The sequence below is a fragment of the Sciurus carolinensis genome, chromosome 2, assembly GCF_902686445.1.
Source record: "Sciurus carolinensis chromosome 2, mSciCar1.2, whole genome shotgun sequence".
Classification (NCBI taxonomy): Eukaryota; Metazoa; Chordata; class Mammalia; order Rodentia; family Sciuridae; genus Sciurus; species Sciurus carolinensis.
The window spans coordinates 191,040,086-191,182,231 of NC_062214.1; the positions used below are offsets into that span (position 1 = coordinate 191,040,086).

Genomic DNA, 142,146 nt, shown 5'->3' on the forward strand with positions numbered 1-142,146 from the left:
TACTAAGGACCCTGGGAAGAGCCTTGCCCACCAACAAGGTCCTGCCCCTCCACAGGTCTGATTGGTTCAGCTCAGCCAGATCTCATTTCTGCTACCAAAGATGGAAGATATGTCTCCTATTATTAATGTCACCAGTGATGGAACACATCATCATGAGCATCATCATATTTGTATTATTTCTACTAAAAATGCATATTCTCAATATTACCACATGGAAATGCAAGAAAGACCCAAATTTAAGAGTAGTCTAAACAAAAATGACTGGACTATAATTGTCAAAGTTTTAAGATAAGGTCTAAACTAGTTTTAGAATGAAAGAAGATTCATAACAACCAAGTGAAATGGGTTAATCGTGGCTTTGGTCTTTTTGCCCTAAATAGTAGTATGGTATAGAGAGAAAAAATGAATGGCATTTGTGGGTGAAGGGCATAGCACTTTCTTGTAACTTCTGTGTTTGGAATTATTTTCAAATAAAATGTGAAAATTAAAAGTCAACCTGTAGGAAAGTCTCATCTACAAAAGAGCTACTAAAATTAATATATGAATTTACCAAGATCACTGAATACAAGATCAGTTTTCAAACATCACATGCATTTCTATATTCTAGCAATAAATAATTAGAAGTCGAAATTTTAAAAACATTTACAGTGGCATCTGTGATATGTGAAATATATATTTGGTTTTCATTTCCATTTCCCAGCATACAACTCCTGAAATCCTTGAAATCATTAAAATGGTATCTTTTATATGCCAGTGAGTTGACTGATGGCCAGCATACCCTAGCTGTAGGACAGGCACTGCTTTCCAGAAAGACCAAGGTAGGTTTAGAGGTCTGGGACTTTCAGCCCTACCTGCCACTCTCCATGGAGGAGAGATCTCAGGACTAAAAATTAAGTTGATCACCAATGGCCAATGATTTTATCAGTCATGCCTATGTAATGAAGCCTCTTTGAAAAGACAAAAGGCCAGACTTTGGAGAGCTTCTGAATAACTGAGCACATGGAGATCCTGGTGGGAGGGCATTGGCAGGGGCATACCTTGAAAGGGCATGGAAGCTCCATATCCTTCCTCCCATAGGTCAACCTGTGAGTTTCTTCATCTGTATCCTTTGTAATCTCCTTTATAATAAAAACAATAAATGTGTTTTCCCTGAGTTCTGTGAACTTCCTTAGCATTTAAACACATGAGGGTTGTGGGAACCATGATTTATAATTGGTTGGTCAGATGCACAGGTAAGACAACCTGGGGCTTATAATTAGCATCTGAAGTCGGGGGGGAATCACTCTTGGAATGTACCCCTCAACCTTTAGGATCAGATGCTTTCACCAAGTTGACAGTGCCTGAACTGAAACAGATTACAGGATACCCAGCTTATATCTACGGCAGAATTGTTGGCTTGCTGGTGAAGAGAAATCCACACTTCTTTTTGAAGCCATAGAAACCTGTATTGTGGTGTGAAAGCAGAGGAAATCAGTTATTTTTTTCCCTACAACATGGAAAAATATAAAACACTTGGGAATAAGTCAAATAAATATATGCGAGAGTTTTAAACTGAAAATCATAAAACATTGATAAGAGAAGGTAAAAAACACCTACGTAAATGGAGAGGTATACCATGTTCATGGAGTAAGGACAATATTGCAGAAATGTAAATGTCAGTTCTCCCCAAATTGATATATAGATTCTAAGCAATTGCAATCAAAATTCCCATGAGCTGTGTGTGTGTGCGTGTGTGCTTGTAGAAATTTTTAAGTTGCAAATTGGAAGCTGCAACTACCTGACTTCAAGACACAACAAGCTATATATTGAAAGTTCCGTTTCTCTGTCATTCTGAAAAAGGCAAAACTATAGGGGAAGAAGAGCAGTAGTCATTAAGGGCTAAAGGAGACAGGGAAGGAGATGATTATAAAAGGGCATAAGTGTTCATTTCTGAGTGATGGAAAGGCCCTACATCCTGATTGTATGAGTGGGGACACACTAAACATTTGTAGGCTCATTGACCTATACACTTGATTGTATTGAATTTAAATTTAACCTTAATAAACTTGACTTCGTGTATGTGTGTGTGTGTGTGTGTGTGTGCATGCGCACACGCATGCATGCATACTGGAGATTGAACCCAGGGCTTGGCACTTGCTAATAAACTTGACTTTAAAACAAAATCTTGACTCCCCAGTGGAATTCACATTTTCATGTCCACCCTAAGCTCTAAGCAACTAACGCACAAACCATCTCCGCCTCAATCCACCCTGGCTCAATATGAAAACTAGTCTTCCCTCCATTTCCCTGACACACAACAACTGTGTGAGAGGGGGCTAGGAAAAAGGGGCAACTTGGGGCAGAGAGGAAGAGCAAGGATTTGAAAACAGCATTCCTTAAACAGAGGCTACTGCTGTCCCCTGACTCTTCTGGACCCTGTCACCGTAGAGGCAATTGCCATTACCTTGCTTTTCTCCCTCTCTCTTGTTCTTGTGGTAGCTTTTGTGTTCATACTTTCATCTCTTATGGTCTGAAAATTAAAGTTCTCAACCTTCGCCCACCTGGAACAACGAACTGTTTTGCTATAACATGTAAACCCCCCATGTGTAGCCCAGAGTGATCGACCAGTATATATGCCTCTGTTAACTGGTGGGAACCCCCAGAGTCTGAGTTAGCCAACCAACAAGTTCAGTAATGGTCCTTCCATAGCTAATGATCTATCAGTTCCTAGGCACTCCATTTTCAAAAGTCCACCAACTCCTGAACTCTACACTTTCCAGATGTCTATTTATAATCGGCAGTTTGCTTTGATCAGAAGGACTGTGTCTTATGAGTGCATTTCTTCCTTTCTCAAATGATATATTCAGATTTTTTTATTCCAATATTGAGTGGTGACCTTTCCCTCAGACAGGTCTCAGGCTGCTGACATCACAACAGCATGTGTGCAGCATTAGTGCTTCTGATAAGCCAATTTCTAAAAAAGAATGGAATTACAAAACCAGGTTTGCAATTTTTTAATGCAACTAGACACAAGAATAGATTCTAAAATTGCTTTGAGGGAGCCCTATCGTTTATTCCTTCACTCTTCACTACCAGCCCGTTGCCTGGACCTCTGAAACTTTTTGCAGCTTTCTGTCTTGGTTCTCACCCTCCTGACATTTTTCCCCACGGTTTTCTGATGTTTCCCCCCATGCAATGTGAACCAAAACAATCAGAGGAAGGCGAATGTCGGGTTGGTACCCCGTGTCCAGCCAGTGCCTTGGAGGACTTTGACACGCTGTTTTAGTCTGCGCAGGCTGCCACAACAAAAATATCAGACTGGATGGCTTCAGTGGTAAAAATGGATTTCCTCACAGTTGTAAAGGCTAGCGGTTCAACACCAAGGGGTTGTCAGGGTTGGTTCCTTCTGAAGCCTCTCCTGGGCTTTCAGAAGGCCACTGCGTCCCTATGTCCTCACATGCCCTTTCCTCTGTGCTTGCACATTCTTGGCAAACTTACAAGGACACCAGTCACATTGGATAGGACCTCTTCTCACAGCCTCAGCTACGACCTCTTTAAAGACCCTGATTGAAGTACGGTTACATTCTGAGGTGCTGAGAGTTGAGATTTCAACATAGGTGTTTTAGGGGGACACGAGGCAGCCCATAACCCTGTCCAGTGCTGCTCTCCTCCGGGTTTTCAGAAACGCACAACTGACCCCTAGAATGGCATCCCAAACTTCCTCGCTGTCCAGTTATAACCTTCCTTCTTCATCGCAATTTAGGGAAAAAAGTCTCTTAGGCCCGAACTCCCTAAGCCCTCATGAGCTCAGGACCCACCCTTTCACATTCAGGATGACCCTTTCCCCTTCAAACATCACGTTGCTTCTAGACCGGCTTTTCCAACTCACGAGTAGGATTAAATCGTTCCGCTGCTCAGAATCTTCAACTGCGCCCTGCTGAGATTTCTAGTGTGAAATCCAATGTCCTCCCTAGCCAGCCTGCCCTGTCTTCATAGTCCCTTGCTCTCTGGCAACGCTGACCTCCTCTGGTCACTACAGAAAGGCTGTCCTTTCCAGAGACAATGTTGCAGGGTCCCTGCAGTTTGACTTGGGTGGTTAGCATGGTTAGTCCACCGGTGCTTGCTGGGAAGCCCTCCCCTCTACAGAGGTCCTGGCCCCTCAAAGCTTGGCTAGAAAGCCCCTCATCCTGCTGTCTTCCCTGGCTCCTCTCCAAGACTGTCAATGCTCCCCATCTGGTTTCCTCACAGAAACTTCCCAGCTCATAGGTCTTTCCCTGTCCTCCCGACCCCACTTCCCTCTAAGTACGGTGCCCCAAGTGTGCATGGGGTGTTTGTGTTCCCCTCGTCTCTGTAGCTCCAAAGTCCAGCTCATAGCAGAAAGAGAGGCAAGGAGAGGGCAGAACCTCAGTCTTCAATGATTCCGTGTAACTTCAACACATTCCACTCACTACATTCAGCTAGGTTACCCGCTTTTGTGTAATTTCAAGGCAAGTCACACAAGGCGGTGACTTCCACAGAAGGCCCTTGGCACATGTTTTAGTGTACTGCACACACATGGTTTCGTCAGCTGGGTGACACACCCTTCTATAAGTAGGAAGTCTCTTCCCTGTGACCCCACCTCCAACAATGCATTCTGTGGGACTCCTGGTCATGGACCCTACCCTAACCTTGGAGTTAGGCGTGTGGAGGCTGAAGTAATCATGAATCACCAACTGCACACATGACACAGCCAATCAGAATTCTCCAGGAATTTGTTTTCTCTTTTTTGCCAAGAATCAATGAAAACGGATCCCTATGCCTCACTGCTTAGATGCTGTAAGTATGTTGTTCTCGAAGTTGCAGGCAGTTATGTACTCTAAGTACAAGAGAGTACATTTCAAAAGCAAATGAAGCCAAGAAACAAAGGCAGAGCTAGCCGCAGGCCCAAAATATCTGAAAAGAGGAACTCACATGTGTAACCAAGGTTGATGGCAGCATTATTCCCAACACCCAGAGGGTGAGAACACCCAGACGTAGGACCGGATCAACGAAATGTGGTCTACTCATACAGCCAACTATTATTCAACCATAAAGAAAGGAATGACATTCTGATACATATTACAGCATGGACAAACCTTGAAAACGCTATGCTGAGGGAAACAGGCAGACATGAAAGGACGAATAGAAAGGGATCCACTTACACAGGATTCCTAGAATGGGCAAATGCACAGACAGAGGAGAACAGTGGGGACGGGAGGCTTGGATGGGGAGAAATGTGGAGTGAGGGTTTGAGGCAACAGAGTTTCAGCCTCGGATGAGGAGGACGTTCTGAGGATGCTTAGTGATGGTGGTTGCCCAACCTGGGGAATCTACTTAATGTCACCGACTCGAACAGGAAAACATGGTGAAAAGGGTAAAAATCACATATATTTTACCATGATCAAAAATAATTAAGGAAGTGAAAGGCACCAGGGCTGGATCCCAACCTGGGCTTGAAGGGAGCTACTTGGGAGGCTGAGCAAGATCACCTAAGGAAGAACTTGTAAATGCAGCTGCGATTCCCAGTGCTTGTGGGAAAAGGACCATTTTTCAGCTGGGAGCTGGGGTGAGCAGAGTGAATGTACATCAGAGGTGTCCTTCCTGAGACTCCAGCCTAGGAGCCTGGGGTGGCAAGAAGTGGGAGAGGACGATGAGATCTGCCTGTGGAGGACATGGACTGGCAATTCGGAACGTCCCCGTGGAGGAGAAGGCTGCGGCTGCCCCACTGCCCACCCAGGAGCTGAGATGCTGCGTGCTTTCCAGTGCCCTGGGCTTTAGCTACTTCATCCCACCACTCAGAATAACCAGCCCCCTGACCACCTGGGCAAAAATAACTATTGCTATCACATTGTACAGAGGAAGTAAAATCCAGAGTAATTTTTTATTTTGCCCAAGTTTAGATGGACAGTATGTGGGATAGTTCAGTTTCAAATATAGATCTGTTTTGATTCCAGAATGTGTTAAGAGTGCAGATTCTCAGGACAATGCTCAGAGTCTAAGGGCCTGGGGTGGGACCTGCAACTCTGCAGGTGTGGGCAGCTCCTGGGTAATTCTGATTCGGGTGGTCTTCTGTGGACCTCAGTGGGGAAAGCCCTCCCTCTCCTGCTTAGAGCACTCCTGGCAAGTCCAAGGACTCAGGATGGACAGTACCACCGTGAGCCTAACCCAGAGTCCACTACTCTTGCTGTACTGCATTTTTCATCCAAGAAGACATTCCCTGAAGCCTTGCTGTTAGCAGGCGCCGTGTCTTCTGGGTGCTGGAATATTTGAACCTTACTTAACATTTTAAGTTGAACTTCAGTTTTGAGACTTCCCATGGCATCTATTCAGCCAAAGTTTCCTTCAACCGTGATCTCCTTGTGTGAGTCTATGGTTGAGAAAGCTGCTCTGAAGGACATGTATATGGTGGCTTAGCCTCAGCTGCCTCTGTGTAGGATTCTTACTCCCAGAATGTCTATCAAAGGTCATTGTGTACGTCCCTTAGCTGGATCATTTGACCATTTTCTAAGTCTAAAACATATATCATTCAAAAGAAAGTTTCTTTTTCCCCAGGCATTTAAATCTTCTGATCATTCCTTTCATCCAGCCACCCATCCTCCATTCCTTGACAAATGTCTCTCTGGAGCAATGGCCACTTTCTAAGACTCCCGCAGAGATTGGAGATATGATGGAGAAAAAAGTTAAAGTGTCTGACTTTGAGAAGCACACAGTGCCCTGGGAGGTTAGGAGACAGGGGTAGACTGCGTGTCGTAATATCCTAATAATTTGCAGTTGCTTCTCAGAGGCAATGTTGAATAGACATACATTATACAGGTTTTCATTCAAGGTTAATGATATTATGGGCAACAAATCAGGTTTTCTAGTGATCTCTAGTAGTTTGTTTAATCCAAAGAAATCTAATTACATAACTTTACTAAAGGTTATCTATAAAGATGAGTACCTAAAAAATCAGCAAAAGATGACCGAGTTTTTTTTTTTTCTTTTTTCCTGCGAGGTGCTGGGTATTTTATCCCAAGCCCTTGTGCATGCTAGTCAAGTACGCTATAAGATGGGCTATATGGTCAGCACCGATGACCGAGTTTTTGAGGTACGTAATAATAGTAATAATATACAGAACATAGATATAGCACTTTCTATGTGTAGTTCACTGTATTGGCGACAGGTAGATCATAATCACCAGATCATTCCTTCTCCTGAATGTCCCAACTTGTTAAAGGTGCCACCCAGGCCCAGCCATCAATCCAGGCTGGCATTCCAATGGTGAATTTGAACTCTGTGTGTGACTGTTTCCTCTTCTGTACACTATCCCTGCCCTGGTTCAGGTCCTCTGCGTCCCCTCCTGACCAGCATATCTAATCCACATCCTGCCATGACCCACCCTCTGCTTTGCTTGGAGGTGATCATTCTCTTGTCTCTGCTCTCAAAGGAGCTGGCCCACACACCTACTCCCCAGCTTCATGGGAGGCTAGAGCAGGAGGATGCCAAGTTTGAGGCCAGCCTGGGCAACATAGCAAGGCCCTGTCTCAAAATAAAATTTTGAAAGGGGGTGGAGAAATAGTTCTGTGGTAGAGCCCAGCTGGTTTAATCCCCAGTACGTGTGGGAAGCGGGGGAGCTCTCATTGACTCTCTGGTGTGTGCAAACTTTTCGAGTTCAAGATTTGCAGAAGCTGGTCCCTGCTCAAGTAACTTCCTGTCCTGCCACCTTACCAACCCTTAGCCACACCCAGATGCACTGTTTCCTACACACATGATGAAATTTCATGCCTCGGTGCAGAAGTCATGCTGTTCTCTTGTCTGAAACACCATCCCTCTCTTTCTGTGGCCTTGGAAATCCATTATTCTTCAGTGTCTCTGTCAACTCGGTGACATTGCCCCATTCTGCCACCTGATGCCCCTCTGCTCTGAAGCCTACTGACTGCAGCAAATTCTTCCTTACTACTTGCAAGCCATACTGCATATCATTTTATTCTAACACTTACAAGAGTCTGCTTTTGACTCAAGTGTCCTGTTCATCTCCTAGAGAAGAGGTGCTCGAAGGTTCTCCCTGCTCAGAACATGCTGTGGCCTGTACTGGACACGGCTGCTGTAAATGAGTGACCTGGTCCGTGTGGAAGCCTTTGCCTGTGACCATGCCCTCGAATGGCCTTGAAATGCTGGTCAGCCCAGGATAAGCAGCAGCACCGACCATCTCCTTCCCCTTCCTCTGCGTTCCCATTTATCCACTCAGTTCTCCGCTCTCTCCTAAGTCTTTGCCGACTCATCACTGATTCCATTGATTCCAATGCTCCCGGCTTTAGGTAGAGCAGAATAACTCCTTCTTTCTCCCAGACGCTTGGCCCTTGTGAGGCAGCACGAGGTCCGAGCATGCAATGTCACCTGGACTAGATGCTGCCTTCCAACTGTTCTGCTAGGAGCTCCTTGAGGGCAGCAGTGGCCTCAAGTTCATCAGGGTTCCATCCCTCCCCGCTCAGCAAAGGCCTGTGAGCAAGACCTACACACAAGACTCCCACAGTCATGGCTGGAAGGAGCCCCTCCGAGGCCAATTCAAGGACTTCACAGTAGATGGAGCTGTGTTTCACTGTGATCTCCTCTATTTCACGGACCACGGAATGGCGAACTGCTTGGCAACTGCTAATCAGTTCATCCTCTCTGCTTAGCCACTTTAAAAGCCATGGGATTCATTGACCATGTTCATCCTCATTAGCTTTAAATGACTGGAAAATATTATCTAGAAGTTTTCCTAAAAATCGCACTGATCAAAAGCAAAAAAAGATATTATTAAAAGCTACAAATACAATGAAATCTTTATGATCTCCCCAAAATGCATAGAGGACATTTACATTCACACAAATAAGAGGTTTTCTTTTATGAACCTATTTCTAAATTATATATTCTATATTAACCAAAACTGTTGGTGATAGCACTCAAATCTGGTGAAGTTCTATTGAAAGTGTTATAGTAGAGATAATTGATACTCTTTTGGAAATCAATGTGGAAGGAAACATAAAAATAATTCATCTTTTGAACTGGTGATTTATATCCTTGGGTGCTTTTGTTAAGAAATAATTCAAAAGGAAAGGTTAAATTTGTGAAGTTGTTTCTTGTAACATTTGTTATCATAAACACTTAACATTCAACATTTAAAAACCTTATCAAGGGCTGGGGTTGCAGCTCAGTGATAGAGCACTTATCTAGCACAGGTGAGGCACTGGGTTCAATCCTCAGCACCACATAAAAATAAATAAATAAAATAAAGGTGTTGTGTCCATCTACAACTAAAATATTTAAAAACTAGAAAAAAACTTATTAATAAATATTAATTGACTAAAAATATGAGATTAGAATGATGGGATATGATGTAGCCATTCAAATATTTATGCAGGCTGGATAGACATACAAGAAAATGCTTATGAGTCAGGTGAGGATTGGACTAAGCACTTCAGAATATAATCTTATGTCTGGTCCCTGTTTAGGCATTGTGAAAAATCATACACAAAAACAGACAAGAGCTGAAGTACACAGAAAAATGAAAATAGTGTATGTGTTATGTAATTACTAGTAGAATATTCTCCTTTAAAATATTTTTGTTGCTATAATGCATTTGCAGTTTAAAAATTAGAATACTTTCTCCATCCTTTTTGGTTTGTGCACTGAACCAAAGCTTTTGCATCCAATCACAAACGGTAGCACTGGACTTGATCTTAGACAACACTGCTATTTTTCCACCCATGCACATGCTTCTGTCCTCAGTTTGGTATACATTAAATGACCAGACTAAAAATGCCTTGCAAAGGGGAAAAACAGTGTTTTACTCATCCATTTTCTCCAAACACAGGAAGGCGCTTGGCATACAATAGGTACTGAACCCCAATTCTCCATAATCTGTCTCAAGTAAGTGGCGAAAGAAATTCCTAAACAAGCTGTCACCCAAAGTCCCCAGTTTGTGTCTGCGGAGTTCGTGTATTTCCTCTGATTGGCAGACTTAACCAAGCCCATGACAGTCCTTGGGCATGGGCTGTTCAGTACATGGCTTTGGAAGGGTGAGCCCTTGCTGTAGTCACAGACACTGGTCCTAATCTAGGACCAGAGGGATGGCGTGTCTTTCAGTCTAATTTTTATGTATTAAGGAATAAACTTCTCGAGAACAGGGCAATGAAGGATCAGGGGTCCTTGGTTCCTTTCCCAGTATTTCTGAGCCCAGCAGTATAGACATGGGAAAGTGGTGAAGACTGGTGGAACACATCCAGGGTCAGGCCAACAGCCAGACTCGTGAGTGTTAGCACATCCCTTTTACTTACGTCTTATTGGTCAGAATTTAGTCACGTGGCTGTACCTTGCTGCTAGGAAGGCTGGGAAATAGAGTCTACCAGACAACTAGGGCAGAATTAAACTATAACATAGGAAGGCCTAACTAGAAGTCTGCCATGCGAGTATATTTTAGAACTTCTTTTTTTTTTTAATTTAATTTTTTATTTTTACAGACTGCATTTTGATTCATTATATGCAAATGGGGTACAACTTTTCATTACTATGGTTGTACACAATGTAGATTTCCACCATTCATGTAATCATATGAATACATAGGGCAATACTGTCTGTTTCATCCTACTATCTTACAGTCCTCCACTCCCTCCCACCCCATTTTCCTCCACGCCATCCAAAGTTCCTTCACTCTTCTCTTCCCACCTCCCCCCAACCCCCCTCATTATATATTGTCATCCACTTATCAGAGAAAACATTTGACCTTTGGTTTTTTGGGCATGATATTTTCCAACTTCATCCATACACCAGCAAATATCATAATTTTACTCTTCTTTATGTCTGAGTAATATTCCATCGTGTATATATACCACAGTTTCTTTATCCATTCATCAATTTAAGGGCATCTCAGTTGGTTCCACAGTCTAGCTATTGTGAATTGAGCTGCTATGAACATTGATGTGGCTGTGTCACTTGGTATGCTGATTTTAAGTCCTTTGGGTATAGGCCGAGGAGTGGGATAGCTGGGTCAAATGCTGGGTCCATTCCAAGTTTTCTGAGGAATCTCCACACTGCTTTCCAGAGTGGCTGCACCAGTTTTCAACTCCACGAGCAACATGTGAGTTTGCCTTTCCCCACATCCATGCCAACACTGATTATTAAGTTGCAAGTATGTTAAATCTGCACCATGAACTTCAGCATACTCAAGATAAATCCTCATCCAGGGCCATGTGCATGACTTGCTTCACGTCTTCCCCACCTCCCCATCTCCTACTTTCTTTTCTGTTTTGTTTTAATTTTTGAAAATTTCAAAAAATTTCAGCATGCCAGTTTACCCATATATATTTCAAATTACATCTCTTGTAATGAATGACTTTCTAGACATAACCATCTGCCATTTTTGCACACAAAATTAACAATAATTTATTAACACTCTAATATCCAGTCCACATGAAAATTATTCATATGTCTAAATAAGTCTCAGTTATTTATCCAACTCAGGGTGCGGACAGGGGCTGTACCGATTTGGTTATCATGTCTTAAAGACTACTTTGGCCTGGAATGTCTCCCCATCCTCACCCATTTTTTAAAATGTCATCTATTTATTAGAGAGATCAACTATTTTTCCTGAACAATATTTCAGAACGGGTTTTAGCATCTGCTGAGTTAGGTCCTCAGGAAACATTCTTTAGATTTCTAGAATTATCTGCACAAAGGACATGGACCTCTCTATGGCTCTGGCTCACCATGTGACAGGCACCAGTGTTTATTACAGGTACTGCCACCAGCTGGGGGTCCTCTCTGCACTGCCCTCCTCGTTCACTGCTGGCTGAACGAGATGCGGGCTTTTCAACGGGGGCTAATTTGATACATGCAAAGTAGTACCCTAATTTACATTTTGTTGATTTAAGATGTGTAAAGTGTTCTTTAACTTCCATTCCCTTAGCTACCCTTGTATTTGCCTTTTCTTCTTCTTGGTGTGTGCTTTTTATTATTTTTACTTTATTTCAATTGACAGAAATATTTGTATGTGCTTATCACATATAACATGTTTGTTTGGTGCCAGGGGTTGAACCCAGGGGCAATTAACCACTGAGATACATCCCCAGCCCTTTTTTATCTTTCACTTTTAGACAGGGTCTCACTAAATTGCTTAGGGCCTTGATAAGTTGCTGAGGCTGGCCTTGAACTTGCAATCCTCCTACCTCAGCCTCCTGAGTATAACATGATGTTTTAAAGCATATATCCATCGCATAACAGCTAAATGCAGTTTATTAACATATGTATTATTTCACAAAGTATCATTTTATGGTGAGAACACTTAAAATCTCTCTTAACATTTTTCAAGAATATATTGTTATTAATTATAGTCCCTGTGCTGTGCAATAGATCTCTTGAATCCACATTTTCTAATTGGAATTTGGTATCTTCTGACCAACAAGCCCCCAACTCCACCCTCCTCCAGCCCCTGGCAACCATGATTCTGCTCTCCGCTTTCATGAGTTTGACTGTTTCAGATGCCACCGGAGTGGGAGTATGTGGTATTTGTCTGTGTGCTGGTTTACTGCACTTAGCAAAATGTCCTCCAGATTCACCCACGTCATCCAATGACAGGATTTCCTTCTATGGCTAGGTAGTGTGTGTGTGTGTATGTGCATATATGTATATATATATGTACACACACACACACACACACACACACACACATAAACAATGTAACTATACTACGTTTTCTTTATCCAGGCATCTGTATGTACTTGCTTTTCTCTGATGTGACTTGGCTATTCATATTTTCTGACTAGGTAAAGGGGCAGCTCTGTAACTTTTAGGTAATTCTGTAGCAACTTCCTGTTATAATCACAATGCTCTCTTAATGAAATATTAAACTCAGTTGGGCACCAGGGCCCATTCCTGTAGTCCCAGCTACTCAGGGAAAGGAAGGAAGGAAGGCAGGAAGGAGAGAGGGAGGGAGGGAAGGGAAAGAAAAGAAAGGAAGAGAAAATAAAAGAGAAAGAAAGAAAGAAAAACAAGAAAGAAAGAAAGAAAGAAAGGAAAGAAAGAAAGAAAGAAAGAAAGAAAGAAAGAAAGAAAGAAAGAAAGAAAGAAAGAAAAGAAAGAAAGAAAAGAGGGAGGGAGGGAGGGAAAGAAGAGAAAAGAAGAGAGTTCATTCCTGGGTGTTGAAGTTAACAAGATACCAAGCCCCAAGTCCAGGGAGTTCTGATGTACTGCCCCGTCGCAGTCTCTTCCCTCGTTAGCACCTTGCATTAGGGTGGTGCCTTTGCTCCAGTTGATGAACTGATATGGACACATTAGCATCAACTAGAGTCCATGCTGTGCATTAGGATCCACTTGTCATGTGGTGTAGTTGTAGGGCTGTGACAAGAGCGTCATGATGTGTCCCCACCATTACAGTATCACACAGAAACTCATCACACTAAAAGCCCGCGGCTCTGCCTCTGTGTCCGCCCCAGCAGACCTTGGCAATCGCGGATCTTCCTCCTTCAGTTTGCCTTTCCCAGATGCCACATAGTTAGAATCCTGCAGTGTGTGGCCTTTGCAGACTGGCTGCTTTCATCAACGTCACTTTCATGACTCGATAGCTTATTTCTTTATATTGTTGAATAACATTTCATTGCATGAATGTTCCAGTTCATCTATTTGCCCAATAAAGGACATGATCTAGGTTGGTTCCAGGTTTGGGAAATTATGTATAAAGCTTCTATAAACATTAATGTATACGTTTTTGTATAGATATATTTTTTCAATTCATTTTGGTAATTTTTGGATCCTATGGAATGAGTATGTATAGTTTTGAAAGAAATTGCCAAACTGACTTCCCAAGTGAAATGTCCTATTTCGTATCACTAACAGTGAATGACAGTCCCCCTTGCTCCATGTCCTTACCACTGTTTGGTGTCAACATTTGGGATTTTTAGCCACTCTGCTGGGGGGGGGGGGGGCCTGGTTGTTGTTTTGATTTTGCAGTTCTCTAACAATATAGATCTTGAGCATCTTTTCATATGCTTTATTTGACAGTTGGATATCTTTGTCTCGTGTCTATTCAGACCTTTATCTTACTTTTCAACTGGGTTCTTGTTTCTCATTGAGTTTGAAGTGTTCTTTGTATATTTTGGATAAAAGTCCTTTATCAGATATTTCTTAAATATTTTCTCTTGTCTGTGACTTTTCATTCTCTTAACAGTGTCTTTAACATTTAAACTTTTTATGTTAATTGTAGATTTCATGTAGTAGTTAGAACTAATTCAGATAACCCAAGTACCACTTACCATTGCCCCAAGTGGTACAGCCTGGCGACATTAGAACGTAATGTCACAGACAGGACTTTGACATTGACGCAGTCCAGGTAAACAACCTTTTCATCAACACAGGGGCCCTCAGGCTGCCTGTCCCTCCTATTTTGAATCCCCTTCCTGTAGTTAGAGATTTCTGCATATTTGAGTCCAGCTTTCCAATATAGGAATGAAAACTCACAGGAAGAAAGTGGACAAGTTTAAGAACACATTCTCTTCACTTTACCCAGGTAAAACTATTTCAAAGTGAAGGCACTGGCATTTCTGGTTGTAAACTCATGTGTGTGCGCTCGTGCGCGCGCGCACACACACACACACACACACACACACACACACACAAACAAGGAAATGAATGCTATCAATGAGACGGTCATTTCAACAAATTTATATTCAAAAATTTTCTTAAGAATACATGAAATTTCACAAGATCATTCATCATAGCACCAAGCCCATGTTCCTTGATAGAAAACTGTCAAATAACAAATACTCCAGTTAATTTCCCACAGGGATAAATTATGCAAATAGCCATTTATATCTCAATTTACAATAATCAATAAATAAGAGTGCACATTCATACAATTTTTGAACAAAGATCCTTTTTTTACAAAGCTACAGCTGTATATATATCTTCTAAATAGACAAAATAACCCTTCTACTATAAAATAATGTTTCACTTTTTTTTCCTCCATAGTTCTCCTAGAGCTCTCAGTAAAAGTTTTCAGACACAGTCAGTGAAGTCCTTCCATGACATTAAGAAACATTAAGTCTGCTAAATATATCGCAGGTCTCCCAAGATGAAATACCTATTCCCCTCCAGCACATGCTCTGAACCAACCCCTCTCCAGGTTTACCTGTCCCAGCAGCGTGGGTGGATGTAGCCAGTCTCCCCACTTGTCTTGGGCTGACAGTATCAGCATTAAGGCAAGTGACACAGGCAGCAGCATCTTCAGGTCCAGTCTCAAGGGCAGACCTGGCCACCAGGCATCACTGCCCCCTAGGCCAGCTCTGGGCATGAAGGATCTCAAATGCAAACGCTCTGCTCTGAGCAGAAACTGTGCCTTTTTATTTGAGTCACCGCTAGAAAAAGAGGCAAGATGACAAAGGTGGAAAGGTCCAGTCATGTACAGCTATTTATTCCTGAAGCTGAAATTTTGAATTTAGAAGAAATCCCCTGGGAAACGGCATTGGCTGCTGTCTTAACTTAAGGAGACCAATTTAGTCCTGGGAGCCCAAGGAAGCAGGTCCCTAGGTTCCACTCCAAACTTTCATCCAAACCTTTTACCAGATGAGCTTCTGCTACTGCAAACTCTTCCCAAAGGCACCTTTCTCTCACTTGTATACAGAAGTGCATTTATTTCCAGCACATAGGCCACTTATTGAGACAAACAAACAAACAAGTACAAAGAACTATCTTGCTAACCTTTGGATTTTTAAACCGAGAATTCCAACCCAGAGAGGTCAGGGAACTCTCTGAGGTGTCTGCAGGTGAGCCCGAGCTAGGATGTGGGTCCCTGAGGCCCTGGACCTCAGTTTGGGCGATGTGAGCTCTCTAAACTGCAGGCACCCTCAGACTTCTTTCAAAAGTGTCACGATCGTTGCATGACATTTGGGAATACAGGCATTCTGGCTATCCTTCCTCACAGCATGATCTTACAGACAATATGCTATGGACTTCTGGTGCAGCTAGAAGCAGCAGTTACAAATAGCATAAACCCATCAAATGACATTTTTTCCCTTTTTTGGCAACAGTGCAAATATCACGACTTTTGGTTTGTCCTATATCATTTTCAAATAAACTCTCAGTCATCAAAGTCTGTTAAAAAAAATAATAATGATCCCTATCTGAGGCCCCAACCAACCGTGACTTTATTTAAGTCACTCAGGATCTCCAGCCTCTGTTTTCATTATGCTCCACCCAGGCCTTCTCTGCTTTGCTTTTCAAAGGAGAAAGACTCCTTTCCACTCTGAAAACAGGAGAGAGGAACAGTTAGGGGCAGAAGGTATGGCTAACTCGAATCACTGATGAACTGCGTTTGATGCTAGACACTGAGATTTCACTGCTAACGGCCATTCAGAGGCAGAAATTTTGGTTGCAAATTTGCAACTGTAGGCTAAAATGTGAATTTCTGAAGGAGAGATTTAGGCAGTAGGGGTCAGGAGTTGGGAGTCCCAGTGTGAAAACTTAGAACTGGGAAAGGCTGCAGAGGAATCTGCAGGGTGGTTACTCCACTTTTCTACCTTCCCAGTAGAGAATTTCCACCCAGCACTTGTCAATCAGGTCAGTGTCACAAAGGATCAGAATTTCATTAGGGGATCACTTTCTTTCCTAAACAGGGATGATTAGGGTAAAATCAGTGTCTGAAAATAAGTCCTACACCCCAGGTTCTGCCACTTACTAGCTCTAGGCTATGACCTTGTTATTCTTCCGGCCGGGGCTTGTTTCCTCCCTGAAGTGACTGGCTCCCACAATTGTTGTGAGGGTCCCGTCAGTGAATACACAATGGCCCAACTTCCTCCCAGAAGGTGTGAGCTGGATCAGAAGCAGGGCAGCCAGCCCCTGGGCGGGGACTTGGATGGAGGAGGCAGAAGCCCTGGTTAAGAGAATGCTGGAGAGGAGAGGGAGCCTGTGCTTGGGGAGGAGGGAAACGCAGGACGGCTAGCCACTGAGACGGCTAGCCACTGAGCAGTCTGCGGCTGCATCACCGACTGGCAAGGAAGGCATCTGTTCTTTGACCAACACATGCTGAGTGTCTACACTGCACACAAGCTCAGAGGTTAATCTGCCCGAGATCACCCAGGCATCGAGTGACACCCAGGACTCAGATCCAGATCTGGCCGACTTCCAAACTTGCCAATTTTCCCTATCCCACATGCTTTCCAGGGAAGGAAGAAAGGATGGGCAGAAAAACCCAACAAGAGGAAAAGGGTTCATTTAAGGAGAGCCTGGTTAGATGGAGTCAGATGTGACACCAGCGTGTCAAGATTTAAATAGGTCAGCAGCAGGATCGGGCTGTAGGTGGTTGAGGCCTGTGTGTATTTAAAAACAACTTGGCCAATGAGCACAAAACGCCGGGTGGCTGTTTCCCTGATTGAGACTGTCTTCTGGTGCAGGGCTGCTACGGCCCCAGCTGCCACAAGGCGGGTCCTGCCCGCAGCCAGTGAGGAAGGGCAGGGTCAAGGCCGCCGAGGGGCGCTGACAGATCAGCAAGGAGGGCTATTGCTCATGGGGGGCCTGCTCGCGAGGGAAGCAGAGGGGCCGTGCAACTCCCGTGATGCCCAGGGTCCTTAGCCACAGGCTCACTTCTTTTTTTTTTTTTTTTTTTTTTTTTTTGCGGTGCTGGGGATTGAACCCGGGGCCTTGTGTTTGTAAGTAAGCACTCTACCAACTGAGCTACATTCCCCAGCCCCTGCAGGCTCACTTCTGCCTGCTGGAGAAAGCCTGGTGAGCGGCCAGCCACAAAGGCCCCTCGAGCTCCACCTGGGCAGCAAAAAGGCTCTGGATCTCCTCTCTACCCTCCCATTGTGGCTGACTGGGCAAGGGAAGCACCCTGTGGCAGAGTTTAGCAAATAAACAAGCCAACTCCAGCACCAACTCTCAGCCTTCCACTGCCCATCCCAGGTCCTGGGCCTGTCCTTAGAGCGTCCCCCGGCTGCTGGCTGGGCCAGGGGCGACTGCAGTCTGCAGCTGTAGCCTGAGATGCTCCACCTTCCCCAGATGGGCGTCCCCAGATGGGCATCCCAGTATGGCTGGGGAAGAAAAAGAACACAACAGGGCCCTGCAGAGACCTGCCCACTCTTGTTCCTGGCAAAACTGTCACTGAGAAGCTTTTGAAGTTCTGGCAAAGCCCATTTCTGGGACTTCAGGATGCGGAGCTCCGTATGAGAATCCAGGTCACTCAGTATAGATCAGGGAGGTCTCTTCAGGAGGAAGGAGAGGGTCAGTCTCAGAACTCCAGCAGGCCTTCTGGAGCCCTCTGCAGAGTGAGGAACCTGAGCTGGTGTGGAAGACTTCACACCACTCTGGTGACACAGTCCCACAAAGAAGGCTCCTCTTCAAAGCCAGGACTGCTCTGACACCCAGGAGGACACCTTCTCTACACATTTACTCTGACTTCTGTTGGAGACTGAAGTGTGGTAGGAAACTTAATTGGAAATGCAAATAGTCATCCCACAGTCACTAGTGAGCAGGGTGATAATTTCTGATCTTTAGTTTCATTTATTTTTTTGGCAATGGGGTCTATATTGCCCAGACTGCTCTTGAACTCATGGGCTCCAGCGATCCTCCCACAGCCTGTCTCTTGAAGGACTCATGCTGAGTCCTCACATGACCCCTATGGCTGTCTGACTCACGCTCACCCTTATGAAGAGCAGGCAAGCTGCATGAGGAAGAGGGCTGGGGAACCATGCTGAACCCCAGGAGCAGGGAAGCTCATGTCCTGGGTGGTGACTCGCGGACCCTGAGGGTATGCGCACTGGTGCTGAGCTCTGGTGGAAACACATCTGACCAGAGAGCTCAGGCGTGACCAGCTGCTCCCCACAGCTCTGTGGTCACCAGCTATGGAAGACACCCCTGTGAGGAAATCCTGCTCACCTTCCGGACTCCAACCCACAGAGAACACCGTTTGTTCATTGGCAAACACCAGTGCGGTCTACTTCTTCCTAAATAGACTGAGATGGCAGAGAAAACCAAGAAAACACACCACCACACGACTGGATCTTGTGGTGCGAAGATCTAGATGGTTTACTGGGGTAGGTGACAGAACTACGGGGAAGGAGGGGGAAGAAAGCCACTTGAGTGGCAGCCCTAGAGCAGAGCCTGCTGGTCGGCTGACCCGCTCCTGCACTCGGCCCAGCACAGCTCAGCAATGTGGGCGTTGCTGCGGCCTCAGAGAGACTCACGGCCCAGAAAGCCACCCAACTAACCATGGAGAAACTCGAAGGGGTTTGTGGATCCAGATGGGGTGCGGGGCGCAGGAGCTCACTTTTCCCATCATGAAACTCCTCGGAAATGAGAGCACCGGAAGGACAGCTGGACAGCCATGAGGACCCAGGATGGGGAGAAGGCAGCCGCAGGCAGTGGACGCCAGTCCACCCACAGCAGGGCAAAGGAGGAGGGCCTGCAGGGGAGGCCACTGAGCCACCACAAGTGGCCTCCAGGAAAGGGCTGGAGAGAGGAACCTTTGTGGACCCCAGCCTCTTGCCCCTGCCACGCAGCCAGCTGTCCCCTCTGCTCCTACGCCGTGGAGAAATAAGAGACACTCCAACCCAGGGACCCCACACACAGCAAAGGCGGGAGCTACTCAGTGGACTAGACATCACTGGTGCGGGGACAGCCTGCTGGCGGCCAGAACCCCAGCGCTGCACTGGGTCTCCAGGCGTGGACACCCCTACAGTTTTGCCACTGAACAAAGACACCTAGCCAAGGGGCAGGTGGGGGTTAAAATCCAGCTCTGGCTCTTCCTCAAGCTTTGCCCTACCTCACCGGTGCATCCTGCCAGAGAAAGGGGCAAAATGTGTGCTCTGCCAGTCAAGCTAAGCGCTCGTGGCGGCTTCTGCCCAAGAGGGACAGCTTGTTTTGAAACTGCACAAGGCACTGCAGAGACCAACAGCAGCCCCGCATGTGTCCCTCTTTCCCAGGAAGAGGAGTAGGGAAAAGCTCTCTAGAGAAATGGATCAGGCCCTAGAGAAAAGGTGTGCAGATACTGACACAGCATTCTTCAAAGACAAGTCCAGCCTCAGGGACTAGAGAAAAATCCCACTGGTTGACACACAGCTTCCAACAAGCTTCCTGAGCTTCCCTTTTAAACATGAACAGATCCACAGCATCACCAGATACTGGAGGAAAATTGGAACCTGGAAGTCAAAGACAGAGACCAACAAGAGAAAGGAAACTTAGAGGAAACCAAAGCAACACGGGGAGCAGAAAAGAACTTCCCTCCCAACACTATCATTCGCTGGGCACGGTGGTGCACACCTGTCATCTCAGCAACTCAGGAGGCTGAGGCAAGAGGGTCACAAGTTCAAGACCAGCCTCAGCAACTTACTGAGATCCTGCTTCAAAATAAAAAATAAAAAGGTTGGGATGTAGCTCAGTGGTAAAGTGCCCCTGGGTTCAATTCCCAGTACGAAACAAAATAACAAAAAGAACCTCTTATCAACATCCATAGGACTATGAGATCTGCACTCCTGAGTCAAGAACAGGGCACTACAAAACAAAAACCAGAACAATGGCAAGTCTTGGAAATTAAAAATTAAATACAATATTCATCCAGGGAAGATAAAATATTTTCCTGAAAGCAGATCAAAAAATAGAGACGAGAAAAAGATAAAACTGTTAGAGGATTAGTTGGAGAGGTCTGATATTGGAATGACAGTCCAGAAAGAAAGAATGTAAATAATTACAAGAAACTTAAGACACTTCCCACAGGGCTCAGCACAAAGTGTGACAGCAGAAATGTGACACCATGTGACAGCTGAGAACACCAAGCACAAAGAGCTCCTCAGTGTTTCCAGGTAGGGGAGGGGCCCAAGTCACAGGGGAGACCCACAGGTGCGGTGGCGGGAGGGGGTCGTGTTCCACCGCAGTTCTCTGCTCGGCCACATTTGGACAAATGCGTTCTCCATTTTAAGTCATGTGAACAAAATCATCTCAGAATATTTGCAACAATATTTGCTTTCCATGTTCCTTTTCTTAGATTACTAAAGAAGGTGTCACTCCAGAGAGAGAGTGGGAGGGAGGACGGGGCAGGGCAGAGACTATGAACCCAGGTAAGGAGGAAAGGTGACAAGTGACCACGAGGCTCAGGAGCGAACATCTCTGGTGTGACTGTGACAAGGCACGTTATTCGGGCATTCGAATAATATGCTCTAACAATACTGAAGAAATAAGGAGGATCCGGCAGGGAGTGACCTCCGTCTGCAGTATTAGCAGGTCAGTGGATGTTGCCAGATGAATTAAAGGGATAAAGCGTAAGCGTGTCATGCAGAAATGCAAAGGTAAATATTAGAGGAGACTGCTAAAGTGTTCAAGGCAGTTACTTCTAGGAGCAAGTCCCCTAGTCTAGAGGAGGCTAGTTCTCATTAAAAAAGTTCCGCGGACTGGGGTGGCTTGTCCAGCAGGCTGCCATACCAGCTTCTTCCACATAAGCCTATATCCAAATGAATTTTTTTCTCCTTTAGAAAATCAGTTTACTGTCAACCTGAGCCAAATGATTTTTGGGCATCGTGCCACTTGATGTTTTAAAGGACATTAGAAGTTGTAGGAGCGAGAGAGGAAGTCTGCAGAGGTTTTCTGAACAAGGCCGAGAGCTGTGAAGCGAGATGATTCACATTTGGGTCAGCTCTTCCCTGGCATTTAATTTGGGCAGACGCCAGTGCCCAGGGTTATAAAATATCACACACATGACCTTTATTATGCGTGCCTCTGAACTTCTGACGACGCCAGGAAGCTCATTAATCACTTTGCTTCTATGGGCTCCTGGGCTTCGAGATGGAGCCACTCCAAGCTCCGAGAGCTTTCACCCTTGAAGGCTGAGATTCTTTGGGGGAATGGAGGCAGAGTGGCGTAGAGGCCAGGTTTTAGCCTCCGGGACTCAATCATGCTGTGTAAATTCTGTACTCTTGAGGCCTGCAGCTTGAAAGAAGCTTGCTAGGAAGGAATGGGATTCCCTGAATCAAAGCAATGTGGCATGTCAAACGACAAGCCTAGACAGCTGTGAAGAATATTCCAGAGGGGTTAGGGACCGAGATTGAAGGTAAACAAAACTTTCTCATGGAACAGAAAAAAAAAAATTTTTTTTTTTTGAAAATGATAACCAAACAGTCTGATAGGTGCCCAAATATTTGGTTTTGCTTGAATGAGAACTTTTTTTTTCCTAGTCATTTTATCAGGACACTCATGTGCACAGTAGAAGTTTCCTGCAAAAAGGAACAGCTCTGGACTGGGCATCAGGTGCTCTGGATGCTTCTGGTGGGCAGTGTGACTTGGCAACCCTGCTGTGCCTCTCTGGGTTCAGCAGGACAAGCTGCTCTGGGAGGCCTTTTCCTGAGCAGAGTTCACTATTTCAGAAGGGCTGCCCGATGCATGCTGCCGGGGAGGGCAGAGGCAAGAGGAAACTCACACGGCCTTCGGTGACCTGAGTCTTAGCAGGGACCCAGCTGCGGAAGACGGGAGGCAGGGAGAGGGGCCTCTTTCCTCACAGACCACCTGCTTTGGTCTACTCCCCGGGGTGCTCCAGAAAGAGTTCTCGAAAAGCCCGTTACGATGGGTGGCAAGGGGAGCCAGTGCCAAGACCAGAATTCAGAGGCCAGCATGCCCCACAGCATTCTGAAGTGGCACGGTAGGCACTTGTTCCTAGCCTGTCCACTCCAAGCTCCTCAGGACCTTTCCCAATGCCCTGCTGGGCCCCGAGGGACTCACAGAAGATCAGCAAAGTGGGAGGGGATCTCCGCCTGCTGGCAGCCAGCTCGAGCTGTTTTGAACACTGTCTAGACTAGCCCCTCTCAGGATTCATTTGACAGAAGGTCCTATTAGTGGAAAAGATTTGAAAATCACAGTTCTATCTCAAACCAATCAACGCAAAAACAAATTAAAAATGTATCTCAACTGGGTGTGGTGACATACAACTGTAATCCCAATGACTCAGGAGGCTGAGGCAGGAGAATCACAAGTTGGAGGTCAGCCTCAGCAACTTCACAAGACCCTGTCTCAAAATAAAAAATAAAAAGGGCTGGGGGTGTGGCTCAGTGGCAGAATGCCCTAGGATTCAATCCTCAGTACCAGGAAAAAAATATGCATTTCACTTCTCCAACCGTTCAAGAAAACCAGGGTGAGAAACACAAACTCCATGGCTCACAACGGAGCCTTGCTCTTCTTCCCTGATTCTGCCATTCCCTGGAGCGCTTGCTGGGAGCCAGCAGCTTAGTGCTGCTTGGTTCCGCCAATGAACGCAACCAGTCACCAGACAGCAACAGGTACACGGACCTGCAGCATCTTCACCCGACACCCACACTTGGAGGAAAATTCTTCCAGGCAAGGTCTCAGGGGACCACGCTCCTCCTCATCAGGCAGACCCTCATCTGAGAGGTGAGTAACTAGAGTTCATCCAGGACCTGAGAAACCCGCATGCACAAGAGCCGAGATCCAGGTTTTGGCTGAATATTGGTGACGATGCTTACCATCTTGACCAAGCAAGGCACAAGACAAGACTCACCAGGGATGCGGCGGCCACCTGAGTTCTGGGCACACAGCCAAAGGGGAAAGGAGCTCTGGGTCCTCACAGAGGAGACAGGACCCAGCAAAGCGGAATGGCAGGGGCGGGGGCCGCCATCCAGGTCTTCCAGGCCTGCAGAAGCGGCCCCACCCCCAACGCAGAACGAAACGAAGTGAGAAGACCCCGCCCTGGTCAGGGGCCTGTCTTTTTTATTCTCCGGACACACACATCAGAGCCTGTTGACATCTAGCTGCGGGAAGAGAAGGAGGCAGTAGACCAGGAGCCAGAGGAAGAGAATAAAATACATCACGTCCGGCTGCTGCACAAACTGCGTCAGGGAGTCGCTCTGTGGGCTCTGGCTGCCCAGGGTCATGGCTTCTCCAGAATTGTTGGCCTTCCTAGAGAAGGAAAGACAGGACAGCAGTTAGTAACAGGCCCCAGGAGGTGGCCCCACCCCTACTCCGTCCCCACTGCCCCGAGAGCCCAGGGCTTGTGATGATTCTGGGAGGCCACGTGTCACGGGCACGGACCCAAGGACAGGGTGGGCATCCCGCGGCCCTTCCAGCCTCCACCCACCCGGCTCATCTCTCCTCACACCAAGACAGGCATACTGAGACTCATGGGGCGGTGGCTTGCCCTCCCGCTCTCCAGGGACACCTCCTTCATGTCACAGTGCCCCCAGAGTGCTCCCCATACGGAGCGAGGTACTGACAGCTTCCAGTTACTGGCTAGTCAGGGAGGGGACTCCTCAGCCATCTAAAGGAGTGCAGGGTGCTCCAGTGACAGGTGATTTCAGAACGGCCGTCGGAAACAGCTAAAGACACCCCTGAGTTTTATTTCTGACTTTAGAATATCGCCTTTAGGAGAATTTTTAGATATGATTTTGGTCAAGTGCATCTTTCTTTTATTCTATAGCAGGCAGTGCTTAAAAGGACCCTTTGCTTTTGTCTGCCAAGTCACAGGGACCTGGCAGAGGGCGGTGGGAGCCAGCTTCAGGCAGACCGTCCACAGAGCGGAGGATGAGGGTCCAAGCTGACTGGGGAGGGGCTGATGTGGGGACCTGAGTGTGAGTGTCGGTCCGAGGGCCTTTCTGAGCCTGAGATGCAGATTATGAGACGCTAAAATCACAGCACCTCGGAAAAGCGAGGGTGGGGGGGCTTAACTGAGTGATTCCCGCAGCATGTGGTACAGGGTCTACAAACCCTGGGACTTGGGAGGTGAAGCAGGAGGACCAGAAGTTCAAGGCCTGCCGCAGCAAATTTGCAACACTGTCTCGAAATAAAAGTCAAAGTCTGGAAACGCAGCTTGGAGGTAGAAGGTTTGCCTAGTGAGGGGCGGCCCTGGGTTCCATACCAGGTAAACAAACGGGTATGCAGATAACGGCATTTCTCTTTCTTAAAACTACAGAAAAAATGGAATTTCGAGGGTGACAAATGCCTGATGAGGAACACGTGGAGAGCAACACCCGGGTCGGTCAGCCTGCGGGTTCTATTTTCTACCCCTCTGCCTCACAGGAACGTGTTTTCCTATGAGCGCGTGCGGCCTAGTCGGGACTTGACTTCGCAGTTCCCTGTCAGGCCAGCAGGGGCAGCTTGCCTTGCTTCCTTTTTAGGAGTCAGAGGGGAGGCGTTCTAAGGCCCACGCTCCTGAGGGCTGAGCAATATTCAGACAGAAGCTTCCAATTCCAGTAATCTAACTTTCCAAGCCAAGCCAAATCCTTGGGGGCATGGGGAGTGGGAGGGAAGGAGAGAGAGAAATTAAAGCACTTCTGTGACTGCGACTTGGACAGGGGCATCCCAGACTGGGAGACGGTTCTGCCTTCTGTGTTCTAAGGGGGCCGTGGCACGGCCAGCCCGGTGACTCTCGATGGGACTATCTAGTTCTCCAACAGTAAGAAATACTTTCATGGACATCCCGGCAAGTTTGCATTCCCTCTTCATGTCTGCTCTGATGCCATAAAACTGTAAAATCAGCTCAGTGAGCTTCTGAGTATTGTACCTGCAGGGGCGACAGAAGGGACACAGCTGTAGGGGCCGTGGCAGCGCCGCCTGCTCCTCCCGCCTAGCCCTGCTCTGGCTCCTCCTGCAGAGCAGCTGTCAGCTGGGCGCTCAGACTCCTCTTCACACTCACACTGCTCGCTCAGTGTTCATCAACATCTGCTTTTCCCTTCCCCGCAAAGTGAATTATTCTCATAGCCTCCGGAATGGGTATTTTCCTACGTTCTTTCAAATTATTATTACTGTGATCCACAAAGCACAGTTTAAAAAAAAAATCACCACCCCATCAGGTAGGCTACTTCTTTAAAAAATATATATATATATTTTTTAACCTCACCAAACTTGAAGCAGAACAAAGTCACCAACCTGGTTAACATTCGGTTTCTTCTGTCATCCAGATCTGCTGCATTCCTCAATTGAACATAGCTAAAATGATCCTACAGTGAAATTTATAAACAAAACCCCGCAACCCAATTAGTAAAGATGAAATCTCTGAAACAGAAAATAAGATGATTTCAAACAAAGTCAAGCATGCCAGGCTTTTCTCGATACTGCAAACAGCTAGTTTCAAAATCAAACTGCTAAACAATAAAACATCCTCCTCCCACCCCTCCCCCGCGCCCTCGGGGGTGACTGGGAGAGGCCCACCCACCACCCATAACCCCTTCTGGGTGTGTTGTGGAGCTGGGCTGCTGCTGGTCCCAGAAATTTGGGGCTGGGTATCTGCAAATGTCAAGAGCGTCCTCTACCTATGTTGTGTTCCTGTCATTGAAGGGGATCTTTCTGGGTGTGTGTGTCGGGTCTAGGGAGGCGTTTCGGGGTTGGGGTGGGGAGTTCTTTCTTTCTTTCTTTCTTTCTTTTTTTTCTTATAACAAAGAGGCCTTTGGGCTTTAAAATCATCACTTTATTTACATCCCTTATTGCCCAAACTGGACATCCACAATTGGACTGTGCTTAACAACAGGTTTCAATGTGTTTGTCTTCTATCCAAAAGTATAGTTGTTGCACATCAGTGATTTCAAAGCTCTAGGCTGGGGGAGGAGGAAGGATGGAAAGGAACTGATTAATTAGCAGGGACCGAAGGGAAGAAGAAATTCACATACTAACCGATTCCAAAGACCTATTAGTATGGCGTCGAATGTAAATGCTGGAGTCACTGTGACTAGTCCTGAAAAACAAAGACATGTTTTGAATTGATGCCACCCAGACTCCCCAGGGCTCAGTCATATGGTTACCCCAGCCCCAGTCGTCCCTGCACGGATTCAGGCAAGTGGTGACTTCAGTCCCGGGGACAGAAATGAGAACTCTTGTCCAACGTGTCCACTTCGTGGGTGTGTGCTTACGCCCAGTAAGACAGACAGACACGTGGACTCTCCTCTGCAGAGCGACAGTCAGGATGCTCACTGGAAAGCAGGCCACCTATTCTTAGCAATCCTGGTTTTCCGGTAGGAAGCCGTCTCTTTGTCCAAGCACCCTGAGGTCCTGGGGCTCGCCTGGGTCCTCTGCAAGTTAGTCGTGGGCTATGACAGGGCTCTGGAGCGCCCCTTCCTATGACAGCTGCTCTTGCCGCCTGGTCCTGGTGTGCCCTTCCCCCCAGACACAAGCAGGCACATTTTCCTACCAAACTTTGAGGCTGGCAGGGAATGGGCCTCTGTCCTTGGAACACAGGTGTCTTGCCCAGAGCTGAGGCAAAAGAGGCCTGGGTTTTCATCTTGGCTCCTAGCAGATTAGTTGGCAAAGACTCTGAGCGGCTTTCCTCCTTCGTAAAGGGATCGTCATTCCCATCCCGCCTACTTCACAGAGCTATGGTGCTGGTAGGATGGTGGGATCTGAGCACCGGGTTGTGTTTTGCCGCCAGGTGTTGGTGGTGTGCTGTGGACTCAGTTTCCTTAATGCAAGCCCTGTGTGACCTCCTGGGGTCTGGGGAAAAGGCATTTGTCTCAAGAGTGTCTTTCCAGGTAATTTGTCACTTGGCAGCTTTGCTCTGCCTGCCCACTGCTGTCCTGAAAACCCTGAGGACATCTGTAGCTGGGAGTTCCAGAGTGCCTAGTATGTGTCAGGGCTGCGGTAGGCCTAGGGAGACCTCAGTCCTTGTCTGCCACCCAGCTACTTTTCCTTGGCTGGTGTCATAGCACAGAAATGAAGTAAAATGAACCTACAAAGACAAAACCCACCCGGCACCCAGACCCCAGGGGAGCCTTGCCACAGAGCTGACCCCACGCTGCCGGCCTGGAGATGCAGGGGGGCCCTTCTCCGCCCGTGTGTCTGTGGTGCTTTCCAGTAAAGGGGCACCTGCCCATCAGGAGGGAACTCTCCCCTGTCCGCCCCCCCAGCTTCTGCATCGAGTTTTCTTTTAGGTGTTTTGGGACTTATTTATAGTGGGTTTGAATCCTGGTCTTCATTCTTTAAGCAAACAGTTATCGAGAGCCTACTATGTGCTAGGAACAGGCTAGGTGCTTGGAAGCCACCATCCCCTGCCAAGAGAAGCCAAGGGAGTGATTCGTCCCTTCATCTTCTGCTCAAAGGACTTTCATTGAATGCCAACAATAAGTTGGGAACTGGTTAACTAACCGCTGGTGCTGGGCTGGTGGGCTCTCTCCACATCTTTGTCTTTAAGGCGCTGGTTGGGGAGGATAAATACATTCTACACAGAGGTGACCACAGCAGTTACAGTTCTGCTATGCAGTGAGGAAAGAGTAGAGGCCACAGGAACATATAGAGGGGATCGAAAAAAGGCTGCGGGACCCAAGAACCCTGCTTGGAGGAAGTGGTAGGTGGAGCTGAGACCCAAGGTTGAGACGGAGTAAGCCAGGGGGACGGGCAGGTGCCCGTGTTCCGGGTAGAGGGAAAGTCATTCACTCTAAAGAAGCCTGGAGGGGGGTCAGTCAAGAACCTCGACGATGGCCAGGGTGGACGGAAACAGAGACAGAGGTCGCCTGGGCCCACCAGGCTCTGAGACAATAGGCCTTTCTTCCTAGTCCAGTGGGAGGCCCCCAGGGAGACAGGATTGAGAGATGGCCATAAAATACCCTGTACCAGGGAGGAGAGGTGCCCAGACAGGCCCCACTCAAGAACGCGGGGCCAGCTGCTGACCTCGCTGCAGGTGAGTGTCCTTAGGTGTCCAAGAGGGTGTGGCGTCTCCTGCCCTGGCGCCAGCAGGCAGAGGGCTCTGGGCGCTCTCCTTCGCTGGCACTTGGGACGCAGCTTCCACCAGGGCTAACACGCTTCGTAACCAGTCTAGCTTTGCCACTACTGTGCCTGGGGAAGGGGGACGGAACTGCCCCACACAACAGCTTCCTGGGCTCCTCTTCCCTGGGCATCACCTGCACCGCCGGTGGGGGCACAAAGCCAAGAAATCTGCTTTGCCACACTCCCCACCGCCCCTCCCACCTGCTTCCATTCAGCAGAGTTTGCTGAGGGTCCTGGTGGTACACTGTTGGCATGGGCTGTTTCTTTCACTGCTGCGTCTGTTTCCCCAAGTCTCCCACACAGAAGCCAAGCAGAGTGGACCTAGAGCCACAGGCACCTGCAGTTCTTCCTCCGGCCCCCGAGGCTCCCCAAGTGCATAGCTCCTTAATTATCCTGTCTGGCCAAGATCACTGGTGCCTCTCCAGGGAACAAGGGGCAGAGAAGAAATGTGGACCATGCAGGGGGACAGTGCTGGTCTCAGAGCCCGGCTAAGCTACGGCCTCAGCAGAGGTCCTGGGAAGCTTGCAAGGCCCTGAGCTTCCCTGTCTGCCATTGTGAAGCACAAGCCCACCACATGCCTGAGGGGCCCGTGAGAACGAGCCAGGACAGCGGTGTGAAGGGGAAACGGGGACTGCTGCGTTGGGAGGTGACACCCAGGGCTTCTGAAAGCAGCGACACGTTTTCCCTGTGACAAATCTGGCTCTCTAGCAGCCCTGCAGTGACTGAGCAGGTGTGTGCTGTGAGCTTCCCACGGATCATCTACGGCTCGTCATCCTCCTGCTTCTCCTGTCCCCAAGAAAAATCAACCATCCTGACCACCTTTGAGCCATTCGTGGGAGAAGCCAGAATACTAACATTCACGTCGGGTTCTACGTGACCTGGACAAAAGTCACACGCTCACAGTCAGTAGGACGCTTACAAACTGGGAAGTCTGGCTCCACCTGGCCCAGTGGCTGTCTGGGACCAGAGTGGCTGCAGGCTCCAAGGCCATCACTCCCTCCAGCACCCACTGGGGTCGGGCCCACCCCCCCCCCGGGCCCATTGCTGTGTCCACCCAAACAGCACGGTCCGGAGCGAGGGCACGCCTGGCGCCCCTGCAGTCCTGCTCCTGACAGGCAGCCCTGGTGACAGGCAGGCGGGCAGGGGAGCCCAGGCACAGAAAGCCAGGACTTTCTGTGACTGTATTTCACCCCTTGTCCAAAGCCACCCCCTGCACCTTCCAGAATCGAAAGCTGAAATGGGATGAGTACGGACAGCAACTCTGGCTCCATCTTTAGGGTGAAAAGGTTTTTAGTGAAATACCTGGAAGGGACTTTGTGGTCGCCAGTGTCTTCCTCTAGGTCCTCTGAGGACCGAACAGTGCTGGGTGCTATGAACAGCGAGCCTTCCTCGTGGTCCATGTGCTTCCTCTTGGCCTTCTTTTTGCTGCTGGTGGGCTCTTCCAGGACCTTTTCTTCTAACGTGTTTGCTACGTTTTCTGAAGGTGGGGGTCCTTGGGCCTAGAAGACAAAAGAGCCAGAAATGAGTTGGATTTCCTGCCGGAGCAGATGACATCACCTGGCAGCGTCCCACCCCGGCCCAGCCGCCGTGGCCAGCAATCTCCCTCCAGCACGGTCCACCTGGGAGAGAACCCACCCCAACTCTTGTGCCTCATGTGGAGTCAAAGGCTGTCAATGGATGGAGTGAAAGCAGAGCCAGGCGTGAGTCAGAGGCTCCCTTCCCATACCCTGGCCGAGGTCGGGTGCCTGACCTTGAGCTGTTGACCTCTTTTAGAGCCTCACTTTGCAGGTCTGTCAAGTGGGTACAATATCCAATTGCCAACCTCTTCCCACAGTCTGCGGGGTTTCCTAGGGAGGATGCTCCTCAGAGTGGGCTGATCCTCCACACCACCATCCTCCTCCCTCTGAAGCACAGGAAGGCACCCGGAAGCCAGGTGTGCACAGATGGTCATCAGCTTGAGTGGTGCACACGGGCCAGCGCAGTTTGTGGGATGACACCTCACTGTGCCAAAGGCCACACAGTGCCACTTCTCTAGCACTCAGTTGGTGAGGAAGAGTCCTGACCACTGTCATGCCAGCCACCTGAAAGCCATCGGCAACACCCCGTGACATACAGCAGCACGGGAGTGTGCAGCAGCTCCTAGGAACCCCTTTGGGCTGGAGAACCTGCTCAGTGGGTATCGGAACATGAGGACAAGCCAGCCAGCTGCCCCCTCTGTGCAGCCATTGAAAAGGCACTCTCGGCAATCCAAGAGGACAGTCCCTCTGCCAGCCCCTGGGACTGCTGCCTTTTCTGAGAGGTGAAATGTGGGAGGACTTTCTTTTTTTTCCTTTTTAAAGGCTAGAAGAAGAAAAATCTGTCATATTCTAGTCCTGTTGGCTGGGAAAATACTCCTTTTATTTTTCAAGGAGGGCCAGGTGTCAGAGAAACCATCCACCCCACGGGTCTGTCACTGACCTTACCTGACACCCTCGGTGCCCACCCTCTGGGCTCACCCCCTGGCACTACTCATACCCAGGGACTAGACACGGAGCCAGGAGCAAGGGGCTCGGAGCAGCGGGCAGGTGCTCTAGGACAGGTGGAGCCAGAGGCAGCAGACAGACGGTGAGTGCCAGTCCCCCAGGTCCAGTAGGCAAGGCTCAGGAGGACGCGGTGTGACCTCCGCTGCTCACATCACCAGGGCCAAGGACTAAGGGGGACTCTGCGTCTCCGGTGGACTCCATGATCCCACCCCTGCTGGGCTCCCTCAACCTGCCCATGGGCTGGGGACAGCAGGTGCTGGAGGGCAGGCAAGCACTGTGCTGGCCAGGGACGGGATCCCGCCGCGACTTAGTCATCCTAAAGAACAGAGGCCAGAGATGCGACTCGGGCTCTCCCTGTCCCCCACTCGGCCCCCACCTTTTGTCCTACACGAGCTTTTTGGCCGACCACAGTCCGAAGAACTACCCCAGCCTGGGGACACGAAGGCCTGACCTCACTGGCCCCGCTGGCCTTTTAGGTGCCCACCGGGCAGGGCTTGCTTCAGGGAAGTCGGCCTCCAGCAGCCGGAGGAGGCCGAGAGGCCGATGGGGGTCAGGGAGGCAGGTGGGGCTCCTTCCCTGGGGGCAGGTGCGTTCCTGGCACCTGGGGACCACCCAGGCCTCTTCTCCACCTGCCCCACACCTGCATCCTCACCGCCCCGCCCCAGCTTCAACCCGCCATGCTCGCCTCTACGCCTCAGAATTCTGCCCCCACTGTCCAGTGGGCACACTGAAGGGAACTAGGCCCTGCTGTGGCACTTTCCAGCCGAGTCCCAGCTAAGGCTCCTGGAGTCCCCCTTCCCTGTCACCCTCCCCAGAGGGCGCAAGGCTGGCTCCCTCCGGGACTTCCCCAGTCAGCACTGTCTTTTATCCACCCCACATCTGCTCTGCCCCAAACTGCCAGGCAGGACACCTTTGCCCCTGCATCGGGAGGCCCTATCGGTCACCATGCTGATGGCTAGGGTCCCAAGATTAATACACAAATGCCCACTTGCTCCTGGGAGAGAAAAACCCCATGAAAACCGGATAAGCACTCAAGGAAGGAGTGTTCAGGAATGTGCGGCCGCAGGTGCAGGGGCTGGGGGCTCCAGGAGGCGTCCTGCACAGGGCTTTGCAGGGTGACGGTCGGGGAAGGCTGGTGGGACCAGCCCGATCCCAGGGGGTGGTGTGTCGGGGAGCCCGCAGGGGGCTGGCCTGGCTGGAGGGAGGCTGGCCCAGGAGGGGGAGGGGTTTGGCCAGCTGGAGAGGGAAGAGTCTCCAAGGCCACGCTAGGAGTCTGGACTGGACCGTGGAGACAGGAGTGGGGAAGTGACGTGATAAGACTGTTTTGGGGGCGCCCCTCTGTGGGCTATTGGGGGGCTACACTGGGAGGAAGAGGGGAAAGCCTAGGGAGAGACGAGGGGCACATTGGCGCTAAAGCAATTGGATGGGCTGGTCACGTTCCCACCTCTTCCAGCACCAGGGGACCCGCCTCCACTCAGAACCTCCCCCACCAGCTCCACCGCACCCCAGCCCTCCTGGGTCTATGCCTGACGCCACGTTCTCTAAGAGGACAGCCTTGGGGGCCTGTGTCTCCCGCATCTCACAGGGCGGGCAGTGTCTTCCTTTATTTCTGGCAGTGCTGGACACTGCAGTCCAGAGGGCTGGACTGGGGGACAGGTGAGCCAGGTGAGGGCCGAGCCCAGGCCTGCACTGCATCTGTGGGGCGCAGCCGGCATGGCTTGCGATCCTCCCTCTGGACTCCCAGGGCTGCAGTGCCGAGCTCCTCTCACAAGGCACCTCGGGGACGCTCCCCTGCTGAGTCTCTGCCCCACACACTCCCCGGAGGCGGCAGGCCAGGGCCCCGCACGCCGGCTCCCTGTCACTCCTGCACCTCTTGAGCTTCTGGGCCTGATGAAGTGGGACACGGGTAGTGGACAAGTATGTGTCCACTGCTCGAGCTCCAGGTGACAGTTTACACGGCCGGTTTCAGACCACGGGAACCGCGGATCAGGGCCAAACATACCAAAGACTTTTCAAATCACCGTTGGAGTCAGGTGAGCTGTCCCTGTTCCCCAGACGGCCGCAGCAGAAGGGCATTGCAGTTCACTAACACACGCTTCCATGTTGGCTACAGTTACTTAAGAAAACAGTGATTACCACCTCTACTCTGCTGGACGTCACAAGTGACCTCACACGGTCTTTTTAGCAGATCCATGGCTAGGGCTAGGATTGGGGTCAGGTGGATAAGGCCAGCGAGGTGACCAGGGTACGAAATTTCAGAAGGGGTTCCTTCTCAGGTGCCAACCCAGCACTCGCCTGAGACTCACAAAAGTGCTTCCCCTTTGACTTAGTGCCCAGGGGTGCCCACGAGAGGACCCTCCTCACCCATTTCATGGAGGGAAAAGTACAGAATTTCCTTGGGCAGGGGCCAGGGCGCCCCGACCCCATGGTGGCGTACCTGATGGCTCTCTACAGGGTCACTCTCTTTGGTCTCCCTTGGCTGGTGGTCCTCAGTGGGGGGCAGGGGCGTGGGTTCCGAGGCTGGCGTGGCCCCATCGACATAGGACGCGTGGGTACTGGCACTGGGAAGGACCTCGGCTAGCGCCAAGAGGCTGCAGCTGCTCTGGGCATCCACGGCCTCCCCGTCCCTGCTGTCCAGCTCGTGGGGATAGCCCTCGGGCTCTTCCAGATCCACATCCTCACTCTTGAGGTCCTCCGTGCCTTCTGCGTATGCTTCCAGAACCGCCGCCAGGGGCACCTCGTAATGCGGGTAGTAGAACAGGTCGTGGGGAATGACGGAAATCTTGGACAGGGGTGGAGAGGGTTTGAAATCCAGGCCTTCTTCGCTGTGGCTCCGGAGGGTCTCCAGGCTGACACTGCCGCTTGGGGGGTTGGAAGGCAGTTCCCCACCAACCCCCGGGTCGCCTTCAGCTTCTCCCTCTTCCTCCCTGTGACACCGAGGGGACTTTCTCTTGGCCTTCTCATAGACCTCTGGCTTCTTCTCTGCAGGTGTCTCATCCAGACCTGGAGAATAGCCTTGCGCGTCCTGCTCGGCGCCCTTGAGAGGCTCCTGCCTGTCACGCTTAACTTGGGGCTCGGGAGACTCCCTCCCGGTGTGGGCGGACTTGCTCCTCTTCTTACCCAGCTTTTCAGCAGGAGTCTCGGCAACCACCTCCTCGGCTGGTGCTTTCTCCTGCGGCAAAGGGACCTCCGGGAAAGCTTGGCTGGTCGAAGCAAAGTCGACGAGGTCACTGTTAAATTTGGAAGCTTTTAACGGGATGCCTTCGAAACTGTCTTCCTTATATACAGCTTCTACGGTCAACAGCTTCACCTTGATCTCGAGGGCATCGGCCAAGACGGTGTTTTCGGCAGGGTGCGGAACAGGATGACTGTCCTCGCTGTGGCCAGTGGGACCCTCGACAGAACCGTTACAGGAAGAGGGATGCTGGGAAGGCGGAGCGTGACCGAGGGTACCATCTGCCCCTGGCAAGTCCCAGGGGACCCTGTCGGAGGCTGCTCCCGAGATGGGCGAGGCTTCCTGTTTTGGCTTCTTTTCCTCGGCGACCTCGACCACCGAGGTGTGTTCGTCCTTCTTCGGCAGCTCCTGGGTGGCAGTGGCACTCAGGCTCTCTTCAAAGCTGAGGTCGGGACCGTAGAAAGGGTCGCTGCTGCAGGAGGCGTCTTTATAGGTGTCAGCCTCAAAGTGGACAGTTTTCTTGATTGGCAAAGAGTTGGACCTCCGGCCTTCCTTTCTGGTGGATAAGATGGAAGATTCTGGAGATGGCTCACTGATGTTGCTCGTCTTCCCTGGGCTCCCCTGGAAGACTTGGTCGATGATCTGGTGCATAAAATCGGTGGAGCTGTTGGACAGTGCACAGCTGGACATGCTGCCCAGGCAGAATCCCTTTGTGCTCTCTGGCTGGTCACAGACAAAGACCTTGGTGGGTGGTGGGTGGCTGGTTTCGTGGTTGACGGTGTAGGCCTGCTCCCCGTTCTCAGTCAGGAGGAGGACTTTGCTCTCCTGCTCGGGAGGGGTTTCTTTGATGCGGACAAAGGTGGATTCGATGGGGACTTCTTTATCTGGATCCACGAAATCTTCCTGCAAAGAATCACAGGACAATATGAAATGAATCCAACCTCAAACTTTAAGTGTGATCTATATGCCCCTCTAAACACACACACACACACACACACACACACACACACAAAGACACTTTAACAAAGCATTCTGATTAAATGGTTACAAGACTTCTGTTCCTATTGAAGTGTGACAATACCAGATAAATAAAAAATAAATATAAAATACTAAAGGCTAGGGATGCAAACAAATCTCAATGTGCTAATCTCCAGGGAAGGCCGAGCACTTCTGAAGTGAGCTACATCATGTCTGTGTACCACTGGCCAGTCTGGGTATGCATGGTGGGAGACTAACCACCTGCGATAAGGCATCATGGGCCATATTGTAACTGATCAGGAGGGCTGCTGTAACGGACTGAATCTGGAAGGGCTAAAAACAAAATCCCTTCTTGTCATATGCTTCTGGTCCCACACAGTGATTTCTAGTGTGTGAGAGCCAGCCAGGGGCTGGGCTGAGGAGGAGAGAATCTTGATGGTATCACAGACTTGGCCTCCAATGCACTGTTACAGAGAGAGACTGTGTACTGACCTCAACCTCCAAAAATGTGAAACCAGAGAACTGAAATGAAAGAAAACTGTAACCAAACTCCCATCAATTCCTGATAAAGTCAAAATGCTCAGCTCCTTGTCTCAGGGGCTTGTTTGGGAAAGGGCTATATTCTCTGCTCTGGGTTGGATGTGGGTTGACCCCCAAAGGGTTCATAGGTGAGAAGAGCGGGAGCCAGCATAGGTAGGTGAGGGTTGCTGGGATCTTTCAGAGTGCAAGGCGTTTGAGTCATTGAGGGTGAAGGAACTCAAGTTCTCATAGATTCCAGTTAGTTCCCAAGGGAGGGAGTGTTCTAAAAGAGCAGGCCTAACCCCTGGACTGCTCTCTGGCTTGACGTCTTAGGATGTGGTCTCTTCCTCTGGCATACATTTCCACCATAATGTCCTCACTAGATCCAAACTGATGCTGGTACTCATGCCCTCTACCTTTGTATACTACCTAACCTCAGGTATTATATTACAGCAATGGAAAGGACTAATACAGAAAAAAAGTTTATCTACTTCAATCTCTACGATTCTTTTATATATTAGATCTGACATAAAAAAAAAATTAAAAAGTCCTGAAGACTTATGAGAATGAAGCCTATAATCAAGAGGAGCAACAGGCACTAGAAGTAGAGCCACCAATGACCCAGTGTTAAAATTAGCAAAAGAAAAATCTCTGGAATAACTATTTAATCTACACTACACTTCAAGACAACTAAAGGAAGCTCTTTGGGCTAAAGGGAAATAGTCAGAGATGGAAGCCTGGATCTGAAGGGAAAAAGTACTTGAAAGAGGAAACCCACGGTCATAGAAAAAACTATACATTTTCTTTGAATGTCCACTGACTGTTCAAAGAAATGATAAAATATTGTGAGCTAAGATGGACATAAGAAAGGTTAAAGGACAAAGAAATGGAGTTACACTGATGAATTTAGAAACATATAAGATGTACACTGAATCTGAAGTGGCATGACAGTAATTTAAGGTAGGTTCACCGATGAGCATCACAATCCCTGGAATAACTACTGAAAAGATTCATCAAGGAGATGTGGCTACCAAGCCCATAGAGGAGAGAACATGGACACCAAAAATGCTTGAGCAATGATAATAATAATGATGATAAAAGAGTAGCTGAGACACACGAAGGAGCATAGGACAGATGGGATCAATGGAAGACAGTGATGGAGATAGTAGATGAAATCCATGTGAAAGGACAGAAAACAGATCGACTAAACCAAAGAGCTTATAGGATGGGATAAGAAATAAGACTCAACTGAGTGCTCTTTACATGAAACATACTTTCAACACAAGTGCACATGACCATGAAAGGAAGAAGATAGAAAAATACCTATCATGTAAACACTGATCACAGGAAAGCCACGCCTACATCTGCACCAGACAAAGTATACTTCAAGACAGAGAGAAATGTCCTAGAAATAGCATGGTCAAGTGATTAGGAAGATAGATGGTCCTAAATATCTGTGCAGCGAACAGCACCCACACACAGGAGGAGATAGGCAAATCTGCAGTCCCAGCTGGTGACGGCCAAACACTTTCCTGTCCTGATAGAAATGCATAAAAAAGGATCAGTCTGTATGTGGAGTATTAAAACGGCATAGTAACACATGAGCAGCCTATTAGAGAATGCCAATTCTCAGGTCCGCACCTTACCCCACCAAACCAAGCGACATGCAGGGCCATGAAGGGAGCCCAGCACCTGGTCTGTGGCCAGCACTAGCCCGATGGCATTGTTAAGGCTCAGCTCAGGAGTGTCTGGTGAGACCGGGCGTCTCATCTGTGTCCCCTGGGGGTGTAAGCAATTGCTCAGTAGTGAAGCTCGTGACCCAAGATGACTTTCCCGGGAACTGTTCTTTGCCTTCTCTATTCCCAGCTGCGTCTCTGACTCCAGCACTGGGGAGACCCAGGTGTCAGCCGTGCTGAATCCTGACTGTGGCACACAAATTCCACTAAGTTCTAGTTGATCTCACATTCTGCCTCAAATTCTGATCAAGAACTCAGGGTTAATGAATGCCCTGAGCCTGGTGTTTGGAATTTAATAAAGGGCCAGGAAAGCTGAGTTGCAAAATAATTATCACCATCGTGTGCTGAGTGTTCACTATTGCCAGTGCAAGGCTGGGAACAGGTCTAGTTATTCTGCGCACAGCCCTGAAAGGTGGGTAACATCTCCACTTTACAGGTGGCTTCTGACACAGACGTCAGGAAAGTTGAGCAAGCAGCCTGTGGTCACACAGCTCCAAGTGGCAGAGCTGGTATTCCTGCATGGGAATCCTGGCTTCCGAAGTACCCTGGGAGGCATTCTGGGGTGCAAGGACAGATGGGATGGAAGCCACAATACCCAGTAAGCTCTTCAATGGAAAATGGGGTTCCAGTCCTAGCGGCAGGTTGTAAGGGACTTAACGGACTCAACTTTGGAACCACAGAGACCTGGGGTCAAGCCCCAGCTCTGTGGCCCTGGGGAGGCCTTTAACCCTCTCTGAGCACCCATAGTCTCACCTATAAAAAGAAGCTAACAATACTGGATTGCACAGGGGCACAGTCACATAATCAGTCTCCAGTGAAAAGAGCAGTCCCCAGTTCCCTACAAGAATTCTTTAACTCTTTACGCACCTATTTTTTTTTTTTCTGTCTGGTATTTACAACTGCTTGAAACAATAATGTGTTTGCTGACTTGTTAATGGTTTTCCCTGTTAGAACAAAGCTTCACCTGTCCAGGTGTATGTGTGTATATGTGGGTGATGGATGTTGGTATCTATCTATCTGGGTGGAATCCAGGGCATTGTGCATGCTGGGAAGCTCTCCACCATGGAGCTGCATCCTCAGCCTGGTCCAGCTTCTTGCTGAGTCTCCCCAGCCAGCACTAGGCACCCAGTAAAGGACAGCTGAAATCACACAAGGCTGTAGCTATTGTCACCGCCATTCTTTTTGTTGTCATTATCATCTCAAGGCCGTGCATGGTAGGGGAAGAGTGTTCAATGAAGCCACCACATCTGCAAGATTGCTCCAGAAAAAAATCTATCCCCAAGTACAGTCTGGGTTCCTGAAGATACATAGCATGCCTTTGAATGGTTGCTATTTTTAAAACGGATAAAAGCTGGTGATGGCTATGGTCCACCTGACAGCTGAAGCATCAAGCGACTGGTCTGAATCATAAATGAATGTCTTTTGTAGTCTAAATAAAGTTTGCAATTGGAAGAGGTTTGGCAAAGATGTGACCCACTTTCTGCCCCCCTTTTATGCTTAACCCGTGTTATATATAATTTAGACATTAAAATGTGGCCAGGCAAGGACCGTCAACGTGTGGTTATCACTGTTAACCACGGAGAATGACAGTCCAAGTCCCCACCGTGTCTGATGGCAGCCAGTGGAAGTCTACAGAGTTTGAAATGAAGGCAAGGAAAACAAACATACAGCTTCCAGCTCCGGGAAACGTTCTAGAAACTGTGCCACGTAAGTCACAATAGACTGCTCGTCCGGCGAGTCGACCATGATGTCTGTGGAGAGAGACATGGGCGTTATTGGGACGCGCGGTTTCCCCACGAATTGCGGGGTGCTTGGTGGGAGCCCGCAGGTCGAGGGCCTTTTCTTTTTGCAAGCAAGGAAATCTGGGCTCCGGGGCGGGTGAATCATCAGACTGAAGCCTCAGGCCGGCTGACGAGTGGAGGAACTGGGATGGGAAGCCGGCTTCTTATTCTGAGGACTCCCTCCACCTTCCCTGCGCCTTAAGCCTCAGGAGTACTGTGAGTGGACGGCTCACTGCTGGCTCCACCGCAAGTCTGGAAACTGGCACACCCCACACCCTGCCACAGCGGGCCCCAAATCAGCCAAACCCCCGAAAAGCCATGTGACAGAAGGGACAGCGGAGCCCCTTCACAAGACATGCTCCCTTCCACGCTGCCACTCTGCTGCTGGGACCTGCCCTCGAGGGAACAAGCTGAGCCGTCTGCTTGTGAGCCGTCTGCCGAGGCGTCTGCAGTGAGCTGCCCACTGCAGTGCTCTGGGCAAAAGCGAGTATTTCCGAAGCCACTCAAGGGCCACCAGCAGGGAGGAGCTGAGTGAATTTTCGTAGGCCCACTGGGTGGACCATCAGGGCACCAATAAAGAGAAACACCCAGGGCATCGCGGCAATGCGTAAAATGCACGTGTCATGCTACGCTACGAGAGTAGGAGACAAAATCCCACACGCGCTGAACAACACCAATTAGGTAACATATCCTACATGGAGGCGCAGAAAAGTATTGGAATATGGGAGACAGAATTTTCTTCATTACATTTTGCCTTTTGTATTTTTAAATTTTCCACCTGTGCTAAGAGTCAGTGGGGAGGAATCACGGGAGGGCGGGCGTCGGGCTACCTTCTGGCTCTAGGAGCCTGGGGATGCGCAGGGCCTCCTGAGCGATGCTGAAGGCCTTCTCCAGGTTCTCCCGCGCGGAGTCCTCCAGGGCCTGCTTCATGTCCACCAGGCTGGGCTCAATGGCCTTGATCACAGCCAGGAAAGCCAGCCCGCTCCTCCAGCTGCCCGTGAAGTCCTGCACCGCCACGCCGTACCTGGAAGAAGATGGCAGTGGCACGACAGCGCCGGTGAGCGAGCCCCGCAGGACAGGAGGCCAGGGGCTGCAGGTGGCCCCGGGCATTGACCCCCATCCTGTAGTCAACCAAGACAGGAAGCCAGGGAAGCCACTGAGAGGGGGCAGCTACTGTCGTTATTACTACAAATAAAACAGCAATTTAAAAAGTGAGGGACAGGGGAGGGCACCCTGCCGGGCACCAGTTCCCCTGGCCACTGGCCTGGGGTACACTGTGGGCTGGAACTTTGCTCCGGGTCACCTATCTTGGTTTGAGAAGGCCGAACCTGACCTTGATCATGTTACTTCCTATACTATTACTTTTAAAAAGTAGAGACTCTGAAAGACACCCTGAGGCTTAGTCATAAGTGTGCACATATTTCCAGAATCCCGGAGATGAGCCCACTCAGGGAGTCTGCGTTGCGAAAGTCCCTGATTTCCAGTCAAATCCTCTCATCAGTTTTGAGGGCAAGCCCTGCCAGGCAGCGTCCCCTGTTCTGATTGACCACAGGAAGCGTCTGCATGTGCATGACTGGCATCTTAAGAGATGGGAGCCCCTCCACCTTCACCCACTCCAGGGAAGGGGACACTCCTCTCTCAGCCTGAAAACCCCTCATTAACTGTATGGTGGGCAGAGGGCCCCCCTTACTTCCTCGTTTTCCTCTGCACCCATGCCAACAGGGTCTTGATGGCCTTCCTCTGGTCTTTCACTGATATCGCCACGTTCCTCTCTGTGGTGGGTGTGGGTGGGTAGGAGGAGTCAGAATCTGTGCCCCCTGAGCCAGGTGACAGACTGGAAGATGGAGAGTTTCTGTTGAGGTTGCCTGTGAGCTCCTTAATCTAGAAAGAAAATGGCATTTCAGACACCAGGGACAGAGAGATGCACCCAGGAAGCAGTCCCTTGTCTGACCTGTGGCTCCGGATCTGGCTAGAGGGACCAGCTGATGCAGAACTGGTTCTCTGATTGGAGAAAACCTGTTTGACTGCCTGCACCTGGGAGTGTCACAGCATGGGATTGGCCTGTCTGTGATCCCAGAGGGTCAAGAGGATAGGATCCTGAAGGTCCAGCAGCAGGCATGCTGGAGAAACTCAATAGATTCATACCAGATAAATAAGTGAGGCTCCTGATGGATTGGAAGCCTTGACTTTTAACTATTTCTGAATGTTCTAACACCTCTTAGGATACCCATAACAGGCTTCCGTAACTGACTCCCATATGTGACACTGGACAGTGGACAAAGAACCCCTGTACATGGCTTTTCTGGCTGCTCACCACATCTTATGACCACTGCTCCCATTTCACAGATGTGGAAATTGAGGCTCCAAGAGAGAGAGACTTTCTTTTCTTCTTTCTTTCCTTTTTTTTTTTTTTTAAGTTCAGGACTCACACAGAACGGGATCCAGGTCTCCAAGTTTTGTTTGTGCTCTCTCTCTGGAAAGTAAGCCTTATGCAAAAACTTCCAGGAAATCTTACTCATGTGGAGCATTTTTACTCTTACAAGGGTCATTAAATAAAGAACCATAATTTTCTACTTCCAGTTCTTTTTCAGTGAACAGAAAAGTCAAAGTCTGCAGCAACCAAGTCTCACTGTCTCCCTTTGAGCTGGAGCCACACTGTTCTGTTGGTGCTAAGGGGACTCAAGATCCTTACACAGTATTATAGAAGGGACATTATTTTACCTGGAAGAAGAGGATTATGTTCCATATCAGTCCAAGAACCAAAGAGGGGTTGCCGTCTGCTATTTCTGCTGCATCGATGCTAACCAGTTTAACCTGGAGAGAAGCAGTTTGTCAGCTTACAGGAGGTTCCAAGGGGGACCATCTACACTATTTTCCATTACCCTCATAAGCCTGTTTCTCTTGCTCACCCTGTGCCATTTGTCGCTGGCCAAGACCACTTCTCAGGGACACTCGGAATGCGGAAGCATATTTAATGAACACATACGTAGTGCTTTCCACGTGACACGCCACCCCAACCCTTGCAAGTATCAACTCAGTCTATCCTCACAGCAACCCCGCAAGGCAGGTGCTTCTACTAACCCGAGAGTTAGGAGAACATTCTGGTTAAACACAATGTGCCCAGGATCGCACAACTTGCAAGGTTTCAGTCATTCTTTTCCAAGGAGAGGTGGCAGATGCCTAGGAGAGATCTGCTTTTAGGCTGCACTAAAGCCACTGACCCTCGGATTGAGTGAGCCCTTGGACAAATACAGAGCACAGACACCAGCAATCACAGACCCTGGGGGGGTGGGGGTGGGAAAGGGAAGTCCATTGCTGACTAGAAACAGTGAGCTGGGATAAGGCTGATACCCAGAGGTCCTGTGCCCTCACAGAACAACCTACCGATGGTTGCCATGTTTCCACTACAGAAACCCCTAAGGAATTACCCACTTTATTTAATCACAGAAGGATGCCCTTGGTAAATCCCTAAGGCCACGTGTGGTCCCTGGATGGGTAGCACCATCACCTGGGAACTTGTTAGAAATGCAAACGATCCCCTACACTGACAATCTGCTCTGCATCCTCTCTGGGAAGGACCAGAGAGTAAGGAGGGCTTCCTGGGCTACATGGGTCTGCCATATTTCCTTCTCCTTGCTGAGCTGCCCTTAAAAATGTATAAAATATCCTTTGGGGGAAGAGGAGAAATAAGATAAGTCAAGATCGAGCCTGCGATCCCCACCACAGACTTCTGCCTGGGACACTTGGGAAAGGAAACGTGAAGAGAACTGTTGACACAGATCCTTCCTTTCCCCACTTCTTTCCCCTCTCCCTTTCCATCACAGCTTTGCAAATCATCTGACGTTGGCCTCTGATCCTGTCGGTTGCGGGGGTTCCTGACACCGTCGGCAAAGCCTGGCTCACCTAATTGAGGGTGACTTCTGAGTTCCCTGGCTGACGTCTGTTTTGCGGGCTGATGCCAAGAACGTAATTCAGACAACACGGGCTCATCGCTGGCCGGCGGGAAGCCAGGAAGGAAGTTGTCAACATTGTGAGCAACACAGCCAATCAAATGCGGCCCCTGTTCTGTCCACATCCATCATGAGCACACGTCAACAGGACCGATCGCCAGCCAGCTGTGCCTGCCCTTTCCCAAACCCCGGCCCCGGCAGCTCCCAGCTTTTCTGGTTTACAGAACACGTTCCTGTCCAGGGGAATCAAAGCCATCAGTCAGCTGGCCATCCTCATCTTCACCCCTGCCCGGGGAAGCCCGGATGACAACGACAGCCCGGCCCTCTGAGCTGGGGTTCCAGAGGGAGACAGAGCTGCCTGGTAGGGATGCCGTGATATGATGGCGTCCTTTCCCGAGAGAGGGGAGAGGAGAGGGCTCAGCAGGGAGCCGCTGGCCCTTGGGAAGGCCATTTGGAGTCTAAAACACTGTCCTAGGGCCAAGAGAAGGTGGTAGTGGCTGGTGATCTCGGGCCCCAAAGAAGCAGATGGCCCAAAGGTTTTGGTTGCCTGGACACTTCATTTTGGTGAATGGACAATTTAACAGCTAGATTTCAGTCAAGAGCGTCAGGTACATTCTCCACCTCTTCCTCCTAGGAAGGAGGGTTTTCCAGCCTGAAAGTGAATGGACCAACTGGTGTCTGGGACTCCTTCTTCCCTCTGGGCTGGCACGTCCAGTGTGCTAAGCTAGGGCCAGCATGGTAATGGCTCCCTGATGGAGCAAGAACTGTGGCTTTCACAGGGTAGTTCTTTTAATGCTCACAGTATACCCATTTCTCAGAAGAGGAAGGTAAGGCTCAGACTGAATGACTTGCTGGAAGTCACGGGGCTGGTTCTGTGGGGCGACCTGTCTCTGCCGAGGGAGTCAGCACTATGCCCTGTGAAGCTTGGCTGTGGGGAGGGTGGGAAGGTCCACGCAGCCACATCTGCACCCTGGAGCAAGCATCCAGCCCCAGTTCTGGGCACCACCTTGGCTAAGAAGTGACATGAATTCAGGGTAGGCCCTGCTACAAAGCTAAGGCTGACCCCAGCACACAGGTGGGTGTCGCAGGGAGTAAAGCCAGTTCAGAGCGGCAAGTGGCAGCAGCTGCCCCAGCGAGCCCTGGTTCTGGGCCCAGCAGGCTTTGCTTCTGTCGCCTGTTTAGGGCAGTATGGAATTTTCTCGCTGCTCCTGGACGTGAGTGAGGAAGCCTGGATTGGAAGTGAGTGGACCATGGGCCTCCTGGCCCCGGGCTGGTCCACGTTCAAGTGCAGGCTGATGGAGTAACCAGCTCTGCAGAGAGGAAGCCTTTCAATGGATACAGGATGTGCCTTCTTCTTAAACAGCTTCGTTGAGATAGAACTGACGTTCTGTTCAATGCACCCACTACAGTGTCCGATTCAGGGGAGTTTAGTGCAGTCACAGGCACGAGTAAGCACCACCACCGCCATTGCAGAACATCTTCAGTGCCTCTGACCGAAGCCCCACACCCTCTCCCTTCGCCCGCCCCTCGGCCTCCCCCAGCCCTCGGCGCTCACTACTGTGCTTTCATCTCTAGATGTTTCCCTGCCCTGGGCATTTCACACCAACAGAACCACATCCTGAGCATTCCTTGTGTCTGCCTTCTTCCACGAGCAGGTACTCATGCTGTAGCACACACCAGCATCTCCCTCTCTTTTATGGCTGAGTAATATTCCATACTACGGACAGATCACATTTTGTTGGCCCATTTGTTGGCTGATGCACTTTTGGTCTATTTCCACTTTTTGGCTATAATGAACAGTGCTGCTATACACTGCTGTGCTTTTTGGCATCTGAATCACCCTCCCCTGGGATCTGGGACTTTCTTCGCTGTGTGGCTGTGGAAGGCAGAGTTCACTTCCTCCTCAGAAGGCAAAATGCACCTGGGCTGTGGGCTAAGACCCAGGCTGGGCTGCCACAGCACCCTGCACAGGACGTGTGATGCCGATGGCCAGCACCATGGTGGGCTCTTTCCCCAGGCTGTGGGGGCCACCTAGAGGCAGAGGGGCAGGGAGGTGGGGTTGGCCCTCACCGATCTTCTAGGTGGGCTCTGCAATGCCCCTGGCACCTGGCTTCCCTGGGCTCCATCCCTGGTTCTCCAGGTTTCCAGTTCATTCTGTGAGCTACTTGGCATCCTTCCAACAAACTCCTTTTCTGCTGAAATCAGCCACCTTCAGATCTGTTACCCTGAGGACCCAGATGAAACGGACTTCAGGATGAAGTCTGACTACACGTGCTGCCCCTTCAGGCTAGCTGAAGACCTTTTTCTAAACCTAGAGTAATTGCTGAAATCTAATGAAGGAGAGCTGTGGAATTTCATCCCTCCTGGGCCACGTTGCCCATCCGCAAGGACATGGAGCAGAGGTCCAAGTGCAGAAAAGATGCGCTAAGTCTAGAAAGTCCCAACAAAGAGGAAGGAATGCTGAGACACCCCCGGCACCCTCAGCCCTCTCTCCTCCTCTGTTTCTCTCCTATTCTAAGTTCCAAGAGGAAGTTTTACACTTCGGTGAGCTCAGTGCACTCTTAGAAATGAAAAGGTCAACTAGATTCCAAAGATCTGAGAGCCAGACAGCAGCTCCGCCCTCCCCAGGAAGGGCTGGGCATCAAGTTCCAAGGCTGGAGGACTCGGGTGGGGTGGGCAGGGGCAGGCTGCGTCCCCAGCGGATGAACTGTCTGCTTGCCGTTCACCTGAGCTCAGTTTCTTTGGCCATGCTAGCTGGATGCCCTCTTCACATTTCGTGACCGGCACAGGACTTCCTGCGGGCCCTTCTGGCCACAGGACTGGCTCCTGTTCACGAGATGTGCTCCAAACACTTACATTGCTATCTTCCAAAAACTTAAGTGCTTTCGCTATGTTGTTCAGCCGAAAAATACGATGCGACGAGGATTTGTATTCATGCAGCTGTAAAACAAACGAGAGGACGTTAGCCCACACAGGCACTTTGGGGCTGGGACCGGCGCTTTTCTTTTTCTTTACCCTTTTCACATGAATTTCTGGAGAAAGTCAGGGGCTTGTGGCTAAAACCCGCCTGGACTGCAACCAAACCCACACACATGCGCCTCCTGGGGAGCGCCAATGCAACATCAGGGACCCTCGACCATCAGCCCTGTGTGGAACCAGAACTTGACTCACTGGAGTTGGTGAATGGGGGGAACCCAAGTAAGCCGCCAAGGGACAAATCTGCCCAGTTTCTCTCCTCGACCCAGCTCCTGGATTGCTGGAATCCCCCTCCTCCAGAGGCCCGCAGTCACGTGCTCTCCTCTCTGCACTGACGCTTTGCTTGGGACAATGAGCCCTCGCTGTCCTGCATCGCCACTCAGCTGCTAAATCATCCAGCCCAGGACCCCCTGGGGGCAGCAGATGTTTCTGGTTTTGGCCAAGGGCTTTGTGGGCAGTTATCTCAGGCAGAGGAAAAGAGGGAAAGAGGCCTGCAGAAGCTAAGATGCTGACAAGGATCTTAGGCCAGCGTAAACCCCTGCAAAGAAGCCCCTGTGCGTCCCCGGGAAGGGTTGTGTCACTCCGAGGTCGAGCTAACGGGGAGGAGGAGGCCCGCTCTGGCTGCACTCCAGAACCACAGCCTCCTGACGGAGACCCCCCGAGGCCATGGAGGTTGTGCCTAGTGCTCTGAGGACCAAGCAGGGAGCTATGTCCTGGGAGCACAGAGTGAGAGGCCAGGGCACAGTCTCTCAGGCAGGCTTCTGGAGACCATGCTGCTGGCTCACCTGAAACCTGCTAAACAGTCAGATCCTATTTTTGCAGCAATGGGCTCATCGTTCACTAGAATTCCCTGCCTGCCGGCTGACGGGCATCTCCCCCTCTGCTGTTGGGAAGGTGAAGGCGGGAGGGATCAGGGTGAGAGCCCAGCCACACTTCATCCAAGAACAGAAATCGGGGCTCTGATGGAATAGTGGAGAGCAGACTGCAGAGGCCCTGGCTGGCTGGGCTCAGGCGTGGTGCCGCCGTGAGCCCTCTCCGCCCCTGCACGCAGGCATGACAGGTGCCAAGGCCAATGCAAACACTCTAATCGAGAGCAGCATTCTCAACCTCGACACCACTGGCGCTTTGGGTTCAGTCTGTGCCCTCAGGGACATCTGGCCAGATCTGGGATGTTTTTGGTCACCGTACCAAAGGGTGCTAGTGGCACTTAGTGGTCAGATACTCAACATCCTGCAGTGCACAGGACGGCACCACACAGCTAAGCCAGCAGAGCCAAGTCCAAAAGCCCGGGCAGGCAGAGGAGCAAAAGGACCAAACTGCAGGAAGCAGACACAGGCTCCATAGAGAGGAACGAATGCCAACATCGGCGGGCGTCCTTCAAGTTCAGTGGTATTTAAAAGGATGTTCTAGAAGCCAGCAGTTCTAGTGCTAGCCTCAGGTTAGATAATAGAATTTGGTTGGTAAACGTCCTTCAGTTTTTCTGATTCTTAGCTGTTACTCTAGCTAACAAATGGATAGCGCAACTTTAATTTTTGAGTTCCAATTTTCGTCTATCACAGGTGTGCTGTAAACACTGGGCATTTATTTATTTACTAAGATTTGCTTTTTAAAAAAGATACTGCTTAGCTACACGTTTATATCACGCTTACTCATGGATAAAGGAATGCCCCTTCCACTCATGGATAAAGGAATGCCCCTTCCACTCATGGATAAAGGAATGCCCCTTCCACTCATGGATAAAGGAATGCCCCTTCCACTCATGGATAAAGGAATGCCCCTTCCATGTGTCTTGCTGCAGGGTCTACGCAGCCCTGGTATGTGGGCGTTCCTCTATGCCTGTCCTTGTGCCCTGGAGCTTTAGTGACCCCAAAGGCTAAAGGCTTGGTTGCAAGCCAGGGGGCTCCTGGACGGTGGTGGAATCTTTAAGACGTGGCACCTCGTGGGTGAGGTGTGGTTCCTGGAGTGTGCCCGTGAAGGGGACGCTGGGCCCTCGGTCCCTTCCGCTCTCACTCTCTCTGCCTCCTGGCTGCCCTGAGGGAGCATCTCCACCGCCATGGGCTCCCACCTCGATATTCCGCCTCACCTCAGGCCCAAAGCGACAGGGCCAAGTGACCTTGACTAGAACCATAAGCCAAATAAGCCTTCCTCCTCTAGGCCGACCATCACAGGTGTTGGTCGGGGTGGCGGGGAGCAACACCTCCCTCGTGGAGAGACGTTCGGCAGGGGTCTCCTCTATTTTGGTTCCTCCTGGTCCTTCTGTAACATACGTACCAGATTTCGCCCAGACAGGACTTCTAACAAAGCCATTAGGATTTTGCCATCTTGTATATCAACGAATAGGTCTGTCACTTCTAGAGGTGGGTCACACTGTGGAGCACGGGAAAGAAAGCAACTGATTAGTGCCCAGTGTGATCCACAAAAATACATCAGAGACGCAGGTTTCAGCTCAAGAGAAAACTTCCAGACATCCGGGTCTGTCTCTAGGCAGAAATCCCATCCAAGGGTGTAGGAGGCCAGTCCCCTGGAGGTGACTCCTGGGCAGCACACGCACGGCCACCTGGCAGGAGATCTACACAAGAGATTCAGAAACAGGAGGCTGGTTCAGTAAGTGACCCTGGGGGCCCTCTGAGCCAGAGATCTCATACCCAAGATTAGATTGCGTCCAGGTTTCTGCTTACAGTTAGAAAGAAATGGCACATCCTGACAGCCTTCGGATGGGGGAACAGGTTCAAAGAGGCTGCGTGACGCTCCGGCGTGTGGCTAAGCAGCCCTTTGGTGAAGTTCTCCTCCCTACATCAGACCACGCAGGGGGGACCCAAGCATCCCCCAGGCTGCAATACGATGGCGCCCGGGGTCAGCTGCACTCCAGCCTCAGGCCGGTGTCGGCAGGGTCCCCCGATCTTCAGACCACTGCTATCTCTGTATGTGCACCCGCCTGAGGTTCTGTCGATTAAACAAACTTGATAATAACCTTCTGACGCGGCACGGTGGGGACTTTGTTCCCACATTTTTTATCGGTGCCTTAGAGTCGTGTAGGACGGGATCTGTGGTTAGGTGTTCATACATGTGCACTAAGTAACAATGTAACTTGACCAACCTCCCTCCCTTCTCTTCCCCTCCCTTGGTGCCTACCACTCCTTGGTCCCTTTTCTCCAATGGTCACCCTTGGATATTTAAGAGATCCAACTCATGGTGGGGACTTACTGTGACAACCTCGCAGAGCAGGGTCGGGAAACCTGCATTCTCTGGGGGCTCCTACTCTGCGTGAATTCCTTTTGGGATTGGGACTTTGGCCAGGTGAGAGCGGTTAGCCTGGGTGCTCTCTCTGCTCTTGGGGACAAAGGAAGGGCTGAGCTTTCCCACAGGAGGCAGGAGTAATGGGATGCAGTGCGGCTGGGCCGTGGCAGCCCTAGCCAGCCCAGACCCGAGTGAGAAAAATCTCGGCAGCACAGTGGAACAGGGACCAGTCACCTTTCTCCTCTGGGAAAGCCTCCTTCCTTTCCGGCACAGCCTTGGAGGGACTGTGTTTTATTTTTTATTAGGGAAAGCAGCATTTCCTTACCTTTTATATGAGTCCCTGCACCCCAGTCAGTCAAAACACGGGGCGATTCCACCCACAGGTGCACAGAAAAAGGTTCTGCTTCAAGAGCAACAGCTACTTTGAACCAAAAGGCAAGTTATTTTCTTTGTAAACTCCCCCAGCTCCTGGGGCACATTCCACACCGAGCAAGACAGCCTTGGTTACCACGGCTCTTATGGAAATGTGACTCCTGCTAACGCGAGGCAGAAAAGGAGACACCCAACCAAACAGCCCCTGATAAATGGACTAACAGAATTCCAGTTACCAGCCCTGCCCGTGGCCGGGCCCGACTCTGGAGTTAAACCTGAAGAATAATTTCCATTGGCAGTTCCTGTAAGGGCCTCTGCCACGACATCAAACGGCCTTGGCCTGGGTCCATGGGAGGGGTGGCAGGGGAGATGTTGAAACCGCTCCAGTGCAAACACTCCCGGCCCGAACATTCCCCGGCCTTCGGAGATTGGTATGGCCAAGTCCTCGGCACCCCCAGGGCTTTCTGCATGATCTAACTCCTTTGGTAAATTAGGGAATTTTTCCAGAAGCCAGAGACTCAGTAAATATTCCTGACAGCCTTCAAATTGCAGTTAAGCCCAATTCACCAAGGAGTTCCTGGCTTTCCTTCCCAGGAAAGGCTGCTCTCGAACGTCTCGGGGTTGGAAACACGGCTGTTAATTTCGCCCTGTTTATTACGCTTCAGGCTCAGGTGCGATCTGATTTATCTGCAGAGCAGCCGCTACCCACCTGCCCCACGAAGGGGCAGCAGGAAGTTGGCAGAGGAGAGCATCCTTGAGATGACAAATGCTGACAGAGGTTCCCCGTGGGGGGCGAGTGAGGGCAGAGGCATCGCCAGCTCTAGGTGACGCTCTGTTCTTTTCTGTATTTATCTATTTACAAATAATTTAAAAAGAAAGAAAGAACGAACGAACTCCTCCCTGGCTCTCCTGGGCCCTGCAGCAGGAGTTCCCAGCCACCTGGACACACGGCCGGCATTACTTCGAGAGTTCAGAAAACTCAGGTTTGGGGACCGTTTTTTCTGTTTTTCAAAAAATGGCACCTCACTTTATGAGTAGTGCCGAAAGTGCACTGAGGAGAAAAGAGACACCCGGGACCCCCTAAAGCGGGGCACCACCAGCTTCCAAAAGAAATGAGGCCCGGCTGGTCTTAAGCAGCCGAGAGAGGAAGTTGGGAGAAGGGACGTGAAATGAGTCCTGATAAACTCAGCTGTCTACAAAGACACAAAGCCCATCCTGCCGCGCCGGCCGACACAGGACACCTCGGCCGGCTGCCCTGGCCTACATCCAGAACTGACTGCCTCCCCGCCCGCCCTGCCCCTGCCTGTCCTCTGGTCCCCAGCTCCTCCTTCAGTCTGGGGTTGGCTTGGTCTGGTGTGTGCAGGTGCGGAGGCCAAGGGAACGTCCCAGGAAGGTGGGAAGGGAGCGCGGGGAAGGGCCTCTGGTCCAACACCCAGCAGAGGCCAGGGAAGCCAGGTCTGGGCCTGTTGCCATCCAAACCAGACGGAGGGAACCTGGGCCACTGTGAGGACTAAAGCAGCCGCTGCAGGCGCCTCGTATGGAGCACGACTGGGTGAAGCACCTCGTGGGGGCAGGAGTGTCACTCATCAACAGGACGCTCATGTCATTGATCTTGCACAAGTGAGTCCACTGCCTGCCCCACAGTGGATGCTGGGATGCTCCCGAGAGTTTGAGGAGCAGGGTGGCGGCCTGTGGGCTGTGGACCTGGGCGGGTCTTCAACCTCACCTGCTCTGCGGACGCACCTCCCGCCCCAGCTAGACCAATAATCCCAGGAGGCCAAGCTGGGTCTTATCCTGTGTTCCCGACACCGAGTGTGGGGCCAGCAGGAAGAAGGCTCTCGGGCATGTTTACGTGAGTGGACGGCAACCCGGGGGCCGCCACCGCTCCGCTCCATCCCCGAACTGTAGGCTCGGTGGTAGACGAATGGATCACTTGACGAGTCCCGGGAACGGCTCACCTTTTCCAGATGTAGATTTATCCACCGAGTAAAAGTCCTCTTCTGCACATTTTCCCTCTCAACTGAAAACAAAGAAATGCCATTAGTGGGAGAGCAGGGGACACACGGCAGGGATGCCTGCAGAATCCTGTCCTCCTTCTTCCCAGGGGACAGTCCATGCAGGCTGCAGACAGAGCCCTGCAGTGTCCCAGGTCAGAACAGAGCCCTTCCAGAAGGAGGGCAGCACCGGCTTACTGGGCACCCTCGGCCCACTTCCCCGGCCCCAGCCCCAAGCACCCGTGTAACCCGCGCACTCAGACACGGGGCGGAATGTCCTATGCGACCCGCCACGAGCATCAGGACGTGGACTCTGCAGGCTCAGAAGCACTGGTGGGAACATGCAGTGAAGCCACAGGCAGGGGTGCTGGTGCGCCGTCTCCTGGCGCAGACATGGGGCTGGGAAGCTGGGTGGAGGGAGGCGGGCTGGGGTCCGGTGGATGATTAGGAATGAGGGTGGGGGCCTGGAATGTGCCAGAGTGTGTTGGGCAGGATGTGACGGCCTTGGGTCAGACTTAGCACTGTTGTCTCCTGGCTTTGTGTGATGGGCCAGTCACCCACCCCATGCCCAATCTGCACACTGGCTAAGGAGCCCACCCGGGCCCTGCAAGGACACCTGGGATCCTGCATACCACGCACACCACAGTCCCTGCTACCATGGCCACTAATTTTTTGGTAGCTATTGTTTTTAGACCCAGGAAAGGGAGAATGTTGCAGCCACCTGCTACGGCACCCCGGTGAGCAGAAGGACATGAACCAGGACTGGGTCCCTGTGTCTTGGGGAGGTTGCTGCCCAGATAGGCTTTTTAGTAGCGTTTTTACCATGAAGGGCCACTACCACCACCCTCCATTGCAGGCGGTTTGCTTCCTGAATCTGAACCTTACAACCCCCTGTGCCAAGTGGACACTGTTCTATAGATGAAGGAAGGTGCTCAGAGGGGTTCCAGAGGTTTGCCCAGGGGAGAAGCAGAGGATCGAGAATCGCCCTCAGGACCGTCCCCCAACCACGGGGTTTGAATTCCATCTCTCCCAATGGCGGCAAAGGTGTCTGTGATAGAAATAAGAGTGACTTCGAAAAGATCCACCATAGCACTTGCCGTGGGGCAGGCGCAGAGCTAGGCTCTGCACAGGCATCAGCTTGCTTAATCTGCACTACAGCCCATGAGGCAGGTGCCAGGATGGCCTTCAGATGGGACACCTGGGGCCCGAGGAAATGCCATGCTTGCCCAAGGTCACACCACCAGTAGGCTCATCCTTTCTATTTCATAGATGAGAAAACTGAGGGGCAAATAGTAGGCAGCCACGCTGGGTGCTGAGCCCAGCTCCCTCCCCAGCTCCATGGCTGTGGCCACCTGCTGGGTTCCCTGGGAGGGGTGAGGCACCAGCTCTGGGTCCTGGCGCAGTGGCCTGTGGCAGCTGCCTCCTCAGCACTAAGCTGCCACGTCTCTCAGGAAACGCCCCTGAGTTGCCCACACCAGGCGAAGCCTCAATTACTAAGCTCTGGATTTCAGCATACTGGAAGAACAAATCACAGATGCCTAACACCACCTCACACTCCTTTGGCAGTAAGAACACAGGAGCCAATTTATCTCCTGGAGGAGAAAACAGGGTTTCTGTAACGACTGTGGCGCCTTTTTCCTCTTGGCCTCATTATGAGGCAGATAGCGACGCCCATAAATCAAATTTTAATATTGTGCCTTTCAATCTTCTTAATTGAAGAGCCAGCAGACAGTAATTATGCACATAACTGTTTTTCTCTCATTTTCCTCCTTTTCTGAAGTGAAGGTCACTGGCTAGTAGGCGTGAGAGTGAAAGATCTAACTCCAGCAAGCTGTGCTTCATGGCTGGAACTAAAGGGAGAAAGGAAAGAAGTTGCTAGAAATGAGAAGATGAGGGGCTTTGCTGAGACTGGCGAGTCAGCCTCAGAGACTGCGGGCAGCTTCGGCGTCTCTGGCCCCAGCCCCATTCGAGGTCTTTGCAGGTCTGCACATAAGATCTGCCCTGTTCTCTGACGGCCGCAGTGCTTTCCAGTCTGGGTGTGCTGCATCTTAGTTACCATCTCTGCATCTGATGGACATGGGGCTACTTCTAATTTTTCACTGTTACAAGCCCAGGAGCGAGGAGCTTCCCTCTATAAGCATCCTGGCACATGCCACTTTGTGTACAAATGTACAAATGTTATTTCTTACTCTTGACAACTGAAAGTGGAACTGCTGGGTCTTAGTGGTAGGCACATTTAAAATTTTAATAGCCACTTCCAAATTGCCCTCCCAAAAGGCTGCCCCAGTTTATACTCTCCCCCCACCTGTCTTTAAACAAGTTTATGGGGACTGTAAAGTATTTACACACACATTCAAACATGCAGACTGGTTTCTCCATCTGGCCTCAGAAAGAGCAAAGTATATGCCCTGGAACAGAGGTGCATTTAGTAGAAGCTGGTGAGAACAGGGTCAGGCTGCTACTTTAACTGCTCTCGAGGGTGTAAATGAGGCGGTGGGTGTCTGCAGGTCTACACATGCCCTCTCCCTCCACGCAGAGGCCCATCCATCCATCCATGCCTCCATCCACTCATCCACCTGCCCATGTATCCATCCACCCATCCACCCTCCCAGCTGATATTTATGCAGTGACTACTCTATGCTGGGAGCTACGCCAGGCTCCAGGGGCAAAATCAACAATGAAGAATTAGGCATTCATGGGATCTGCACTCCAAGAATTCACAGCCAAGCAGGAGAGAAAACATCGATGTCACAAGGCACATTCTGCAAGGAGAAATGAGTTAGAAAGGTGGAGGGTGACTTCATATAGCATGGGGTACTCCCCGGGGCTCTAAGAGGATCCCACAGGAAAACTGGGACATAGAGGTACTGGTAAGACGGTGCGTACAAACCCCACCCTGATTCAGAGCCGACCTCTGGTGGCATCGCTTCCAGGTCAGCCAAGACCAGTGGGTAAACCTGAGTATGGATCGGCTCCCACAGCCATGCTGAGCCACGGGAGGGGCAGGTGACAACTGAAGGACATCAGAGGACGGGGAGCGGAATCATAAATAGCAGATGAGTCTCCAGCTGAAACAGGCCGTGGGGACCACATTCTCAGGGTCTGAAATTAGGACGCCAGGCTCAGTACACAGGAGAGAGGCCGCCAGAACCCGAGGCTGCCCCAGAACCACCACTCAAGGCTCACACTGAGCGACCGTGGGCAAGTTCACGACTTTCAAAATGCCTTTGCCTCCCTCTCCCTCTCCAAAACGAGGACAGCCCTGCCTGCCTCTCCGGAGGCTGTGGAGACTGCATGAGATCACTCCAAAAGCACCGCAGCACCCCCGCCCCGCGCTCTCCCCGTCCCCCGCCCCAGTGTCCCAGCGCCACGGACTTGGGATTTTGTCTGGTGTCTGGACACCCAGGACTGCTGCTGTTCATGGCCTTCTCTGTTTCAAAATACCGGCCTCCATCCTCCAGACACTCTCTGCGGCCTGCCAAGACTCCATAAACTTTATATAGTTTCCATAAATCCAACGGCCCCTTTTTTCCTATCACATTGTAAAGGTGTAGGAAACCATTTCTCTGGAAGGGTCTGGCTTTCTCACCGAGGGTTGTGGGGCCCGGTGTGGGTTGACTGGGCAACAACAGAGTAATAACGGTGCTGTGAAGCCACCATTCCTGCTCTGCCTGGCTGGCTGGGGTGCCAGAGAGCCAGGCAGGTGGGCAGAGAGGGCGCACCCTGCCCAGGCCTGGGGCCCCAGAGACCCAGGCAGAAAGCAGGGCAGGCCCAGCCTTTGGGCCCAACCCCACAGCCCAAATTCCCAGGTGTGGTTCCAGCTCTGGCTTCACCAGGAACAGATCACCTGAAAACAGGAGGGACAGTCCCCTCTTTTCCAGGAGGCCAGTGGCCAGCTCAGGACTGGAGCCACGGAGAGAGGGAGGTAAAGTGGACCCATTTGCTGTGGTGCCCTCTTCTCCTAGATCCACATTTTCCCCCACACCATTTCCTTTACAGTGTCGCCTTTATGAGGTCCCTGCTCCTCCCTGCATGGTGGGGGAGGCTGGATGGTTTCATTTGCTTATTATAATGAATCATAGGCTCGTTATAAAGAATTAAACCCAGGCCCAAGAGCGTAGAGAGAACTGTCTAAACTCTCCTGCAACGTTGTTCTGAGGAGAGGAAACACACACGGCCAACGTGACCTGGTGATCTCCATGTAATGACTCGGTTTCTCAAAATGTGGCCTGAAGACCACTAACATCAGCAGTTGAGATGAACCCTCGGGCTCCATCCAAGGGTCACCCGCACTCGAGGTAGGGCAGCACTGAACCGGCGTGGCGGGTGGCGGTGTGGTCGGGGAGCCACGTGCAGGCAGGAGGAGAACATAAGCTCACTTGCTCGGTCATCTTTGGGCAGAGCAGACAGGCCAGTGGGCATGTTGGCCCGGCACAGGAGAAGGACCAGCTGTCTCGCCAGTCCCGCAGGCTCCACCCAGGCCCACAGAGGGGACGCGGCTCTCCCAGCCTCCAAGCTTAAGACCATTCAGTGAGATATCACACTGGGATGGCTTTGGGGCACCAGGCAAGAAAAGATTCATTTCCTGTCCTTTTTCTGCAGGGTGGGAGTGGCTGTGGTCACTAGGTTCCTTGCTGGGAGGAATCCCCTTCTTCTCAGGCTCAGGCGGCCTGCAGATCAGAACATCAGATGGTGTGACCACATCTTAATAGCTCCAGAGGCGCGTGGGGTGGAAGGCAGGGGGAGACGAGGGGTAGCCGCGGCTTCGTCTCTGCCTCTCTGCAGAGCCCTGCTACACAGCTGTGGGCGCAGGGCTGGGCTGCTGCAGAGCCCACCGCCTCAGCGGCCACCAGGATGAGGCTCCAGGGTGAGGTGCAGAGTCAGCCGGGGGACAAAGCCCACCTTCCCTCTGGTGAAGAAGAGGGAAGATGAGACTCAGCAAGCCCGCCTCATCAGCAGTGCTGGGAAGGTTCGCAGGAAGCGTCTGGGGCACCAGCAGAGGCCACGCTGCTGTGCGAAGGCGCCTACAAGTCCCACAGAGCTGGTCTGTACCGCGCCCTTGTACAGATAAGGAGCCTGAGGTTCCGGAAGCTCAAGTGCTGCGGCTACTCAGTGGAACACCAGGATGCGAACAGGCCCCCCGGGCTCCAGGCTGACACTGCCCGTGATTCCAGGTCGGGGGAGTCCTTCTGAAGTGATCTCATAATCCCCTGGGGCGGCCGCTCCTCAGCCAGCCTGGTGGTCTTAGTGCCCCAAACCCACCTCCCCGAAGTACCCCAGCCTAGCAGCTTCCCTCATCCCTTCCCTGTGCCAGGATCAGCTTGGGGTCCCGCCAGGTCTAGAGTTTGGCACTGGCTCTGGGGATACGTGGCAGCATTTGAAGAGGTTCCTGACCCTCGTGATGCGGGCGCACGACGGGCATTTACAGGTAGAGGCCAGCGATGCTGCTCAACAGCCCACGAGGCCAGGGCCGCCCCGACGACGGAGCTGTCTGGCTCAGAACATCGCAGGCGTGGCAGACCCCGGGGAGGCAGCCTCCACCGCTCCCAGTGCAGGGGTCGCTCCTCAGACTCCCTCCACGGAACACAGAGCAGAGGTGCCGCGACCCAAGGGCTCTGCCAACGGTCCCCTCTGAGGGCCTGGAAGAGGCCAGTCCTGCTGCCAGGGCCTCAGTTTCTCCATCTGTACAATGGGAAACCCAGAGCTACCCTTACCACAGCATGGGATGGGGACTGGCTGCTGGCTGTCATTCTTCAGCGGGTTAGGCAGCTGGGGACGGTGCACTGGCAGGTGACAGAGAAAGGGGCTGGGAAAGTAACAGTGAAGCCTGCAGCAGGTAAGGCAACCAAGGACGTCAGCACAGGACTGGGGTTCTAGTCAGCTTGTCGGCTGCTGCGACCAGAAGACCTGACAGTATTAGAGGAGGAAAAGTCTATTTGGCGCTCACGGTTTAGAGGTCTCAGTCCACGGATGGCCAGCTCCATTGCTCTGGGCCAGAGGTGAGGCCAAACTCATGGCTGAAGGGCGTGTTGGGGGAAGCAGCTCAGGACACGGAACCAGGAAGCAGAGTCAAAATCTAAACCCCAAGGCACACCCCCACGACCCGCCTCTCTAGCCACGACTACCTGTGACAGCCGCCGTCCAGTCAGCTCCTATCAGGGGAATAAGGTGCTGATTAAGTAAAAATCCTCGTCACCCCATTGCTCCACTTCTAAACTGTCTTGCACGGTCTCTAGTGTGAGTTTCTGGGAGACACCTCGGGCCTAAACCTCAACAGCTGGGTGTGTCAAAGCGCTCAACAGACACCGCTGTTGCTGTTACCAGCAACTCTGGATGAACCACCAAGCGTTCCTAAAGCTGGTGGCCTTTCCTCTAAAATAGAGACAAGGCTTCCCTCTGGGGCTGTTGAGGTGACGTAGCCTGTGCGTGCGTGAAAGCTGTCAGGAAACAGACTCGCCCTGGCACAGCTTGGCATGGGCATGACAAGGCGGGTCTGCAGGCACCACAGCGGCCTTCCTGTGGCCATCCTGGGGGAGCCAGCTTCTTTCCCAGGGAGCCAGGGAGGCGGGAAGCCTGCTGGTTCCTCAGTGATGGGCCAGGACTTGGGGTAGCAGGGAAGGTGGAGCCCACCTGGACCCAGGTGTGAGTGTGTTGGGGGGATCACCCACCCATGCTGTCCCAGCATAGGCGCCTGGCAGAGAGACAGTGGCTACCCAACGGAAGGGCCGTTTGAAGGTGAAGGGCCCTTTGCACCCTCCATGTCTGGAAGGGAGGGGATGGCAGGTAGCAGGAGGCTCCCTCTTTCCAGCCTTCACCTGTGTTTTGTGCAGGGGGAACCTGGCACACACCTGCTCCCATCCCAGCAAAGCACAGGACACAGCCAGAGGCCCTGCTGGTGACAGGCTCTGGTGGCTCCTCTGACACTCCCTGGTCCAGAAATCTCTTGCCTAAGCTTACGTCCAGCCTCCCCTCCACAACTGTGTGCTCTGCATCCAAGATTCAATCACAGATCAGAACTATTCAGAAAAAAACCACATCTGCACTAATCAGGTCCAGACTGTTTCTTGTCTGAACAACACCGCCTAACAACTATTTACATGGCGTTTACGTTGCATTAGGTGGTAAAAGTAATCTAGAGATGCCAAAGTATCCAGGAGGATGTGGACACGCTATACCACTTCAGATAAGGGGCCTGAACACCCAGGGGTCCTGGAACCCCCCCCCCCCATGCTGAGGGACGGCTGTACTCGCACACACCTGAGACTCCTAATGCACCTTCCCATTCTTGGTCTGAGCGGGCTTCTTCCTCTGTCTGGAAACTCATCCTCCTCCCTGGCCCAATATCCTCCTCTCTTTCCCCAGTCCGGTGCCCTCGGATGGCAAGGGCCCTCCTGGGCCACCAGATCACACAGCTCCTGGTCTGCTGACAGTAGGGGAGCAGCCACCCTGGCACGGCCTGCCTGCCCTCCGTGCTCTGTGCGGACTCCCAGGGAGCCCGCTCCTGGTGCAGCCGGCCGGGCCCATGGTGGATCGGCCCCTCTCTCCATCTTTCAACACCTCCCAGAAACACAACCTCATTACATGGCCCCATGCTGGTTCACTCGAGAAATAAAACTCAGAAACAAATTAAATGGCAATTTCTTTTTAAACAGGAGAGGGGCCAGGCTTCAGGAGTACCAGGCCAAGCTCCTCTGGTTCCGACTCCTGGGGGCCACTTCCCCCATCGGCTCTGGTGGTATTAAAGTCAAGGTCTCCATGTGGTTTTCTCCAGCAGTGATTTTGCATTTAATTTCCTTTGTTTTTCCTCCCTGAATGTTTGCTCTGACCCAAGTCCCTTTTATGGAGACTTTGGTAATAAAATGCAAACCCCTCCTTGGGACCACAGGCCGAGCAGCATGTGATGGCTACAGATCAGGGTGTGGGGCGGCAGCCGGCCCTGGCAGGGACCCTCACACCCTCTCTCTGGCTCCTCTGCCACCCTCTCTCTGCTGTCCCTGGAGCGGAAGGTAAGGCGGGAGTAACCTGCTTCAGCTGGTGCAAACTGGTGCCCCCCACCCAGTACATGCCCCAGAGACTCAAATAAAACCGCCCGGCTCATTCTAACTGGGGACTTAGATCCAATTCTCTCACAGGTCCCAGAGGCCACCAATTAACATACCATGTCCTGCCCTACCACGGCCCTGCTTCTCGGCTGCTCCAAAACACATAACCCAGGGCTCCAAAGAGCTAGTCCCAATTACACACCAAATTAAGTTTTAAGCTATATATATATAGGGCTGGTGCCTGTAACTAAAATAAAAAAATAAACTTGCTCTAGTTTTTCCTGAGAGTGATTCTGTCTAACCTCAGTGCTAAACCTCAGCTCACCTTGATTTATGACAGATGACGCCAGTCTTCCATAAAAACCTAAGCTGAGGAATAGGGATTTTAACATTTGCCCAGATGGGCAGGCCAGGACCACAGGCCTAATCTAGGCAGACTGCCCCAAAACACCCAGGTAGGATAGAGTCCAGGACTTAAGTGGCGCTACACAGACATCCCCACGTGCACCTAGTCAGCAGAGGTTGATGACTGTACTCAACCATAAATAACAAGACATGACTCTTATCCTCGTGGACAAGTCTCATCTTGTGCACTTCTGACACCATGATCCCTGGAGAGACTCAATTCTCAGTTGAGAACCACAAATTTTGGTGGCTTTTTCCCCCCCATGCCATTGTTTTCTTGCCTCGGGCTTCTGAACACAAATTTGAGTAACTTCTAAGCCTGTTAACTCTCACAACTCTGCAGAGAACTAGTTCTAAAATGCTTCTCAAAAAAGGGAGTGTTGATATGAAAGCTTGGGACACGTGGATCATTCTGTCCCTCTCATGTTTATTTATGATCAGTAGGTTTAAGGCCCAAGTAGGTCCTGTAATGTAAAAGATATGGTTTAGCTTCATTTGAACTACACTCATTTGAAGCAAAGTCCCCTCTCTGTGTAAAACAAATCACAATATCCTTATAGAATCCTGCTTTGGAAATACAGAAAGACATTCCTTAATGGGAGGAGATGTCTCTACTGGATCCCCACAGATGGGCGATCAGGCAGCCACACTTCCTGTGGCAGAGACTACCACATTTGCCAGACTTTATCTCCGTTCCCTCCTGTGTGAAGGAAGAGCTGAACTGCATTCCCAGACTCCCGCGCAGCGGGGCGGGCTTGCGTGATGGAGTTCTGGCCAGCAGGAGGCACGTAACTTACAGATGTGGCCCTCTGTGCAGCTCCCATGCAGTCCTCCAGGCCTGTGACCCCCACCTGGAGGTGGCCCCGAGAACCAGAGGAGGGCAGAACCACAGAGGGAAGGAGTCTAGAATCCCGACTCTCCTCTGGACAAAGGTGACCCAGGAGAGGAATGCCACCGTTGGACTGTTGAGTGAGAAGTAAATTTGCATTGAATTCAGCTGCAGTGACTGTGGGCTGCTGTGGCAGCAGGTGCCCATCCCAGCTGCCCCTGCTCTTGAGAGAGAGCTAAGGCCCAGGGCGAGGAGGAGGAGAGAGGGAGGCGTTTAGGAGGCCTGTTAACCCCCACAGCAGCCTGCACGGGCAGGGAGGGTACTGCCTGTGTGGATGGGGACGCTGAGTCTCAGCGTGGAGAAGGGAGGCCCCAGCGGAGGGTGGTCAGTTGAGGAAGTCCAGGCTGGTCAGGAGGAGCAGGTCATGGCGCCATGCCGGGCTGCACACCCCTGGTCCCCCCACACCCGTCTCGGGCTGGGGGAGCTCAACTGCAGAACAAAGGTTGACCCGCTGGGCTGTCCCACGCCAACCGCAAACAAAACTGTGTGGCAGCTGACACGGAGAATCAGCCCGACCTCCTGTATTCAGCTATTTTTAAAAAGGAGATTAAACACACAGAGCCTCACACACGACCTTGATTTGCATTTTTAAGCACATCTGTCTTTAATAAAACACACACGCCCCTCAGCCACCAGAGCTTTGATGTGCACACCAAGATCCGTCAGCTGCAAGGGAGACCAGCTGTCCCTGTGTGCCCAGGACCAAGGGGACTCCAGCACAATGCTCAGTAGACAAAGCTGGGGAAGTCCTAGGCATGTTGGGATGGGTGTGTCATCAGGGACTGTGTCCAGGACAGCAGGCGCTGGAGGACCACAGGTGGATGGTCAGAGAAAGGATCCACATGGGGAGAAAGACAGAGACTCAAGGTGGTTGGATTTAGCCCAGGTGGAAGAGGAAGCAAGCCCGAGGAGGAATTCCCACTGGCGACTCTTCCACCAACAGAGAGCGACACCTGTGTGGATTTAAATCCTCCCTGAGCAGGAGAGGGGAAGACTGCGACCGTGATGGGGAAAAGTGAGAGGGGTCAGCTGGAAGCGTCCCCAAGACGTCATGCCTACCCGGAGTCGGGGGAGGGAGCGTGCCAGCAACGAAGAGCGGCTCTCACGCACACGGGCTCCTGCCTGAAGCCCAGCCCTCCTCCCTCCCGTGCTGGGCAGCCGCCTGCCGCCACTGTGCCTTTCTCAGGCCCCGTGATGGAGTGAAAACCCCAGGCAGGTCTCCCGAGCCCCAGCCGCAGGAGTCTGGACGAAGGGATGCAGGCACTGGTGTGCGGTCAGTCCTGGACAGTCACCATGGCCACACCAGTGGAAGTCAGAGCTGGAAGGAAGTGTCCCCAGGGTACTGCGTGGCGCTGAGCCTCTCCCTAGGGATTCCTCCCCAGCTGGCACTTTGTGCACCAGGATCAGGTCCCAAGAGCACAGGTCTGGCTGCCTAACAGGAACCTGCTCACAGGGCGGGTGGCAGCTAGCCAGCGCCTGGCCCAGGCCCTGGCATCTTGGCAGTGGGCTTGAATGAATGACTGTCCCTCAGGGAGAAGAGGGGCACCCTGCGTGTGGCACCATTGTGCATGAAGTAATCTCCCAGCTCCAAGGAGTTCTGGGCTGGCTGCTTTGGGTTGCTGAGAGCGCCACGTGTTGGGTCACTCTCTGCCCCTCGTTGAGTACAGGGCCCCCCTCTTCAAAACCTGCCACCCTGGATTATCACATGGTGTGCGCCCCTTGGTATGGGGATGCCCCCCACTGCTGCTGATCCATGCGGGACGTACAATGGGCCCCAGAAGCCAATGATGTGGTCACTGGATCAAGGTTGAGCCCGAGACCCTTCCTGGGGAATTCAGAAAGGGACGCCACCGAGGCCCCTGGATGGAGAGGTGGTGATAAGGCCATTTGCTGCCATGTGGTCTGGACAGCAAAAGACCAAGGAGGAAGCAAGAAAGGCAGACTGGAGGAGGCACACAAGGGAGGCCCAGCTCTGGCCTGTTCCTGAGGCCTGGCACACCCTGCCCTTGGGTTCATCGAGACCCCGGTAAACAGAGCAAATCCAACTCTACAGTTTAATCATGCCCTCATGGATTTCTCTTGGTTAAAATCAAAAGCATCCGGCTAATTTCATCAACCAGCAAATTACAAGTGAAAAGAGAGAAAAAGAGAAGCAGTAAGAGAAGCTTAAGAGACACACAGCCCCTTGCAACATATGGATCTTGCTTGGATCCTGATTCGAATTGTTAAAAAAAATAATAATAATAATCATGTGTAATCAAATCATGGACGTTTGAAAACATAACTGAAATAAATTCTCAGAAATATATAAAATGCCAAAATTAGGGCAAGAATTAGGGAAATTCAATACATTGATGCATGTTAAAAACAGCAGCAAAGCGTCCTTGACCTGAACTTCTCCGATCCCCATTTCATGGCTGCACTGACCAAGACAGAAGAACTAGGTCATCCATCTATTAAGAGACAAGGAGGTTTCAAACCCAGCTGGGCCCTGAAGCTCACGTCTCTAACCATTACACAGAACTGCCCAGGGACCTTGCCCTTGCCGGGCACCCGAAGTCACACACAGCTCCACTCACGGACTTCCCAGGCAACCAGGATGGAGACCATTAGAGAACTATGGCAAGTCCTTCCAAATCAGGCCACAGCCCCCTGCAGTGCCAACTGCCACAGCACAGCGGGTCCCTCGGTAGAGGATCGCTTTTGGGGTTGTGTGTTTAGCAATTTCAAATATTTTAGCCAGGTCTTCCCCTCTAGCCCACAACTTTTGCAAGGGAAGAATCCTGTCTTTAAAATTAAAAAGCTATTCAAGGGCAAGCAGGCCTGAGGGTGGAACAACTGGAAGAGGGACAATTACTTCTTTCTCACAAGCTTGCCTGGGTGTTTCATTTTCCAACCGCGTGCATAGACTTGATAGAAATTTTAAGTTTTACTAAAAAATAATTACTGCGTACTCAATTTTGTGCAATGTTTCTTTTGTCCTTAATACTGTAGGGGAAGAGTTATTTACATATGTAACATCTGACAAAAGAATTTTCTCCTTATAAAACTGTTAGAAAAACTGGAAAATATAACAAAGACATACATGTCACATGGATTAACTTACATCGACACCTCATTCCCTCCCATTCCTCTTTGTTTTATATTTTTGCTGGCTTTTTCTAACAGAATATTGACCGTGCTGTGTGTGGGATGTGGGGTTCTGTGCGGTGGCTCTGCTGGTTGCCTCCCGGGCATCTTTTCTTGCCTTCCCTAGTGCTGGGGTGTGGTTGCTCTTGAACTTGCGTCTTCTTCGTCACTGTGTCTTGGCTGGGCTGCAGCTCGTCTTTGAGTCTGTAAGCCTAGGGGACCACTTCTTGGCCTTCTGACTAAGAACAAGGATACAAGTAAAATGACCCAGACGCATTCCAACCTGGTGGGGCAGCTGGCCAGTTGTGCAGGCTTGATTAAGACTCAAGCCTTGGCTGAAACTGCCGAATGAAACACTCTCTCCCTCAGGAGGAAGGTAATCAGGTCTGTGTGTGGGCACAGGAGGTGTAGGGCTGAGGGGCAGCTAACCAGGTGGACTGTGGCTCACACTGCTGGCTACCTCCCCAACATCTATTACTTCCTTCTTTCTAAGAAAAGCCGTATTTTGAGTCAGTCATCTTCCGAGTTTAAGAATGAGTATTTCCCAGCCTCCTTTGCAGCTAGGGAAGCCATGTGACCATGTTTGGCCAATGAGATGGGAGGGGAAATGAGTGGGTGGGGTTCCCAGGAAAAGTTCTTTACAAGAAAGCAGAGAATGCTGGTGTGTGTCTCTAACTTAACCTTCTGCCTCCCTGGACCGCAACTGGGAACTTGGGAACCACAGTAGCCACTGCTAATAATGATCAAGCAGGAAGAGAGCAGCAACTTCTCCATGGCCACACTGAGCTCCACGGCTGGCCCAGGCTGCCCGTCTCCGGGCTTCTCCTGCGTGCAATAAATAAATCCTCTTCGAAAAAGTCACTGTAAGTCCAGTTTTTGTTACTTACAGCTGAACACAATCCAGACAATACCAGAGACAGCCTCCTGTTATTACAAAGCCATCATTTGTGATGGAGAACAGAACGCCAACCCACCGCACGCCTACGGTTGGATATTTAGACTAGTTCCATTCGTTTCTCGCTGCTATAAATACTTGGGTAATAAGCATTTTTATACATAAACACCAAGGGCCCTGGCATCTCTCTAACGCTGTACAGTCTCCATACCCCGTCACCGCCACACTCTCATGAAGCCAGAGGAAAATAACAGGACAGGACAGCTCCGGAGCTCCATCAGAGGCCCCGCTGCCAGTGATGGCTTCGCACATCTAAGTCCGGCTCAAAGAGCTACGCGACTTCAGTTGCATAAGCTGCTGAGCTGGAAGCCAGAGCAGAAACCATTACGTATCCTGGACCGTGAGGGACACAGTCGTACAGAATCTGAAACTCTGCAGATTAACTCCACTGGAGGTCACTGCGGTAAGCCAGCAAGCCTGTCTCCAGCCCTGGGGCGCAAAGAATGAACGAATGCAGGAGATCAGGCATCAGGAAGGGCTCGTAAAGACCCTATATTGCTTGGGGCCTCTGCAGAACCAGGGAGGGATTGGACCCAAGACTCAGGATGATGAGCCAGATGTCTGTGTGTGGGTGGGGGTGAGCAGGTGGGGGCAGAATGGAAAGGACAGGCCCTAGGAAAGGTGGCAACGACCCGAGATCTTGAAAAGGCATTAGGAGGGGGCTGGTCCTTAACGACAGAGCAGGAAATCTGCTCCAGGGACCACAGGGAGCCCAGCAGCACCTCCTCTGACCTCTAGATTTCCTGCGCGCTGTTGTGATTTCCCAGGTGGCGAGGCACACACATTTGGTGGCTGCGCTGGATCCCATGTGGGGGGGGAGGGGTGAAGGGCCAAAGACAGAGAGGACGGTGATACACGAGCCGCCACCTTGCATTTGAAAAGCACTGCGCCTCTGCCGCTGATGTTGATTCCTGGCTGGAGTCCAGTCATTCTGACTGTGAAGTGAACCCCACATTCTCACCAGCCAACCCCATAAAATCAGAGACGTAGTAAATGGGACTCATCTCCTAGTCAAGCGGTCTTTGCACTCTTTAAAGCACATCTGGTCCCTACCGACTCAATTCGGAACGTGTTCAATTCCATAAATGGAACTCGTGTTACAGAGCCAGGGGCACCTGGCATCCAAACCCACGGGCTGTCTAAGACCCTGGGGGGTGAAACTAGGAACTGACATTTGTGAAGTTTGGGGCACTGTGCTGGGAACCTGCCAGAGGGGTATTATCATCACTCTGACAGATGAGGAAACTGAGGCTGAGAGATGGAAGGGAATTTGGCGCTCAGGATCACACAGGGAAAAGAAGCTGTTCTAAAACAGGCAGGTCTGCCCTTGTCCTGGAGTGGTGTCGCCAGAGGATCGCAGGCCTTTACAGGGGGACGGTCCCTCCGCTCTTCCCTCCCTCCTTTCACAAGGAGCGGCTGGGTCTCGCTGGCCTGAGCATTGGCTGAGACGCTTTCCTTCATTCTGACACTCTCAGAGCTGAAGCCCAGGTTCTCAACTTAGGTTCAAGGGCCAGAAACAGGCCCAGGCTGTCTTCATGCCGAGCAGTTTTCGGCCTGTGGCCCCTGCAGAGGAGGATTAGGAGAGCAAAGCCCAACTTGATTGAAAAATAACTTCCCTCCAGGCCCTGATCTGGCTTTGCGCCTCTTCCTTCCAGCTCTTGCGAATCTGGCCCCAAGACCCACGGACTCGGGTGGTCCTTCCTCCGCCAAGGGGCCGGAAATTACCAAAGGAACATCAGGGGGTGCTGAGCAGGCCATCTGAGGCACTTATGAATGTTTTAAAAGTTTAAAACCCAGAGCAGTCGAATATGAGGAAGAGGTCCAGGGCAGGCAGCTGGGAGCCGGGGGTCTGGCCCGCACCAGGACGGGCTCCATGACGGTGGGCAGTCGCCCCGCCCCGGGGCCTGGTCTGCAGCGTGAGGAGCACAGCAGTCCCTGGCACCACAGGCTGCCATGAGGGTGAGCGAGAGCCGCTGTCTGCAAAGTGCTTCAACCTGGCCCGCGGCAGTAGGAGAGAGGGGACAGTCCCTGTCCTGGGCCTGAGCTGCCAGTGACCTCGGTCATCGTTAACCGGTTGCTGCCGTGGATTCTGAGCAGTAAAGAAGCTGGCCTTGCCCAAAGAGAGGTCTTACCCTTGCCCTCGGCTTCTGGGAGCTGATCTGCGTCACACCTGATAAGAGGTGACCTACTGGATGCTGGTATGGCCCGAGTCACACCTGACAGTCGCAGGGTGGAGGTTGGCCATGCCAGAAAGACCACCCGCAGGACCGAGGGTGGAGCTTTGGATCCCCGGCACCAGCTGACCTGGAGGACACGTTCCGCCGTGGGCTCCCTCCATGGGCTGGTCATCAGGCCTTGGTGGCCAAGCCCCAGCGGCCTCTCCTTGAGCCTCCCCTGGCAGTACTCTGCGCACACAACTGTAGGAGGGTGGCCTCCTGCCCCCTGGGGAGACGAGGGACGCCTGCCACCTGGAGCCCGTTCCTGCCCTGTGTACCTCATGCTCTGGTGACCGGAACCACCCTCTTCCCCTGTAATAACCCTCACCAGGAGGACAATGGCTTTCAGTGGCTCTGAGTTCTTCTAATGGAATCGTTGGACTTGGTCCTTTAGGAACCCCCTGAACTGGCTGTTAGTGCTGGAAATGGGGGTGGTCTGTGTGGAGCCTGTCCCCTCAACTTGGGCAGTGGGGCCAACTCCAGGCTGCTTCCTGGACACCAACCCTCCCGCACCTCATGCCCATGGTGACCCAAACTGGAAAGAGCAAGGGGAGAGAGGAAGGAAATTCATGCTGGCACTGGGTGAAGTGCTTTCCAGATTTGACCTAGGGGTACCTCGGTTTACCACACCTGTAAAATGGGACCACACTGCTCAGCTCTCCAGGTTGTGACCCACTCAGCCCTCACAGCTAGAAAGCAAGAGCACAGAACTCAACTCCGGGGCCTAAACACTGCAGAGTGTTCATTATCCCCCCCCCAGGGGGGCTGGGGTCAGCTCAGGGTCACACAATCCCCCCCCCTTTGGAAAGAGGTCTCATTCACATAAGAAATGTCATTTTATGTATTTTACTCACCACAGTTGAAAATATGGGTCGAGTCTCACTGACACACAGGGAGAGCGGGACTCCCTCACTTAACACTGCCTGGTCACATGGACGTGTGACCTGGCCCAGGACCTGACTGGCGAGATCCAAATAGGTGCCGCCCAAGAAGCCTGGGAATCTGTATCCTGCTACCTGCCACAGGCTGCGTCCCACCCAGGGACAGGCTCTGGAGCTGCCTCAGCATGGACAGCCTGGGCTTTCCTCCTGCCAGCAGCGCAGTCAGGCAAGCCTCAGGCCTGCGCCTTTGTCCCCATCTATGCCATGGGGCGATGGTCACAGCTGTCCTTTCTCAGTGCACTGTGAGGTGGTATGCTCAGACTGACCTAGCACTTGACCCAGGAGCCAAGGCCACCCTGGAGCCTAGCAACACCCAGCCTCACTACGCAGCAGGTGCAGCTTGGTTACAGCGCTGGCTAGAAACGCAAGTGGGTTCCAGTGCAAGTGGTGTGTCGGGAGTAACGTTCGCGTGATGCAAACCCGGCATCTGCTGCTACACAATTTCATCCACCAGAAACATTAGATGCAGACAGAGAGCCGCCCTCAACTGACCAGTGTTGGGGTTTCTAGAGCCCCTGGCCTTAGACATGGTCAAGATGGCGCCTGACGCTGAGCCAGAGGCGGCCAGCTATACAGTAAACAACCAGCGAATTCCAATAATTGGCTAGTTAACGATGTGACTAGAGCATGCCCCCTCGTGTACCCATCCTGTGTCTGCAGCTGTCCGCGTTTATCTCGTGTACTCTCCCCTGATTGATTGAAGTGTATATAAGCCTGGTGGGTGGGAGAGCGAGGAGGGAAAACGGAACGAACGGAGCGGAAGAAGCTGCGGCGACGGCGGCGGTGACGGCGGCGGCTGCGGCAGCAGCGGGAGTGGAGCTGGAAGGAGGGAGTACGCGGGAGTGGAAGGAGCTGGGAAAAGGGAAGCTGAGAGTGCGCAGAAGCTAGGGGTAAGAGAAGCGTAGGAAAGAAACTGTGCACAATAAACTTCCAAAGCTTCAGACATTTGTCGTGTCTCTCTCTGCGGCCAGAGGGGACCCGATACACCAGAGCTGCCTGGAGCTGCATGGTACCGTGACATGAACACACACTCACAACACACACTCCACACGTGCGCACACACCTCCAGCGTCCTCCACGGGGCTCTGAGCATGCGCTACCAGCCCCGCCCACGCACACTTCACATTCTACTGCTGTGAGCTGAACTGCCTGCACCTGTCACCGCGAAGTTGGGGTGGCCCCATCCAACCTGACCCGTCTCATACGAGGAGGAAATTGGGACACAGAGACCTCAGGGGCGTGTGCACAGCGGGACAACCCTAGCACCAGTGGGAAGCAGGGCGGTGGCCATCTGCAAGCCCCGGACAGAGGACCCCAGGCATCCAGCCCTGCCGCCCCTCCACCTCAGGCTTGTGGCCTCCAGGATGGGAGAACGTTCACTCCTTGGCTTCTTCCTGGCCACTTTTGGAACAGGGGACTCAGGGAGAGCTGGGGACTCAGGGAGAGCTGGCCTTGAACACCACCCAATGAGCTCAACATCAAACCAGAGCGTGTGCTCTTTCTTGCTGGGAGGAGTTTCTGCTGGGAAGAGAACTTTCTCTTTCTCCGAGGGGTTCAGATGGAGTGCAGAGGGGACTCAGGCGAGGGAGGGAGAGGGAGCTGGCAAGGCCCAAGCCCCTGCTGTCCTTCGCCGGGGCTCGTCAGCTCCTCCAGTCCCTCTTCCTGGGGGTCTGTAAGTAGACCATTACCCCTGTGCTTCGGTCACCTCTATAGGTCCAGCCAGGCTGTGTCACTTGTCACCAAGAATCCTAACACCCAGGCATTGTCCCTACCTCGCTGGTAAGGACATGAGGCCTGGGCTGTGCTCAAGTCCACGGTGCAAGGAAGGTTCAGAGCCAGCGCTGGACACGCAGATCTCTCTTCTCAACCCCTCCCTCTGCACAGCAGGGACAGTCCCCTGCGGGGCAAGCACTCCTGGAGTGCAGGAAATGGTCATCCACAGGTCTCTGCGCCCCTCCGGCTCCCCCACCCCGAGATGCTGAGGCCCAAGACAGCCTCCACACAGGCTGCGCGGGTGCGGGCAGGGGCCTGCACACGCTCCAGGATTACCCAGGGAAGGCGCAGTGAAGACACAGCGGGCGGATGATGTCCACAAGCCAAGGAGAGCGAGTGGCCCACACCAGCCCTCCCCTCCCCTCCTCCTGCCAAGGGCACCTCCACCTCAGGCCTCTGGGCTCCAGAGCTGAGTAAGCTTCTGCGGTTAGACCACCTGCCTGCGGGGTCCAACCGCCTGCAGCCCTAAAAACAATGGGCTCCCTGAGGGTCTCCTTAGGGTCACCACAGCAGTCCCTGCAGCAGGGCAGAATGGAGGGAGGAGAGAAGCGAGACCCCGGAGGCGCGCCTGGTGCTCTAAGAACTCGCTGCCACGGGAGCCGCCGTCTCCTTGAGCAAGGCTGCAGAGGAAGCTGACGCTCCTGTCCTTCCTCACGGATTGGCCGAAGCCTCAGTGCTGGTGGGAACAGCCACCTCCGCACCCAGGAGACAGGCTTGGGCACGGGAGGACGGAAGAGGGAGCGGAGGTGCGCGTGCTCCACCCGAGGCCGCGAAGCGTGCGTATGTGGCACGTGGTGTGTGGACGGTGAGCGGTTTGTGTGCGTCCCGTGTGCTGTGCCGTGTCTGTGTGGAGGGGCAGGTGCGGGACCTGGGGGCTGGAGCAGCCGGCTGAGCCTGCGGGGCTGGGAGAGGGCAGGGGCCGCCCTGCGTCAAAGGCACCGGCTATTGGGACCTGCGGAGCGGGAGCGCAAGGGGAATGCACCAAGCTGATTAGGGCCCTCAGGGCTGGCTGTGATCTGCTCCCCCAACAGGCCTGACCTCAGGTGCCACGGCCAAGGAGGAAAAGCTCGCTGCGCAGGACACCCCGCCCCTGGCTCCGCCTTGCAGGCCCCGGGAGGAAAGGACACAGGCTGGGTTCCCACGGAGCCACTGGACACAGGCCAGCGGGCCGGCGTCTTGGCCTGCTTGGGACACCTGTTTCCGTGCCTCCCTGGGGGCCTCGCCCTGTCCCCCAGCCGGGGGCCTGACCTCCCGGAGGACGGGCCGGGCTGATTGCTGGGAGTCCTAGCTAAGCGCAGGCGGCTGAGTTTATCAAGGAAGAAGCATCCGCTCAACCTTGGGGCTCTGAATATGCAGAGGCCTGGAGCCCAGGGCGGCCCCGCCTCCTGCCCGCTGCCCCTCCCTCCGCTCCCCGCCCCCACCCCTCCGCTGCTCTCGGGCCGCCTGCCCGGGTCTCCAGCACCCTCCAGCACCCTCCAGCACCCTCCAGCACCCTCCAGCACCGTCCGGGTGTGTGCCGCTCGGCTCCCCGCCCTGGCAGCAGCCCAGGTACTGACCTCCTCCTCCTCAGGGCTCCACTGCCCCCGCAGGTGTCTGACACTCGCCCCCAGGGGCTCCGTGACAGGCACTCCTCCAGGTCTGCACTGATGTGATCATTAAAAGAATCCATCAAACAAATTGATGAATTGAACAAATTGTTGAAAGAACTGGACGCTCACACGCTGGTCCCCTGAGCAGAAGCGTCACCTCGGACACACGGGGAACTCATACTGTTGTCACACACCAAGAATGAACATGTGGGAAAGCCACTAAGGTTTGCAGTTATGTGTCAAATCAGGGGTTAACATTACACCTATTGGAGGGCAGGCAGGGTGGGGGAAAGACCTCTGAGTCAGCGTGACCATGGGAGGCTTCCTGGAGGAGGCGGTTTTGAGTCAGGTCTTGAGCGACTATGAGCCCCGGCTTATCCCTATAATCCAGGCAACTCGTGCATTCACAGTACTAATGTGAAAGCTGTTGTGAATACTGAACCAACCACGGATCCTCCAGACACGTACCAGTAGGCTCCTATAAACCACCGGCCACGGCATTTTCGTTAACCCTGTTAATACAAACCTTGTTTTATGTGTGTTTCAGTATAAAGATAACTTATTTAATAAGTGTTGTTGATGCATTAACAGCGAACTCACCGCTGAACTCAGCAGCAACTGTAAACCTGTACCCTGGTGAAACTTATCCAAGGCACCTCTTTTCTCTGTGAGATCGAACACACCGCTCTTGCACATCAGCATCATGCTTGGGAAACATTTTAAACAGCGAAATCACCAAAATGTGAAAACTGTGGCACTATCTAGACCTCAAGAGAGGTCACTGGTTTGCAGCAGGACAGCAGAAACGAGGCAGCCGGCACCCCTTGCTGGACCTGCGGGGCACACTCACATCGTGGGGCTCCAGATTTTGTGCACCTACGTGAAGGACCTCGGACGTACCGGTTGATTTTGCAGTTACAGATAAAAGTCAGCGAGCTGGAGAATCGTAAACATGGAATCTAGGAATCACGTGGATCTACTGTGACTGACAGCCACCTTTTCAGTCTCAGAATAAGCATCAGCAAGGCTGCGGGGACACAGGTCCTCAGTGGTGGGACCCAGCATAAGGTGAAGGGCTGTTGGACAAGGTGGCTCACCCAACTGTGGTCACCCTAGGCTGCTGCAGGCGTCCAGCTCTTGGCTACCACGAGGGCAAGCACGCTGCAGACGACCGGGAGCCTGCCGCCCACCCCCACCGCGGCAGGAAACTGGACGCCATCCCCGGCCGGCCGCCGCCTGGCCTCCGTGAGCATCCGTCAACTTGGCTCTGAGAAGGAATGGCTCCCGACAGCCTGCCAGCAGCTCCCTCTCCAGATGCCTTTCCTGGGATTTCTCCTGAGCCGCAGCTTGGCTCTGGGCTCGGGAAAGCCGGCATCAAAGGCCGGGATGACAGGCACTGGGGCCGGGCCAGGTCCACGTCCATGTTCCCAAGTGCTCCCAAACGTCCTGGCAAATCGCTGAACCCTCCACGTGGCCCCCACAGTGCACAGCGAGCGGCAACCAAGTGTCATCGCCTGTTCAAAAGCATTAAAGGCGTCCTCAGAGCCAGGCTCCCGGGACCCTTCAAGCGTGCTTTCTGGTACCTGCGCCGCGTGAGCCCGGGTGCTGCCTGGCTACTGAAAGCAGCCTCCCCAGCCGCGGCGCTCAGCAGAGGACCAACCCCGCCCCCTCCAGGAAGGACAAGCAGGAGACACATTCGCAGGGACCAGCGGGCAGCTTGGCGAGTGATGAGCTGGGAGGCGATCTGGAGCGAGCAGAGAGCCAGCCAAGAGACACCACCGGGCACGTGTGGAGCGCCTGGTGGAAGCAGCTGCTGCGTCCTGAGATCCTGCTCTGTGCGAGGCTGGCACAGCGTTCCGGGCGCTGGAGAAAATGTCCCATTCAGTCCGAGGTAGCGACCCCTCTCTTCCCCGCTCTCTGGGAGGACAAATGTACCCAACACCACCAGCTCGTCTTTCTCGAGTGCGCAAGCAAAGCCAGGGCTGGGCTCAGCGTCCAGCTCGCAGCCAGGGTGCAGTGACGGTACCACGGGGAGCCCCGGGGCCACACCGCTCGCTGGGGCCTGAGGGACCTAGACAGTAATGAGAAGACGGGAGTGGCCACGTCCCTCCAGAAAAAAGGACCTGGGAAAAGGAGGAGGAGGTGTCTGTCCCCTTCACCTCAATGCGGAATTCAGCAACGAAGCCCTAAAATGGGCTCGGCTGTGAACACACATTCCGACTACGGCTGCGGAGGCGGAAGGGGACGGGAGCCCTGCAGAGCCTAGAGCAGCCACAGGAGGTGAGGTGGCACGGCCTGGGAGAACGGGGGACTTGCACATGACATGTGAGTTGTGCCTTGCTTTCCAGAAAAGCGGGGGCCGGAGCAGCACCCACCTCGAGGGGTCACCGTGAGCACTGAGAAGAGCTCGGGCTAACGCCTGCATGGCAAATGTCTGCCACGTGCTGGTCACCAGGGCCACCGTCAGCAAGCAGCACATCACCCCCAAGACCCTCACAGTCCAGTAAACACCGCCATCCCTAACTGGGTACCCACCCGCCTGCACCTCGCATTACTGAACCCTCGCCCCAGCCTGCGGCCTTGGGGACAAGACCTGACCAGACCTGGATTCTGGGAGCCTCTGTCCACTCAGCAGCTGTAAAACCCTGGGCCCGTCTCCTAAGATGTCCTGAACACGCTTGGGGAGAATCAAATCGGCCGTGTTCAGTGTGGAGAAGGACAGACGGCTCAAGCGTCAAGTGGGCTCACAGGGGCTCATGGAGGCCAAGCGTCCATCCCTGGAAAGGCAGGAAGTCACCTCCAGCCCCCCAAGGTCCTCAGACTTCTCAGATGGTTGCCTGCTGTAAGCACACTTAGAACGCACATTGTGACAGGGACTCATTTAATTTTTCAACATGACCAGGCGGGGGCACCAAGATTTAGTCAGACATTCTCCTAGATGTGGAGGCAGTTTTTAAATGAGATTAATTTTTCAATCAGCAGACTCTGAGTGAGGCAGACTGCCCTCTGTACTGTGGGTGGGCCTCATCTAATCAGTTGAAGACCTGAAGAAAAAGACTGGCCTCTGAGCAAGCAGGAATGCTGCCAGCAGGGGGCCTGCGATGGGAGCTGAACTCTTCCCTGGGGCCTCAGTATGGACCTTGCGGAGTCTGGACTCAGCAGGCCTCTGTCACTGTGTAAGTCGATTCCTTGAAATCGATCTCCGTGGACACACATCCCGCTGGTTGTTTCTGCGGAGGAGCCTGATGGCTGTGCACAGGTACGACTGGACGCAGCGAAGGGGCGGAGCCAGCTCTGCCTGCGAAGGGACCTGCTGTCTGCCGTGATGCGCCACTGCCCCCACCGCATCCATTCCTCACCCCGCTTCCTGGCGAGTCACATTCCAAGCGGCTGGCCGGGCTCCAAGGAACAGAGCCTCCTTCCCAGCTCGGACAGGGCGGCGTCGAACACTTACCTTCCACTAGGCTGGGGAGGCGGAAGCGGGGGCCTGGCGCGCGGCCCAGCTGGCGGCAAAGGGCGCGCTGATCTGAACGCGATCAGATTCTCTGCGGAGGCAGTTCCACGGCGCAGCCAGCAGCCATGCCCTGTGAACCCCGGCGTCCCGCGGGCCACCCGAGAAGCACTGGAGACGCCGGAGACACCAGGGCCTCGCAGGCGCGGCCCTGCTGGCGCCCAGCTGTGACTCGGGATGGACAGCTTCTCCTCTGACTGGCAGACCTGCTGAAAGCTGGCCAGACAGTCGGACCCCAGTCTGGAAGGAAAGGACACCCGCCCCACTCGGTGACCGAGGCCGCGGTGCACAGCGTTCCTATCTTGCCTTTCAAGTCTTCGGGGGCCTTTCCTCACCATCTCCTGGATGACGATGTGATCCTTTGGTGGCAGCGTGGGGCCCTGCCCAGCTCAGGCTGCCAGGCTCTCCTGCAGCCACCAGCCCCGACACCTCTCGGGCAGATGCAGCTGCCGGTCCTGGAGGCCCACGCTCAGCTCTCCACACTGCAGAGACACTCCTGGGAGGCAGCTGCCTCTCCCGGCCCCTGGGACCTTGTGACAGCATTCTGGTCAACAGTAGGGGATGGAAGGGATGCAGTGTCACTTTTGGCCTGTTCTGTCCACTCTCCCACAAACAGTGCTCCTTCCTGTCTCTGTCCCCCCAGTCAACTGGCCAGAGGTGGATGCCTGCCCCTGCAGGCCCCTGCAGTGGACTCTGCATGCAATGAACTTCTGCCATGCTGCACCCTGGGACTCAGAGGCTCCCGGGTTACAGCAGCTAGGTCCCTTTAACACATGTTCCCATTTTATGAAGAAGAAAATAGAACCCAAGGAGGCAGGAGGAGTCGGCCAGGGTCAGGCGTTCAGGGGACCGAAGGGCCAAGCCCGGGACTCACGCTCCTCCTCCCAGGATGTGCCATCTGCCCAGCCACCGCCCAGCTAAGGCTCTTTCCTGACCATCTCCACACCATCACCACCTAATTCAATATTTTGAAGGTAATTTGATAAAAAATAATTTGCTTCCCATTGTGTCTGCTCATCCTTTTTGAGATAAAAGTCATATGGCATATAATACACTACAGACATCAACGGTCTCCAGCATACAACCATTGCCACAATCTAATTTTAAAATGCTCTTGCCTATTCCTATCAGCAGTTGCTCCCCATGGCCCCTCCCCTCCCTCTCCCAGCCTCAAGCCACACAATATACTTTTTATCTTCATAGATTTAGGAAACGTCATATCCACGGAATCACTCAATACGAAGAATTCTGTGACTGGCTTCGTTCACTGAGCTTAATGTTTTCAAGGTTCATCGAAGTCATTCCTTCTTACTGCAGAATATATTCTGAAGCACAACCACATCCCTGATGATCCCCCCAGCAGTGTAATGAGGTTCTGATTTTTCCACACCCCTGTCAACACTTATAATCGCCCATTTTTATTTTAGTTATTCTATTGGGTGTGAAGTGGTGTGTTATGGTTTCTTGTTCTTTTCCCAGTGACTTAATAATATTAAGCATCTTTTCACAAACTTACTGGTCAATTTGTACATCTTGCATGAAGAAACATTTACTCAAATCCTTTGCTAATTTTGATATTGGGCTGTTTGTCTTTTTGTCGAGTTATAAGAGTTCTTTATATATGCTGGATGCTAGTCCCAAATCAGAAATATGATTTGCAAATAATTTCTTCCATTCTGTTGACTGGCTTTTCTCTTTCTTGATGATGTCCTTTTCAACACAAGAGTTTTTACTTTTGACAACATCTGATTCATTTTATAAATGACTCCTGATGAACCAAGTCATTCTGAACAATTCAGACCCAGAATGGTGACTGTACTCTCTCCACCCATTTGCAGAGACAACATTCCTGAGAGGCACAATGGTGCCCAAGATCCTGGCTCCCTCTGTCTTCCTTCATCATTTCAGAAAGATTTTCCACTGGCTCACAGAGCTGGTCTGAAGATACCAGGTACGTCCTTGCAATGGAAAGCTATGCAGCCATTAAAATCATAATATAGTCTACCTCGTGGCAGCACATTTAACTAAAGTCAGAGTTCAGGGAACAGGGCAGTGTCCGGAGTACGAGCCTGTTTTTAAGAACTTCCTCCAGTAGAGGCAGAATTCAATTAAGGAATGTGTAACGGTTAAATGTGCAGCTCAGTGAACTTCAGCCTGTGAATACATCACCAGCAGCCAGATCATATAAACATCAACATCACCCCGGAAAGTTCTCTCTGCCCCTCCCCAGGCCACGAAGGCCCCATTCCCTGCCAAAGGCACGCACTTTGACTTCTGCCACCACAGGTTTGACCCACCTCCACTTGTTCAAGAACTTCACATATGTGGAGTCACCCAGCACGAAGTCTTCGCAAAGTCTGCCTTTTTTGTTCTGTGTGTGTTTTGGAGACTCATTCATGCTACTGTTACCAATCACCTGATCTTCTTCACCACTGTATATGATTCCACTGTATGACTAGTTCCTAATTTACTTACATCTTCCTCTGCTGATAGGCATGCATCCTGTCTTAGAGAAAGATATAAATATCTGAATGGAGGAGGAATGTGGTGTGAAAAATGTCAAAATGTCCAGCAGGGATTGTCCCTGCAGAGAGTGGTTTTCGTTGGCTGGTGGTCAAAGGGAGAAAGAAGAGTGTAGGGTTGGTGCAGTCTTTGAAGAAGAGAGATGGGAGCAGATGTTCTCCAGGAGAATGGTGTCTAGGGAGATGGAGGGAGAGGACGGGAGGGCACTCCAGGGAGAGGATAGAGAGTATTAGTGCAGTGCTGGCTGCTATAACAGGCAGCCCGACCTCAGCGGGGCCTGGAAAGGAATGAGGCGAGGGGCTTCAGAAGGCCTGGAGGGAGTCAGCCACATATCCTCCCTGCACACTGACTGTGCACCAGGCCCACTGTGCACCAGGCCCCGTGCTGGTGGCTGGGAACCCTGCGCACAGGCAGTGATCTCACTGGACAAGACTGGTGACATCTGAGGCAACATTCAAAGCTCGGAATCTGATGGACACAGACTCACAGTCATGCTAACTGTGCATCCTGAGATTGGTCATTTATTCACTCTTAATCCACCAAATGGTTGAGTGTGGCTGGATTCCAGGCCCCACCAAGACACTGGAGAACAAGGTAGACACAGCCCCTACCTGCAAGGAGCTAACCGAGGACAAGGGAGCCCAAACTCCAACTGACTGATAAAAATACCGCAAGCTAGGCGGGCACGGTGGCATACACCTATAATCCCAGCAGCTTGGGAGGCTGAGGCAGGAGGATCGTAAGTTCAAAGCCAGCCTCAGGAACTTAGCGCAGCTCTAGGCAACTCGGCAAGACCCTGTCTTAAAATAAAATACAGAAAAGGGCTGGGATGTGACTCAGCAGTTAAGTGCCCCTGGGTTCAATCCACAGTACCAAAAAGTCCCGTGAGCTCTTCATGAACGTCCCCCGGGAAAGCACCAGGGCAGAGCGGTGGAGTCCTCCTTTGTCCATTCACTTTAATATCACTTTTGAATAAACACACACATGGGTTAGAATCCAGAATATAATAGAAGTGGGTGCAGGGAAATCTCCTGTCCCTCTCCCCGGACAGCCAGCATCCCTCCCCCAAAGCAAGGGACATAGTAGTGTTTTGTGTGTTTCCTTAAGAAATATTTTCAATGTCTACAAAGGAACACCCACACCTGTACCCACACCCACACCCGCACCCACACCCTACCCCGACACAGGAACCAGCTGCTCTAGAGGACTGAGCCCTGAGGCTCTGCCCTGCATACGAAAGGCGCCAGAGAAGGCTCGGAGGCCTCGGAGGAGGCTGGAGGAGATTCCTGCTGCAGAGGCCAGCCTGGGTGGACCAGTGGCCCCGCCACGCCCACCCCCACACCGCCGGCTGCGCATCCGGGGGGCTCATCAGTCAGTCCTCTGCCTGGAGGATCCCGCAGCAGGCTGCCAGGCCACGTGTCATCGGGCGAGCGGGAGAAGGCACGGGAGGTAGCTTACGACCGGGAGCTCCACGTGGCCAGCTCTGCCAGCTGACGGGGCTGGCCCAAACGTGGGCAGTAAGCATGGAGCAAGCTCAGCAAGGGCACAGCGATGCCAGAAGCCACAGGCTCACTCTGCCCGCCATGCAGCTCAGGCACGTGACACCGCCCCTGGGGAGGCGCAGTAGGGGGAGGTGGCCGGCCGCGAGGGTCCGTGCGATGGGCCTGCAGGTACTGCCTCTGCCTGGGCTGGCGGCCTCTCCGTCGGCCGGAGCCGGAGCTGATGCAGGACGTGACGCCCGGCCCTCCCCAGCCCCGCTCAGCACCCGCCCCCTCCAGCCGGGCCTGGCACCCCGGGCACCCTGTGCCTGTGCCGCTGCAACGCAGGACCCCCGCTTGTCAAGCAGAGGGCCCTCTCTGCCCATGCGGCCCGGGCTCTCTGAGTCTGCGTGTCCAGGGCAGGGAAGGGCCTTGTGGAGGAGGGTTCCGGCTTACCCGCTGGAGTTCTGCCTCCTTCACGGGAATTTTTACTTCCCTCCGTTGTGACTTTCCTTCTCCACATCCGTCCCTTGTCCATCCCTTGTCCGTCCCTTGTCTGTCCCTTTCCTTCGGCTCCCACTGCTTCTCCTGGAACCCGAGCGCTGGGCTTCTGCCCGCCGCCCGCCCTCATCTCTCTGCTGTTCTGTCCAGCCATCAGCCTGGAAATGCCCGTCTTTTCCCTTCTGCCCCCGGGACCCCGTGCTGCCCTGACCACACCTCACACACTGCCAGGGCTTCCAGGCACACGGTCCCGTGAAGCCAGCTGGTACTCTAACTGCCACCCCTACCCAAGCACAACAGCCACAGGGCATCGTGAGCTGCGGTCCTGCCATCTTGAGGCCACGCAGCAAACGCACTCCTTTGAACTGCCCCCTCTGCCCGGCAGCTGCCAGGAGTCACACCCTGCCAGGTCCCGAGCACCCAGTCCTGGCCGAGGGATAGGAGGGCGGCCTCAGCCCCTCATTCCCAGCCGGCTGCCTGGTACGAGGGTCTCTCAAGTCCCGAAGTCCCACGCAGCCCCGGAGGGGAGGCCCCGCACGTCACCCCGTCCTGGGTGTGCCCTGCAGGATCTGTGTAAAACACTTGTGTTCCCTCCAGACATTCACAGAGCCCAGCTGGACCCACCCGTGGCCGAGGCCCTGGGGACACAGCGAAGCTGGGCTTCCTGCAGACAGCCGACAACAGTACTGAGGCCAGATTTGGATCTGGACCAGACGGCGACAAGGACCACACCACCCAGGAGACGGCGGGGCGCGAACACGGCCGGATCTGACCAGGATACTACAGGCTGTGTGCGGTGCGCCGGGCAGACGAGGTTGCTGTAGTCAGGCTGGCCAAGCGCTTCCCTGGTGGTGTGCTCAGTGGCGGAGCTCCTGCCTCACGTGGCCCTGGGTTCATCCCCAGCACCGGGGTGGGGTGGGGCAGCCTCTCCTCCCACATCTCTGTGCAAACCCCCCGGCAGGGAGCTTGCCCGCCACCCGCCAGCCCAGCCCTGCGGGCCGTCTCCATGGAAGCCAGCGCGGCACAACCACAAAGCCAGGTGTGCTGGGCCTGCCGCTACCTGCCCGCCCTCTCGGCTTGGCAGGTGGCCCAGCATCTCCAAGGTGCCAGACACCACCAGACACTCAAGCAGGTGGCCACTGGATCCAGGTTTGTCAGAGACTTGGAGAGGGACGGCAGAGGGTCTGGGTGCCCCACCCTGCGTGCACGTGGGCATCACAGGGAGGCCTGCTGGCCTTCGGGCTTGGCTGGGGCTTGTGCCCAGGTTTCTCATGCAGCAGTCCCGGCTGGGGCCTGCGAGTCCGGATCTCCAGGTTTTGGGGTGGGGACTGCACTCCAGCCCTGCCAGCGGCTTAGTGTCCGAACCCCGGGGCACGTGGAGCAGAAGCCTGGGGATTCTGCAGCTCAAGACTCACGTCCAAGGTCACCAGCCTCTCTCCACGTGCTCCCAGCTCACCGTGGCTCCCGGCCAGCGCTCTGCACCTCCCTCGCCCTCTCCCAACCAACCCACAGCGACTGCACGTCGGAATCTCCTGGTGACACGAAGGCCTCACCCTCCCGTTCACAAAGCACGGCATCTGTCGATGACACTGTCACTAGGGCAGGTCTACGGCCCGGCAGAGAACACAGGCTCAGGCAGCCCCGGCCTCCCCTCGCCAGCCCAGCCCCTGCCAGGTTTGCCCACTTTCTCCACCATCCTGTCCCCTCGGCTGCTGTCCTCCTGTCCCTGCCTATTAACACCATCCCTGTTACGACCCCATTGGCCAAAAGCCCAGCTGTGCCTTGGTCCACGTGGTTCTCTTGCTCAGAGGACACAAGGCTGCCAGCCTGCCCACCCCCACACCAGGTGGCTGGCATCGGAGCCTGCGACCCCCAGAGCACATGTTTCTGGGGCGAAGCCACAGATGCATGTAGTATAAACACTCACAGCAACCTCTACATCTTTGGGGACGTCTTTCAGGATGCATCTTCAAAATAACATGCCCTTCTAGAAAGACGCGCCTTGAGCTTTGTGGTAGGGACGCTGCCTCCCACCCAGGCGGATTCCCCCGAGCATGGCAGGCCTGCAGGCTGCAAAGGGTCTTGGGTGCCTTTGGTCTGAGGGCCTCACCCTCTGGTGACCCGCGGGTCAGCCGTGCCGCCAGCTCCTGGCTGACTATGCTGTGTGACCCTGACATAGTCTATGGCTCTTGCGAGAAATCCACACGCTGGTCCCCAGCAGCTGCGAAGGGCACTGTATCAGGGGCTCACAGACGCGATTAGTTAAGGATCTGGAGGTGAAGGGACTCTCTGGGGCTCCTGGGGGTGAGTCCTAAATGTAAGCACGGGTGAGTCCTAAATGAGAAGCAGGCAGGACACAGACCAGAACAGAAGAGAAGCCGGTCATGGCTACGAGTGGAGCCAGGGGCAGGAGATGAAATGCTGCTGGCTGTGCTGGAGGTACGGGGACCACACAGCCCTAGACCCTACAAGACAAGAACAGAGTCTCCCCTGGAGCCTCAGAAGTAACCAGCCCCGCGGCACCCTGATCTTAGTCCACGGGGCTGCGTCAGATTTCTGACCTCCAGGGCTGCCGGTAGTACGTCTGGGTTGCTTTAAAGCATGAACTTGGTGGTGTTCGTTACAGCAGCAGAGGAAGCTCATACACCTCCGACGACGCGTGAGGGACTCGGAGTCAGAAGAGGCTGCTCTTCTCAGACTTCCCACCCTGTCCCGTTGAGGTGCTCCGTGGAGGCTGGTAGCAGCACAGACACCAGGAGGCAGAGAAGGTAGAAATACAGGTCGGGAAGCTCCCGTGGCTGTGGCGGACATTCCATGGAGACGTGCTTGGAACGGGAGCAGGGCCCCGAGCAGTGAGGTGCTGAGCCCATTATCCTCAGAAAGCATTATCATCCTCAGGAACAGCCCTCAAGGCTCCTGCCAGGCTCCATCCTGATCCATTTGGAATTTTTTCCAAAAAACAACAATTATAAAAGAAACTGCCTTGGAAAGGGTTTTAGCTGGCCCTAGCGCAGGGGCACGGGCAGTGTGCCTGGTCACTGAACACAAACGCACCCCGCTGGAGCACGCGCGAGATGCTCCCGTGCTCCTGGGGCTTGGCTGGCAACCAGGAGGCCACCTGTCCCGGCTCCTGTTAAATGGGAGCTGGAAGGCGAGGCCTGGGGACCGCCCCTCAACAGATCCCTCCGCCAAGCCACCTGTCCCGGCTCCTGTTAAATGGAGCTGGAAGGCGAGGCCTGGGATGGCCCCTCAACAGATCCCTCCGCCAAGCCACCTGTCCCGGCTCCTGTTAAATGGGAGCTGGAAGGCGAGGCCTGGAATGGCACGTCAACAGATCCCTCCGCCAAGCCACCTGTCCCGGCTCCTGTTAAGTGGGGGCTGGAAGGCGAGGCCTGGGACGGCCCGTCAACAGATTCCTCGCCACACAGATCTGCACCCCGGGCGCCTGCCCTGCTTAGAGCCAGGGACCGTACCCCGCTGCCTGTGCAAAATAAAGAAGAACCCAACGCCCGCAGCCTCCCTGGAGGTGTCCCTGGACAGGGCCCTGGGAGCGGGCGTGGCAGGGGATAACGAACACCAGGCGGACCAGGAGGCTGGTGGAGGCGAGACCAGAACAGCCGGCCAACCCGGGGGGATGGCAGATCAGTACCATCCCCCAGAAAGCCAGAGTCCCAGAAATGAATTCCCACAGCCTGTGACCCAGTCTCTCCATCCAGGCGCATGTCCTGAGAGATTGCCAGAAACGGGGACGAGAAGGAACGCCCCGGGAGGCTCAGCACAGCAGGCGGGACCAGAAAAGCGGGAGGTCCCGAGTGGCCCAGAGCGGTTCCATCTATCATGGGGAGAACACCGCTCAGCCACAGAAGTGACGTGGCCTCAACACTGGCGTCACGGGACAACTCTGAGGTCGTAACACAGAGTGGAAAAGATACCAGTTCAAAATTCCAAAAGTGATCTACTGAAACAGCTAAAGGCAAAGCAGGCGTTTACTGAATGCCTACCATGTTCCTGGCACTGCGCCGGGGCACGGCATGTGTCCGTGCGACCTCGCTGAGCTCACTGCAAGCCTGGATGGGAGGCCAGGCCCATTTCACAGACAGGAGCACTGAGGCCCAGGGAGAATTAAGTAGATAGCTTGAGATCACCCACCTGGTCCACGTGACCACAGGCCCTTAGCTTGCACTATACCAATGGCGTGAAAGCCAATGTGTTTACTGGGGAGAAGCCTGAAAAAAAAAGGCACCCCAATTTTTACCACTGGTCAATTGTGGACAGTGCCATGTGGGATAATTTTTATTTTCTTTTTTGTATTTTGCAGATTTTTCCATATTTTATGCAGCAGACATGTTGTACTTTTAAAACCAGAAACTACACTATTTTAAAAAGTCTCCAGAGAGTTCATAAGTTCCCCTGAACCCAATAACAACACCACGAACACCACTGATGGGGAGCCCTACCCCAGGACCCTAGCCCCTGAGCCCTGCATCCTGGGGCACAGACCCTGGCCTCCAGCCTCCAGTCGGTGGGGGTAAAAGCCCCAGCCTCGTGGGTTGTCCTTCCCTCCTACAGGACAATGCCCTTGACTTTCAATCGCTCCAGGTCAAAGCCTGAGAACAGCCTCCCCTGCACACTTAGGGCTGGGAACCCCGGGTACCATGACGTCACTTGCTCTCAGATCCCCAGGCTGGTGCAGAGAAGGCTGCGATGACCGTGCTTAGGCCCCATGGAAAACACCAGTCCTCCTGGGAGCCAGGACTCGCCAGGAGTTCTCCAGAGAGAGACCAGCATGGCCGACAGAGACCTGCTCAGGGAGGCCGGGGCAGGAGGCCCAGCCTCACCTGCCAGGGACACACCCAGTTAGCCCCGGGCACAGCTGGGCAGTAGCAGCCAAGCAGCAGGAGGAAGGAGTGGGTGGGTGACAGGGACAGCGTGTGATCCTGCGCGTGGCCTTCCAAGGCCTGAGGACGATCACGAGCACACCTGGGCAGTGGTCAGACACGCGAGTGACCTCGGTGACCTCAGTGACCACTGAAGATGCCCTCCCTCTGCCTTCAGGTGGCGCCTCTGTTCTCCACTTTTCTCTGATTTGCTTTTGTTTTTAAATCAAGTCACACACACACACATGCTGACCCCCGGCCACCCCAGCAGGCTGTGGGAGGGTGCTTCCCTGTCCTCGGGGACCCGGGTCTGGGAGGGTCTGGCTCAGCCCCGGCTCAGCCCCGCTGCAGGGTGAGCCGCGGGAGTCCCGGCTGGTGCCCGCAGCTCGGCCTCTTGGCTGGCCGTGAAGCAAGAGCAGACCCGGGCCGGGCTGTCCCCGTGTCCCTGGCAGGCTGAGGATGGGGCCAGCCTGGTGCTCGCCCGGGGAGGCAGGAGGAGGCACGGAACAGAGAGGAAAGCCCCTCCCGCTCCTCCCGCTCCTCCTGCCCAGCCCAGGGCAGATGCGGCAAGTGCAGGTCCCTGGGGATGGCGGGGACCAGGGACGGGAGGGACCAGGGACAGGAGGGAAGGAGTTGGGCGGGAGGCTGCCCCACCCCCGACCCAAACAGCCAGGGCCACACAGTCAGCTGCTGCCAAAGAACCTAAAGTGGGTGGAAATAAGTCCCTTATTTCTAGAATTATTTGCAAAGCACCTACTACGTGCCAGGCACTGGACTAGACTCCGGTGGTGAGCAAGTTCCAGGGCGCCTGCTCCTGGGGCGAAGGCAGGCATGGATCACAACAGCAGAACTGCAGCATCGCAGTTGGGGAGGGGCCTCACCAGGCTCAAGGTGACCTGCCCACCAGCGCTCGGGAGGAGCCACGGGGGCAGGAAGCCACAGTCCAGGGCCCTCCCTTACCTGCCCCTTACCCAGCAGGTGACCTTGGGGAAGGCACTTCCCGGACTGTCACTTGCAGAAAAGGACGCCAGTTCAAGCGTGGGCCGTGGGTCAGGACACAGGGCCCGGAGCTGCTGGCCTCGTTGGCCGCCTCCTCACCCTGCTCCTCCACACCCCTGGGTGCTGGGTGCTGTGCTCCACCGGCTGTGCCACTGGACATCCTGGCCTCATGCCACTGGCCGGGGCAGGGGCAGGACAATGTGGGCGGAGGGCGTCAGGTGACCCATCTCTGCTGCCCCCACCCTCCCGGCCCCCAGCTGTGGTCTGTCCGGCCCTGCGATCCTCCCTCTGGGCACAGTGCCTGCTGGGGACCCCTCACCAGGTCGGGCACCGTGGGGCTCCTGTAGCTCTGTGTGGGGTGTCCAGTGCCCCCTGCAGGGAGCCCCTGGCGCAGCACCACCCCCGGGGGGCCTCCTGTGCCCCACCCTGCAAACAGCCCCTTCACCACCTCTGGGCTCTCCCTTCAGCCTCCCGCAGGGCTCCCAACGGGTAAAGCCCATGAGGGGCTCGGTGCCCTTGGTCCCGATCAGAGGGACCGTGCTCCTGCAGGGAGGCTCAGAGCTCAGTCTAACCCAGGACCGCGTGGCTGGGGAGGTGAGCAGGAGGCCAGGGCTACAGCGTGGGGCCAGGGCTGCAGCGTGGGGCCAGGGCTGCAGCGTGGGGCCAGGGCTACAGCGTGCGGCCAGGGCTACAGCGTGGGGCCAGGGCTACAGCGTGCGGCCAGGGCTACAGCGTGGGGCCAGGGCTGCAGCGTGCGGCCAGGGCTACAGCGTGAGGCCAGGGCTACAGCGTGGGGCCAGGGCTACAGCGTGAAGCCAGGGCTACAGCGTGAGGCCAGGGCTACAGCGTGGGGCCAGGGCTACAGCGTGGGGCCAGGGCTACAGCGTGAAGCCAGGGCTACAGCGTGCGGCCAGGGTTACAGCGTGCGGCCAGGGCTACAGCGTGAGGCCAGGGCTACAGCGTGCGGCCAGGGTTACAGCGTGCGGCCAGGGTTACAGCGTGAGGCCAAAGCTGTCGTTCACTGAGAACACGTTTCTCTCCTGCGTGCTGGACACTGTGCCAGGGTGAAGCGAGAGAGAAGGATCAGAGACAGCCAGTGCCCCGGGAAGCAGCCCAGCAGGGGCCACAGGTGTTGAGAAGCACTGCGGCACGGGCTTTAGCACGGTGAGCACAGCAAGGGGGACCATGAGTCTGCACAGCAGCCGTCAGGAGGGACACCAGGAGTGGTGTCAGGAGAGGACTCAGGGGAAACAATACTGGACTTGGCATCTCCGGATGTTAGGAGCCTTCCAGGCTGACAGAGCAGTCAGGGCAAAGAAGAGATGTGAGCAAACAAGAGGGTGAAGGCCTGCTGGGTAAAGACCAGCATTCTCGTGTTGACCAAGGATCAGGTCACCTAGAGTGACCAATGGCAGAAGAGTGACCCACAAACAAGTCAAGTTCAGCCCCCACCTCAGGACCTTTGCACTTGCTGCTTCCTCTGCCGGAAGTCACCTCACTCAAATCTTGACCTGGCCTCTAAGTTTCACTGCTCATTCCTCAGAGAGGCTCCCCTGACCACAAATGGCTTCCCAGTGCTTCCGCTTGTTCCTGTAACAAATTACTGTAGACACGGGGGCCTGAAACAACACACATCTACCTTCCAGCTCCGAAGCTCAGAAGCCCCAAAGCAATCTCATTAAGCTCAAATCAGGGTTCCGTTTCTTTTAGAGGTTCTAGGGGATCTGTTTTCTTCCTCCACCTCCCAGAGGCCACTGTGACCTCCCCTCCCGTCTTCAAGGCTCTCCATGTCTGTGCTCAGGTCTTTCTCACCTGCCACCGCCCTACATAAGGTCCCTGTGGTCACATGGAGGCCACTGGGTGGTCTAGGAGCACCTCCCACTTCAGGATGCTCAATCTCATCTGCAAAGTCCCCTTTGCATGTTCAAGGTCCCAGGGACCCGGCGCTCTGTCCCTGTGGCTGTCTTTATCCCCTCCAAGCACCAGAGCGCCAGGATTCTGATTATCTGTGTACCTGCCTGAGGCCATCTGCCCCCAGGGTGAAGCTCCAGGGGAACAGACCTTGTCTGTACCGCCCACCTCGTGTTTCCAGCACCTGCAACTCTCGACACACAGTAGGTGCTCAAAAATGAAAGGCAGGCGGGGGGACCCACGTGGCAGCCAGGTCCCTGCAGGGCTCCCACCTGAACCCCGTCCCTGGGAGGCAGGAACAGCAGCAAGCTGACTCCCCTCAAGGACCTGCTGAAGGTCGAGCCCTGGCAAAGGGAGAGGGGCTCGTGGTCAGCGGTCACCAGACAGCGGGAGGAGTCAGCCCATGTTCAGGGCCAGTGGCTGAGGAGCCAGCTGGACTTGGAGCAGAGGCAGATGCTAAGGGTAAGATGGAGAAGAGGAGACTGGCTTCCACTCACCCCACATTTTCATTTTGAACCGGACTCCACAAATCACATCGCTGACCTGGGTACAGTTCGCAGACGTGTGGGCTGAGAGACTTCCAAGACAACCTCGCCCCTGGTCAGTAAACAGCAAACTCGACTCCCGAATCACCCCCCAGGGCCACGGCAGACATTGCCAATCAAACTCGGCACGCGTTCCCACTGAGCAGACCAGGCTGGGGATCCTTCCCTAGGTTGCTAACAGTCCATCAGAGCGGGCAGCCAGGTCCCACCCAGTCATTGTGTGGGTCAGGAAATAGAGGGGAAGGTGGCCCCCCTGATGGGCGCAGCTCATGGCTGTCCCTGAAGAGCAACGAGCTCCAAAAAGCCAAAAGGCCGTCTGGGATCTAAGGTACAGAGTTGGAATTAAGTCCATTTCCACCAAGGAGTTTAAAATGCAGACTGAAAACCCTCCTGGGTGAATGTGTCCGTGAGGGATGGAGGCCTTGGGTCTGAGCTTTGCATGCTGTTGTGAGCCAGGGAGCTTTTGGAGCCCCGCCCACTCCTCGTTGTTTGTTTGTTTGTTGTTTGGTGACTGGTCTCACTAAGCTGCCCAGGCTGATCTGAACGCCCGGCCATCTTCCCACCTCAGCCTCCTGGGACTCTAGGCGTGCACCACCACGCCTGGCTTGGATGCCCATTTTCAAAGAAAGTTTGATTGTTTTCCTTGTTAGTAAAAACTCAACATATTGCTTGTAGAAAACACACAAGAGTGGAAAAAAGAAAACACCAGACGCCGGCCAGGCAGCCCCGCCGCCCAAGCCCAGCCGCCATCGGCAAGGGCAGCCGACTACCGCGCCTCCTTCTCCCGGGAGCAGGGGTGGCAGAGAACGGGCAGGACTGGCAACCAGGCTGACAACCAGGACTCCAGTTCCCTCTGGGCTGAGGGCCTGGTCCAGGGCCTCCAGGACGGGGCTGGCGTGCTGACCGCCTGGGTGCGGAGGCCCCTCCAGAGGCAGCACGAGGCTTGCCGGGCCCCACGGGAAAGCTCTGTGGGTCCTGATGTGCACAGGGACTCATCCGCAGGACAGAGGAGGCCCCAGGGCCTGTGGGGGCCACTGCCCGTGGTCCCCGTGCTTCACAGGCCCATCTGTTGACCAGGCCTGACATCAGGACACGATGCAGGCTGGGTGCTGAGGAGAAAGCACAGGGGAGTTCCAGGAGGCCAGGCGGCTGGCCGGCTGGGCCGCATTCCCCTCTCCCGGATGGAACTCCCTGCTAACGAGGCTCCCCAAGGGCAGGTCATTGCTCCGAAGACCAACAGCGCTGATGGACAGCGGGATAAGTCACCGTGACCTCCCAGAGGTGTGCCCTGTGTCCTGCCCGCCCGCCCGGGCACACTGAGGACCCTCGCTGCCTGGCGTCCTCCTCCCACTGGTCATGAGGCCTTGGGCAAGTCCCTTGTCCCTGTGGTACCACGGGCTCCCTCCTGCTACACGGGCAAGCAGCCTCGGTGGGGAGCAGAGACAGGCATGAACCCAGCTGTAGAGAACAGCGGGACCACCGGCACTGACAGCCTGGAGCCCAGCCAGAGCTCGCTGTGGGACTAGATCCAGGGTCTCCAGAGAGGCTCCACCTCCGAGCTGGCTATTAACAGCCAGAGACCATTTTAGAAAACTAGGTGGGAGCCATCAAAACGGCCCCATGCGTTTGAGTGCCCCAGGGTCATGTGGCCATCACCTCGTGACTTCCACCTCAATCCAGAGAGGAGGGGCTCTTGGGTGCGTTTTACAGATGGGAAACGGAGACCTAGAGAGGACAGAGACTGAGCCCAGGCCCCACTGTGAAACATGACAAAACCGGGGGTCGAGGAGAGACTACTAGTTTCCTCTCCCACCTGTGTCTAGTTTCTCTTCCCTCCTGAGACACAGACCCTCCTGTTCTTAGCTGGGCACCCCAGACTCTGTTTCCCAGTCTTCTTTACAACCAGTTGCAACTATATTCTGGCAAATGAGATGTACGTAGAAATGCCACGCAGCAGTTGCTTGAAACTTCTAACAGAGAGTTGGCGTTCACCCCTGACCCTTCTTCATTGTCCCTTCCTCCACTCTGCTGCCTGAAACACTAAGGTAAAAATGGCTGGAGCCCTAGCAGCCATCTTGGGTCACAAGGTCAAGAGCTACAGCAGGGCACAGCAGCATAAGACAGAAGGAGCAGAGTTTGCAGAGCACAGTTGCCATAGAGCTTTGGACCCCTGCACAGAAATACAGTTCTGTTCACAACGCTGTTATTGTGGGTTTTCTACAACTCACTAGCCAAATCACATGGAGCTGGTTCCAGTTCCCCCAGATCTGTTTGACACCAGGGCCAGCACCCTGGAATCTCAACTTCCCACCAGCAGAGGTGAGAGGGCGAGATCTCCTGGCAGTGCGGAAAGCCAAGGAATGCCACATGCGTGCTCCCAAGGCAGGCTCTGGGCTCCGACCGCTGGAGGCTGGAGTATCAGACCCCTCCCGTGGCTCCCGTGCGTCTCACTCTGCTAGGCTTCACAGAACCCTGTAAGGGCTCATTTACAAGGTAAATCTCTGCCCGGGCTCCTCGGCTCTCCTATGGTTTTTATGAGGAAGGGATTTCCAGATCAGTTCAGAGAGTGCTTGCTTATCACGTTGGCATCACGGGCCCAAAGGAGCAGCCTCTCTTGTCTCATGTGCAGCCCTGGATGCCACGTCAGAGACTGTTCAAAGGGCCACGCCGCCACCAGCCCTGGGACCCCAGAAAGGAGGGGTCAGTCCTGCAGAGATGGTGACCTCCGCCCCAGGAGCCTGACCCTACAATGACTCCCAACACACAATGTCCATGAAGAACAAAGCAGCCCTGTGCCTGGGCCAAGGGACTCTTGGGCCTGGACGCTGGCCCCGATGTCAAGCAGACCTGCCACGGGCGAGCCACACTTCTTTGCATCTACCCCCGTGGAGGAGGGTGGCAGCACAGACAGAGCAAACACCTAGCTCTGTCGCCTAGTACCCCACTTTGCAGAAGAGGAAAGGAGCCCAGAGACGTGCAGCCACCTACTCAGGTCACACAGCCAGAGTGGCGGATCTGCACATCATCCGGGTTTAGCTGACGCCAAGGCATGTTTGGAAGGAGACGTCTTGAGAGCCTCTGTTCCCACTAGACTCTGTTATTCTGGTGCCTCACAGAGAGCGACCTCCAGCTGTCCCGCACGCGTTCATTCTCCCCTCCGTGACCCGAGTGCCCTCTCTGCAGGACATTTCACACACTGGGGTGCATCAGGAGGGAAGCGGACGGAAGCAGACGGAGGCCCTGCCCTACTGGCACCTGTCTAGTGGAGAGACAGCCCGCAGGTGGGGAGCGGGGGCTTGGGCTGCCCAGAGACCTCCCAGGGGTGCTGGAAGCGGGGGGGGGGGGGGGGGGCGGTGATCAAGGAAGGCTGCCTGCGGGTGGTGATAGCAAAGGCAGACCAGGGTCTGAGGGGGACACTTCTCACCCCAGCTCCGCCAGCTCCCCACCAGGATGAGGAGGACAGGTCAGCTGCTGCCAGACCTCTGCCGTGGAGGCCTGGCCTGGAGGCTGGTCTACTTCTCACACCTCAATGTGGCCAGTGGGTACAGATTCTGGAGGGCTGGGTCAGGTCTGGGTCGCACGCAGGAGGGTGTTGGTTAACCCACACCCCAACTCTGAGGGAGGCAGGTGGTCTCCCCACTGTCCAGCAGCCAAGTCCTTCACGCAAAGTCCCAGCAGGATCCCTGGTCTAGCTGCCTGGATGTGGTCGCCTCATCCTGAGCTCCTGCCCCACCACTTCTGGCAGGGAGACCAGAGGTGACAAGAGCCAGGAGCCTGGGCAGCTCCTTCCCATGGCCTCCCAGCCCTCGGCCCTTGGCCCTCGTGTCTGTTCTTCTCCAGGCCAAAGGTCAAAGCCCAGGAGTCCCTGTCTCTGCCCTGCCCTCCCTGAGTCAGATAAACACGGCTGGGACAGGGAGGAGGGACAGGGAGGAGGGACAGGGAGGGCGGGTGGACGCCGCTGATCTCATCTGCAGCTGCTACCAGGAGCCTGCAGCTGGGCCCAGGCAGGGCCTCCCAGAGGGACCGCTCGGCCCCGGGCAGAGGGGATATGCTTCCAGGAACTTCATGGGAATCGTTCTTTGAGTCTTAGTTTCTCTGTGTGCAAAGCAGGGGAGCCAGGAAAGGCTCCCCTCCCTCGATGGCCATGAAATGCAGACAGGGCCCTTCACACGGTGCCTGACACTCGCTGGCACTGCAGAGGGACAGGTGGCCGTGCCCTTGGTTCCCAATACAGCCTCCTCCTCCGTGTGGTCCACCCGGAGCCAGAGGCGCACCTGGGACCTGTGAGACGTGGAGGTTCAGAGCTGCTGAGCCACAGCCTCTGCGGGGACAGACACCCGCCCGACCAGGCCCTCCGGGCGATTCCAATGCACCTCCGCACACCGCATCTGGGGTCAGGGCCACGCGGCTCCAGATCTCCGCTCGGCCAGCCACCGCCCTCCCTCGTCTGTCCTCAGGACGGCTGCACCTCGCCCGATGGTCCCTGCCTGACCACTGGCCTCTCCCAGCTGGGTCCTGGGACTCGTCTGCACCCCAGGCAGCCACCAGATCCCTGCCTGTGACCCAAGCCGGCTGCGGGGAGGGCCTCAGGGAAGCCCCGCGTTGGCTTTCGCTCTGTTTCATTTTCACTCTTGATTTCCACCAGCTCGGGGGGGGGGGGGGGGGGGGCATGGCTTCCCAGCCCATTTTGTTCCTGCCAAAGTACCAAGCAAAGGGAGTTTGAGGGGCCAGAAATGCACTCCCCCAAAGAAGCAGGAGGACAGGTCCGAGTTTAAAATCCGTCCGAAGTGTGGACGGAGGGCTGTGAAGGTTTGACGGGGTGGGGGCTTTCCAGGCGCCCCTCCCGCCCCGAAGGCCAGCAGCCTGCTCAGTGTGGGGCTCGCCCAGGCGGCTCTATTCGGAAGGCACCGCTGGGCAGCTCTGGGACAGGCCTACTCAGATGGCCGAGGCCAGATCTAGTGGGAGCTGGACAAGCCACTGCAGTGTGACCACAGAGTGACAAGAGCCCAGAGGCAATGCCGGTGCACGGAGAAGGCCCTGGAGGAGACGTCCCATGGCCGAGCGGAGCGCCAGCGTGCCCTCCTGGAAAGACTGGAAGGGGCGGCGGAAGACCAACGGCAGCACTTGCTCAGGGAGGGGCCTTTTTAAAAGGTGGTTGTGAGACTTTTACAACCACATAAAACAAAGGCAGCAATTGCCGCCGATGATTGACAGTGCCTGGCTCCCCTCTGAATCGCTCCACCAGGCCCAGCCAAGCACGCCACACAGGTTCCTGAGAAGCCGGACCGGTCTCCAGAGGTCCAGGGGAGCGAGCAGGCCCGGGGGACCAGGGAAGCGGCCGAGTCCAGGCTTGGCTTCTTCAAGTGACCGGTCCCACATGAGGGTTCCGTTCTAAGACAGAACACCTTCTGAGGCAGTGGTGTCCCTCCCTCCCGCCACCCTTGCCTTCTGTTTGAGAACTGTCCTTCATCACCAGCCAGTGTGGCCCCCAACACCCTCAGCCACCATTCTGACACTACCCTCAGAGCTGCTGGACCTAAGCCCACCTGTGGTCCTAGCAGATGGACCAGGGGTGCCAGTGGCCACAGAAAAGCAGATTTCAGAACCCCCGGCCAGCTGCACAGAGGCTTCCGATTTCCCTGCACCGGCGTACGAAGTCAACAGGCCTCCGCCCACATGTTGCACCTCACCTGCCTCCCAGGTGAGGACAGACTTGGTGCGCAGGACGCAGGAGTGGCTCATTCGACTCTGCAGTGCCTTGTCCCCAGTGAACCTGCCTACAGAAGTGACATCACGGCCCGGACAAGGCCAAAGGCAACTGCTATGTGTCATGAGGGTGACAAACGTCAGCCAGAAAAGGCCGAGGAGGGGGTGACCGTGGGGACAGCTCCTGCTGTGTGGGGGCTGTACGGACACCCTTTAATCTTTACAGCCCTGGAGGAAGGGCGACGGCCACAGGGCTCCACACGGGCATCTGAGGCCCAGGTGGCGGTGATGCGGGAGCAGGGGGCTTCTTTCCTGGGATGGATGTAGGGGTCAAGCTGAGTCAAGGGCAGGAGTGCCGCCAAGCACCCGGAAAGCAGGAGTAAGCAGTTCAGGAGGGAATTCAGGTCCAACCCACGGCGCAGCTGAGGAGGGAGAGGAGGGAGAGCCTGCAGTCTAAGAATGTGATCATGAAAAGGCCCTTAGAATCCCACCTGGACCTCCGATTCTAGAAATATCCAAGGGGCGACCACACACGGAGCATGCCCAGGCTTTCTCGTCATCGTTTCCTGAACAGCGAGGTACGACCACTATTCACGCCGCACTGACATGGAATGAGGAGTCGCCAGCAATCCAGGAGGAGTCACGGATTATGTGCAAACGTGGCTCCATCCACGTAAGGGGCTTGCGCATGTGAATCCCCCTCGGACACTGAGGGGCGACTGCAGGCCCACGGAGCCCTGCTGGACCAACTCCTGAGCCACACGGCACTTTCGAGTACCGTATTCTCCAAAGTCAAAAGAAACAGGGGAGATTAACTTTGATGACATAGTTTACTTGACCTATTATATTCAAAGCGTATTTCAACATGTAACATGAGACACAGCTGACATCTTGCCCTGTGTTTTACATTAAGTCCTTAAATGCCACGTCTATCTCATCCTCAGAGTGAGGCTCAGCTTGGACTGGACCACACTACAGTGGTGACGGGTATAATGGAGGAGGCAGGTCAACTCTGTCTGCACAGTTGGGAGGTTGAGGTCGAGAGGGGAGACGGAGTCAGGCCAGAGCCACGTGCTTGTCACTCAAGGACCCACACTCAATGACCATGGGTGATGGAGAAATGGAAAGAACAGGGGTTTCTGGAGACCCATGGTCACATCCTGACCCTGCCACTAACTAGTTAGGACACCATGGACCCTGTACTAAACCTGTTGGAGCCTCAGTTTCCCGTCTGAAGATGGAGAAGATTCTCCTCTGCAGTTTTTGTGAGAATTAAATACAAAATACCCGACAGGATTCTTGGCACACGGCAGTGTTGGACTTGTGGGGACACAGTGCTGAGCCAGGTGCCGACAAAGCTGCCACTGCATCGGCTTCACTTCCTTTTTCAATATTCTAATCATCCCCAACCCAGAAAATCGAGGCCTGCATGGAGCAGCCTCTCACTTGGCGCGTAGATCTGCCTGGACTGGGGTAGGGACAAGGACATGGGGGGCAAACGCAGTGCCTGGGCCACCCCAAGCACACAGGTGAGTGCAGGGAAAGCCACCCCAGCTCTGAGGGCTGGTGGCAGGGCCAGCCGCGTGCCGCCAGTGACCGGGAGCCTCTCCACGCTCAGCCCCTTTGAAAAGAAGCGGATCAGACTTCTTGGTGCCACTCATCATGGCCAGGGCCCCAGTCCACGGCTCTGCCTGCAGCTCCCAGGATGTGGCCATCTTGCCCGGAGCTCCAGAGAGGCCACCACCTTGAGCACAGCCCTGGCATCAGGGATGCGACTGAGGGAGCCTCACCGGGGGCCTGGCTCCCGCCGACCTCAGCCCCGCGCCAGCCGCTCCCTCTGCACGGAAGCCTCCACGCTCCTCTCCTCCTCCCGCTCCCCTTCCATCCATTCTTGTCACTTCCCCGGAGCCCCACCTGCTCTGGGTGGCCTCCGCCACACCTGACACAGGGGTCCTCATTAGACTCAGAAGCAATCCGCTGCTGCTGCTGCTGCTGCCACTAGATGCCCACGGGACCCTGGGGACTGGTTCCCTGCCACGAGGCAGAGAAGGTCCACTGTCCCCCCTTCTTTCTCCCCGGCGCCTTGCAGAGAGCTCGGCACCAAGCGAACACCAACAGACACGCACAGACATGGCTGCTGCACACACTCACTCGAGAGCCAGGCCTCCAGCCGCCGACGCGGGGGCGGGCCGTCTTGGGGCAACGGGAGTCTGCACCTGAAGCATGACGTCCCTCTCCGCGGAGTCACGGGAAGGGTCATGCGATGTCACGTCACTTTCTTGGACTCTTCCCGCCACTGGAGAGGGCTGGATCACAATGGACACGATTCACGGGACAGATATGATGTCAACTACTGACCTTCCAAGAGCCTCAAGACGGGAGGGTCACGTCAAAGAGCCCTTTGAGTGAGGGGCACCGTAGTCGCCTCGACCGTGTGCGGGAGTGGAGGTGGCCCTTCCCCTCCATTAGCAGACTGCCCCTTGAGTTCCTACATGCCTGGGACCCCCCCCCAAGGTGCAGTTGTCAGGGGAGGTTTTGACTGCCTCGTGACTGGCATTTTGTACATTGATTCAAAGGCCCTGACTACGCTGGGTGGGTATGTATGTATGTGTTTATTTATTGGTACCAGGGATTGAACTTAGGGGCACTTGATCACTGAGCCACATCCCCAGCCCTGTTTTGTATTTTATTTAGAGACAGGGTCTCACTGAGTTGCTTAGTGCCTCACTTTTGCTGAGGCTGGCTTTGTACTAGCAATCCTCCTGTCTCAGCCTCCCGAGCTGCTGGGATTACAGGCGTGCGCCACTGTGCCCAGCTTATATTGGGTATTTTTAATGTTCACGACTTCAGTGGACCCTCCACATAACACTGGAGGGTCTACTATTATTAAAGTCACATTATAGACAGAAGAGACCAACATACTACCAGGACACCTAATTTGGCTACAATCCTAGAGAAGAGCTGAACTTGAATCCAGGCCTGGCTTCCAACCCCTTCTGCCAGGCTGTCAGGTTGCCCAGTTGTTCTTAGGTTTTGTTCTTAGGGACCAACTGTGCCGACTTGATCGGGGCTGCAAAATAAAAAGCCATCGTCTGGGTGGTTCTGGAGCCCCATTTGGATTTGTTCTTTACTGGAATCTCAAAGGGTCTTTCCACAGGGCTGCTGCTTCCGGGTAATCCGATCCACTCAAAAATCTAGAAGATCAGGTAGGGTCAGGCTGGCAGTATCTGATGGAGGCCGGGCAGGTTAACCTTTCATCTTGATAAGAAAAGCTGGACGTGAGGAGCTGGGCACCACCAAGTCTCCCCTGGGCAGCCCGAGGCTTCTGGCTCGGGCAGGTTTCTGAGAGCCAGCAGAGTCTCCCACCAAACGACGCAGGAACCAAGTCAACCGCTCCCTCAGCGGCTCCACCCTTCTCCCCCCAGGGGCCACTCACCCAAGCAAGAAGGGAGAGCTGGCTCGGGTCCAGTTAAAACCCCACTCGGAGGAGGAGGAGCCTCCTGCCCCCAGTGGGTGACCCGGGGACCTGGGGAGAGTTCACTGAAGGCGGTCCCTCTGCCCCTGCAGCCGCACCTCACCTGGGCCCCAGGCCCCAGGGCAACAGCCACAGAAAACCAGAGAAAAGAGCCCCCCCGGGGCGCAGAACCCTTGCAACGCCCCGACTCCCCCGGTTCCATCACACACCACGGGCATCAGCAAACTTCCGAGTCTTCCAAGCTAGGGTGACAGGGCACCCACCTGAGTGTCGGCTTCCCAGCCAGCCTCTGGAGACTGGCAGGAGGACACAGCCCGGGATCCTCAGCTCAGTCATCCGCAGTGCCACGGACGCCTGCAGGGACGGTCCCTGCTGTGCCCACTGAACTCGGAGAAGATGCCGCGGGGGACGGACAGGCTCCAGAGTTGGAAGAAAGACCCATGGAAACAGCCAACCCAAGGCCTCTACATCCCGGTGGCCCTGGGAAGACACACACCGGCCGACCTACATGCTCAAGTCCCCAAGGGTCAGAATCAGTGGCGGCAGGTGCCCCGGGGGAGGGGGCGAGGCGGGAGGCAGTAAGATGAGCTGAAAGAACAGAAAGCGGGTTGGCCAGCCCCTCCCCCAGGCCTCCCGGCAGGCGCAGGGCTGGGGGTTCGTCTCTAAGGAGGCCCTGGGGATGCGGTGGTTCCTCCAGGCGGGATCAGAGGTGCCCCCACAAGCCCTCTTCCTTCTTTCAGCCGCTAGACCTCCCGCCCCACCCCCAGATGGCTGGTCTTGACCATCCAGACAGAAACTGGAGAGTGTTCCATGGGGAGCTTGGCCAGCCCAGGAGGAAAGACCCAAAGACGCTCACGTAGAGGGCACTTTTTCGTCCCCAACTCTTATGTATGAAAAGACAACCAAGAACAAAGCCACCACTAAAGAAAGGAACCCATAATATGAAACCCTGAGAGGAAGGGAAGGGGACGGGGAAACGGACATGGAGGAAGACCCACGGCCTCCAGGGACGGGCCGACACCAAGGACGGGTTGGGATTGTTCTTTCACCAAAAAGTCGCCTTGAGGCTGGGTCACCCACCGCCATTCAGTCCTGAAAAGGGGCTGAGACTCAGTTCTTGCGGGCCCCAGGGTCCACACTCCCACGCGCTGGACAAACACGAACGAGCACACGCCGAGCCTGGACGGGCCTCCAGAACGACCCCGCAGGCCTCCGGCGTCCACAGGCAGAACAGGGCGCAGCCCTCGGCGCAAATCCACCTGCAGCCACGCCCCCCCCCGCTGTCTCCGTCTGTGACTGGGATCCTGCCATCCTCGTCCTTCCTCACCCACCCCGCTGGTCCCGCTGGCCCCGCTGGCCCCGCGCTGGACCTGGCATTGTGGAGCTGTTGTCCCCACAGACGCCTCACGGCGCTCGCGACAGTGCTCCTGGGAACTCAGGACAGGCCGTCGCCCAGGGCAACAGCCTGTCCCCAGCCCCAGCCTCCCCGGAGGCCCGTGGCTGTTCATTTGGAAGGCATCCCTTTTTGTCTTAGATAAGACTCAAGTTCAAAGCCCAGACAGGTCCTCCCCTCTGGGCCTCCGTGTCTGCGTCCGAGCGGTGGAGACACCATACCAACCCCAGAGGGCCACCTGAGAGTCAAAGGACAGAGTGGAAACCTCAAAGTTATATGGTCTGCCAAAGCCAGAGGACAGGTGACCCCACGGTGGCCTCCGCTCACTTCTCTTCCTTTTCCCCATTTTTATTTGTGCATCACAGTTGCACGTGGATGGGATTCGCTGTTCCCTGTCAGCACGTGCACACACGGCAGTGACAATTTGGCCAGTATCATTCCCCAGCACGCCCCCTCCCTCCCTTCCACCACCCCTCCCCCTTTCCTCCGCTGGTCTCCTTTGATTTCCGTGAGATTTCCCTTCCCTCGCCTTTCTTTTCCTCTTTCCTCTCTAGTTTCCACAAATGAGAGAAAACATAGGACCCTTGACCTTCTGAGTTTGACTTATTTCACTTAACATGACGGTCTCTGTTCCCTCCATTTTCCTGCACATGACATGATTTCACTTTCTCCATGGCTGAATACAACTCCACTGTGCACATACGTCCTCTTTATCCATTCGCCCACTGATGGACACCCAGGGGGCTCCACCGTTGGGCCGTTGGGAACTGTGCCGCCCGGGAATGCACGCAGCGCTGCGCAGGATGACTAGTTCTCCAGGTCGGGCCATGTGGTGCTCCACACCTAGGCTTTTGATCTCCATGGTGGCTGTGCTGATTCACAATCCCACCAAGGTGTTACCTCCACACCTCCAGGTCCTGGCCATTCTCCCTCTCCAACCACACAAGACGGGCTTCTTGTCCCCAGTCTCCTCAGACCGTCCCTGGCGACCACCAGTCAGGGTTCATCAGTGGAAAGTTCAGTCTCTACTTTGCTATAGTTCAAAGCACTGGCTGCACCGGTGACCAAGCAGTCCACTGAGTCACGGTCTACCCTGATAAGGCGTGCTGACTTCGTGCCCCATGTCCCTTGCCTGTGTCTTTCTGGGGTAAAAGTCAGTTGTCTTCTCCAGCTGGTCCTGGTCCAGTGCTGGCCATGCCTCCCTCCCCCAAAATCGAGTGCCCTTCAGGTCCCCGCAACTGCCTCCACCACAACCTCCTCTTCCCCAACTTCTCTCCACCTCCTGGTTCTACCGCTCAGGAGCTCAGGAGCCTCGCGCTCTGACTGTCTCTCCAGTCCTCACTTTTAGGTGTGGACGCTGACGCCCCCCACTGGGGTCCTTTGGGAGATTCAGCACAGCATCCCACACTGTGGTCATCCCCCATCCCTGTCCCCTTAATCAAGGGCCTACAGCCAATAAAGATGGCCCCTGACTTAATGGATCTGTACACAACCTGGGCAGCACATTATACACAACAATGATCCCCCAAATCATCTTCTGAAACTCTGGCTGGAACTTCACTAGGTCAACCTGATGTCGAAGAGACCACGCTAAAGCACGGGCGCTTGTCCAGCCACACTGCCCTCTCCTTGTGTACATGGATCTCACTGAGCATCTGATTGAACTGCACCTGTGCTTTACCCAAAGAGGAGGAAACAGAAGCAGATGAAAGTGTGGTCATGGACGATCACCACCAGCTTCACCCGCTTACCATGGAAACTAAACTGGAACCCAAGAGTGAAGGTCGTGGGCTGACCCTGCGCTCTGCTAAGGAGCAGGAGAGGTCAGAGGAGACGCCCAGCCCAGAAACGCCAAGTGACACCACTCAGGAAGGTGCCCCATGGGTCAGGCTTAGGATTTTTGTCCACTCTGGGAATGAAGCCCCTGATGATTTGCACGTCTAGTCCTGGACTTCCGATGGTCAATGCATCGTGACCGAGGGACGGGAGCCGCCTGTGAGCCCCATTGGCGTGACGTTCTCCTGTTTTCTAAACAGACTTTGGTATTTCACATCAAGAAGAAGACTGCTTACCACAACAGCCAGGGAGTTTCCAGAGCTCATGTCGCTCCACACCCAGAGAACACGAGGATTGGAGCAGAGATGTCATCTCCCTCTGCCAGAGCACGTCAGATCCAAGAGTCCACACAACAGCGTGGACCTGGAGGGCACTCTGAAGCCACCCTCTTCAGGCCAGGGCCACAGAGCATAGATGGGCCCACGTGACCTGACACCCCACTGCATCTGGGTCCCTGGTGGAGTTCCTGGGCCCGTGGCCCCTCGTCGAAGGCCCTCTGTCCCTCTTCTCCAAGGCAGCTGTGACCAGCAGGATGACCTGGATCATCCAGCATCCTGTCCCCATCCTAAGATCCTTCACTTCCTCACTTCTGCCAGGTCCCTTTTACCAAAAAGGGAACGTGTTCCCAGGTTTGGGGGGTGAGGAGGTGGGCGTGTGTGGGGAAGGGGGTTGTTCAGCCTACAAGTGGACAGAGTCCTCAAGCCCCCACCTCTGTGACTTCCACCCAGGAGGGTGCAGACAGACTCAGGGAGGCCATTCTGGGCATGCCATGGCCAGGCTCTGCAGGAGGGACCGTGGGGACAAAGGTGTGGTGATGTAAGACCTTATGTCCTGAGGGGAACAGGAAGAACCTGGTGCAGCTGGGTCCAGAGGTGTCCTCCACGCCTGGAGCACACAGCAGAGCTCTGTCCACGAAGGCGTCTCACAGAGGACAGATGCAGCAGGAGAAAGGCCTCCAGCTTGAGGGGCTGGACTGGATCAGAAGCCCCACAGGCAGGGAAGGCAGTGGCCCCAGCAGCCAACGTGGCAGACGCACGCCAGGCAGGAGAGCACAGGAAGGCCGCCAGAGACGCTGCGGCCAGCACCCTCGGACGGGCGGTGCAGGAGGGGCGAGGGGACCATGCCACCTGGGGGCTCCAGTTCTGGCAGGTCATCTCCAGGCCCCCTCCACCTGCCGCCCCAGTTCTCAGCTAGAAGGGCTCCGAACGCTGCTTTTTAAGTATGTCATAGCATAGAAGATTAAAAATAGTCCAAAAGAGGAGAGGAATATAAATACCGCAAAGGTTCCAGGCTGCACGGAGAACCCCCCAGGAGAGGGAAGCAGGAGGGGACATGACGTCATCAGAGCCCTAAAGGTCTTCGCCGTTGGACCCGAGCTCTGCAGGAGCTGAGGCTGGTACTGATCCACACCAAAATAACCCCAAGTCCTCCTTGGCCTTTTGTTATCCTCCAGGGCTCTGGACCGCAGTCGCCAAGAAGCAGCGGATCCCAGCGCTCAAGAAGGGCAGACGCAAGAGGCGCGTCACCTGCACCGCCCTTCTGGCCCCGTCCCTGTGCTCCTCTGCCTCTGACTAGGCTCCTGGTGGATGAGCCCAGTTTTAAATCAGGCACAGAATGTCCCCCAGGCACACGGTCAGCCCTTGGGCAATAAGGCTAGGCTGTGTCACACGTGACGAGCTCCTTACTGTTGTCACCAAGGGCCTGAGCCTGGGTTTAGAAACACAGTCGCCACCATCCTCCAGGAAGTCCTCCAGACGGCCACATTCTGAACGGAGCCTCCAGAGCTTCTTGCTGCCAGCACCCGAGCACACGCCTGCTGTCCCACCAGGAGGCTGGCCAACCACGCCCGACTGACCCAGCCTCCTGGACCCGCGCGCTCCGCCTACTGTGGAAAGTAAGGGGCTCCCGTGACCCATGGGTGTTAGGATGGTATCGGGGCCTCACCCTGGATTTCTTCTGGATGGAATCCAACGGGCAACAGCAGTGAGAAGGCAGGCATGGCAGCAGTTTCGAGCCAACACCTCCATTCTGAGACCTGGGGCGTCTCAGCGCCTCCATCCTGGGCCACTACCAAGACAGAACAACTGACTTGGCAAAAACACTCACCTAACAAATTCGCATGGCTGGCACCCTAAGTTAAACACGATGCACACAAACTCCAACAGACAGACACACAGACACCTTTCCTTTACTGGGAAAATTTTATTGTTTCTCTGTTCCTTTCCTCCTTTTCTGGTAAAGATTTGGGGTTTTGTGGATACTTCCCTGTCTCAACTCTCAACTCTGTCCTAATCCAAAAGTAGCCACTGACAATATGCAAATGGGTGGACATGGCTGTGTTCCAATAAAACTTTATTTACAAAAGCATGCGACCAGCCACATACAGTCTCTGAACCCAAGCGTGTGAGTCCTGGCTCTGTGAGAAGAAGAAAAGCAGACCCATCAGGAAGGGGAAAAAACTGTCAAAGATTCTTTAATGTCACATTTATGATTTTGGCTCAGCTGTCTCTAATTCCTTCTGTGACTGACACAATGTACCACTATTTTAAAAAAATGGGGGAAAAAAACAGGCATAAAGAGGAGAAATGAAAAAAAGGTTTCTATGGGAACCGGGAGTTCATTTTTAATGGCTCAATCACTAAAGAGACAATCACTTTATTTTTCTCTCGTCCCCTCAGACGCAGGGCAGGCGTGACCTATGGTCTGTTGGGCGGGAGGACTTTGCCCAGAGCCTCTGCTGCTCTGGTCAAAAATTAAATGCCAGCGTGTTCCAAGGTCAGGGAGGGCAGTCCTGGAAAGCCAGGCCTCTGGGGCAGAGGCCCACCTCCCCGGCGGCAGATCTGGTCCCACGCTCAGCTCCCCCATGAGACTGCCCGGCCAGGGGGCAGCGTGTGGCATCAAGGCCGCTGCGAGCCACAGCTGGCAGCATGATGCCATGGAGCACCCTCTCCTGGCTCTGCGGCCACGAGGGCGTCCCTCTGGCTGCTGACAAACCACCTGCTGGATGAGATGGGTCTCCGTGTCTCCCAGCCCTGAACGTCCTGGTACAGACCCGGTCAGGATCCCCTGTCTGCTGATGGTGGCTGGTCACTCAACCTCCCTGGGCACTTTCAACTCCATCCAACTCGATCGGCCAAGGACAAACCAAGAAGGCAGGTCATCTGCCATTGTGCCCTTTCATAGGGAGCCCGGGGAACCGCGCCTTCTTCTGCACAGGCCCCTCGGTGCAGCTGAGCCTCAGCACCTGACAGCAGAAAGATTCCAGGACAGCAACCGCGATGCTCAGCTGGGCCCAGGGCCACACACCGGGGTGCCAGGGACCGGATGCAGATGGCTTTGAGGGGCACACTCTGCCCAAGACCTACCTAAGGGTGGGCTTGAGCCCCTGCTAATCCAATGCTCTCGCTTTTCAAACGAGGAAACCGAGAAACAGCAAGTGAAAGACATTCCCCAGGAGCCCAAGCAAGTTAGCGACGAATCCAGGCCCCCACCCCAACCCCTCAGGCTTCGGCCTCCTGTCTTGGCTGTGGCTTTGTGGACACAGTGCTGCACCTGGAAAAGCCCCCAGAAGAATCCACACGAGCGTGTGCCCTGCCACCTGCAGCCCAGGGTTAACTCAAAGCCTGTGGCCTTGACCCCAGTAGACAGGGGAAAGAAATCACAGGACTCATCCTGAGAAGCAAGCACAGGCCCAGGGGCAGTGCTCCACCCAGCAGTTCCCCAGGACAGAAAACCTCTGCATCTGATTTGCTTTTGATTTTTCAACAGAAACCTCCAGGGTACTTGCTGTGCCCTTCAAGAGCCAGGGAAGCGGAGGCGGAAAGGGCCCCCCGGGCTCCTTGCCTCCTTTGACCTGGACCTGCTGCTGTGTGCACTGGACTAGAGATGGGAGGGTGCTGGGCAGGGAGCAGAGGGTAGATAGGGGAAGAAGACCAAGACGCTGCTGGTCCCGGGGTGGACCAAGAAGCACCCAGGTCCCCACTCTTGCTCCCAGCTCCCCTGCTGGGCAGCCCTGCTGCAGGCCGTGAGACCCACTAAAGCACTTAGCAGGGAAGTATTTGGGCAGGATGGGGGTGGACTGGAGGAGGAGAAGCAAGGCTGGAGCTGGCAGAGGTCTCTGCGGAGTCCCCGCAAGTGCCAGGAGGGCCTGCACCCCTGCCGAGCCAGTGCAACAGGAGCAGGAAACCTGGGCCGGGACGCTCCCCTGCCTGGCCGGGAGCTGTCTTCAGGTGAACCAGGGGCGTGCCCCCCACTAAGGTGGTGGTCAGCCTCCGAGGCCCAGACCAATACCTCTGGGAGGCCTGCACAACTCCCAGGCCAGCAGCCCTTTAACTGGGCGCCCAGGACACCTGACCCACAGGATGATTTTGGTTAGCCTCACCTGGGTTCAAATCCCAGCTCCACGGACAAGTCACATGACCTTGGTTGGGTGAACTCTGCCTCAGGGTGCGGATGTTGCTTAGGCAACAGCAGCCGGCAGTCCCCAGAGAGCAACGACAGACGCTTCCCATGGGACCCCTGGAGCAGCAACGGGAAGAGCCTCACGGCTGCCCAGCCCCCCTCCTTCAGCTCACCTCCCGCAGCCAGGTCCAAGGCGAGCCAACCTGCCCAACAGTGAGGTCAAGAACCGCAACGTCGGACCCCCAAAGTACCAGAACGAGAGAGAGGAGAGCCAGAACCAGCGCCAAGCTCTGTGCTCTTAGGATCAGATCGGCAGAGCCGCCGGCCAGGTGCTGTGACAGTTGGCACTCCCCGAAGGCAGAGACCAGCTCCTCGTTCTCTGGGGTCAGCAGCATGTGACAGCACGTGTCCACCTACACTACTCAGAAGGGCAGTGGACTTCTGGGGTGATGGAGGCTCCCACGTGAGCAGGAGCACCTTGGAACCCTGGCCTGACACCCCACGCCACTCTACAGTGCAGCCAGCCCAGGACGGACGCAGCAAAGGAGCCTTGTCCTGGAAGGACCCGGGAGCCCTCCTGGCCTCCAGCCCACGGGGACCGAGGCACAGATCTGCTCCCATCCACCTCTACGCCAGCTTCGCTCCACCAGGGAAAGGCTGCCACCCTGCAGTTCCGTCCTCTCTCCTCTGGAAAGGTCAACAGCTTGGGCCACCCCCAGGGACTTGCAAGGGACCCTGCGAGGGTGGCACAGGCAGTCTCTGCGCAGAAGGACATTGTGCTCTGCCAGAAAGCCCTTGTTCCAAACAACTTTATGAGCTGTCCATCTAAACAGGCCAATGAGAACCGCGTCCGCCATGTGTCCAAGACAGAGGGTGGCGTGACGGCTCCTGGGAGCCAAACCGGCCTCCAGAGACAGATCAGGAGTCCCCATTCCGAGTTCCCTGGGGGATGAACTTGCATCACAATCCCAGTTGCAGAGATTCCAGAATCCCACAGTTCAGGGGACAGATAAAGGCCGGCATACAGACAGACAGACAGAAAGATAGAGATCTCTGACTAACCCGTTCTCCCCTGACACGCAGTCTGAGAGGCCGGAAGTGCAGCGCTGTGTCTGATTACTGACCCAGAACCACCCTGTCCCAGGACCAGCAGAGTCCAAGCTTTCTGAAAAGGATCAGGACCGCCAGAGCCCGAGAGCTGTACTCCCTGTGACTACAGACCCCGGGGCTCCCGCTGTACCAAGCCCACCGTCACAACTGCGGCACAGGAGAGGACAGCGGTCCCAGCGGAGCAGCCCCTCAGCTGGACTCCACTGCCTCCCGGGCCACCACCCACACGGCTTCAGTCACACGAGGCCCTCGCTGGAGGCCCCATCTGATCATCCAGACACATGGGGCTGCCTGACATCCACCAGCTGGTCTTGCAGATGATCGGAGCTCTGCGTGGGGACCTTCTGGACTCGGACCTTTAGTGGGGACTTCCTGAGCACCACAGAAGCAAGGAGAGAAATGTTAAGCACCCGGTTAACACACAGGGAAGCCAAGGAGAAAATCCGGAGAACACAGTGCTGCCCCAACTCCAGCCTCTGCTCAGCAATGCCAGCAAAGTAGCCACACCTGACTGTGCGACTCTACAGAACTAACACCCACCCTCCCCACAGACACAGTCAGTCAAACGGTGGTATGTCCACACAGTGGAATAGTACTCAGCAAGGAAAAGTACTGACCTAGGTTTGCACTAGTATAACACTGATGGAAAAGTCAGATCAAAAGAGAATGTATTATGTCACTTAATTTTATATCACATTCTAGAAGCAAAACGAATCTTCAGTCAAAAAAAAAAATCCATCTGAATAGTGGATAGTGATTACCTTGGTGGGGGTGGGGGGTGTTACTAACTGGGATGGAAGACCAGGCTTCTGTCTAGGAAGCTGGAAACCTCCATCTTGGACCAGTTGATTACATGGGTGTTCTCATACCCCAAAACTTCAGCTTACAGTTAAGATTAAGTGTACATTATACATGTGCAATATGTATGTAATGAACACAATGTATATATACACAATTTAGAAGTTTTGATGGCAAAGCTCATTGGTGTTCAAATGATCACTGACATTTACGTAGAAGTGAGTCTGTTCACTGTAGGTAAACTTCAGGAGCCACCTCAAACTGTCCCCACCCTGTGCAGTAAGGAAAAGCACATACTGCTGAGCTTCCCTTCACTCAAACTGATCTTTACACTGGGAGTCGATCCTGGAGGACTGCAGGAACTTACTGCACCAAGCTGTGGTTAGCACATGCTCATTAAACACCCAGTGATCGCCTAACGCAGCCATACAGACACACACGCACCCACGCACCCACGGAGCCCAAATTAAACACCATCTCAGTAAGAGAAGATAGTGCCCACCCCTAAACAGGACGTCCATTCTCCTCAGGCAACAGGATCAAGGCACTCTGCTTACTATCTAAAGGGTCATTTGCAACATGCCCTCTCCCACCCTCCTCTGACACAAATCAGGGCCAGAAGAGATCAGGAGTTCAGAGCACCCAGTCTTGGGTGCCCACCCCAGAGCCTGCCCACTCCTTTTCAAGTCACCTCTACCCGCATGGCTCCTGCCCAACCTGGGGTGGAGTAGGTCCACGTGAGCTCCCAGGAAACTTTTTATCATGTGTAATGTTTAAACTTGGCTGCTCCCCACCCCCGCCTGCCTGCTGCAGCTGCCCTCTAGCAGCAAAGCCACTGGACCTGATGCGGAAGGGCACCCACCTCCCACCACCTCTGCCCAGGCCTCCCAGCTCCTTCCCAGCCACCTCAGCCTTGGACTCTCTGGAACCCCAAGCCTTCAGGGAAAGAGGCTAAAGAAACTTCACCTGCACAGGTCCACATGGGCGTGAACAGGCCGGAAGTGGAACTCCAGCTCCGCAGAGCCCACCAATGGAAAGAGAAGAAGCTGGGAAGGACCTTCCACCAAGAGCAGCTCTTTCTTGGGACCGTGGGTTGGGGGGACAAGTATGGATGATTTTTTCCTCCCTTCAAATACTTTTGTGCCTTCTGAGTTCTCACACCGAATAAACTCTTTCCAAAGATCAACGCGCTTCCTCCGTGGCTCTGCCAGCCGTGGCCCTCGCCGGGCAGGCTGCCCACGGAGTTTTGCTTTCACCCAGTCTCAGCTGCCCCAGGATGCAGACTTTGGTGCCAGCCTCCTGTGGCCAGGTGGGTGAGGCAGTTTGGGCAATCCTCTGCCCTGCGCTCTTTGGAGAGGGCAGCTCCCTGAGGGCAGTGGCGGCGGCCCTCGGCCCCAGCCCACCCCCAGGGCGCTCCCTTCCGCGGCCGCAGGACCTGGGGAGCGCGCGGTCCTCCGCAGGGCCACACACTCTTGCTAGTTGCACTTCTCCCCTCCCTGACCCGGGCCACCGCCCCCAAGTGCCCACGCGCAAACTTCTCCAAACTCGCAGCTGGAGGGAGGTGGTGACGTCCCCCTAAAGAGACAGGACCCCCGCACGTGCGCCCCCGCCCCGGCCGCCGCAGGTCCCGCGCCGGCCGCGGGGTTCCGGGGCGGCGGAGCGCGGGCGCCGCGTACCTTGCAGGTTCTGGACGCGGATGTCGCTGATCTGCCCGATGAGCTCCTCGCGCTGGAACCAGTCCCATTCGTGCGCAGCCATGAAGCGCGGCGGGCCGGGCGGCGGCGGGCGCGGAGATCGGGCGGCGGGCGCGAGCGGCTCGCACCCGGCGAGGGCGCCGCGGGGCCGGGCGGGCGGGCGGCCCCCGCCTGGGCCGGGGCGGGCGGCGGCGGCGGGCGCGGGCGGCGAGCGGCGCCCGGCTGCGCTCACTGCCCCGTGCGGGGGCGGGGCGGGGGCCCCGGCGCGGAGGGCGGGGCGGAGGCGGCCGCTCGGCCGGCTCCTTTTTTTCCCGGGTGTGCGTTGGTTGGATTGTTGGGTCGCAATCGGGCGGTGATGAGGCGCGGGGTCCCAGCCCCCCCAGATTGTGATGTCTCAGGGTGCGGTGGGCCGGGTGACGCAAGCGGGGGCGCCGCGCAGGTCCCAGGACCTGGCCCCCGAGGCCTGGCCGGCGCGCCGGTCCCCCTGCACCCCATCCGCGGGCCCCCGCCTGTCCCCAGCCCTGCCGGCCCTGACCCGGGGGCCAGGGACAGTGGCAAAAGCCCGCGAGGGCGAACCAGCGTGCAGATGGCGGTGGGGAGTCCCCGCCGAGGGGCCTCGGAGAGGGGCGGCTGTCCTTGCTTAGCTGTTGGAGCCATTTCCGTTCAGAAAAGAGACCTCAGCTTCCCAGAGGAGCCTTAACCCCAGGGGCTGGGCTCCTGGGGGCCCCGGCCCCCAGTGTCCAGGAGCTCACTGGAAATGTGAAGACCCCTCTCTGGTCCCCCTACCCCGGTCCTTGTAACTCTGGAGAACTCTGGGTCCTCCCTTGTTCGGGGCCTAGGACTCCTGTTAACGTGTCAGAGTTCCGTGTTGGTTGGACGCACAGAAAGAGCGAGGCCTGGGGGCATGGAGTTTGCTGAGAAATGACTTAGGGGCCTGAGTCCCGGTCTTCTGCTCCCAGCGCAGGGCTCTGCCATCCCAGACCCCCAGGGCCTGACAGAAAGTGGCTTTAGATATGGGGTCCTCGGAGGCGGGGATGTGGGCAGGCCCAGGGAGCGTCGAGACACACCTGCGCTCATCGCGCTGTGTTCAGCCGGGCGCGGGAAGCGCAGCCACTGGCTTCATCAGCCACGGGGCCCTGATGGAACGGCCCTGGAGGAGAGTGGGGGGTCCCTCAGGTCACCCATCCCCGGGAGGAGCCCACAGGCAACAAGCAAGGAATCTCAGAGCGGGGGAGATCAACTTGGGGTAAGGCACTGGGGTGGAGGCGAGCCCGCAGAGGTGCTAGGGCTGACCTTGGCCTGGAAGGGAAGAAACCCCCCTGCTGGGATCCCCACCCAAGGGTCCCATCAGGGCCAGGTGCCTGAGCTCAAGCCGGCCATTGGCAGGACCAGACTTTCCACTGCCTTGATTCCTAATCACAGTTCGCGTCACTCTCCAGGGGACAGGCCTGTTTCTGCCTCTGCAGAGCCCAGGGTGGTAGCCAGGCCTCACCCAGTCGAGCCCCATCCGCTAGCCTTCTTCCTGTTTATACACTTCAATTCATTTTCCGTAATTGTTAGAGGCCAACGTTGCCCTGAAAATGATTCTTCTGAAAGCAAATGGCGGAGAGATTCAGGCCCTTCCTAAAGGGGTGGGGTGAGAACCTGGCCTTGATCGGCGTGTGTGTGGATGTGAGCTGCAGGCTAGGCCACTGTCCCCTACAGGATGAGGTTCCTGGGCATGGGAGGCCTCCTTATCTGGGGACGTGGCCCAAGCAGTTACAACTCCTGGCAGGGAGGGGCCGAGGTCTCCGCTGCTTGAGCACCTGCTGTATACCAGAAACTCGACCCTCACCTCAGCCTGAAGCTCTGCCTTTCCTTGAAAGTTTTCAAAAGGCGTGGGAGCCAGCCTTGTGAGTGGTGGTAGGTTCCTTCAGAGGCAGGGTCAATGGAAGGGCCTAGATCTTGCTGGGACTGTTCCTCTCAGTCCAGATTAGGGTGGCTCTTGGGGTGCCCTGGATGTCCTCGTATGAGTGAGCTGTAAATGAAAGAGCAGGAATGGCTTACCCCACTCTGATTTCCTGGCTTACATGGGATCTCTCTCTGTCACCCACGCTCCTGCCCTTATGCCTCCACATGATGTGATGTAGCCAGGGGTCCCTCATCAGAGCTGGCCCTATGATATCTGGACTTTCAGCTTCAAAAACTGTGACCTAAATAAACCTCTTTTCTTTACAAGTTAACAAGCTTCAGGTATTTAGTTGTAGTAACAAAAAATGGACTAAGACACCTCATGACCTCCAGATCTTTGCTTAAGTTGTTCCCTTTGCAATGTGACCATCCTCTCCTCTCTGCACTCATCTTTTCCTAGCCGATTCCTCAATCACGGCCACCTTAAGAGAACATTTTCCAAGGCCAGTTTCTCCCTGGGTCCGCTGAGTGCCCATCTGGTACAGTTCACATGGTATTTAGTACCATGCTTATAATACCCACAAACCCTGTTACCCTGTGTCCATACTGCTTGGTAATTATGTTTACTTGATGGTTTTCTCCAGGAATCTGTGAAGTACTTGAGATCAAGGTCATGTCTTATATGAGTTTCTCTCTCTGAGCAGTTAGCACAGTGTCTGCACAGAGAGTTCTCAATATTGAACAAATGGATGAGTGAACATCCCTCGCTATAGTCCTGAACTTAGAAACAGGAGACCAAAATGACCAGCAATAGATCCTCATGTCATGAACTGCAGTAAACTTCTGGGGAGGAGATCAAAACGTGTTTGCATATTTGCAACAGGCAAAGTACATATTATTGAGAGACAGGCAAATACCAGGACACACAGTGTCCCTTCTCGGCGTGTGTGCGGCCTCCTGGGGAGGGGAGCGTGGCCTCCACAGGGACTGGGGCACTTGGCATCCTACATGGATTAACAGTACTCTTTTTCTTTTACATTTTTTTAGCAGGGAAGGAGAAGTCCTCTGCCCAAGGGCTTGGCTTCCCGGGCGTTTCCAGCAACTGATTCTATAGACTTTGCCCAGTTCTTCTAGAATGCTCGTCCTTGTTTAAAAACAATTTCTGCCAAGGAAAAGGACTTTGGGAGTCAGAGTTGCAGAGGATCTGGGGACTGAATCTTAGAGATCCCTGAATCCAACATCCCTCCCCACATAAGGGCTCTGAGACCTCCTGCCCTGCTCCTGGGGACTGATGAACTGGGGCAGGAAGCCCAGATCCAAACCCACACCCACTCTGGGAAATAATAGGAACAACAAAGTCAACCCCACTGTCCCTTCCAGCCACTTCCCAGGGAGCTGTGTGGTGGGGGTGCAGCTGTGACCCTTAGTGTGCACAACCCTGCAGGGCTGACAGCCCCTCCTCAGCTGGTCCTCACGGTGACTTTTGGGAGGCCACAGAGGCAGGGGTCCTTCTTAGATGGGGCTTAAGTCTGCTAAGTGACCTGCCCAGGGTGGCAGAGCGAGTCTGAGCCTGTCTGTCCTGCGGCCCCGCAGCCTGCCCACATCTCTCCCAGACGTGACCAGGCAAGGATCATGCCGTGGACCAGACGGACACTCAGCCCCGTGGTATTAGTCATATGTCTCCGGCGGTTCGGGTGATATTTTACAAAAGTCTTATCTCCACAGGAGTCCTAGCACTCGGCAGCATGTATACACCTTCAGGAATTTCAAATGATGTCCAGTTAAGACATTAGAACAGATCCCCGCTAGATGGACCAGTGTTTCTTCTTCAAATAGGTCAAAAACCTCTCCTGGGCAGGGGTCTGCATTATGATGTCACCAAACTGAAGCATGGCATAGACTCCTGGCCTTACTATTCATTCAGCAAACACTGGTAGAAAGTCCACATGGCCTGAGTCTGTGCTCAGACCCAGCTGTGAACAGGTTCTCTGTGGTATGGCCTGGCTCCCAACACAGGCATGACATAGGGTGGTCTTCACCAACCAGCAGCCGGGGAGGCAGAATCTGGAGCTGTTGGGACAGTGGAATGGTCAGTGCCTGGCAGCTGGTTCAGGAATTCCATAGCACCCTTGAACACACACTGGGACTTCCAGAACCTCCGTGTTTGCCCCACCCACTGTTAATCAGCATTCTGTTACTATAACAAATACCTTGAGATCATCAACTTACAAACAGAAAAAGGTTGTTTTGTCTTGTGGTGTTAGAGGTTTCAGCCCGTGATTGGTTGGCCCCTACACTGTGGGTGAGGCAGTACATTATGGCAGGGAATGGGGCAGAGGAAATTCACTCACTTCATGAATTAGAAAAGAAAGAGAGAGGAGGAAGGAGCCAGGGCCCCACAGTCCCCTCTGAGGGCACACCCCCCAGTGACCGAAATGCCTCCCATCAGGCCCTGTGTCTTAAAGGGTCCAGTGCCTCCCAAGAGCCAGTAGTGCCAGGACTGGGACCAAGCCTTTACCACATGGACCTTTAAGGGACACTTAAAATGCCTTTGCTCCAAGTTCCTGGAGAATGTCTTGGGAGTGGGGGCTAAGTCACCTTGTGTCACCAGAGCACAAACCTCGGCTGGGCACTTAGCACCTACTCAATTAATGCTTGTTGCATGCGTGAATAACAACTTTACTTAATTTCACCAAATAGTGACTCCTGATACTCATTGAACCCTGGGTTCCTCAGGAGAGTTGGGGTCCCCCCAGGACCTTAAGAATGTCAAGTGCCAGCCCATCTGCTGATTTTTTTCCTGTTATATGTTCCCACCAGTCGCCTTCCTCCAGGAATCCTGTGCAACATGACATGAAGGCTAGTGTCAGGAGACATGCTGGGACAAAGAAAGAATCCAGGAGCCAGCGAAAGATAGAGGACATTTCCTGTAGGGCATAGTAGACAGACCTGGAGGTTCTAGTCCTTCTTTGGCCACTTATGAGCTGTGTAACTCGGGCAAGTTCTTAACCTCTCCGTTTCTCTGTGTTCTTAACTGTAAAATGGGACCTACAACCCCCACCTGGCAGGAGAGTGTGAGATCAAAGATATACGTGTAAAGAAAAGATGCTTCAGGAAGATTTAAATAATTCCTGCATCACTAAATGAAGAAAACCCACCCTGAACATGGGAGATTACCTGTAATATAAAAGATTAATATTTTCTCCAAGATTTTATTAATTCATGTGATTCGTGGAGGTGCTGGTGGGTGGTTTAAAGAAATTCTACTTCCCTAAGTAGATGGCACCGGATGCCCCAATTTCCACAAATAAAACCCTCAATTCTCCCAGGTTTGAACAGTCAAAGGCTGCTTCCCTGGAGATAGACCGGCTAATATTTTTTTGGTAGACATTAGAACTCTATTTAAGGAGTGTACATTGGCCAGGGAAGCAAAAGATAAACTTGTGTCCCTGCAAAGATTGAGAGATTGGTCTGTGAAGATGTGGGGAGAGAGGGTACCGAGCAGAGAGCAAGCACCTAGGGAGGTATTGGCAACAGTGTTGCAGAAATACATACATAATTTTCAAAAAAAATTTTGAAATCAAAAGCAAACTTTGTTGCTGATAATCCCAGGAAAAGTGGTTTAAAAGTCAGGGGGTTGGAACTCACTGCTCATTTCAGCACCAGGACAGCCGGTGAAGGAGGCACGATCATCGTCCCCATTTTACTGATGAAGAAACCAAGGACAGAAAAGTTCAGTCGTGTCCCCAAAGTCACCTCAGTGAAGGACCTGGACAGAAACCAGGTTTGGCCTCTGCGGTCCACCTGGCTGCCTTTGATGTTTCTGAACCATCGCAGCTTACTAAGCGTGGCCCTTCAAGTTCAAGGCTCACTGGGAAGCGCTGTGGGGGCTTTGCTGGTCGCAGCAAGCCGGACCTCCAGGGCCAGTTACCATCCAGGTCGGGCGTGAAGGACTCTGCATGCTGGCTGCAGTGGACCTCCTGCCAGAGCCCCAGGTCCCCAAAAGGCACACGTATTTGTGAGGAAGCCTCAGCGTGGCCACGTGGGAAGAGGTCGTGTGTTACTTGAGGATGTGGCGTGCCCTGGTGACGTGTCCTGAGTGCTTTGGTCAGCCTGTGAGCATCCCAAGTGTCCTCCCACGCCCCAGGAGGCTGGGACGCCATGGGACTCCCAGGGCGCCTCTGTGGTGCATGCGACCTGCTATGAACCTCAGCGTCACTGTGCGGCACTTGCAGGCTACGCACGTCTTCCACGCCATTCAGAGGGTCGTGCTGAGGATTCCCCAGGGAAGAGACGGAACCTTTGCCCCAGCCCGCGAGGGCCCTGGAGGGGAGTGAATCGGCAGCCCCTGGCCCTCCCCTCCCTGCACCTGGCCGCTCTCCTCATGTCCCTTCCCTTGAACCCGACTGGACTTCATGGTTGGCCTGGCTAAGAGGACGGGGTGTCTGTGACGTCCTGAGACCTACTGGGCTTGGTCGGTAGGCCGTGCTGGCCTCTTGGGACGCTTGCTCTGGGCCCAGATACCTAACTGACGTGAGACGGGAATGCACCTGGAGGGGCCTGCTGGCTGCCTAGGAGCTGGGCGGGTGGCGCGGAGACAGGGACCTCCCACCAGCCCGGACCCAGGCAGGGGAGGACGGCTTCAGCCCCGGGAGCTCTGGGACCCTGCGACCATCTGTCGTAGCTCACGAGAGACCCCAAACCGTGGGAGAAAACACACTCCTGTTTTAGACCCCGAAAGGCATTACACAGAGCTAGAGGCCCAGATCCCTCCTGTCCTGCCCATCTCCAGTCCTGGCCACCGCCACCTCTCCCGGAGGCTCCCCCACCACGGCCTGCCTACTTTCCTGTCCCCCACGATGGTCTCCAACCCCAACAGTGATCTTAAGACGCCAGCCCGGCTTTCTTTCATGAAAACCTGTCACCTGCACGGGCCTCTCCCAGGTCCCCCTTCCCTCTCTCAGGCCATGGGTCCTCTCGGTTCCTCTGAAGACCAGCTGCATACACGACTCCCCTGGTCACCTATATTGAACGGAAATGTCCACGTGTCCCTCGAAGGGTGTGTTCACAGTGTTCGCTCCTCACGGGCGAGGCCTGTGTCCCACCGGGGAGAATGGCGCATAATGGAACACCACCATGGCGGCGGAGCAGAGGCCGCGGACGGGTCTCAACCACCAGGCAGAGTGGACGCAGCCAGACCCAAGTGCAGACTGGCAGAGCCTGCTGAGGAAAAGCCTAACGCAGACACACGGGTGGCAGGCCGGGGCAGGGTGAGGCCAGGGGGCAGGAAGTGATGGGAGGGAACACTGGAGCACCCGGGGCTCTGTCTGGGCGGTTGTGTATGTGCGTTCGTTCACCGTGGGGCTATTCACCCTCTAGTCCCTGGTCTGGGTGGATGTTCAGTGAAGTGGCAGAAAATAAAAGTGCTCGTCCAACTCCCGCCAAAGGGCTGCTGCACCCAACTCTTCGGTCCCCCACCGCCTCTCAGTCCTCCTCTGGGGACCTCCTGCAGGCCGTTCTGCTCTAGCTCCGCCCTTCCTCATCAGGGAGCCCTTCCCTGCTGCATAGGTCAGCGCCGGCTGGGTAACAAACATGCCCACACACGAAACATAGTGACTGCAGGCAGCAAGCAGGACGGGCCGGTGATTCCATGTGTGGTCATTTGGTGGTTCTCACGCTGCTGGGGGAAGACGTGGACTGGTTTAGAGCAAGAAATGAAAGCCGGTGATGGTGGCACCGGGCCATCCGGGGCACACTCTGTGCAGAGCTTCGTCACGCTGACCTGAGTCGGTGCCTGTCTGCAGTGTTAATGCAGAAATGAAGACCTGGCGAGCTCGGTCTCATGATCATGGCAGACTGTCCACGGCAGTTACGGTCCCAGGCCTGGGACCGATCCAGGAGTGAGACGATCGCAGGGATGAGCATGAATTCATTCCTTCATTCATTTCCCCCAAAAACTTTGACCAAGGGCTTCCCCAGTGCCAAGCGCCTCAGCCCTGGAACCCAGCAATGGGTCTCGCCCTCCTGGGGCAGGGCAGCTGCAGAGAGACTGACCTGGGGAAGTGCTGACTCCACATCTCACCACAGGTGCACAGATGTTCAGAGACCAGAGTGTGTATGTGCGCAGGGTCCAGTTCCACCAGGGAGCAAGGCAGGAAACGTCCTAAAAATAAGTGCCATTTTTTGAGCAGAAGCCCTGTCAAGTGCCTTCCGGTGCTTTCCCTAATCTTATACAATAATCATGAGGTCAGCATCCCTGTCCTACTTTGTAAATAAGAAAAATGGAGGTTCAGAGAAGTTGAATCACCTGATCAAGGTCACACAGCAAAAGGAAGATGGCCCCAAGTTGGCATGACCTAAAGGGCATAGGCTTCCCAGTCCTGCTCTCTTTGTAGACATGGTGAGGCCTGAGTTGAGTCTTGAAAGATAAGCAGGTGGTACCTGGTGGGCGATGGTCCAGGAGAGGGGCGGGCAGGGAGCACCAGCAGGGCAAGCAGAGGTGTGTGGTGCCTCTGGTACCAAGCCCGGCTGGGGCCCAGCACAGGAGCTGGACAGCGAGGCTGGAGGGCCTGGTACCGGCCGTGGGGTTGGGCAGTAGCAGGGACGTGGTCAGCTGCCTTCCACACTCAGCTGGCTGGAGTCCACTGTACCCGAGGCCACCCGTTCTCAGCCGCAGAAAGCAGGCTGAAGGGTGTTTGGAGCACAGGCCCTGAAACCAGCCAGCCTTCCGGGTCCAACCCCAGCCCTCCACCCTGCCTCAGGCCTCGGGAACGTGATGGGACCCACCCCGTAGGGGCCTCAGCTTCTTGAGAAGTTGAGGTCAGTTGTGAGCGAGGTGAGTTTTAAACGAGGTGGTACAGCGTGCAGAGCTGCTCCTGGCCCATGGCAGACACACAGCAAAGACCACTAACTGTCCGCTGGCGTCTGATGCGCCCGCGGCCTGGTGTCACTTGGTGCAAATACAAAGACAGGAACCGCGTGAGGGCGGGTCCCAAGGTTTCTAGTGAACTTGGTGTCTCGTTTCAGCGGTGGCCACTGGCCCAGGGGACCCATAGCCTGGGTGCCCCTCTCGAGCTTGGTTCAGAGAGGAATGGCCTGTGGTCTTAGTAGCCGACCACATACAGGGACTGTTTGTTTCACCCATGAAAAAGTATTGGCCACGTCTGTGCCAATTCAGAAGGCCATGCCGTCCAGTGGAGCACAATCTCCTGATGCCACCTGCTCCCTCCTGACACCAGAGCACATGCCCACCCAGGGCGTGGTCAGAGGTCAGCAGCGCACCCCCAAGGCCAGCAGTTCCACTGATCAGCGGCAGAGGCTCATCCTGGGGGCCCTGCCCCGCCGTTCCCTCTGCTTCCCCTTGCTGCTGGGCCTGGATTTGGGAACTGTCACTACCCAGTCACAACCCACCCCACCCCAACCCCAGCTGGTCAGGAGCCCCAGCTGGAAGCTGGAAGGGCAGGTGGGGAGGAGGTGGCTGGGAAGAGGGCAGGAGACCTTGACAGCAGGCACCCTGGCCCAATCCCCGCCCGGGGCCTACCTAATTTGCTGTGCGACCCTGCGATCCCCTCTGCTCTTGAGCATGGGGCTCATCAAGACATCCATGGGGGTCATGGCCACAGGACATGCACAGGCGCACCGGCTGCCCTGGGGCTGTCATTCCAGGAAGCACCTGCCCAATGGAAGACAGGTCCTCGGTCCTATTAGCCGCCCTCCGTCTGCCACTACCCAGACCGGAACATTCACGGGAGGGGACCCTGGTCCTGCCCAGGGCTCCCACCTGCAGAACCTCTTCCGGCTCTCCCCCGCCCCGCAAGCGCCCATTGCCACTGACACAGCGAGGCCACCCCAGGCCCGGGCTCAGCCTCTACAGTTTGCCCTTCGCTGAGCCCCAGCTCCACCTCTTCCTGGAGGGACGGATGTGGCGGGATGATGGACAGGGCTTCCTGAGCCTCACGTCCTACCCATACACCTGCCCTGGATTTCCCATGGCTCAGTTGAGATGATGGGGGTTTGGATGTGAGGTGTCCCCCAAAAGCTCACGTGTGAGAAGGTTTGGAGGAAAATGATGGGATCATAGCCTTAACCTAATCAGTGGATTAATCCCTCCACAGGGATTCACTGAAGTGGTGGTGTGGCTGGCGGAGGTGGAATTGGGCGTGGCTTTGGGGTTTGTCTTTGTACCTGGCAAGTGGAGTCTCTCTCTGCTTCCTGGTCACCATGTGAGCTGCCTCCCTCTGCCACTCTCTCCCGCCATGATGTTCAGCCTCACCTGAGCCCCAAGGAATGGAGCCGCCTCCTAGGGACGAGGACCTCTGAACCGTGAGCCCGCAAACAAACATTTCCTCCTCGATAACTGTGCTGGCCAGAGTGCTTGGTCACAGCAGTGAGAGAGCTGACCAAGACAGGGGCACACGTGGGCAGCAGGTGGGGCCCGCTTGACCCTTGCCGACCCGGACGAGAGGGACGGGAAGTTGCTTGAGGTGGGAGGGAACCTTGAGGCTCCGGGCAGTCAGGTGAGGGAGCCCAGACGCCAAGGCCCAAGCCAGAGCTCCGGGTTTGGAAAGCCACCCGGGCTCCCCAGCTGCCCAGATGTTCCCACCGCCTTCTGCCGAGAAGTTCCCCCATTTTTCCAGGATTTCCCCTCTGCCCTGCTCCTGGTTCTTCTTTCCTTCTCCTTGTCGACGCTCACCAGTACCCACTGTGTGCCGGGCACAGTGCCGAGCCCACACTGGTCCCCACGCGTGCAGTGTCACAGGAAGTGGGAGAGAAAGACACAACGCTCCACGTGGAGTCCGTCCACCACAGTGGGCCCAGCGGCCCGGGGAGCAAGCGCGGGGGCTCTGGTCTCTCTTGGCCCCGCGACCGCCTTTGGCCCATGGACTTTAGCAAAGGTGACACATATGGGGGCCTGAGAAGCCCCTGTGTATGCAGAGCTTCGTTCACTTTCGTGGCACTGGGGAGTCAAACCGTCAGGTGAAGAGCCCAGGTGAGCTGCGGGAGGAGCCGGCTGCCGCACAGGTGAGGCCCTGCTGGGTCACCCCGCCCACGCACAGGTGCGCGTCCCTGACATCCTCCCCTGCAGCCACAGCGGGTCTCTCAGAGGTAAAGAGGATGGGTGGGGACAGCGCCGCCCCAGAAGACGACCGCCATTCAGAGGCCCCGCGTCCCTCTGCTTTAACAGCTGGCTGTTTGCGCGCACAGGTGCGTGCTCGGTGGCCGAAGGCACTCTTGTGACCAGCACGCGAGGGTACATCACGTGAGGGACTTTGTAGTTCGTCGTATTCCCAGTTTTTAGTGTTTAGGGCCTCAGTTCCCGGAAAGCCTATAGCGCCTTAGCCGGCCACGATCCGGCGGTCATGGGCTCCTCGTGCTGCAGGACACCTGTGCCAGTAGGACCCCAGGCTCCGTGGAGGGACGGAGTTCACCATGCAGGGGCAAAGGCTGACTCCCTCCCAGCTGCGGACGTCCTGAGAAAGCCAGGCCCTGTGGCCAAACTTTGGCCACGCCTCTCCATTAAAATTGATGTCCCTCCTAATCAGCAGCGTTGGGGGCGTTGTTTCTTAAATGCTGCTAAATACAGTGACGAATCCCAGGCGAGGAGGCAGGGCTCTTGCTAATTCTCCTCCACGGCCTTCCCCAGCCAATAAGGGTTTCCGGCAGCCGCTACCTGGGGGAAGGTCCCTTTCCCGAGGGTAGCTGATGAGCATCTGGGAACCGAGAGCTGCCTGCGTGTTGCTGGTAATTTCCCTTTGATTGTACACGTCCTGTGACCTTCAGAACCATTATTTTAAAGCAAGGCAAAAATTAAATCCTCATACCTCTCTGGAAGAGCGAGGGGGAGGCCACGTCCCAGCATCTGGTGCCCTGTTCACCCACAAATGACGTCCAATGAATCCAAGTAGTTTTCCCTCAGAGGCAAAGCAGAACCTTGTGAAGGGCCAGGAGAGCAAAAGGCACCACAGGGGGCCCACGGAGGGCTGGTGGCCCCAGAGGACTAGTGAGCTGCACTGCACCCCCTGAACTGCAGCTGACTCCAGGGCCCCCAGACCTGAGTTGACCCTCCACGACTATGACCCACGACTATGGAACAGTTTAGCTTTTTCGGGGTGCTGCTCCCACGAGGACCGAGTGAGAATGAGCGTCTGCATGTCCCACCCTGTCCCACTCTGGGCTCAGACTGGCAGCTGGCTCAACAGCCCAGGACCCAGGGAGGTTCTCACTGCACAAGTGGCACCTGTCAGGGCAGCCCGCAGACACGCCCTTCTGCCCCGAGACAGGCACATGGCTGCCGGATCTGCGCCATGCTGGGTGAGGCAGATCACGGTCTCCATTCTACACCAGAGCCTGAGTCTCCACAAGGGGAAAGCAGCTTGATTTTTCCTGCCTGACACCAATCCCCACTCCTCTGAAATGATCATCCCGACTTTTACTGGGGGAATTGCCTCTTCTTTGGTTTGGCTGTCAATCAAAGGGATGTCAATCAAAGGGCCCCTCTAACCAAGGGGAAAATTTGGGACTCCGTTCATCAAAGGCTCTCCCTCCATCCCAGAGTCTCCATGTCTAACAGAGGGGCCGAAGCACTAACAATGCCCAAGCAGATTGGCCCCCCGGACAAGGATGCAGAAGTGAGTGGAAGATCCTGTAGTGGCCTGCCTGGCCTCCTTCCCTGCCCCACCTCTGTCCCAGGCAGCCTTCTCCTGCCTTCAGAGCCTGTTCCATCTTTTCCTTTCAATTCTGAGATGCTGTTAGACCTGCCCTTCCCTGGATAAGTAACCAGGTTGGCTTCCTTTGCAAGCCTCCACTGAACTCTGACACAGGAGGTGATTCCCCAGGGTCACGCAGCTGATGCGGGTCAGAGTCAAGATGAGGACCCACATCACCAGGTCCCCAGGCCAGAGCTGTTCCCACCATGCCACACAGCTGACCTGGGGTGGTCTGCCACAGGGAGAGACTTCTGAGTGGGCTGTGGGCATCAGCCAAGGCCTGGTGATGGGAACACAGTGTTGTGGAGTCCCCTGTTGGAGCTGAGCTTCGAAGACATCCCACAGAGGCTCAATACAAAGGCCTGGAAGCTGTATGTGGCCACCCGCCTTCTTTGGATGTAATTAATGGGATAACTCGATTTCCTGTCAGCGAAGTATTCTTGCTGTTTTAGCCTTCAATTCATCACATATATTTTTTAAAACAAAAAGAGGCCTTCCCGAAACCAGCTCCCTCATTTACTTAATAATGGTGCCATATCGACTAAACCCAGCGTTCTGTGAGGAGAGAGGTCCCTCAAGCCCTCCTGCACAGAATGGAGGGGTGTGAGGGACCCTGGGCCAAGCTGGCAGTTCTTGGGGGCTCATGCAGGACACTGGGCGCCTCCTTTGTGCCAAGCACATCTCCTCTGGTCTCTCATGACAGCCTGTGTCACTCCAAGGTCACTCTTTGGAGCCCTGTCTCCAAAATCACCGCAGGCTGCAGACACCAGCAGGTCACTTGAGCGCGGCTCAGGGTCCTGCTTTCAGGCAAAGTCTCCTTTGCTTTGCTCTCATCTCCAACATGAGGGCCTCCCTCTGACCCACCCATTGTAGTAGTGGCCTCTGAGTGGCATCCAGGTGGGCACTTCTGCCAAGACCTGGCTGCAGCCAGTGTGACTCGGAGCCTGAGGCCCACGGTAAGTGCACCTTGGTCTCTGCCCTCGCTGTCTCTCCTTGTGGTTTTGAAGGCCTCCACTTCCTGTTTGCCCAGAGACCTTTCTCAGATCCCCCCTTGGCTTGTCTCTGGGTCAGCGACCTGCACGGAAGTCTCAGTGGCAGTAGGTGGAGCCCCGGGCATTCCCTGCCCTCCCGCCAGTCCTGCTGTGGACCACCTCACACCGGGTCAGCAGTGGCCCTCTCGAGGGGAGCCAGGAAGCCCTGCACGGTACCAGACACAACTGCAGGCAATTTTCAGTAATTGGTGGCATTTGTGGGGAATTCCTGCCTGTCGCAGGGCAGCTGCGTGCCGCCTTTGATCTCCACCGGTCTCCATGAGACACAAAACACTGTTGTCATCTTCAATTACTCCAAGGGACAGCGTGGCCTCGACCTTGCCTCCAGACGTCCTCAGCCCACACGAGGCAGCAGCTGCCACAGAGGAAGGCCGGACCCTCTGTGCCCAAGGGGAGGAAAGTGACACTGTGGCACAGGCCACTCCAGAGCTGAGGCTTGGGGGCTCGTGCATGCCACTGGGCGCCTCCTTTGTGCCAAGCACATCTCCTCTGCAGTGACGTGGAGTAGGAAACTGAGGCCCCAAGACCGTCACGAAGCAGGTAAAGGCCCTGGGGAGCGGGGGAGGTTGAAGCCCGGGCCTGCCTGGCTCAGATTCAGCAGCGGCCTCCTCCGCGTCCAGCCCCCCCGGATGTGTGCGTGAGATGCAAGCTCCCCCTTTCCTACCAGTTCCCTGAGGACAGCAACCGGATCTCCTTCAAGCCCGCCCCCGTACAGAGCCAGCACCCGCAGCCCAACGCCAGCGGTGGCTGTCAGCTCCGCGGTTCTTTGCTCCTCCTCTGTGGCCTCGTCCAAGTCCAGGGCTTTGATACAGTCACTGCACTGACCATCCTCGCACTGAGGTCCCAGAGACCCCACTGCCGGCTGGATGTTAGCAGGCATCTCGTTCCTGGCCTGCCTCCTGCTTCCCCAGCCCGCTCCCGCGGTCTTCCAGATCTCGGGGTTTGGATATCTCTCCCTGTGGTCACTCTGGCCAAAACCCTCGGGTTCTTCTCATCCTTCTTCATCTCTCCCGTTGCATCTTCACTCCCAGGGTGTCCTGTCAGCTTAACAAGATCCACAGTCCAGCCCTCCTTCCCGCCGTCACGCTGCCCTTCTCCCTGGGCTGGTCGCCGTGGCTTCCCCACTGGCCTTGCCCGCCTGCTGCGGTTAGGCTGAGCCCAGCAGCGGGATGGATCTGGTTAACAACCGGGAGGCTGCTGCTGTCCTGCTCCAATCCTCGATCCTCAGTGCACAGGCTCGCACCATCCCGCGTGGGGGACGCACACAGCTCCTTGACATGGGGACTGTCGTTCATGAGGGGCGACTGCTCCGTTCACAGAATGGTAAAGGCCCATAGTGTGGCCACGAAGCCCAGAGCAGATTTCATTCCTTGAGGGGATGGGGAAGGCTTCCGGGAGGAGGTGTCGCTGGTGCTAACTCCGAACCCTGGGTGTGCCTGTTGTGCGGTCTGAGGCGTGCAGATGGCGCCTGTGATACAGGCCACCTTTCCAGCACAGCCCCCAGGCGCAGGCCCCAGGCAGGTTTTCAGGATGCAACCTGGGGCTTGGCATTGTCATTCCTGCCATTACCAAGTGCCTGTTCCAGGGCGGCGAACCGCCAAGCGCACCAGCGGGCTAAGCGGGGGCAGCCTAAGGACCACTAGTTTCATTATTATTGACAGTCAGTACCTGCGATGGCTTCCTCCTCATTTTTCAGCACAGACTCAGATGCTGCGATGGTTTTAAATATGGGCTTGAATTAAGGAGGGTCCCTGTCCAGCTGCAAAGAGCAGAAGTCTGCAGAGGTCAGCCCCACCCGCCCTCCTTCCTGGGCTCTGGGTCCCGCGTGTGCGCGTGGGTGTCTCGCTCTTCCCTCCCTGTGGTGCTGCAGGTGCTGGTTCCTGCTTCTCAGATTCAGAGGGTGAAGCCAAGTGCTCATAGTACCACAGCCAGCGAAGGGCCCAATTAAGACTGGAACCAGGTCTGTCTGTCACAAAAGCACCTGCTCTTAGCCAGTACACTGGGCCACCAGCCTGGGAGAATGAGCCCCCCGGAGACCGCTTGAGGACTTCCTTCCTTCTAGACTGATCTACCATCCTTTCTCGGGCCCCAGGCTGGTGATTGCTGACCTGATCTGTTTGTGCCCTGGGTTTGCCCTGCTGCTCCCCCTCCATGCTGTCCAGGGCCACCCTTGGGTGGGGTGTGCTGGGCACACACCCAGAGACCTTTGCTCTGCAGTTCAGAAAGTTATTTGATGAGAAAATGTCTGCATCTTTCTTGTCCTCTTGCCAAAGACTTCTGTATACATAACTCTGCAAACTGCCGGACTATTTCCTTATAGAAGCCAAAGAGATATTTATTCTCTCCAAGTCAATTCCCTCTAAATATTTCTAGGGCCATTTCCTCTTTCCCTTTTTAAAAATTATTTATCTCTCTAACTATGTCTACACCTCTATTTATAGAGTTCTGTAGGTGTCTTTTCCTTCACTTATTTAAGCATTTCAAGAGGAAACTTTAATCTGAAACCTCAAAGGGAGAATTGTCTTTATTTATCCACCTAAGAGCTGAAAAATAAGTCCCAGCCCGCAGATCAGGCTCAGGGTGAAGCTTCCACAAAATCAGATTCCAGACCTGGGAACACTTAGGAGTTAGAGCTGGTTCTGAGGCCGTCAGCTCTGCCAGGTGTCCCACGCCTCATGCAGGGGGGCTGTGCAGTGGGGCCGGGGGTTCCAGACCAGATGGACAGGCAGCGGGGTCAACTCCAGCTCTGCCAGTTTTGTCAGGCAAGCTCTCGGCTGCCCTGGTTGCATTGGCTTGGTAAATAATAATGAAGGCGTTGTTTACCCAGCCAGCTCTTGGGCGCACTGAGGTCACAAAGCTCACGAAGAGCTCAGCACAGGCGGACACCGTCTGTGGGCTGTGGTCAGACTCTGGGAAGATGTGGCGTGTGGGCGGAGCGGGCAAGCAGCAAGGCCCTTGAGGAGCCTGCCCTGCCTCCTGCAGAGCTCCAGGAAGGGACGCCTGGGGAAGGGAGCTCTTGCGGATAGGACCTCTCACGCCCCATTATCATCACGGTGGCACCGGGGCCGGTGTGACAGTTTCTTGGTTTGTTTTAGCTTTTTCCCTTCTGCCAACCTAATGCCCGGTGGTTTTGTGGGTCTGCAGCAGCCCCACCTCGAGAGGCAGAGGAGAGGACTCGGGTGGGGGGGATTTGCTCAATCAACAAATACTTATTCACTCCCCTAAAGTGCTGGGCACTGTGCTAGACACAGTGGGCGCAAATGAATGAGATGGAGCCTCTGTCCTGCATCTCCTATGGAAGGCTGAGTAAGCAGATGAGCAGTTCATGGGATGTCATCCTCAGTCGGTGCTATGAGGAAGTACAAAGCAGGGCAAGAGGGTGTAGGGAAGGTGGGGACAGGTGGCACTGTTTTAGAGATGGTGGTTGGAGAAGGACCCAGAGAAGTGGTATTTGAACAAGGACTTGAGTGAGAGGATGTGAACCCTGGAGGGAAAGCTTTGGGGGCAGAAGTAACAACAAAGGTAAAGAGCCTGAGGTGATATATTAGTCAGCTGTTACTGCCATGATGCCGTGTAACAAACACCCCCAAACTCTTCTCAGGACAACCATGTATTTTTGATACCACCTCTGTGGCTCAGCTCATGGTTGACTGGTGCAGGGCAGACTCAGTTGGGTTGGCTTTAAACTGCTCAGCTGTACCTCTCATCCTGTTTGGACCAGCAGGACAGGGAGGGCACGTTCTCAAGTTTGAGCAGGAAAGGGACAGGACAAGCAGAGCATGGTAAGGACTCATTACCATGCACTTTTCCTGAGCCTGATGGAAAGCCCCTGAAGGAGGTCTTCTTAGCACATACTATAAAGTGCAGTCTGAAGTGTACAGATGATCCCCAACTTATGATGGTTCAGCTTATGATTTTCCAAGTTTTCAATAGTGTGAAAACAATTTGTGTTCCATAGAAACCACACTTTAAAATTTTAATTTGGATCTTTTTCAGGGGCTAGCAATTGATGTGCAGTCAGATCCTCTCTCAATACTGCACAGAGGCAGTAAGTGCAGCTCCCAGGCAGCCACATGACAGCAAGGGGACACCACCAACTCCATGGTGCACTGTGAGGCTGAGCTGGGTGCTCTGCAGTTGCAGTTTTGACTTGTGACATTTTCATCCTGTGATGGGTTTATTGGGACAACACCTTCATAAGCCAAGGAGCATCTGTTAGCTCCATGGTAAGTTTTGCAAAAGGAAAAATTAGTTTTGCCTATTTTTGAACTTTATATAGATGGATGTAAGCAGTACCTATTCCTTCCTCCTGTTTTCTTTTGATTAACTTTATGTGTGTGAGAGTCATCCATGTCTTTACAGGTAGCAGTTACGTCTGTCCTCCTCTTGTGACTTAGTATTCCATTGTACAACTGTATCTCAATTTATTACACACACACACACACACACACACACACACACAGAGCTAGCTCTATATGTAGAACAAATTATCTTCTCCAACTCTATGGCTTGCCTTTTGACTCTACTGAAGGACTTTCAGGGAACCAAAGTTCTTGATGTTAGTATAATTCAATTTATCAATCTTTTACTTTACAGTTACTATCTTTTGTGTTCAATTAAATACATCTTCACCTACTCAAAGATAAAGAAGATATTATTTGCACATGTTTTCTTCTATAAACTTTTTTTTTATTTTCAACATTTAATGACTTGTATAATATAAGAATATTTAAGAAATTCATACAAATCAATACGAAATCATGAGAAGAAAAAGAATGGGAAATTGTTGGTCAAAGGGTATAGAGTTTCAACTAGGAGAAATGAGTTTTTAGATCTATTGTACAGCAGAGTGACTCTAGTTCGTAATAATGTATATTTCAAAACAACTAAGAGAATTTCAAATGTCTCACCACAAAAAATGAGTCAGTGAGATGAGGAAAATGTTAATCACCTTGATTTAATCATATTGCATATGTATATCAAAAGATTACATTATACCCCATTAATGTATACAGTTATGATTTTTCAATTAAAATAATGTTAATAAAAAAGGAAAAGGTAGAAGACAAGCTAATTTTTCCATGAATAAAATAATTAAGTAGGACGTTCATAAAAGAAAACAAACGGATGGCCAATATGCATATGAAAGGTGATCCACATCATCAGTCATCAAAAACATGCAAATTCAACTGTATGAGATCCCGTTTCACTTCCACCAGGAGGACTAACATTAAGCAGAACACAGGAAATACCAAGTGTTCTTGAGGATGGGCAGCAGCTGCTGTTGAAAATGCATGTTGAATATAACCAACTTGGAAAGTTTTTGTCATTTCTACTGAAGCCAAACATACATATATACTCTGTCAACAAATGCATTGGGTGGGCCCAGGTGGAGGGTCACCCTAGAGAATCATTGAGAACATGAAAGTTAGAGAAAGAATAACACCACATGGCAGACTGAAGGAGACTGAAGAGAAATGACAATGTTATATAATTTGATGTTTCTCATGCTTAGAATCCATCATAAGTTTCATTTCTTCTTTTACAATCTTATTTTTTTCTTGTCTTATTGCATTGGCTGAGATATCACCTGAGAGTTTTTTTGTTGTTGTTGTTTGTTTGTTTGTTTGTTTTTGGGTGCTGGGGATGGAACCCAGGGCCTTGTGCTTACAAGGCAAACACTCTACCGACTGAGCTATCTCCCCAGCCCCCACCTGAGAGTTTTAAACAGAGAAGAGGCATGATATGATTTGTCCTGTTGAAGGATCACTCCAGCTCCTGTGTGAACACCAAATGGCGTGTGGCAGCAAGGAGACACTTGGTTTGACTTCAGAGATATTTTGAAGGTATTGCCAATGAAGCTTTCCAACATTGGTATGAGGACAGGAGGAGGTAAGAACAATGGTGTGAGGCTGGTGTTTGAACATTTGGATGAACAGTGCTGTTGTCTTTTGAGCTCAAAGTCTGAGCCTTCCAAGAAGAGGAACGGACAGCTCAAAAAGAGCTGAGAATCTGAAGCTCAAAGAGAGAACAAGTCTAGAAATAGAGTCAACAGTACAAATGATGCTTAATGCCTTGAGAATGGGCAAGATCACTAAGGGAGTGGTGAGAGGAGGGGAGAGGATGGAAGGGAAGGGGAGAGGTTTGGGTGCAGAAGAAGCAGAATGAGCAACCAGTGAAGTAGGACAACCAGAAAAGCATGGAGGAAGTGAAGAGTGTGTTTCAAGATGGAGGAAATAGCAATCTACCGTGAAATACTGTCAGAAAGGTGAGGATGGAAACCTACCATTGGATTTGGCAAGTTGGAAGTTCAGACTATTGACTGACAGTGAGACGGAAAGCCAACTCCCCTCATGAGCTGTCTGGGGTGAGGCATGCACGGCACAGAGCCCGTCATTGGTTACTCTACTCCACTGGGAACAGGTGCCTGGCGCCTCTGTGGTCACAGACATGGCAACCCCCGGGGAGAATAAAGGAACAGCCACCACCCTCGAAGCACGGGCGCCATGTCCCCAGAGCCTTGGCGTGCTGTGAGCGAGGCCTCTGGATGTTTTGCTGTGATGAGCTAACGTGGCAACCCTTGCTGTGGCTCCTTGGTCTACGGTTCCGGATGGATGGGGTAGAAGAATCGCGATAATAGTTTATGCAGAAAACTCCCCCGCCTTCATTTCAGCCACCAAGGCCCCATGGAAAGTGCTCACGGGGTGGTCACTTAGGCAAGGTTCCCCGGGGGCCTCGCTTCCTTCCCAGCACCTGGATGACTGATGGCTGTTTGGCCACAGAAGCATCTGTTCATTCACCCACTCACCTGCTCGGCGGCCCTTGCCAAATCCACACTGGGGCCGTGTCAAGGCATAAGCCTCGGTTCTCAATCATGCGCGTGTTCATTTGGGGGCAGGAGAACAGGCCGAGGCGCACAGAAGGGGGGTGAGCCCCAGGACGGAGGCAGAGGCACTGGAGTAGGAGAGGGGTGGGCTTCATCTGGGGTCCACAGGGGCGGGAGAAGGGTGGCGTCCTCCAGATGGGGAGCGGGATGGGAGGGCCCCCAGGGCAGGAAGCAGCACCAGGAAGCGGGCCCTGGAGGCTTTGGGAGAGGCCACCCGCAGGTGATGTGGGATCAGGCTGCAGTGTCGACTCGCTGGGGTTTGTTCAGGTGGTGGAAGGAGGACTTACTGAGGGCTGCTGGCGTTAGGCTCTCAGTGGAAAGAGCGTTTTGTCTTGCGGGGTTTCGCGGCAGCTATCTCGTCCCCAGGGTTGGCCAAGGCCCGGGGATGGTGCTGCAGGAACAGATGCCCACACAGGGGGGAGCTGCCAGATCCCCAGTGCAATTCAAGGAGGGGCAGGGCTGGAGTGTCACCTTGATGTGATCATCACAGCCGACCACAAGGGACAGAGACCCGAGATTCCCAGTGGGTGCTTCTGGGGGCGAGCCCCCTCCCCACCCTGACCCCGGCTCCGGGCTGGGGGCGTGGGGAGCGCTTTCTCTCATCCAGGGGTTTAGGAGGCTGCTTGGAACATCAGAGGAGGGGCAGCGTCACTACGCTCCTGTGACAAAGGGGCACTGAAGAGTCTCAGGGCCCAGGGGGCCATCTGACCGTTGCTCTCTGGTCAGGGCCCAGCCAAGGAGGGAAGAAGCTTAACTGAATGAGGTTAGGAGTTTTGGTTATTACATCAGACGAACGTCCTAGTCACTAAGAAGAGATCAGGGGTCCACTGTGACCATGGGATTAACAGTACTAGGCATATCTAGGAGTGAGCAGAGAAGCCATGAGCACTGCCCGAGATCTCCTCGTGGGGCAGGAGAGTCCCCAGAACAGGTGTGGGGGAGCAGCCGGTTGGAAGGCTGTGTGCACATCAGGATGGGGGCACTCCTGAGTGACACCCCATACACCCTGCTCATTCGATGCAAGAGTTACAGGCCTTTCGGTGCTTCCCTGAGGCTGGTCCCATCATTACTCCTTTCACAGATGAGGCCTGTGGGTGGGGAGGTCTCCTGGCAGCTCCTGTCTTGATAGAGAACGGGTTGGTGCGTCTTCTGAAGTGCAGGAGGAAAGCGCTCCCGTCGAGGCCACCCCCGTACCCAGCTGGCTCTTTCCCTCCAGGACAGAGGCCCGCGTGGGATGCCTCGGGAGGGAGGAGCGTGGTGGAGATGGGGGCCGGGTGTTTGGGTGCCTCCCAGGCTGGTGGCGGGACTCCCACTGGGTGAGACCTGAGGCAGAGACTCGCTTTGACAGGCCCTGAAGAATCCTGGGCGGGCCGGGTTCTTGGACCTTGGCTTGGGATGGGGGTGCCCCGAGGAACGCTCAAGAGGGGCAGACGGCGAGAAGTGCGCCCGGGGTGGGGCCCAGGGAGGAGAGAGTGCAGGAGGACACCGCGCTTCCGCTTCCCAAACGAAGCAGGGGGGCGGGGCGCAGTCAGGAACGTGCATCCCTGGGAGGAGAGGCGACAGCCTTTGTCATTTGCTCAGCCTGGGCAGCAGCGCCCGAGGGGTCGAGGCAGGAGCCGGGGAGGCAGCGCAGCAGGGGAAACCCGGGCCGTGCAGCTGCTCAGCCCCCCACTCAGGCTCAGCCTGCAGCTGCTTTCCAGCTCCTCCCTGACCCACGGTGACAGCCTGGACACACCGCTCGGGCCTTGGACATCTTTCAGACACTGACAGGGTTTGGAGAGCGGCCGGCTGAAGGCCCATCCCGAGGGACTCGCCAGTCCCTGAGGACTGCTCTGGGCTCCTCAGCAGAGGGGCACCGCCCTGCGCCGCTTGGCCGTGACTCCAGGAAATGGCCCGCGGATTCTCAGAGGCCGCTCTTATTTGTTTGCTATTTCCCTGGCCTCACCTGGCTCCAGGGGTATTTACAAGCGTCTATCACATGGAAAGAAAATTGTGCGACAAATTTCCACATCCATCTCCCTTCCAGAGAGGAGCCGCTGAATCCTGCGCAGCCCCGTGGAGTCAGGGCGAAGACTTGGGCAGGACTTGAGGCCCCGCTGTGCCCGTTACCGTGGGCCCTTGGGCAAGTCACTACTTCCCTGGGACAGACAGTTTTCCCTCCGTAAAAGGGGCCCGTGAGCTCGTAGAAGGAGGCACGGGCTCATCCATGAGATGAGGGTGAGGCTTACACGCGGTCACGTGCGTATGGAGTTGAAGGTGCGCATATTATTCTACCCTGCAAACGGCTCCCTCTCCTCCTGATGTTTTATGAAAATCCCATAACCAGGTCCCTGAGAGTGGAGTCTGTGCCGGGCGGGGGTGCAGGGACAGGGCGTGAGCCAGCGGGTAGTGGGGGACCCTGGAGGCTGGCTTGCTGTCCTGTTGAAGCTGCGCCTTGATCCCGTGTGGCTAGATGGTGAAAGTGGCTGGATGTGTCGGCTGCTCTCAAGGCAGGTCTGACCATCATGTCTCACAGGGCACTTATGCCCCAGTCTCTCTCCTGCGGCCCTCAGATGCCCTGGGAGATGGACGGTACAGATGTCCTATGCCAGACTCCAGCAGCTCATCTCAGTGCCAGGTGATGGGCACCCTCCCTCCCCGTCACTGTGTGACGAGGACACCCGGCAGGTGGAGCAGGTGGTACGGGTGTCCACAGACGTCCTGCTCAGACGCCGTCAAGGATCAGTTCCACACTCAAGTGTTTCTGGGATAACTGACACTGCTTTGAACACATTGGCCACTTTTAAGATCTTTTTGCTCAAAAGACTGTTTGAATCATACTGGACATGGTCCTGTCTCCTCCACGGAACACGAACAGCTCCCAAGTTTGTATAATACGCAAATGCATTGAAATAATATCAACGAATCTGATTTCTCCACAGAAACAATGGCACAGAGATGCGCTGTATCTCTTGCCAAGGATCCAGGGCTGGAATTATTTTTTTAGGGTACCTACTTAATTTTATCAGATTAAATATCTAGCTTTTTAAAAGTGATCCAAGGCCCAAGTTTTAATAAGAATGAACATAAATGATCAAATTTAATGCACTAGTAACTAATGAAATTAGCTGTTGTACCCTCCTACCTTGCACAAGGCCTGAAACCTAGTAGATGCTCAGTGAACTTTTGTGGAATTGATGAAGGAATAAAGATATACGAGAGTGTTTGAAATTATAAAATAGAATAGGACATAGCAAACGATGATATTTATTTGCTAAAGTCCCCCAGCGGAGGCCCAGGGAGCCTGATTTCGGATTTTCTATTTCCTCTTCAGTCAGTTTTAATAGGTTGCGCTTTTCAAGTGACTTATCCGTCTCATCCAAGTTGGCGTGCGGATGGCGGGGCTTCCGTCTTCCCTCCTGTGTTGGTGAGTGGTGCTGTTGTATTCATCGATTTAGCTGGGCATTTATGCTTCATTAATTTGTTCAAAGAAATAACTGTGGACCTTACTGATTTCTGCTGTTGTTTGTGTGCCTCCTGTTCTATCGATTCTACTCATCTTTGTAATTAACCTTCCACTGCAGTTGAACTTGCTCTTCCACCTGGTTTTTATTGTGAATGGTTAACTCTTTGGTTTGAAAGCTTTATTCTCTGTATATGAGTGCCTGAAGATATGCATCCCCTACGAAGTGTTTCAGCCACATCCTACATTATTGTATTTTATTTGTATTTACTGGCAGAATTGGGATTGCTGGGGATCAAGCCCAACGCCCCCCAGAACTTTAATATGTTATCATTCAGTTTAAAATATTGACTAACTCCCTTTATGATTTCTTCGTTGACTTACAGGTTATTTAGAAATGCAGAGCAACACATCAAAATTGTAAATAAGGAAGGATCCGTACTGCTGCTGATTGACCCCGCAACCCGAGGCAGAGGGAAACTTCGGGAATCCTAATCCCAACTTTATTTAAGATTTTGGGTTTTGTTCATCAGGAATGTTTTTGCACTCATTTTGATTTTTCAGAGCTTTCTCTGCCCCTTGGGTTCTGCCCCGAGGGGAGCCCTCGTGACGTCCAGTACCACGGAGCAGCCAGCCCCCGTTACCGAGCCCAGCGTGTTGGGGTGATGGGGGCTCCTCAGTCTCCCGGATGGTCCCGTGGGCTTGGGTCTCACTTGCGTGGAAGCGCTAACTCACCCTCACCACGTTCAGGGCGTGGTTATTGTTTTTCTGGTCCTTCCGGAACGTTCTCTCTCCCCAGCAGTTCCCTTGACTTTATCTCTACTCTGATGGATCCTGCACACTTCACACTTTCGTGGTTCCCATCATTTTGATTTCAGATCTGTTTTCTTCCTTATATCGAAAGTGCTCTTGTTTGCAGCATAGAGTCAGTTCTGCTTTGACTTTCTACAGTTTAATCCAGTTCGATGGCTGCTGTCCTTTAATGGGTGATCAACAGCTAACGTGGCCGTCACTGGGTCGAGGGGCGCCTCCATTTCCCGCGTGCTTGCTTGGGCCTCCTTCCCTCTCTGATTTCGTTCTGTGCTTGGGCTTCCTTGCGGGGTGATCGACTGTCTTTTGGTCACTTCTCTCTTGGCATCTTGGTGTTATTTTTAGTGACCGCTTCAGGTAGGACGATCTGCAGCCTTAACTCACCTCCGTTCACCCTGGGTTCCTGTCATAGCACCTCACGTGAAATCAAAAAACTACAGAGGCATTAACCCATTTATTCCTCTCTTGTCCCCCAGGGTTTTGATTTCTACATGAATGATAAACCCACTCTTCACAAAAGTGTTTTGCTTTAAGTGCTTAATTGTCTTTTTAAGAAATTAAGAAAAAGCAGTCATTTGTATTTCCAGCACAGTTGACTTTCCAGGTTTCCTCCTTAAAATCTGCATTTCCATTTTCCTCCTTCTCTCCTTTCCTCCCTTCCTTTTTTCCTTCCTTTCTTTTTTCCAGTACTGGGGATTGAACCCAGGGGCACTTTACCCCTGAGCTACACCCCGAGTCGTTTTTATTTTGAGACAGGGTCTTGTTTAGTTGCTGAGGCTGGCCTCAAACTTGTGATCCTCCTGCCTCAGCCTCCTAAGTCTCTGGGATTATGGGCCACCACGCCTGCTTCTATTACATTTTCCAGTTTACTGATAACTTCTGCCATTTCCAGTCTGTTTTAAGCCTACCCCATAAATTTTTACAGCTTTATTGATGTATAATTGACATCCAGTGAATGATACATGTTATAAGCTTTGAGGAGTTTGGCGCACAGACAACCCTGAAAATATCATCACAATTAATATAATGAATGTATTCATCACCCTCAAGTTCATTCCTCGTGCTGCTTTGCAATCCATTCCTCTCTCTCTCCAATTCCGAGTAGCGACTCTGCTGCTTCCTGTCACTACAGATTAGGTCGCGGTTTCCAGCACTGCGGGAGATTGAACCCGCAGAGCAGTGCTCCTCTGTCTGGTCCTTCCTCTCCACGTGGTGATGACGTGCTCCAGCCATGTCGTGGCGAGCAGCGACAGGGTGTCCCTTTTCTTATCGCTGAACAGCATTCTGCCATGCAGATTGTGTGTAACAGGTTGGGTTTTTTGTTTTTTTTTTTTAATTCATTCACCTGTTGACGGACACTTGGACAGTTTCCAGTTTTTGACAACTACAAATAAAACTGCCGTGAGTACTCATCCATTGGTCTTTGTGCAGAGATATGCTTGCATTTCGTTTGTGTGAGTGTGTAGGCACGGCTGGCTGGATCACGTGCCGGTGCGGGTATGGCTCTTTAAGAAACCACCAAACCATTTCCAAAGTGGCTGTATCATTTCACATTCCCCCCGGCAGGTGTGAATCCCAAATGCCACATCCTTGGCAACACACAGCAGAGTCAGCCTTTTAGAGGAACGAAGAGGGCCAGAAATGATCCATGGGTGTAAATATAAAATACATTTTTTCTTAAAAAAAAAAATCCCTCTAAAAGTGCACTCTTCCGTTTTCTGTTACTATAGTGGAAAACCTGAAGCTGGGACTCGTAAGGAAAAGAGGTTTATGTAGGTGGCAGGGCTGGAGGACCAAGGCACGGCACCAGCATGGGCTCAGCTCTGGTGAGCGCCCCCTGGGGGTGGGGTCACAATGGCGGGATTGTGCAGGGGAAGAGACTGCTACACCAGATCGGAAGCAAGGGCCGGGGACTGGCCTGTTGGTTTATAGCCACCCTCTGTGAGAGCAACCAGGGCCCCACAGAGCTCCCCCTTCTCTTCTGAGAGAGTGCCCCCAAAGGCCTAAGGGCCTCCCACCAGGCTCCGCCTCTTAAAGGCCCCACTAGCTCCTAACACGAACCTGCAGGGGTAAACCACAATCGTGCTGTTGCAAAGAGATAACTATTTAAAGTAAAAATGCTGACAATATATTTTGGAGTTATTATAAATATTTAATATACACATATTATATATATATATATATATATATAAACTCATAAATGTTTATATACATGCATGCCAAATCAGCACACAGGCCAGGAGAGAAGGGGCATGCTACTGTACAGGCCCCACACAGCCCCTCAGGCTAGAGCAACCCCTATGGAGAGCGGAGAGGTATGGCTAAGAGGCCCAGGGCAGATACAGCGGAATCAGAGGAAATAATCCAAAAGATGGCAGAACAAGAGGAAAAGGAAGCAAGAACACATGGGACACTCTCCACCAGCAGGCTTTAGTCGACTTTCATAAATGCTTCACCCAGGTACACCAGAACACAGGCTCCTTTCCAATGCACGTGGAAAAAATACCAAGATGACGTTATTCTGAGCTAAAGGACCAATCTCAATGAATGTAAAAGGATTCCAACCCTCTGAAGTATGTTCTCACAGTGGAATTAAACCAGGAGTCCATACCCTAAGGATAGTTGGGAAATCCCATAATCTAGAAATGACATATGTCTAAGGAACACAGAGGTCAAATCAACAATCAGAAGGAAATTAGAAATTAATTTGAATACAAATAAAGGCACAATACATGGATATTTGTAAAATGCAGGTAATGTGGCGCTTGGAGGAAAATTCATAGCACGGATTGCCACTTAGAAAGAGAAAATGTCTAAGGCAGAGGGAAAGAAATTACGCCCAAAGTGAGAAGAAAGAAAATAATAAATTAGGATTAGAAACACATGAAATTGAAAAGCAGAGAGGGTTGATTGGATGAAACCAGAAGCTTTAAGAAGAATGACAACTTTTATTCCTCTTTTATTTTTAAAATTTTTATTCTTTCTAGTTAAACATGAAAGTAGAGCACAATCTGACCTATTTATACAAACATGGAGTGCATTTTATTCTAATCAGAACCCAGTCTTGTGAACGCACATGCTGGTGAAATTTGCTGTGGGGTATTCATGGATGTAACATAGGAAAGTCAGGTCAGATCCGTCCCACTGTCTTGCCTATTCCTTCCCACCCCACTTCCTTCATCCCCCTTTGTCTAATCTACTAAACTTCGATTCTTCCCTTCCCCCCCTTGTTGTGTGTTAGCATCCACACATCAGAGAGAACATTTGACCTTTGGTATCTACCCAGAGGATTTAAAATCAGCATACTACAGTGACACAGCCACATCCATGTTTAAAGCAGCTCAATTCACAATAGCTAAGCTATGGAACCAACCTAGGTGTCCCTCAATATAGGACTAGATGAAGAAAATGTGGTATATATACATAGTGGAATATTACTCAGCCTTGAAGAAGAATGAAATCATGGCATTTGCCAGGAAATGGATAAATCTTCAGACTATTACACTAAGCAAAAATTTTTTTTCCTTTTTCTCAAACAGTTGAGTTTCCACCAAATTTGGGTTGCCTTCAAATGGCGTGTGTATGTGCGTGTGTGTGTGCACGTGTGTGCGCACGCATGTGTGTTTGATCACATTATACAGAGTTTTTCATTGTAATGGGTCAGTCTGATTCAAGCCACCCCAGTACTTGCTGTGACTGGAACCTTCCTGGGCATTTATCACACTGTGTGCTTCCTTGGCAGACTTCTCTCTATGTCCCATCTGCCGTTCTCTATTTCACTGTGAGCCGGGACATCAGATGCTCACACTTGTGGGAATTGTGTAAAACTGGGGAAATGGCTCTTGGCAGACCCTGAATGAGGCCTGCGAATTTCCACCCACAAGCCTCTTGCTTACTACCTGAGAGACAGTGTGGTATAATGAATGGAGAGCAGTCGCAGAGTCCGACAGGACCTCAGTTCAAATCCTGCCTTAGCCACTTACATCCCTGGTTCACCTGTGAAATGGGTTGATCTGGATCTCCAGATAGCTGTAGGGATTAAAGGACATGATACATTGACAATGCCTTGCATAACTCCCAGCACACAGTAGGTGCTTAGCGCCAACGACCCTCCCTTCCTAACCGCTAAGTTCCTCGAGATGACTAACTCAGGCTGTCCTGAGGCATCAGCATATACTCCAGCCCAATCTGCTTTCGATTTTTCTTTCGTTGAGTGTATTCCAGCACACGGTAAAGGCCTCAGAGATTCTGCAGTGCAGCAAACCCGTATCCAGTACTTGGCAGCAGGCACCTAGGATGAGTGCCCCACAGGGGTCAGGGGTGGATGAAGTCCAGCCATTTTCTCTGGGCCGCGGGTTAAGAGGCGAGGTGTGGTGGGCCACCTGCCTTGGGAGAAGCCTGGTCTCCAGCACACCCAGCCCTGTCCAGCTGCTAACCACTGTCCGACAGGGACCCGCAGCGCAGGGAGCTGCAGACTCCAGCTCTACCTCAGAGCCGACTCTCCTGCCCCTCTGTCCCTTCCCCAGCCCTGCCCTGAAAACGTCTGGGAAATCAAGCAGGACTAAGGAGTCCCTGCTCCTGGCTGGTTTCTGTTTGGCTTAAAACTGGTGTTTGTTCTGTTGCCAGCGACCCCAGGACCTTTGCGTACTCTCCAGCCTCCAGGAGCTCACAACCCAGTGGGACAGATGGTAAACAAAGAATTGGGGTTCATGTGCTCTGGCAGTGATCCTGTGGGGATCTGGGAGCCCAGAAAAGGGGGCTCAATTAATTTCTTGCACTTCTCTTTAACCCAAGAGCCTTGAAAGTCACCCAGGTGATCCAGATGTCCATCGTACAACAAAGTCCCCACAGGTTTGAGGCTTAAATTATTGAGACACTATTATCTCCTGTGGTTTTGTGACTTCACTGGACTCTGCTCTGGCTCTTACTTAGGGTCTCATGCTGTTGACAGTCAGAATTCAGTGGGGTTTGGAATTATCTGAAGGCTGACCATGCAGGCTCACTGGGCACGAGGGATCAACGGGAGACCAGCTCAGGCTGTCAGAGGGACAGCTCGTGGTGTCCCGCCGTGGTACTGTTCACGGCACAGCATCTGAGTTCAGAGAGATTTCCTTCCGAGATCAACCCGAGAGTCTCCAGGGGACGCTGCAAGGCTTCTGAAGACCTGGCCCAGGAGTTCCAGAAGACTCCACTACCTGATCTCCTGGTCAAGCAAGTCACACGAGGCCAGCCCAGACTCCAGGGTGGATGTGGAACTCGATTCCAGATGCTGAAGGGAGAAAGGAGAAGTCACGCTACAGAGGAGCAGGTGGACTGCAGAAGCTGTGTGGCCATCTTGGGAAACACCCTGTCTAACCAGGATTCCCCCTAGAACATTCCCCGAGGCCACTCGCCTGCCCCCAGTAGGGGGCAGATGGCTAGGGTTTGATCCCGTCTCTCAAGGGCGGTGGTGACTAATTACTTTGGAAATGCGGGTCCTCAAGTCTGCTGGCATCATCACAAGATGGGTCAACGCGGCGGGAGCACCAGGCACTAGTTCCAAGCCCAGTTTCCAGCTCAGGCCTAGTCCTGAGGTGCTGCGTAGCCTTGGAGCATGACTTCACCGCTCTGAACCTCTGTTTCCTCTTCTATAGGACGACAAGGAGTGATACCTGTCCTGCTGAACTTCAGGGGTCAGTGTGAAAACCTGAAGAGACACTCAAGTGAGGAGCTTCGCACACGGTGAAGCGCAGGGCACGTGCCACTGCAGGGGGTGGCGGCCCCTCCCTCTGTGGACGCGTCTATGCCCCGGGCCTTTTCTGCCTCTCTCCCAGGGTCTCCGTGGCAGGAAGCAGCACAAGGGAGGGAGCCCGTTCAGAGCAGTGGCATTTCTCATTCAAGGCACTTGCTGGAAGACCTGGAACCAGGTGGCCCCGGTGCCGAGTCCGCTTCCCGGGGATGCTTTCGTTGCTATGGAAACGGAAGGTTCTGGGTAGGACTCCTCAGATGCGGCGGAGGGTCGGATGGGACGGACTCGTTGGAGAGCCAGCGGTGCTTGATGAAAACCCCCGCCGCCCTGAGGGCAGCGTCCGGGCCTCGGGAATCGCCGGCACCCTCCACCTTCCCGGTCACTTTCCTCCTGCTCCACCGGGCACGCGGGTAGGGCCATGCGGCTCCCTGCAGGTGGGCTCCCGGGAGGCCGGCAGGTGCTCAGGTGGTGCCCTGCTCCTCCAGGACGCCTCCACGCCCCAGCCCTCCTGCTCCAGGCGCTGCCGAGGCGACCAACCGGAGGCCGCCCGCTTCTCCGCGCCCAGGACCCCGCGCCTTGAGCTGGGCGCGCCACAGGACGCCGTGCAGTGCGATGGCGCCTCTGCCCGCTGGATGAAGGATCACACGGGTGCTCCGGGCGGAGGGTGCCGGGGAGCAGCGCGCCGTGCAGCTCAGCCAAGAGCCCGCGTTCGGCCTCGGCCGGGACTTCACTCCGCGGGGCCTTCGGGCGACCCCCGTCCAGGGCTCTGCTGCGGAAGGCGGCCTGCCCAGCTCGGGCTGCCCCGGCCCCGGGCTGTGGGCGAGGCCAGGCCCGCGTTCCTCTCTACGTCCTCGGGATCCTGGCCCCAGTGTGTCCTGCGCGCGCAACCTCAGCCGCGACCCTGATGGCAGGACGCCTGGCCACGCCAGGCAGCGGGGGACAAAGCACAGGGCGCGGCGCAGACGCGGCTGGGCCTGGAGCACCAATTCAGGAGGCGGCAGGGCTGGGGCGACTCAGAGGCCCCTTTGTTCAGGGCCGGGCCTCGCTGGGCCGCCCACACAAGCATGCAAGGCCTCCCTGACCCGCCTGGAAAAACCCTGCCTCACCACCCACCGGAGCCAGCCGGGCTGCAAGGCCAGGAGGCGGGAGGACGGCGGGCGCCAGGCCTCTGCCGCTGCAAGGCGACCCTCCGGTCCCATGCCAGCCGCAGCCCTGCCCCGCAGTCCCTGAAGCCCCTGTTTTCTGGTGGCAAGACTTAGGCTCAGGGAGACCACAGGCTTGCAAGGGGGTGGCCAGCCTGGAAGCCGACAGTCCAAAGCTGCCGAGCTGAGAAAACCACAGGGATTATGGCAAGTACTTCCTTTTGCTTTGGAAGGCAAGGTTGCATGGGCTTTTGTTGGGAGCTCTGCAGGAGGTGAGCCAGGTAGTGGAAAGAATGTGGGTGTTGCAACTCTACAGTTCCAGGCTCAAATTCTGGTTCTGTCTGGTATAGCTGTGTGACCTTGGGCCAGCTGTCTGACCTCTCTGTGCCTCTTCACATAACAGCACCTACTTAACAAGTTTATGGTGAAAGAATACAGTCCAGCCGGTACCCAGAGCCTGGCCAATCGCAGGTCTCAACAGATGGTCCCCCTGGCTTCTTCATTGCTCTTTCCCAGATCCCAACAGGTCAAACAGGGACCCTGGGGCTATGACATGGGTGGGTCTCAACACAGTCAGGGCAGGCCTCTCTCACTCGGGACGTCCAGTTCCCTCTTGGTAAAGTGTCAGGAGACAGCAAGTTGGCCCCAGAGCAGGCTTCCCACCCAGAGTGCCTGGACAATTTGGGCTAGGAGTTGTTTGTTGTGGGGGGCTTGGGGGGTGTTTCCTGTGCCCTGTGCATGGCAGGGTGTTCAGCAACCTCCCTGGTCTCTGCCCACCGGATGCCAGCAGTACCTCCCTTCCTGGTTTTGACCATCGGCAATGTGTCCAGACATTGCCACTGTCCCCTGAGCGGGTGAGAAATAGCACCTACTGTGCGCTGCTGTGCTGCTGGGCTCTGTGGGTGGCAGGACCCTGCCACCAGGCCTCCTCTCCACCTGAGAAACACCGCGATCGACCTCCAGGAGGAAACGGTAAGTTTAACGGGCTTGCACCCACCTGTCGCACCTGACTGACCCTCGGATCCCAAAGTCTAGAAGCTCATCTGACTCCCCCAGAGAGGGGTGTTTGGTCTCCCCGCAGCCTTGGGGATGAGTTCTACAGACGGAGGCCCAGAGGTGTGAATGACTTCCCCGAGGTCACGCCCGACTTAGAACCAAGGCTGTGACCACCGGGCCGTGGGCAGGGCCATTTATCACGTTAGCTACACTAGCTAGTCCCGGCCACCCTGGACCCCGGCGGACAGGAGGCCCCTGGAAGAGCAGGCTCTGAGCTCTGAGCTGTGTGGTGGAAGGAGCTGACCTTCAGCACAGGAAAGGCCCGGGCTGTGCAGAAGCTGTTCTCTGACTGCCCGTGTGGCCTGAGCCTTGCCTTGCGAACCTGTGAAATGGGAATAAGCGCCCCTGGCCAGAGCATGCCTGTGGGGTTTGGAGGCCCTGCAGGTGAAGCCCCTGGCGCTGGTTTCTGCCGTCGCCCTGAGGAAGCGGGAAGCCACCCCCTGCGCGCTGGGCCTGACCGGCAGCCTGCTGGCTGCTGTGGTGCGGGGGCGGCCTGGGAGCCCTGTGCAGCCCCACTGGGAGCAGGGGAGTCTGAGCGGCCAGCGTGGGGGCAGCAGCGCCCCCTACCGGGCAGTTGGCAGAGGCGTGGGGCGTCGAGCCGCGGCCTCACTGAGCTGCCTGGGCCTGACGGGCGCCTCCTCCGCCAGAGTGAGGCCCTCTGACCCTGAGTGGCTGGCGAGCATGTCCACCGGCTCCCTTCCCAGGTGAGTCCTTCCGTGGCACCCTCGGCGCGTGCAGGACGGCCTCCCTGGGTGCGGCTGGGCTCACCTTCTCTCGCTGACTCCACTCCGGTCTTTCCTCCGGGGAGCGG

At 54.1% G+C, this 142,146-nt stretch overlaps 1 protein-coding gene across 3 annotated transcripts; it reads right to left on the reverse strand.

Moving 5' to 3' along the window:
- Window positions 1-14,657: 14,657 nt before the first annotated feature.
- Window positions 14,658-108,810, reverse strand: Clmn (calmin). 3 transcript variants are annotated; one of them, XM_047539199.1, is made up of 14 exons: window positions 108,606-108,810; window positions 51,891-51,952; window positions 48,595-48,690; window positions 46,204-46,287; window positions 42,119-42,211; window positions 41,088-41,278; window positions 40,228-40,421; window positions 39,285-39,367; window positions 33,646-35,286; window positions 29,989-30,185; window positions 26,605-26,665; window positions 25,864-25,934; window positions 25,402-25,498; window positions 14,658-23,894 (listed from the first exon to the last, which is right to left on the reverse strand). In XM_047539199.1, the coding sequence occupies exons 1-14, from the start codon at window positions 108,685-108,687 to the stop codon at window positions 23,730-23,732; spliced, it is 3,117 nt and encodes a 1,038-aa protein (XP_047395155.1). In that variant the 5' UTR covers window positions 108,688-108,810; the 3' UTR covers window positions 14,658-23,729. The 3 variants fall into 3 exon arrangements, with proteins under 3 accessions (XP_047395155.1, XP_047395156.1, XP_047395157.1); XM_047539200.1 differs by lacking the exon at window positions 25,402-25,498 and having other exon boundaries at window positions 14,658-23,898; XM_047539201.1 differs by lacking the exons at window positions 14,658-23,894; window positions 25,402-25,498 and having other exon boundaries at window positions 25,863-25,989.
- Between the last annotated feature and the right edge of the window lie 33,336 nt (window positions 108,811-142,146).

Coding starts and splice junctions, on each gene's coding strand:
- Clmn (XM_047539199.1), bottom strand. CDS start 108,687: ATGGCTGCGCACGAATGGGACTGGTTCCAGCGCGAGGAGCTCATCGGG. Junction 42,212..46,203: donor AGTTTTTGGAAGATAGCAAT/GTAAGTGTTTGG, acceptor GCTTCTCTCCAG/GTTAAACTGGTTAGCATCGA. Junction 25,935..26,604: donor CTAATAGGTCTTTGGAATCG/GTTAGTATGTGA, acceptor ATTTCACTGTAG/GATCATTTTAGCTATGTTCA.